The sequence below is a fragment of the Mercurialis annua genome, linkage group LG4 (assembly GCF_937616625.2).
Source record: "Mercurialis annua linkage group LG4, ddMerAnnu1.2, whole genome shotgun sequence".
In the NCBI taxonomy this organism is placed as follows: domain Eukaryota; kingdom Viridiplantae; phylum Streptophyta; class Magnoliopsida; order Malpighiales; family Euphorbiaceae; genus Mercurialis; species Mercurialis annua.
Window position 1 is genome coordinate 29,215,860 of NC_065573.1, and position 125,873 is coordinate 29,341,732.

General features: G+C 31.3%; 20 protein-coding genes and 3 non-coding genes across 27 annotated transcripts; 10 read left to right on the top strand and 13 right to left on the bottom strand.

Annotated features, from left to right (window-relative positions):
* Window positions 1-3,252: 3,252 nt before the first annotated feature.
* LOC126678968 (aspartyl protease family protein 1-like) lies at window positions 3,253-7,090 on the top strand. 2 transcript variants are annotated; one of them, XM_050373897.2, is made up of 10 exons: window positions 3,253-3,729; window positions 4,093-4,234; window positions 4,515-4,750; window positions 5,042-5,266; window positions 5,388-5,505; window positions 5,596-5,669; window positions 5,752-5,851; window positions 5,935-5,995; window positions 6,481-6,552; window positions 6,649-7,090. In XM_050373897.2, exons 1-10 carry the CDS (start codon window positions 3,422-3,424, stop codon window positions 6,870-6,872), a joined length of 1,560 nt encoding a protein of 519 aa, XP_050229854.1. In that variant the 5' UTR covers window positions 3,253-3,421; the 3' UTR covers window positions 6,873-7,090. The 2 variants fall into 2 exon arrangements, with proteins under 2 accessions (XP_050229854.1, XP_050229853.1); XM_050373896.2 differs by having other exon boundaries at window positions 3,255-3,729; window positions 5,370-5,505.
* Window positions 7,091-7,707: 617 nt separating this feature from the next.
* LOC126679645 (U6 spliceosomal RNA) lies at window positions 7,708-7,810 on the bottom strand. The gene has a single exon (XR_007640932.1). It is a non-coding gene; the product is annotated as a U6 spliceosomal RNA (small nuclear RNA).
* A 2,121-nt stretch (window positions 7,811-9,931) lies between these two features.
* On the bottom strand, window positions 9,932-14,397 carry LOC126678923 (pre-rRNA-processing protein ESF1). The gene is made up of 7 exons (XM_050373838.1): window positions 13,729-14,397; window positions 13,559-13,633; window positions 12,886-13,160; window positions 12,236-12,398; window positions 11,953-12,081; window positions 10,686-11,389; window positions 9,932-10,507 (listed from the first exon to the last, which is right to left on the bottom strand). The coding sequence occupies exons 1-7, from the start codon at window positions 14,305-14,307 to the stop codon at window positions 10,147-10,149; spliced, it is 2,286 nt and encodes a 761-aa protein (XP_050229795.1). The 5' UTR covers window positions 14,308-14,397; the 3' UTR covers window positions 9,932-10,146.
* Window positions 14,398-18,329: 3,932 nt separating this feature from the next.
* Window positions 18,330-22,804, bottom strand: LOC126678927 (uncharacterized). Of its 2 annotated transcripts, XM_050373842.2 has the most exons (9): window positions 22,638-22,803; window positions 22,431-22,535; window positions 22,258-22,344; window positions 22,119-22,172; window positions 21,892-21,985; window positions 21,715-21,799; window positions 21,281-21,617; window positions 19,451-19,906; window positions 18,330-18,646 (listed from the first exon to the last, which is right to left on the bottom strand). In XM_050373842.2, exons 1-7 carry the CDS (start codon window positions 22,761-22,763, stop codon window positions 21,470-21,472), a joined length of 699 nt encoding a protein of 232 aa, XP_050229799.1. In that variant the 5' UTR covers window positions 22,764-22,803; the 3' UTR covers window positions 18,330-18,646; window positions 19,451-19,906; window positions 21,281-21,469. The 2 variants fall into 2 exon arrangements, with proteins under 2 accessions (XP_050229799.1, XP_050229800.1); XM_050373843.2 differs by lacking the exon at window positions 22,119-22,172 and having other exon boundaries at window positions 22,638-22,804.
* Window positions 19,457-20,845, top strand: LOC126678924 (peroxidase 64-like). Its single transcript, XM_050373839.1, has 4 exons — window positions 19,457-19,663; window positions 19,741-19,929; window positions 20,018-20,180; window positions 20,286-20,845. The coding sequence occupies exons 1-4, from the start codon at window positions 19,457-19,459 to the stop codon at window positions 20,678-20,680; spliced, it is 954 nt and encodes a 317-aa protein (XP_050229796.1). The 3' UTR covers window positions 20,681-20,845.
* Window positions 22,805-22,882: 78 nt separating the features above from the next.
* LOC126678925 (uncharacterized) lies at window positions 22,883-25,158 on the top strand. The gene is made up of 5 exons (XM_050373840.2): window positions 22,883-23,124; window positions 23,239-23,366; window positions 24,014-24,071; window positions 24,213-24,290; window positions 24,638-25,158. Exons 1-5 carry the CDS (start codon window positions 22,947-22,949, stop codon window positions 24,829-24,831), a joined length of 636 nt encoding a protein of 211 aa, XP_050229797.1. The 5' UTR covers window positions 22,883-22,946; the 3' UTR covers window positions 24,832-25,158.
* A 94-nt stretch (window positions 25,159-25,252) lies between these two features.
* LOC126678926 (probable aquaporin PIP2-8) lies at window positions 25,253-26,715 on the bottom strand. The gene is made up of 4 exons (XM_050373841.2): window positions 26,291-26,715; window positions 25,913-26,208; window positions 25,697-25,837; window positions 25,253-25,603 (listed from the first exon to the last, which is right to left on the bottom strand). Exons 1-4 carry the CDS (start codon window positions 26,556-26,558, stop codon window positions 25,484-25,486), a joined length of 825 nt encoding a protein of 274 aa, XP_050229798.1. The 5' UTR covers window positions 26,559-26,715; the 3' UTR covers window positions 25,253-25,483.
* Window positions 26,716-29,943: 3,228 nt separating this feature from the next.
* Window positions 29,944-36,593, top strand: LOC126677367 (la-related protein 1C-like). The gene is made up of 6 exons (XM_050371938.2): window positions 29,944-30,878; window positions 31,222-31,789; window positions 31,863-32,010; window positions 32,140-32,230; window positions 35,100-35,171; window positions 35,454-36,593. Exons 1-6 carry the CDS (start codon window positions 30,279-30,281, stop codon window positions 35,736-35,738), a joined length of 1,764 nt encoding a protein of 587 aa, XP_050227895.1. The 5' UTR covers window positions 29,944-30,278; the 3' UTR covers window positions 35,739-36,593.
* Window positions 36,594-50,427: 13,834 nt separating this feature from the next.
* On the top strand, window positions 50,428-51,918 carry LOC126679530 (protein FD). The gene is made up of 3 exons (XM_050374579.2): window positions 50,428-51,183; window positions 51,251-51,328; window positions 51,541-51,918. Exons 1-3 carry the CDS (start codon window positions 50,539-50,541, stop codon window positions 51,610-51,612), a joined length of 795 nt encoding a protein of 264 aa, XP_050230536.1. The 5' UTR covers window positions 50,428-50,538; the 3' UTR covers window positions 51,613-51,918.
* A 10,234-nt stretch (window positions 51,919-62,152) lies between these two features.
* LOC126678216 (F-box protein CPR1-like) lies at window positions 62,153-64,105 on the bottom strand. The gene is made up of 3 exons (XM_050373121.1): window positions 62,829-64,105; window positions 62,622-62,682; window positions 62,153-62,371 (listed from the first exon to the last, which is right to left on the bottom strand). The coding sequence occupies exons 1-2, from the start codon at window positions 63,989-63,991 to the stop codon at window positions 62,643-62,645; spliced, it is 1,203 nt and encodes a 400-aa protein (XP_050229078.1). The 5' UTR covers window positions 63,992-64,105; the 3' UTR covers window positions 62,153-62,371; window positions 62,622-62,642.
* Window positions 64,106-65,848: 1,743 nt separating this feature from the next.
* Window positions 65,849-67,916, top strand: LOC126677997 (F-box protein CPR1-like). The gene is made up of 3 exons (XM_050372831.2): window positions 65,849-67,046; window positions 67,208-67,284; window positions 67,702-67,916. The coding sequence occupies exons 1-2, from the start codon at window positions 65,896-65,898 to the stop codon at window positions 67,245-67,247; spliced, it is 1,191 nt and encodes a 396-aa protein (XP_050228788.1). The 5' UTR covers window positions 65,849-65,895; the 3' UTR covers window positions 67,248-67,284; window positions 67,702-67,916.
* Window positions 67,917-73,622: 5,706 nt separating this feature from the next.
* On the bottom strand, window positions 73,623-74,370 carry LOC130015422 (uncharacterized). The gene is made up of 3 exons (XM_056105528.1): window positions 74,066-74,370; window positions 73,866-73,948; window positions 73,623-73,777 (listed from the first exon to the last, which is right to left on the bottom strand). Exons 1-3 carry the CDS (start codon window positions 74,368-74,370, stop codon window positions 73,623-73,625), a joined length of 543 nt encoding a protein of 180 aa, XP_055961503.1.
* A 1,416-nt stretch (window positions 74,371-75,786) lies between these two features.
* LOC130015383 (F-box protein CPR1-like) lies at window positions 75,787-78,144 on the bottom strand. Its single transcript, XM_056105382.1, has 3 exons — window positions 76,810-78,144; window positions 76,603-76,669; window positions 75,787-76,034 (listed from the first exon to the last, which is right to left on the bottom strand). The coding sequence occupies exons 1-2, from the start codon at window positions 77,982-77,984 to the stop codon at window positions 76,630-76,632; spliced, it is 1,215 nt and encodes a 404-aa protein (XP_055961357.1). The 5' UTR covers window positions 77,985-78,144; the 3' UTR covers window positions 75,787-76,034; window positions 76,603-76,629.
* Window positions 78,145-80,908: 2,764 nt separating this feature from the next.
* On the bottom strand, window positions 80,909-83,227 carry LOC126676787 (F-box protein CPR1-like). Its single transcript, XM_050371068.2, has 3 exons — window positions 81,985-83,227; window positions 81,763-81,840; window positions 80,909-81,145 (listed from the first exon to the last, which is right to left on the bottom strand). Exons 1-2 carry the CDS (start codon window positions 83,151-83,153, stop codon window positions 81,801-81,803), a joined length of 1,209 nt encoding a protein of 402 aa, XP_050227025.1. The 5' UTR covers window positions 83,154-83,227; the 3' UTR covers window positions 80,909-81,145; window positions 81,763-81,800.
* A 1,271-nt stretch (window positions 83,228-84,498) lies between these two features.
* Window positions 84,499-84,570, top strand: TRNAE-UUC (transfer RNA glutamic acid (anticodon UUC)). The gene has a single exon. It is a non-coding gene; the product is annotated as a tRNA-Glu (tRNA).
* A 120-nt stretch (window positions 84,571-84,690) lies between these two features.
* Window positions 84,691-85,217, bottom strand: LOC126678910 (E3 ubiquitin-protein ligase RHA2A-like). Its single transcript, XM_050373826.2, has one exon. The coding sequence runs from the start codon at window positions 85,157-85,159 to the stop codon at window positions 84,743-84,745; it is 417 nt and encodes a 138-aa protein (XP_050229783.1). The 5' UTR covers window positions 85,160-85,217; the 3' UTR covers window positions 84,691-84,742.
* A 3,497-nt stretch (window positions 85,218-88,714) lies between these two features.
* On the bottom strand, window positions 88,715-90,151 carry LOC126678101 (E3 ubiquitin-protein ligase RHA2A-like). The gene is made up of 2 exons (XM_050372974.2): window positions 90,060-90,151; window positions 88,715-89,719 (listed from the first exon to the last, which is right to left on the bottom strand). Exon 2 carries the CDS (start codon window positions 89,489-89,491, stop codon window positions 89,081-89,083), a length of 411 nt encoding a protein of 136 aa, XP_050228931.1. The 5' UTR covers window positions 89,492-89,719; window positions 90,060-90,151; the 3' UTR covers window positions 88,715-89,080.
* On the top strand, window positions 88,853-88,924 carry TRNAE-UUC (transfer RNA glutamic acid (anticodon UUC)). The gene has a single exon. It is a non-coding gene; the product is annotated as a tRNA-Glu (tRNA).
* LOC126678102 (uncharacterized) lies at window positions 89,835-91,580 on the bottom strand. 2 transcript variants are annotated; one of them, XM_050372976.2, is made up of 4 exons: window positions 91,411-91,580; window positions 91,279-91,333; window positions 91,074-91,188; window positions 89,835-90,335 (listed from the first exon to the last, which is right to left on the bottom strand). In XM_050372976.2, the coding sequence occupies exons 1-3, from the start codon at window positions 91,509-91,511 to the stop codon at window positions 91,081-91,083; spliced, it is 264 nt and encodes an 87-aa protein (XP_050228933.1). In that variant the 5' UTR covers window positions 91,512-91,580; the 3' UTR covers window positions 89,835-90,335; window positions 91,074-91,080. The 2 variants fall into 2 exon arrangements, with proteins under 2 accessions (XP_050228933.1, XP_050228932.1); XM_050372975.2 differs by lacking the exon at window positions 89,835-90,335 and having other exon boundaries at window positions 90,852-91,188; window positions 91,411-91,579.
* Window positions 91,581-92,042: 462 nt separating this feature from the next.
* Window positions 92,043-94,225, top strand: LOC126678100 (pentatricopeptide repeat-containing protein At3g51320-like). The gene has a single exon (XM_050372973.2). It carries the CDS (start codon window positions 92,221-92,223, stop codon window positions 93,934-93,936), a length of 1,716 nt encoding a protein of 571 aa, XP_050228930.1. The 5' UTR covers window positions 92,043-92,220; the 3' UTR covers window positions 93,937-94,225.
* Window positions 94,226-94,743: 518 nt separating this feature from the next.
* Window positions 94,744-96,767, bottom strand: LOC126678466 (SKP1-like protein 1A). The gene is made up of 2 exons (XM_050373363.2): window positions 96,393-96,767; window positions 94,744-95,102 (listed from the first exon to the last, which is right to left on the bottom strand). The coding sequence occupies exons 1-2, from the start codon at window positions 96,693-96,695 to the stop codon at window positions 94,929-94,931; spliced, it is 477 nt and encodes a 158-aa protein (XP_050229320.1). The 5' UTR covers window positions 96,696-96,767; the 3' UTR covers window positions 94,744-94,928.
* Window positions 96,768-98,760: 1,993 nt separating this feature from the next.
* On the top strand, window positions 98,761-100,274 carry LOC126677791 (senescence-specific cysteine protease SAG39-like). The gene is made up of 2 exons (XM_050372572.1): window positions 98,761-99,415; window positions 99,499-100,274. Exons 1-2 carry the CDS (start codon window positions 98,989-98,991, stop codon window positions 100,086-100,088), a joined length of 1,017 nt encoding a protein of 338 aa, XP_050228529.1. The 5' UTR covers window positions 98,761-98,988; the 3' UTR covers window positions 100,089-100,274.
* A 443-nt stretch (window positions 100,275-100,717) lies between these two features.
* Window positions 100,718-106,491, bottom strand: LOC126677790 (protein MID1-COMPLEMENTING ACTIVITY 1). Of its 2 annotated transcripts, none has more exons than XM_050372571.2 (9): window positions 106,245-106,491; window positions 105,637-105,724; window positions 105,048-105,486; window positions 103,774-104,189; window positions 103,174-103,283; window positions 102,428-102,499; window positions 102,127-102,233; window positions 101,099-101,192; window positions 100,718-100,993 (listed from the first exon to the last, which is right to left on the bottom strand). In XM_050372571.2, the coding sequence occupies exons 3-9, from the start codon at window positions 105,453-105,455 to the stop codon at window positions 100,941-100,943; spliced, it is 1,260 nt and encodes a 419-aa protein (XP_050228528.1). In that variant the 5' UTR covers window positions 105,456-105,486; window positions 105,637-105,724; window positions 106,245-106,491; the 3' UTR covers window positions 100,718-100,940. The 2 variants fall into 2 exon arrangements, with proteins under 2 accessions (XP_050228528.1, XP_050228527.1); XM_050372570.2 differs by having other exon boundaries at window positions 105,571-105,724.
* Between the last annotated feature and the right edge of the window lie 19,382 nt (window positions 106,492-125,873).

A 125,873-nucleotide genomic window follows, 5' to 3' on the forward strand; every position in this document is an offset into this window, starting at 1 on the left:
TACATTAAAACTATAAATTAATTAATATTTATATTGATAAATTTTAAGAGTATTTTCATAATTTTATAAAAAATGTTATTTAATCCATCTAAATTAACTCAATTTATTGTAACACATGACGCACCAATTTTTTATTTACTTAATTCTTTTTCTAGATGTATGTTTTAAAAATTTCCTTTTAAATATATTCATTTGTTTGTTGACACGTCAGGTGGTATAATAATATGACTTAAAATAGGTGGATTAAATGCCAATATTTTAATTTTATATCTAACTAATACCACTTTTTCTGTTTTTATAGAAAAAAGGTCATTTATTTTCCTAAAATTTGACTTCAAGTTCAAGTGAATCATCAACGGCCTTTAAGGCTTAAATATGCTCCTAGCGTCTTAAAAAATGAACAACCAAACCCCCTAATTTTCTTAGTGAGGCCCTAATGTTTCATTTATAAGTCACAACGGGGGTTAGTTATTCATTTTTTAAAACGTTGTGGGCATATTTGAACCTTTCCGAACGTTGAGCGCTTACTTAATTCTAGAGATAAATCTTAAGAGCATAAATGACTTATTTTTCATTTTTATAACAAAAACAGTAGCTATTTTTTCTATCTTTATGAGATGGGGGAACTATTAATTTTTTTTCATTTAAATATAATATTTTTAAAGAATGATCGGACGCTACGAATACGAATTCTTGTTTGGGGATAATATACAGACGGTGCCATATTAATTGCAATATAAATTATTAAATAAGTTAAATAATAATATTTTGAAAAAATTGTAACTGACAAACAAAAAATTAATTAATTATATTTTTAGATTAATTATTCTAATAATTTACATATAATTAAAAAATCAATCATTCGATAAGCTTAAACTACACTATCAGCTATTCAAATTTGAGATCTAAAATGCAATTCGTATAACTCATTATATATGTTGATTAAAAGTCTTATTACTCCTAATATAAATTAATTGTTTCATATTTTTTTTATAAAATATATTAATAAAAAAAGCAATTATTAAAAGAGAAAATTTTACACGGTACACTATTTTATATTTTTTTTTTTCATTTTTCTACTGATATATGTTATATGTTTGTTTTTTATCGTTTTTTTGTTAGTGTATTAATTGTGTTTTTAGTTTAATTATGGTGTTTTATATTAAAAGAAAAAAAAAAGAAAAGGATCTAAATCGTGTATCATTAGTGTATTTTGTATGTTTTTGTAGTGTTTTATAGTGTATATCATAAAAATATTGCATATAGACTAAAAAAATATAGATACATAAGAAAATTATCAAAAAAATATAAATAAACTAAAAAATACCAAAAATACACTATTGATACACCAGAGATACATTATAACATAAATATACCATAAATCATTCTTTATTTATAAAATCTGTAGTATCAATATAACAGAAGAAATATATGAACAAAAACAAGACAAAATATTATATGAATAATAGTAGAATTTTATAAATAAAAAAATAATAGATCTATAATAATTTATTTGTAAAATATTTAAATCATCACAAAAAACCAAAAAAATCTACAAAAACTCTAAAAATGATGTCAAGAAATAAATAACGTGAACGGAAGATACAAACAAAAAAGTGCAGACGGAAGAGGCGAACGAAAAAACAACCGAAAGAGACGAGAAATTCAATGGAAGTAGACGAACGGAAGCGCGAACGGAAGAGACCAACGCAAAGCGATCGTAAGAGACAAACAGAAAAGTAGGAAAAAGAAAAAAAAAGAACAAAGAATTTTGAGAGAAAAAGAAGAAAGAGAGAGCCAAATCCGGTTTTCCTAAAAAAATGGGGCAAAAAAGTGATAGATACTTTTGAAAATAGTGTATTTGAGGAATTTTTTTTATTAACATATTATTTATGATATTTAAAAATATAAAAATAGATAAATATTTAGTTTTAATAAACTAGTAAAGGACATATAGTAGTAGAGAATAATATGCAGAATTCGATAACCATGTTCGTTGACTAATATTTACATATTTTATTAAGTTTTGTTAGTAAAACAAAATACAAAGAATACTTATGAACTGTAACTTAAATGATATAAGCGCTAGATAATAAACTGGTAGGTTGTGATTTTACTTTTTCCCACAAACGCTCCCCCCTTCCAATTATCAGAAAAAAAGAGTACAAAAAATTTTTAAATTGAAATATTTAATTTTAAAAAAAAAATTATACTAAAGATCTAGTAAATTGTAGTAAATTTATTTTGTATCTTTAAATATAAAGTAAAGATATTAACCAAATTATTTTATTAACGTGTCAAACGTAGGTAAGCTACACTTGGTATGTCATCGCTGGGGATCACAAATCTATTTAATTTAAACTCTCTCTCTTTGATGTCAACGGTTTACTACATCCGCCAACAACCACTAATTCTCTCTTTCACTCTCTTTTTATATTTTTGTCCTTCTACTTTTGTTATTTTCACCGGTTAGCCCCTCATTTGTTTATTTTACTACTTTTAAATCGTATCCGCTTTTTTGTTTTCTTAAATGTCCTTTTTTGATGCTTTTAAGGCTTCTTTGATCAAAAAAAGTATAAAATCCATGTCCTCTATCTATCACTTCACTCCACCATTTTCGAGTTTCTTTCAATCTCTTAATTAAATCATACTTTTGGAGATTATAAGTTGATGGACACTATCATTAAAGTACATATAAAAAAATTAAAATAGTGAATTAGTATTTTATTTATTTATTAAAAGAATTAGTAATTTTATTGATAATTCAGAATTAGTAATGTTTACATTATGTTTTCACTGATTAATAAATTTTAAAGACTTATTGAGTTATTTAGATATATTTTTATTCTAAATACAGCAAAGGAAATGTTCAACTAACACCAAAATTATTTTTTCCATAATTTACTTAAAGTATTCAACAGTCATATAATGTATTTTGTATGTAAGAAAATTAAGATTAAAACAAAACAGAGAATAAAATCATCTAAGTTAATTTATAAGTATGTTTTCATCGATAATACTATTAACAAATAATTTCTTTTATTAATTTCAATGTTTTTTATCGGTATTAATTTCAATGTTAAAACTGAATATTTTATTCGGTCATGATTGTTTATATATGTATAAAGTGGGGCAAAAATGAAGAATCTAGGAAGTAAAAGGGGCTCCAACGCAAAATGAAAAAGATAAAAAAAATTTGAAAAATAGAAATAGTAAACGAAGGAAGGACCCACATCTCCGACCTTTGATGGCACCAAACACAAACACCCGCGTTTTGTTCTTCACAGAAGACAAACACGAACACACATCACCCCTCCCATTACCATTTCCCATTTCTTACTTAATCAAACCATACACTTCTTAACTCTTAATTTCCTCAAATATTATTATTACCACAACTCTCTCTCTCTTCTTCTTTCTAATGGCTTCTTGTAATAATTTTAAGTCCTTGTTATTATTACTTCTGTTAACGTTATGCAGCAGTTTGTTTAGCTGCTGTTATGGGTTCGGTACGTTTGGGTACGATATTCATCATCGTTATTCGGATCCAGTTAAGGGGATGTTATCAGTTGATGAGTTGCCGGAAAAAGGTTCTCCTCACTATTATGCAACTATGGCTCATCGTGACAGATTAATCCATGGTCGGAAACTTGCTTCTGATCTTAATTCTACTACTCCACTTACTTTCTTCGACGGCAATCAAACTTTTCGCCTTAGTTCTCTTGGATTGTAAGACTTTCTTCTGATCAGTTCTTTAACGTTGTTTTATTGCTTAATTCTACTTGTTTATGGATTTTGAGTTGGGTATTCGTTTTTTTGCTGGTTTGACTCTGTTTGGTTGCTTAGAAAGTGGAGGAAAATGAAACGAAACTGAGTTATTAGCTTGGGTGTAGAGACAAACATCCTAAAGTCAAACAAGTCTTCGATTGGTTATATATGTATATAGATAATTAATCTGTGACTTTTTTATGAATCGATTGAAAAGTCTTGAGCTTTCTGGGGAGTTAAACATGGGTATAAATAAATCAAAGTAATGTTTTTTTTTTCTTTTTAGTTTCTTTTGGTTGAATGATTGACCTTTTATTTTGGCAGTTTGCATTATGCTAATGTTTCTGTGGGGACACCAAGTTTATCATTTTTGGTGGCATTAGATACGGGCAGTGATCTCTTCTGGTTACCTTGTGATTGTACTAATAATGGTTGTGTTCGTGGCTTAGAATCCTCAAATGGACAGGTAATATCATCTTGTCTAGATTTTATGTCGTCTTCAGTTTGTTCTAGATAAAGTAAAGCAAAAAGGGTCTAATTCGACTAGACTCATGAGTTTGTCTGAGTGACGTATCTTGATGTTCAAACTCTATTTGGCAATTGACCCGAATAGCTCGAACATTAGCTCGACTTGAGATCAAGTCAATATTGATTATTTTTTGAGTCACTCATTGATGTTTAGTTATGGGATATCAACTTATTATGCAATTGCCATCTCATGTTCTTATTTGTTTTGAATGAAACAGGAAATAGATTTTAACATATACAGCCCTAATACATCATCAACTAGCCAAAAGATCTCGTGTGACAATTCATTATGTGCACAGCAAAGTCGGTGCCCGTCTGCTCAAAGCACTTGTCCTTATCAAGTTCAGTATCTTTCGAATGGTACCTCATCAACTGGTGTCTTGATACAGGATGTATTGCACTTAATTACAGATAATCCTCAATCAAAACCTACTGACGCAAAGATTGTTTTCGGGTACGTAATAATGATAGTTCAGTGATTGATTGTATTCCATAAGCTTACTTTTGATTTATGTTTGCTATTTTGTACGAAAACTGAAATACTTAAACAAGAAAAGTTCAATTAGAAAACAATGAAATAACAATTTTTTTTAAAACAATAGTTTATAAGTATAAAGTTTTAAAGTCTTAAAAGCGTTTTTGGAAACAAAAACAAAATGCCTAAAGTTTCACTCAGATAAGTTTCCCTGCAACATAACTATTTACAATTCTAATTTTGCACTTTGTGATTTGATGGTTTATGCAGTTGCGGCAGGGTCCAAACGGGTTCATTTTTGGATGGTGCAGCTATAAATGGTTTATTTGGACTTGGTATGACTAATATATCTGTTCCAAGTACTTTGGCAAGAGATGGGTATACTGCAAATTCATTTTCCATGTGTTTCGGACCCGAGGGTGTTGGGAGAATCAGTTTCGGAGATATAGGAAGTTTGGGTCAAGGAGAGACACCTTTCAACTTGAGGCATACACAGTAAGCACTCACTTCTCAAATCTTCATGTCCATTTCTACTAATTTTCAGTAGAATTTTATGATTGTTGTACTGATTTTTTTCCGTATGGAAACCTATCATTAGTCCAACTTACAACATCAGCGTTACTAAAATAAATGTGGGTGGGAGAGATGCAGATCTCGAGTTCTCTGCAATTTTCGATTCCGGCACCTCATTTACATACCTAAATGATCCAGCCTACACACTAATAACTAGCAGTGTAAGTATCTTCAGAAACTTGGCTTGATAGTAACTAAGTTTAATGCTATATAGTTTTTGCTCTCGACGCTTAATTATGGCGTTTTTGCAGTTCAATACCTTGGCAAAAGAAAAGCGCTACTCATCGGATATTAATCTCCCATTTGAATATTGCTATGAGTTAAGGTCAATATCACATCAAAAACTTCATTTTTTTTGTGTGCATCTTTTGCAACCCTATTCACTCTAGCTTTTACTATCATTGCAGTGCAAATCAAACAAATCTTGAGATTCCAGTAGTGAATTTTGTGATGCAAGGTGGAAGTCGATTTAATGTCACCGACCCAATATTAGTAGTTGGTCTTCCGGTATAGTTTCATCTCCGGTGTTGTGATGTTATATATATCAACCTCATGTATTGACACTAAGCTTTTCTCCTTTCAATATGCAGGGTAATGCGTACATATATTGTCTAGGTATTGTTAAGAGCGGAGATGTGAATATTATCGGACGTAAGTATCTATATTATTCAGACATTTCTTACTTTCTAAGTTTCTTGCTTATATAATTTCATATTATATTCGTATTTTATCCTAGATGACCAATTATTTGCTCCCATGATATATTAAGTAAATGCTTAACTTATTAGCAACTAAAAGCCTCAATTATTGTGAAATGTTCAAAGCAAAGGCTCTACAGGCTGGATTATGGAAAAAGCAAAGTGCATGTATGTGCTGGACATAATTTGCATATGCCATATGCTTCTTTGAAATGTATGGAATATTTAAAATAAGCTAGAAAATAAGCTATCAGTCTCAACCTTAGATACTAGATAAAAATCATGTAGAAAATTCATCAGTTCAGTTAATTTTAATAATGTCAAATCAAACTGAACCAAAATTGTCAGTTCGGTTTGGTTAGTTTTTTCACACGCCTACTTGCATTTGCATGTGTATTGAATTATTCCTCATTTCATCAAATGTTGATCATAATGCAGAAAATTTCATGACTGGTTACCACATAGTTTTTAACCGCGAAAAGAATGTATTGGGATGGAAGGCATCAAACTGTGAGTATACATTTTCTATTTTGGATCATTAGCAAACATAAGCGCTTAATTATATATTCTAAAATACTAATTTGAGTATAATGTCCATCGGCACAGGTAATGATGAGTTGGAGACCAACTCCCTTCCGGTTGAACCAATAAGTCCCGGAGTCCCACCAGCTACTGCAATCAATCCACAAGCCACGGAAGGGAATCAAAACACTACTAAAGTCAATGGCGTGCCGGGGCCTGCCGGGAATAATTCGGCTAAATTGCCCAAGTTAAACTCTTTAACTTTTGCAATTATGATGGTTATTATTCCATTCTTTAACATTATTTGAGTATATTCTTGATCGTTTCGAGCTTTTCGATTCACCGTCTTGTATACACAGAACAGAACAGCCATTTCTTTCGGGTATAGTTTACCACAGGATATGGGAAGCATTATTGGCTTCCTATTTGTTTTTTTGATCTTAGAAACCTGATTTGACTCAGCAGCTGTAAATATATTTGAAGAATGAGGTTATAGAATTGATATAATATTTGTTACATTTTAGTACATTCAGTTGATATTTTTTGTTTATTCTTGCACTCAACTGCAATTTACCTACTAATAAGATACCTCACAAGTCACAACAAACACATTCTGATTAAAAATAGCGAGGTCATATTTTTTACAAGAATATGTTATAAATTATATAGAGTTTTGGAGTTTAATTTTTTTTTTTTTAAAATGAAAATAAAACACTAACATGTAGAACTCGAGAATTTTCATGCGAGAATCCCGGATCAATTAGGATGGGCTATGTCCAAAAAGAATCATCTAATCCGCACTATTGCGCGTTAATTTTTAAAAAATAGGTAAAAATTAAATAATTTTTAATTACTCACTTCGAAGTGAACTTAGAATAACAGATACATTTTGAGATTATAATTGAATAATTAACAGTTGCCTCACTGCAAAAATAATTGCTACTTTTAATGAATGTATTCTCCATTGCATAGTTTTACAATTAATTTGCAATATAAAGTGTAATTAAGTTTAAGTTCATATTTACAGGATTTATTAATTCATTCTAAGGCTCTTTATTTATTGAATGTGCCGAAGGGCGTGAGTATGAATTAGAAGCAAATAAAATTCAATAAATAATTTATAAATTAAAAATCCGAAATAAAAAAAAATTGGACCATTTCTCGATTTATGCGTGTCATCCTTGCGCAGGGGCCATGCTAATCTTCTCTGTATCGTTCCAATTTTATCGGATGTCCCCGAAGGGACAATGTAAAGTGTTTCTCCTTTTAGTTTATAAAGCACAGCATATACGTCTGCTGGGGCGATGTGGGATTGCACTATTTTACTGGAATACAGTCGACCCTCTAATAGTTAATATTCTATAAATTAATAATTCTAATAATTAATAAAAAATTGAGAGAACCAACTTCGTTCCACGTCGGATAATTAATAATTCTATTATTTAATAATTAATAAAATTTAAAATATATTATACATGAATATTAATTATTAGAGAGATTTTTTTAAAGAAATATATAACAATTGATGATTTATTTGAGGCAATACTAACCTTAAATCATAAAGTGGAAGTTAAAATACCATCAAATTATGACTTTCTTATCTTTTTGAGAAATTTTAAAAGAAGTTATTAGATAAACAAATTAAAGTAAATAAAGTATCTCTAATATAAAAAATATTAAAAAAAAATTTATTTTATGAATACGACTTCTTAATAATCATTTTTTGGTTTGGTATCAATTGATATTTTTTAAATTGAATATAAAATTGTTTCTTTTAAATTGAGTGATTGTAAAGTGTATTTAGTTAGTTTTTTTATAATATAATATTAATATTAGGTCTATTAATGTAGATGCTTTAAAATATTTTTTATAATTTTTTTATATAAATTCAATAAATTAATAATTCTAATAATTAATAAATTTTTGATCCACCATGTGTATTAATTATCAGAGGGTCGACTGTATTGGTAATTTGATCAAGTATATCTTAAGTTATAAATAATTCTTAAATCAAACAGAAGTGCTAATGAAGCAAATTATTTCTTTGCAAATCCTCCTGTGTCTTAACTAGGCTGTTTTATTTTGATGCAGTCTTATGTTCAAATTAAAACTACTGAACCAAAACATTATTGAACTTTGTTTAAAGGCATAAGAACTTTTTTAACAGGAAAATAAAATAAATTATACTTTTAAATCGTTGTAAATTTAAATAACAAATTATAAATGTATGAGATAAATAAATATATTTTCTTTTATGGGATCACGTATAAAGTTTTTTTTTCTTCTCAATAAAAATAAAAATTATTCATTTTAATTTTCCAAATCAATCCTCAATTTTAATTGATATCGATAATTTTTTTAAGTTTGAATAAAAATGAGAGCAAATTTATAAAAGAAAGCTATCGCAGATGGTATAGATCATCCTCTTCAATATATTGATAAGAGTAAGACTAAAATTCAATTGTTTCAATACAAAATTTCTTCCCAGTTGGTTTTCAGAAATAATAGAAAGAAAGTGAAGCATTCATCCTCTATTCCAGACTTCTAGTACCTGTTGATCTGATTTAACTACTATACATAAACTTGTCATAAACTTATATACCTGCGCACAAGCACGTAATCGGGTTAAATACTTTGCAAGTTGCCGAACTATCAATTTATTTCAAAAAAATTAACGAATTTTAATTTATTTTAAAAAATTATCGAACTTTCAATTTATTTCAAAAAGGATTTCGAACTTTCAATTTATTTTAAAAAGGATATCGAACTTTAATTTATTTCGAAAAGGTTATCAAACTATCTATTTATTAAAAAAAGAATATCAAACATTTTTTGTTTTGAAAAAACAAAAAGATATTGAATTTTAATTTATTTTAAAAAAAAGTTATCAAACTATCTATTTATTATAAAAATGTTACCAAATATTTTTTTGTTTTTTAAAGTTTATCCCAAGATTTGGTTTGTCCTCTCAACTTGTAAGTAATGGGCAATTAACACATAAATTAATTTTATGGATATATCAGTCATGAACTTGATAAATGGTCAATTAACTCCATTTTGACAAATTAATTTATAAGTTGAAGCGGAAAATTGCCAATTGAGGAGACAATTAGTTTACAAATTGAGGGGATAAATTGCCAAAATGCAATTAATTAACTATAATTACTAAGTTCATGACTGGTTTACCCACAAAATTAATTTATGTGATAATTGTCCATTGCTTCCAAGCTGAGGGGTCAAATTGTTATTTAAGTCATTTTTCAAAGGTACAATTTAGATCTTGCCCCTTAAATAAATAACCAGCTACCTAATCCTACTCTTACCAACACCAGCAAAACCTTATGAAATTATCCGAAATTCAGTATAATTTACTTATAAAATGCACATTTATTATAATCTCAAATTATCAAGTATTGTAGGCGTATTAAACTTCATCAAACAGAGGGGAACAAAATTTATAAGTTAGCAAAAATCAAAATTGTAGATCTAAATAGTGGACCCTTAACTCTTCATTGATGTCTATGCCTCCACTACTTTCTTCCATTGTGTAATAATACTAGGATTTCAGGGAACTTTGCAAATTCACCTTTTCATAGATTTTGCCTTCTTTTTTACCGACTGAACCAAGGTTGAGAGCTCAGGCTTCTCACTTTCTTTTACACCTCTAAACTGCGACTTCTCATTTTTATTAGCCTTACCATTTGAGGGTATCTGAACTTTCTTCGACTTTGACTTAATGGATCTTACTAACGCTGATATTTCGTGCTTCTCCTTCTTCGATGATGCAACAACATCAGAATTTATGTGCTCACTTCTGTTTGCATCCGGCTCGTTAGTGGGCAACTCAGATTTTGTGGGTTGTTTTTTGTGCTCTTCTTCAGCTTCTTCCGGTCTATCACCCTTGTGCTGTCTCTTTGTCGTCTGCCTAGCATACGCAGCACTCCTGCAACATCCAATCTCAACTATTAGTTACACTAACGAGCAGGCTATAGTAAACCAGAATCTTCTGAGTTTAAGAACTTAAATAAGATATTTAATTATTAAATAACTCAATCTTCGTACTCTGATAAGCCATTTTTATGTACTTATATAAAATAAAGGAACAATATATTGGAAAATACCTTTTGAACTGTGGATCTGTAGGATCCAATGCAAAAAGAGGCGAATTGAAGAGAGCTGAAAACCGTGGATCACTATAATCAACGGGCGGTACTTTATTCTCATCTGGAACTTCTTTCCCTCTTTTACCCTTTGCTTTCTTACGTTTCATATTATATCCTTTTACACCATTATCAACTTCATTATCATCAGCAAGCAACAACTCAAGCTCTGCTTGGGTTGCTTCTGCTTCTTTATCTGTATCCTCAACTTGCTTTTCTTCTTTGTCGCTCTTAGCTCGGCCATCCTTCTTTCGCTTCTTCACTGATGGTTCTTCAACAAAGAAGTCATCGTCTTCTTCTTCTTCTGTCATTTTTTCATCAGCATCACTACTCTCGTCCTCTGATGAATGCTTTGATTTCATTTTTCGAGCTTTCTTTTTCTCTTGTTGTTTCCTGAGGTGAGCTTCCCAAACAGTTTCAGATTTCTTATCCCGTTTTTCTAGAATGCGCTTGCTTAGACCCTCTAAACCACTGTGGAAAGTTATCTCCATATCTTGGCCTTCATCCTCATTCTCTCCATCTGAACCATCGCCAGACTGGATTAAAGCACGATACTTATCCCGCTTTTTATCCTTTTTATCTGCTTCTCCCTCAGCACCATCATCATCATCGTCACTTTCACTCTCATCAGAAGCTAAATACTCCTTCAGCTCCATTTCAGCCATCTGAATGGAAGTTATTGTCAATATACAGAAAAAAAGAAATAGAACATTAAAAGGTTTCCAACAAGTGAAGAAGAGAGGTACATTAAAAAGTTTCCAACAAGTTAAGATTCGCATGATTTTTCTTAGCAAAATATGGTAGCTTATGTCATATTTAACTGCCGTTATGCCACCAGTATAGCATCAATTGACATTCCTTATAGAAGAATTTAGATAGTGATCTTATGTCGAGAAAATAATGCTTCTAACCAATATATGAGATCCATAAGTGAAAAAAATGTTCCAAACAGTAAAAACCAATAAAGCAAATGAGTCCCTTCAATATAGTTTAATTAATGTCATAGATACACCTAGTAAGTAGCCCGTCTACCCCATCCCATATTCAGCAAACACATTTGCAACTAATCACCCACAATAATTCAATATATGAAACAGCCTCAATGAAAACTAAGAGAACCACAGCAAAGGTTCCAGATATAACTTGCTTAGATTTCCACCAAAGTGAATCAGAGATGCATATTACATAATGTTTACTAGAAAGCAGAATATTGACAGATTTGACATACCTGATCAGCAGTAAATTTTCGGTTTAATGTCTTTACACGCTGCGGTTCATCTTCATCCCAAGAAATAGGGATGTTACTATGCTGCAGCGCTTTAGTATGGAAATCCAATCCTTCATAATTTGTAGGTGCCTGAGCAGAGGATAAATATTTAGTTATCAATGTTTTCACTATGAACTATTCCGGAAAAGACAATTCCTTTGCTAGAGGTATATGGCAAATGTAAAAGAGCTGTCCAAAAAATGAATATATAAAAAAAACAAAAACTTTGTATGACAACATTTACCTCCTTGGCAACATCACGAGGTGGATGCTTAAATTCCATTGAGTCAGGAATAAATCTAAGGTCAAACACATTGGATGATCTCTCAAACTCAACTCCATCACATGATTTGTACAGATGTTCTGCTGTAGCTAGAGAATCACATTCCACCACAGCATAGTAGTACCTAAAGAGGAAACACTTAAGTTTAAAAGGAAGTTAAAAGAATTGACTGAAAACAAGGACATGACATGATGAGCGATCTGTAAATACAAGCAGACACAATATCCTCATCAAAATTTAAAATGGACAGGGAAAATTAGATCTACTATCTAACTTCCTGCTTGATAGAATATGTGCCAAAGAATCCAACGAACGCGTTTGGCATCCACACTGGGTTTAGCATTGAGGTCATGACAAACAAAAATGCTAAAAGCAGAAAGTAATGAAAAAAAAAAATCTAAACATGTCATAATGTCACAAGAACTTTGCAAAGGATGATTAGGCCCCATGTTATACTACCACGAATCACATTTCCAATATGCATATTAATGGTCTGGCATAAACTTGAAACCATGTAACGGACTGAAGAGGTTATAGTATGTTTAAGAGTAAAAGCAACAACTGAAAACTTGTAACAAGAAGAATATCAGAAATAGCACACAGTCAATCACCTCAGCCTGCATTTCTCGTATTCACGCAGTTTGACTTCGTCAATCTCATCATTATCATCTTCATCTTCGTCGTCGTCGTCGTCATCGTCGTCTTCATTAACATCATCATCATTATCATTCTTCTTCTTTTTATCATCGTCAAATAGGCCAACAGGACCATGAATTTCTTCCTCCTTCATACGTTGAAGACCAAATTCAGATGGATAGACAGCCACGGACACAATGTCTCCATCTTTTGGAAGAAATGAGCGCAATACTACATACAAGTCCACAGCCTACATAATCCCAACAAAATTCAAAATCAAGGATATACTGAGGGAAGGTCGAGAAAAGATAGAAATATTTGAGTAAATAAATAATGGAATTAATGCATAATGCTCAGCTCCTAATGCATTGTCTCAACAATAGGTATCATACATCTATAGAAACAAACGATTAAACTCATGATGCAAGCATGCAACGAGTTTAGGCACCCGATGACTGCCTGGTTATTACTACTATCATGATGCTTCACTAAAACTAAGGATGCAAAAAATATCAGTCAGCATTAATGTTATTCTCCATTTCAGCCAAAATTAACAGCAAACAAAAGTCAAAATCAATAATACAAGCAAGTTTCAGTTCTCGAATACACACACAGCATATAATCCAAAACTTTCCAAATGACACATACCCTAACATGCCTCCAGTCCAAATTAACAACAGCAAGCCTTCGTGTTCCATCTTCAATAGTTGGGATATTCTCCTCCTGAATACCATACAAACATACATTCATCCAATTAATCAAATATAACAAAATAATCAAATCAAATTTCACAACTAAAAACAAAAGGATAATTATACCTCCACGTCAGTTCCATCATCCTCCTCAAAAATCACCTTATCATCATCCTCTTCATCTGTAGTAGATTCTGCCTCGCCATCTTCCTCCGAGTCTGATTCCGAAGCCTCAGATTCGCTACTATTAATCAACCCGCTTTGCACCGCCACGTCGTCAAACTTCTCTAATTCCTCTTCACTTTCGCTTTCTTCGTCTTCTACTTCAGTTGAAACTTTCGTTTCAATTTCCTTTCCTTGTTTTTCTACTTCTTCTTCGACACGGTAGTAATGTCGCAGAAAACTCTCAGGTCTCTGCTTCTTAGCTTTTCCCCGAGGATCCGACGGTGCAGAAGAGCCAGAGAAGCTTTTATCAGTAAACATACGGTTAAACCGAGAGTCAATTTCCACTTTTGATTTATGTCTTGGAACTTTCTGAAACCTAGGGTCTGAGTGTACGGAAGCAAATCTAGGGTCTGAAATGAGCTTCTTCCCTCTTCTGCCGCCACTTCCGCCGTCTTCATTATGATTTTCGGATTCTTTAACTGGTTCATGCTTGTTCTTGCTCTTTCTGTTCATCTTTTTGTCTGAATTTTTTAAACCCATTTGTTCATAAGTTAGAAGTTGTATGTTCTGTATTTAGGGTTTAAGGGATTTAAAATTGAAGACGATGGGTGGTGTTTGGATCCTGATGTGCTTCATACTTATTCCGGTTTTTATAAAACGCTGCGCTTTAAGCTAGCCTACGGTTCGGTTAGGCAAAATTAAAAAAAAAAAGGAAAAGGTTCAATACTGAACCTTATGTATGCTCCGTGTCTCTTATTAACACCTAATATATTCGCGATCTCAAATATGATCCTGACGTCGTTAAAAAATATCAGAAAAGCACACCAATTTCACGATGTTGAATTTGCTGACATGGATTAAAATAGCCATTGTATATCATATATGGCAAATCTCTATTTTCCACGTGTGAAGACAATTCCTCCTCCCCTTGTTTTTGTTTCTCTAATCAATTAACCCAACTACTAAAATCAGAAAAGGTAAAACCCTAAATTAAATCTTTGTGTCGAATCTCATGTTCCCTCTTTTTTCTCTTTAATCTTCAAATCCCTGTCGAATCTTATGTCCGCTCTTTAATTTTAAACCTTAAATCGCTACTTTTGGCTCAGAAGAAAAAGAAGGGCTGTCAATGGTGGAAGAGAAGAAGTGGAAGATGAGAAAGTAAAAAAAGCGTGGACTAACAAGGTACGTAATGTGGTTCTTTTTTTTATTTGTTTATTATTTTATTGAAAACAACGGGATAATGTGGACTACCATTAGTTTTTTGCAATTAAAATACCGATAACAATCATAGGATTTTGCAAAATGATATTTGTATAAAAATTAGACTTAATTTTTTTAATTTCTAGTTGCATAAATTAGTTGCTGGTATTGTAAATTAATTTAATTTTTTTTGTCTATGTTACTTTTTGCACATTTCAGAATGGATGAAGGGGTTGAAATAAATTTTAATTATGGGGGGAAATGGGTTTATAATCCTTACTTGCAATATATGAATGGTGATGTGGATACGGTATATAACTTTAATCCAGACTACATAAAATTGAGTGATTTAAATTGGCGATATGATGAGAAATTAAGGTTTAAAAATGTTGAATACATATTTGTGTTAAAGCCTAGTACAAAGCTAAATGATGGGTTATTTCTAGTGGATAATGATGATGATATCAGAAAAATATTGAACTACATAAGGGAAATAGCTGGTTGAGTGATATATACATATATGCTGATCACAGGATATATGATGACCTAGTGTTTTTATAGATTAATGTTATATCTTGAAGGGCCAACAAATATGACTGAGCCATCAGGGACAGTAAATGAGCTATTAGGGGAACTAAATGAACCAACATGAGAGTTAATGAACCAATAGATATTACATGGTGCAGTTGATGAATTAAAAGCATTAATTGTGAAAGAAAAGGGGCCAACTGTGGAAGAAGAGGGGCAACTAAAGGATGAACATGGGCCAATTGTGGATGAAGAAGTGGCAATAAAGGATGAATAGAGGCCAATTGTGAATGAAGAGATGACAATAAAGGATAAAGAGGGGGCTAGAAGGTGTTGCAGATGGGCCAGAAATAAAGGATAAAATGACAAAGGAAACAAGTGTGAAAATACTAGCTACACTTCTAAGTATGTGCCTATGGTAATGAAGATAAAACTATATAACATGCCAACCATGGGAATTGTTGAGTTTAAGCAAGGAATAGAGGATAATTTAAAGATTAGAGTTTCCGTTTCAAAATGCAAAACGGCAAAAAAACTGGCGATGCTAGAGTTGGATGGGAACTATAAAGCTGAATTTGAGTATTTAGAGGCATATGCAGATGCATTGATCAAAAGCAATCTTAAAAGTACTATTAGTATAGATTTTTGTGGGTCCACTATAAAATTGTAGATTCGCTTAGATATATTTATATTTATGACTCTCTTAATGTTCACCTTTCAGGTAATCAAGTTACGAGGTCGGACTTTCATAATAATTTCGGAAATTAAAGTCAACCATACCTCTAGAACTGTTAGAAATTGGGTACCGGAAAATCTGTCTTTCTATTTACAGCAGTTCGCTGTATTTTGATAAATTATGTTTTGAACGATTGCACAAGATATATGTTTTAAAAGTTGCGTGTTTTCTAAAATGCTTTGACCAGTTGTTTGAGATTTACACATATTTTATGTTTTTAGCATTTTAGGATTGTATTGGAAACAGAGCATGTGCGTCATAAGAGATTGATGTTTGTGCACTGGTTTCTTAAAATGCAATTAGGATTTTAAGAACCCATTTTCAACAATGTGTTTTGTTAAACGAGATGAAGGTTTTAACAGGATTTTTTGAAAACATATCATATGTTATATATGGTCTTCATTTGCGAAAAATTTATAAAAGTTTTTAGATTTACTACGAGTTTTGGAACAACCACTCTTAATCTCTAGCGCCGGTTTCAGATCGAGTTTTGGATGGAAATCGGATCGTGACGGTTTAAAAGTCTTGGTTTGTCTATCGACTATTTGATTGAAGATTCTAGTTTCTTCGCTGCACTTGACACGATGAACTAGGATCGAATCTTACTTTTGATTGCAGAGTCAAATTTATGCTGAACTACTACAACCTTTTTTCTTTCTTTATCAAATCATAGCTCATTTACTAAATAGATTTAATTTTTAATTTACAACATATTTATCTCCTTTGTTGCTAAAAAAATATTCACTATCCATTCATAGAGGTAGGAATACCAAGAAAAAATATCAAATGTGTTGCATAATTGAAGAGTTGTTTACGCATAACAAAAAAATGCTACAAGTAACGGAGTAGATTGACCCTTTTCTGTTTTGTTTTGCATGATTGAGTTAAATTGTGAGCTAACATATTATATTGTCTTGAAACATCGTGAAATAAAGCCGGAAGATGCATAATATCCAAGTAAACACCCCAAATATGTGATGGACACATCTGTTTCTAATTTAAAATTTGAGGTATTTGAACGATATCTCTTTCAAAAATTATATGTTTCTAGCTTTTGGATATCGCCCAAATAATGGCAATTCTTAATGCAGACCATTCCAACAATCCTGGATCCCAAATATGTCGAATAAAAGCTGTTAATCTAGCTAAATAGGTCGACTCAATAATATATCTAATTAAAATATATTTATATATATATCGTATCAGCAAGTCTAGGGATGGACCAAGAAAAAATTATGGTAGGCATTTGTCTATCTTATTATTTTGAATTTTTGAGAAAATATGAATATAAACTATAAAGTTCAATAGTATAGTTTTCCGACTTAAAATTTATAACATTACCTACCTTAAAAGTATAACTTTTTTGTTAATTTTATTCATCTTATATATTTTCAATATAATCTTTGCCCTTATAAAAACTTTCTGGCTTCGCCATCAACTCATATTATAAACGTATCGTTATCAAATTCTTTTCGATTTTTTGTATCTTAAAGTCATCTTCATAGAGATGGCACAAGAACAGTAGCTCTATAAATAGAGTTGAAACAAGAATTAGAGAAAATAATTCATTCGGATAGAGTAAATAAGAGCTAGAAAGTTATTATTCTAGTCTAGAAACTTGAGTTGGAGCGGTATTAACCATGATTGATAACTATTTTGTGGAAAAGGCAAAAAAAAAAATCAAGGCTGTTTGGCAACTAGGAAAATGAAGGAAAGTATAAGAAAATTTGGAGAAGGTCAAAGAACTGGCTGAAAAAATGAACTGAAATCAGAAGAAAACGGCAATTTCTGAATTGCAAAGAAAAGATGAACAAACAAATACGGTTTATGTTGAGAGAGCTTGAATCAGAAGAATATAATTATGAATAGCTAAGAAAAGATACAACTAGAAAATGATTGAAAGTAAAAAAGAAAGCTCTCTCTCTATACCATGATAGGATTATGAATTTGGTAGAAAATTGTTTTCTTATACTAAACCAAATCCAATTGAATCAAATTTTAAAAATATTTTTTTTTCATATGTCACACCGAATCAAACTGAATTTATCGGTTTAATTTAATTATTCCGTTTCATTTGATTTTTACTTACTCCTTCATGTTTATGCAATTGTCCGTTCTTCAATTAGTTGTTGTACATTGTTAATAGTTGACATGGTTGTTGGGTTTTGTTAAAGATTAGTTAAAATGTCTTCTCAAACTGAACAAATCCCAGGTTGAGACAGCATCAACTTTCAACAAAAACTCCACTATTTAATCCAAAATTACAAGCTAAACACACTTCAAATACAAACTACTCTTATAACTACTTTGATTGCTTAGCCTTTACTAATTAATTTACCTCCCGACATTCTTCAATCTGCAACATGACCCCCTTTTTTGCTGAGTGACAAAATTGGTTGATGGGTTATTTCACACCTAATTTAGCATGCACAAATATTTTTAAAATAAGGTTAGGAACATATTTTAATTTCTTGATCCATTGATTATGTTTTATAGATGATGACAAGGATGTAATGATGCTTATAGTGTACTACTCCATTACCTAGATTCCTAATTTCTCTAACTAATTCGTGTTATGGGACCAACACAGTATTTCTCCTTTGACTCTACATATATTTAATAATGACTTAAATAGTAATTTATGCTTTGATTAAATAGTTTAAAAATTAATGTTATTATCAAATTGATTAGAAGTTTACTATCTAATACACGTGGGAGGTTACAGAGAAAAAAATGATAACATTTGAAACATTTCTGACTAATTTAATAATTAGTATTTTAACTTTATGAAATATCAAACAAGTGTTTTTAGCTATTTTACGACCAACAACGTGATAAAAAGGATAAAAATAAACCTCATATTAGTTAAGTGTTGATTTCATATTGGCAAAAAATGATAGTGAATTAAAATTGCGAATCACAACATTTAAAAATTATTGTTGATCTTATTAATTGTCCGGTGATTGGAAAATAGCTACAAGCACTTGTTTGATACACTTTTATTAAGTTTGCTAATTTAAAAGAAATAAAAGTTCATGCACTCAAACAGCATATTCAGAAAAGTTCAAAGACTATTGATATAATTATTTCAATATAATAATAATATTAAATTTTGTGATATTTGATCATACATATTGATATTTAAGTCTATATAAGAGCCCTCATTAGCCTGCTCAATTCAAAATAAAGCTTCAGAACTAACACAAAAAAAACACATACCTAAATATGGCTTCCACTCTTGCATTGCTCTTGTGCTCAATTCTGATGGCTTCAGTACTTCCACTAGGATACACATTGAGCTTGAATTACTATGAAAAAACATGTCCTAACGTGGACACAATTGTTACAAATGCTGTCAAGAATGCAATGATGAGAGACAAAACAGTCCCTGCAGCTCTACTTAGAATGCATTTCCATGATTGTTTCATAAGGGTATGCACTAGGAAATGAAACAACACAATTTTTCATCTATTTATTGCTCTAACTAATTATATTCCTTTTGTTATTAGGGCTGTGATGCTTCAGTGCTGTTAGATTCAAAAGGTAGCAGCAAGGCAGAGAAAGATGGTCCACCTAATGTCTCGTTACACGCCTTTTTTGTCATCGACAATGCGAAGAAAGACGTGGAAGCTTCGTGCCCTGGTGCGGTGTCTTGTGCTGATATTTTGGCTTTGGCTGCAAGAGATGCAGTTGCACTTGTAAGAACATAACAGAATAAGCTAGCTACCTAAATTCTTTCAATGCAGTTTTTTTTTTCTAATAGATAATCTAAATTTCATTCTGTAGTCTGGAGGACCAACATGGGATGTTCCTAAAGGTAGAAAGGACGGGAGGACGTCGCTGGCAAGCGAGACACGACAATTGCCAGCTCCGACTTTTAATATCTCTCAGCTGCAACAAAGCTTTTCACAAAGAGGTCTGTCCATGAGCGATCTAGTGGCTCTGTCAGGTAAACAAAAATTGTATTTAAGACTGCAATCTCGAGTTTGAGCCTAATTCCTACCAAATTTATAGAAAATATGATGATGTTAACCTACAACTATCTATTATGTAGGCGGGCACACTCTAGGTTTTTCGCACTGTTCGTCCTTCCAAAACAGAATCCACAATTTTAACGCAACTCATGACATAGACCCGACAATGCATCCCTCATTTGCTGCAAGCTTAAGGAGTGTTTGCCCAAAACAAAACAAGGCGAAGAATGCCGGTGCCACCATGGATCCTTCCTCAACAACTTTTGATAACACATATTATAAGTTGATCCTACAAGGGAGAAGCCTGTTCTCTTCAGACCAAGCTCTGCTCACAAGTACAGGGACTAAAAATTTAGTTTCCAAGTTTGCTACCTCCAAAGATGATTTCTTAAAAGAATTTGTAAAATCTATGATCAAAATGAGTAGCATAACAGGTGGCCAGGAAATTAGGAAGAACTGCAGGTTGGTGAATTAAGGATCTCTTAGTCAAGTTTTAACTGTGTGAGATGAACAATTGATCAACACAGTTACTTTCATTCGCTTGTTCGATAAGAACATACGAAGTCTATATAAGTGATAGTGATAATGAACAATTATTTGTATGAGATTATTTTTAAAAATGAAGCATAGTATTTCCTTATGGATTAAGAAGCATGGTGTCTACTGATATAAGTAAATTAATCCAACAGGTCTAATTTGTTCTACGCAACAAAGAACAGACATCTTGGTACGTAAGGTTTAAACCTAAACAGTGGACTTCTGTTCTAGCTGTCCAAGTACTATGATTAATCCAAATCTTTTAACAGAATAAACATACCAACAATCCTCTAAATATGTAGATAACTCGTGAACACAAAACAGAATCAAGTTAAAATTCCAGAAAAAGATGCACACAAGTATTCCATTTATAAATTAGCAACCATTCTCCAACGGATAACTGAATTGCCAAACTAAGCAAGTCAATCGCTACAGATTTCTACAAACACAGTGAAACTCTATCATTTGGTAATCAAATCTTTTTTAATGGGCATAAAAATTGATGAAATTAAAACTAAGGTTTAGATACAGAAATTACCCTTGCATGCATCTACTTCAATATCCTGAGACCTGAGTAGTCACCTTTTCAGGGTAATGTTAAAATTTTCCTGAGAGTGAAAAGCAAGAAAGCTATAAGAAAGATTGTTCGACCAGAAACTTCCGAGACGCAAGCCAATAAGATTCACATATGATAATCCCCATTCACTTGGCATGGTTATGTGACACTCTATTCACTTTTTAACATGATCTCTGCCAGTTGAATGTTGCCACTTAACCCAGATGCCTTGTAGGATGGCATGAAAGAAAATCCATCAATAAGCTTCACACATTTTAATCCCCATTTCATCATCAAGAATTCAATCAAATGGTGTCCACTGCACATTAACACAACTAAAGATTACATTCCATTTATAAAAATTAACATGAAATAGAGTAAACTTGCACCAGAGTTCATAACAAATGAACAGGCACCTGCGGTTATGATAAGTTGTTATAAATACAGAGCCCGGAGAATTTTGAAGCAGAAATGTCACAGTAGCAAAGAGGTCATCAAAGGCTTCCATACACAAATGGCAACTATATTTTCAGCTCATGTGAGTTGGATATAATGAGACGGAACTAAGGAACTTTACAGAAAAATAATATTACCACTCGCTTCATATAGTACGTCAGCACCAAGAATAATTTTAGGATTTAAATTGAATATGCATTCATCCCAAAGTCCCCATGTTAGTCCCAGTACCTACATTGTAAGAAATAATCAAAAAGTCTCCTAAAAGTCAAAAAAAATCAAGGTAAATTATAATGTTAAAAAAAATCAAGGTAAATTAAAATCCACATTGTAAGGGAAACAAAAATAAGCATTTTGAGTTTACTTTACACTTATCAAGCTTATTTAGATCACACACTTTCCGAATATTTTCCAGCACCTGTTGTACAAATCATTAGCAATAACTAATAAGAGAACATGTTGTGTAAGATAGCAAAGTTAAACTACATGCCGTTTCTATGTACCTCGACTCGATTGGAGTCATCAGTGAGAGTGACATTAGAGCCTAGCATAGCAGCAGTTAATCCAGGCAATGAAGTTCCAGCTCCAAGCTACAACACAACAGCAAGTAGATAATCATATGCATTCAAATTAATTTTAAAAACTAGGGTTTAGAATTTCAGGAATTCGAATTTACTTCAACTACATCAGCACCAAAAAACCGTTCTCTCTGTTGCCAAATGTATTCTGCGAGAATTACACTGCAAGGCCACACAAACAGTCCGTACTCCTCTTTCATATTCTGTTCATCAACAAAAACGAAAAGTTTTACATTTGCTTTTTACGGAAGTTTAAATTTTCGGTTTCAGAAATGTAATTGTAGAAAAACCGAAGAAGAGAGCACCTCAATTATCGAAATAGAAAACGCTGGCTTTTGAGGCTCGTCGCCAAAAACATGTTGCGACACAGTAACCATGTCTTGGTTCGACGACGGTTCTCCGTCGTCGTCTTCACTATCATTGCGTTTCATTCCCGTTCTGCTGCAGCGTTATGTCGTTTGTCATCTTTGTTAGCTTCTTGGCTTAGTATAAATAATAAAATTAAAATTAACGAAAGTGGCCCCCACCGTAAAGCAAGTTATATACACGTCTGCAGTTTCTGGAAATTACTCTTTGCTAGTCTTCTTCTCTTCTCGTTTAGCTCAAGATTGGATATGGCGTTTGCTAATTACTTACTCGCAGTTACAGTCGACACTTCAATTACTACTAATCCTAATTACTCTAACAAACCCACCTTCTTCCTTAACTCTTCTGCTACTAATCACTCATCCTCTCTATCTTTCTCCTCCAAGCTTAAAAATCGCACTCTATCTCCCTCACTTTCAAGAATCGGTCAGTACTCTTTTTCTTTAATTAATAATGACTTTTTGTTTTTGTTTTTTGATTAAATTCTGTATATGGGTGCTTGTTAAATAAGGTTGAAATTGTTGTTGTTGTTGTAATCAGTAAAGACAAAGGCTCAAGAATCATCAGCAGTGAATGATAATGTAGCAGCCGACGCTTTTACTCACTTCAAGCACTTGCTTCTCCCCATCACTGATCGTAACCCTTTTCTCTCCGAGGGCTCAAGACAGGTAACTTTTTCTGGGTAATTGTTGTATTTGGAAATCTAAAAGTGGAAGTGTTCAATTTGTTTTCTTAGCATGTTGTGTAGATTTGAGTTGAACTGGAGTCAAATGTTTAGCTTGAAAGGGCAATGCTTTTTAGTAGATATGAAATCTTGCGCTGCAATTGACGTAATTCTTGCTAGACTTCATTTGGTTCTTAACTTCTTATGATTTATCTGAGAAAAATGCCTTTTAGCTATTTTAGAATGATCCAACAGGATGACCTTTCAAACTAACAGACTGTCGAAAATCCAGCTTCGAGACTACATTATTATTACTTAATTGATCATCATTTTCAGCAATTACCTATGGAAAGAATTAAAAAAAAAAAAAAAACTTTATGAGTTGAAAATTCTTGATATAGGTGGTAGAAACGATTCTGGTGATGCAGAGAAACAATGTTCCATTTATAACATGCTATTGGTGTCTTTTTGCTTCTCATGATCATCATTTAGTAGATGTAAGATATTAAATTCCCATGCCACTGTAATGACTAAAGAGGGAATGTGGTTAGCTTGCTTTGTAGCCACCATTGATATATAATTATCTTGAGTTAATCTTTTATTTTTATCTGGTTTATGTTATCGTGCTCTTAACTTCTAAGATTCAAACAGGCTGCTGCTACTACTGCTGCATTGGCAAAGAAATATGGAGCTGACATCACTGTTGTGGGTAAGCAAGTTGCTCTATTCTATGCCATCACCGATTTGTTTAATAGAGTGTTGCAATCTAAGTAGCAAAGGTTTTGCTTTGTTTTATGGATAATTTTTAATGCAGTATTTCATGGGATGTAGAACTTTACATTCTTTGCAGTTATTGATGAAAAGCAGAAAGAAACATTACCGGAGCATGAAACCCAAATGTCTAGCATACGATGGCATCTCTCTGAAGGTTTGTACTTTGTATGTACTTTTAGCTAGGTTTTCCACCACTTCTCAGTTGATCAAGGAACCAATATACCATAATTGGCTGCCAATCAGAATATGTGTTTACATAATCACATTCATCATAAGATCTGCATGCATATAGAATTTTTTAAGGTATTATAATAGAAGCTTGGTAGATATTTAAGAAAGAAGATGCAAATCATTGTCATTATATCCTATTTGTTATTTCTTATTGCTTCTCCAATTTGTGACGTGAACGTGTCGTGTTTTTTTTATTGACAATCTGTTTATTTAGAATGCGAATTTTATGACCAAGTTACTGGTAAATGCTTTTACTTTTTCAAATAATAGGGGGATTCCAGGAGTTCAAGATGTTGGAGCGGCTTGGTGAAGGAACTAAGCCCACAGCCATCATTGGTGAGGTTGCTGATGACCTTAACTTAGATTTGGTAGTCATAAGCATGGAAGCAATTCATTCCAAGCATGTGGATGCCAACTTGCTGGCCGAGTTCATTCCCTGCCCCGTCTTACTCTTACCACTATGAATTCCATCCTTAACCGGCAGAGCAACTGTGACCAAGCCATTTTGCAATTGCAAGACCAATTTTCTCCTGGTGGGTATTTTAAGTTTGATCCAACTATTCCGCACTTCATGTGTTGTGCAAGAGTGTTGGTGTGGATAGATTAGCTTAGTAAATCCCGGGAAAGAGGCTAAGCCTGCTGGTGGCGTTTCTTTCATTTCCTTAATATAAGTTTCTTAGATGCAAGCTGAAGTTGGTTTTGTTTTTCATTAGTGCTCTCTGGAATATGTTGTGCATTCAACTTTCTCTTGGATGAGTCTTTTGAGTATGCTTATTGTGTCATATTTTGCATTCCTTGTGGAGGAAACTTTTTTCGGATCAAAGTAGGGGTCAATTGAAGTGGCTAGCCGAAATTAATAACCCTACCATCAAATAATAGTTAAACTTATGAGTCGACTCAGTGTTATTGTCATAGTATTTGACAGGGTAATATTAGAGCCTTAATGGCTCTAATGATGTTTCTCAATTGCCAATTGGCTTTCTACCAAATTATAGAAGCAGAGTTTTGTTTAGTAGCTTGCACCAGTCTAAACAAAAAGCTTTACAACAATACTGTGATTGAAATATGTAAACATCAATTGATTATAACTAGAAACCGTAGAAAATATTGTTCTCTTCACATGAGGTGGGTGTTGCGGAATGATCCCAAAGCTTTAACAGCTGCTCCTTTCAATATGTACTTGTAATATATTGCTGCTAATACTGCTCCAGTAAGCGGTCCAACCCAGAAAATCCACTGTTTCATAAATGGTATTAGTAAAATATATTCAGGGAAATAATATATGCGTTGTTTTCAATACATTGTGCAAGTGAAAGGCTTTGGGCATACATGCTCGTTCCAGATCTTTCGATTGTTGTAGATGACTGCAGCACCTAAGCTCCTAGCAGGGTTGATTCCGGTACCTGTAATAGGTATTGTAGCCAAATGCACCGCAAACACAGCAAATCCGATAGGCAAAGGAGCTAAAACCTGAAACCATTCGTGATGTTGGTTCAGTATATATAGGATTTTACTTTCAGAACCTAGCTAGACCGATAAACTTACAGGAACATGGGAGTCGCGGGCTTTTCGCTTGGGATCGGTGGCAGTGAAGACAGTGTAGACAAGGGCGAAAGTACCGACAATCTCAGCACCTAAAGCCGCACCTTTAGAGTAACCAGCAGCAACAGAATTTGCACCACCACCAAAAGTAAGGTAATCACGCTCCATGAACGCCCTCACTAACCCTACGCCGCAGATAGCTCCAAGGCATTGGGACATAATGTATAAAATTGCTCGATCCAACGAAACCTTTCTCGCCACGAACAGCCCGAATGTGACCGCTGGGTTGATGTGCCCTCCTGCAATGATTTCCTGGGTTCACCCTCGACAACCGATACATATTTACGAGAAATTTAAATAATAATAATAATAAATGAGTACCCGAAATGCCAGCAGTGCAGTAGACAAGAATGAAAATCATGATACCGAATGACCAAGCAATACCAAGATAACCAACACCGTTGCATGGAGAAAGCTGAGCTTTGTGGCCTATAACAGTAGCTATTGAAATATAAAGAAACAGAAGAGTTGCTATAAATTCTGCAATTAAAGCTCTGTAAAATGACCATTTCTTAAAGTCTGCCAAGTCCAACAATGGCGCCGGCGGTGGCTCTACATAGTCCTCTTCTTCCATATATGTTGTAGCCATTGGAAAAAAATTATAAGCTTATCGGAATTTTTTTATTTATATACGTAAGAATTTTACAAGAGTATTTAGAAAATTGTGGATATTTTATGCAAAGAACATTTACGAATTTGGCTGCTAGTCCATGAGGTGGTTTTGTTTTTTACAACTTTCTTTTTTGATTATATGTTTCTTTTGAAAGTGGAAGAATTTTCTAAGTTTAACTTCTTACACTGTAAAAAAGGCATAACCATCGGTTTACTAGTCCATTGACCATGAATTTTTTTAAAATATTTAATGAAAGTCCCAATTTTATAGAGTTTACTAGGTAAGCATTTTCCAGATATGAATGCAGAATAACAATTTTAACTTAAAGATTTAGTACACGAGGTTATTGGTGAAATCATTTACTCTTTACATCCCTTTGGGCATATTTTATTTTTAGTTCTTCTATTTAAAAATTTATTTCAAGATTTTAATTCTAATGTTACATGAATTTTTTTATTTTATCCATTTTTTTCTAGAGTTATTGTCTAGAACATGTAATATACCAGACCACTATTAATAAGATAAAATGGAGTTAATTAATATAAAATTATAATCTTTGTATTTAGTTTTAAACTTAAAAATAATATTTTTCGGTGAAATTTTGCTGATTTGAACACCAGATCATGAGTCTGCCATGTGTCATGTCATGTCAGCAAAATTGTCATTAAAAATCGTCAATGTTATTTTTGAAAAAAAAAAGGTGATATTTGTAATTAATACGTTTTAAAAGTAATGTTATTTTTAAAACTAGAAGGCTCTGAATTGACTCCCGATGATTTCTATGAGTTCCTATATAATAAATAAAATTAGAACACTCATAATTGATTATCAAAGTAAAAACAAAGGAGTATAAAAGGACAAAGGTCCAACAAACACGAATTTTAAAACTTAGAAATTACCACACAAATTTTCATTTTTTTTAAATTGATACACCGAACTCGAAAAATATACAGTCACGTGTTGTTGCATGATTGGTCAGTGTACCAAGTTGCCAAAAAATGAAAGTTGACGAAGTAATTGTCAAGTTTCAAATTTCGCTACAAATTAGGATAAAGTTCATGTATTAATTTACAATTAACCTTTTTTTATTAATAATGTTACTTTTGATAAAAAAAATTATGACATGGATTTAGTTGTCGTTATTAAAAGAACTTTTAAATTTTAATTTAATAATAAAATATTAATAATTATTCATTTTTTATATTTATATCATTTATTAATATTATTAACTGTTTTAGTTCTATATATATAAATATTATTATAATCCTTAGTTAATAATTTTAATATATATATTTTACTGATTAAATTTAAAATTTTATTATTGAAACATGCTTGATGAAAACATCAATGTCTTTCAGTTACCGAATATTAAATTCATCATTTAAAATTTTAATGATTATTAAGTTCAACATTTAAAATTCATTATTTAATTTTTAGGACTTAATTTTCAACTCTACAGACACTACTTTAACTAAATAAATTAGGTTGAAGTTAATATGTGTTATCAAACACAATTTAATGAAACAAATGCTGAAAGTTTTGATATAAATAATAATCTAAATCATCAAATAATATATAAATCTCAAATTTGTTTAAATTTTACTATCATATCCATAACAAAATTAATATAATATCTCCAAATGATATACTTATGTATATGAAGAAATTTTGACCTAGTTTCGGTTTATAAATTTTCCATGCACCTAGCCAATGAGGTGTTAGAAAATCTAACACAATTTTCTCTTTCTTCTCATTTCTTTATCATCTCATTTGGATAGGTTCATGAATATTTCATGGACCGGATCTAGGTAAAAATTTCCATGTATTTAAATATAATTAAATTCATTTTATCTCTCGAACTTGACATAAAAAAGTCAAATATGATCAATTTCGTTGCTTTGAACTATACGTTATTAAAATTACATGTTTGCTCGTTTTATTTTTTCATTTAAACTGACAACAAAGATTTGAAGTATTATATATAATTAATATTGAAGCGTCAAATATTTGTCTCTCTATCTCTAGTAAAGTACATCTCTCTCTCTTCTCTCTATAAACCACACTAAATTTTTTGGGTTGAGGTGGTTTTCCGGTATCTTTTGACCGGAAAACCACCTCCTTTAATCATTTTTTTTTCTATTTCTCTGTTTTATAAAGTTTATCTAAGTTATCTTTTTAATTAACTATATTTTTGAATCTCTCCTACTTAAAGGTCGAAGAAACATATCTTTTAGAGGAGATATTTTTTTAAAAGGACAGAATCATATTTTAGTTCTATCTTGTAGATTTCTTCTAAAATCTAGAGTTTTTTTTGGATTTTGAAGAAATTTAATTTATTTTAAAAAGGTGTTTCTTTTGGAGTCGAAAATCACCTTCTAATTTTAATTTGTAGTTTTTTCAATTTTTTAAATTGGACATTTAAGAAATGTTGTAGTTTATTTTTCTTTAAAAGTTTATGTTGATACTTAATAAGAATATTTTTTAGATATAACTTTTTGAATTCACTTTGAAGTAGCGGATATAAATTAAGGTGCAAGCGGTTTCATCGCATAATCGAACATATTTTTTGAATTAAAACGCCCCCTCTTTTGAAAAAGAACATCGCGTTGGCAAATTTGGCGGGATCCCGGCTTAATCACTCTTTCGATTAATTTTTACTCGTACTCTATAGTTCTATATATTTTTTCTGATATTGTCTTGTTTGGTTTGTATTCGGATAAACTGTATGTACAAATAATAGCTGAAGAGTAATATGAGTTTTTATTTTTAAAGACAATGAGTAATATGAGTTAAAACACTCGATTTGAGAGTATGTTGTTTAAAGTAATAAATTTAGTTTTATTTGATTTTTCATGACAAATTAAAAAAAATGAAATTTTATTAAAAATAAAAATGATAAACTGCATCAATAAACATGTTTTATTAATAGTTTAGTGATTGAAATATAATTAAAAATGTTTATTTAAAAGTAAAAATAAAAATATTATTTTCAAAAAATATATTCAAATACTAAAATGACATATTTATAAGGGTTAATAATATAAAAATTCACCAATTTTATATATATTTTTAATTTAATTACGTTTTTTAAAAGTGTTATAAAGATACACAATTTTTTTTTTCAAATCCATACACGTTGTTGACGTTACATTCATATTCATTCATTGGTTAAAATTGACCTCCACCTCAGTATTGTGTATGGATTTGAAAAAAAACTGAAATTAATATATTTTTATAACAAATTTTAAAAGTCGTGTTTAAACTGAAAAAAAAAACGTATAAAGTTGGTGAATTTTATAACATTGTTCCTATTTATAAAGTTTAAGAAAAAAATGCATACTTTAACAAAATTCTCAACATGAGCATCCTCAGAATGCTCAAGAGCTAAGCAACCAAAAAAAAGCCCAACAAACACAAAATTGATACTGCTATTATTATAAACTTTTATTAAGAGAAAGAGAACAAAAAGAAATAGGAGAGAGAGGAGACGACGGCGAAGAGGAGGAGATAAGCGGCGGAGCCACCCCAATCACCATTATTCTTTTCTCTTTAACGGCGATCGAGTCATAACTCTGGTTTTTTGAATTTTTGGAAATTTTTTATTATTCACATTACTGAAACTAAAAACCCTTTTTTTCATCATTTACATTCCCATTTTACCCCTTTGGCTTGTTTTTGATCATCATCTGAAGCCCTATGGCTAGTAGCACTGTTAACACTAACGTCGTCAATAACTCCTCGATAACATCAACAACCGCCGCGCCTGTTACCGCCGGCGAAATGATCAATAGTACTAGTAACAATATTAACAATAATACGCGCCACCGCGTCGGAGCTACCGGTGGTTCAAGAGCACCGTCTTCATCTCCGTGGACACAAATTGTGCGCGGCGATTCTTCAGATGTGATCGCAACTGCAGCAGTTGTACCAGCCGCGGTGACTCCTCCTTTGCCGTTGTCATCTTCGGCGGAGAGAGATGAGGGTGAGGAATCGGCGGCGGCGGGGGTGGGGGAAGAGGAGGGAAGTGAACATGCAGGGAATGCAGGTAAGAGGCAGGCGTGGAATAAGCAGGTGGCGGCAACGACTTCGAGTGGGATTAATGGGGGATTGGAGGTAGGGATTGGGACTGTGATGGGAGCTGTTTCATGGCCCGCGTTATCTGAGTCTGCAGCGGCTAGGGTTTCAGGCAAACAAGATTTGATATCATCATCGTCACCATCATTTTTGTCTACGAAAGGAATTCTATCTGATGGATCATCTTCATCATTATTGTCATCTGTTGCTTCACTTTCGCAGGTTTTGTTAGTGACCACTCTATCTAATCTTTAGTTTTTATTAATTAATTCACTTATTTAGTTTGTTATAAATATTTTTAGTTTAGGGATATTTAGAAACAAAATTGACATATCCTATAATTGTAGGCTAGACTCCACACTATTAGATGCCTTTTGCCTTTGGAAAGAAATAAATTGATCATGTAATTCTTTTGCATTTAGTTTAATTGATTTTTTTTTAATTACCCTATATTTTGTGAAACTTGAATCTTAAAATACATAAGGAAAACTGTGGACTATATTATTTGATTGCTTCTGGTGTTTTTTGTGTTCTTTTTTAATGTCTTGATATTGATTCTCTATAGGGAAGTGGAACTTCTAGTTTATCTCCACAGAAGCATGGTAGTCACAATTCAAACCTTAATTCAACTCCAGTTCATACAGTGCCAACACGTCAAAGATCAATGAAGCGCAATGGTGTTGGTAATGCTTCTTCTTCTTCCTTTTCTTCTTCTTCTTCTAATGGCAGCGCTTCTCAGCCACCAGGAACTCAACAGACCCAGATAGGGGAAGCCCATTTAAATAGCCCTTCTCATAGGGACCACACTGGACAAAGGAATTCACAATCCCGTAATGCTAACATTAACAATGATCACCCCCAGCAGCAGCAGCGCAATTCTTTTAGGCGCAATGGTGGTGGCCCACATATGCGTGATGGTTCTCACCATCATAGCTATGGAGGCAGGCGTGATCAAGATCGTACAAATCAAGACTGGAACAATCACCGAAATTTCAGTGGTAGAGATGGACATATGCAGCCACCAAGAGTTGTCCCTAGGGTTATGAGGCATCCAACACCGCCAGCAACTACTAGCGCCCCATTTGTTCCACCCCCATCAATGCGGTCTTTTAGTGGCCCCTTAGGGTTCTCTGGTGAGCATAGCTGTTTTGAATTCTCTTGTTGCTAATTTGGACTGTGCTCTAATGTATTCATATGTTTTCATAGAAGTAGCAACTCCTATGTATTATCTTGCTGGTCCACATCCAGACGCTTTGAGAGGTGTGCCTTTTTTTACGGTACCACCTATGTATTTTCATGCTCCAGATCTTCAGTTGCATGCAAAGTTAATGGCTCAGATAGAGTACTACTTCAGGTATTCTTTTCAACCTTTTGTTTTAGTCAGCAGGTTCTCAACTTCTATACCTATTAGCTATGCTCACATTATATCATTTCAAGTTTATTGGGAGGTTAACAGAAGTACCATATTTATTCATTATTGCAGTAATGAAAATTTAATTAAAGATACATTCTTGCGGCAGAAAATGGATGACCAGGGCTGGGTGCCTATTAAATTAATAGCAAGCTTCAAAAAAGTGAGTTTTTTTTTGTGTGCATAATAGTTTTTTTTAAAGCTCATCTAGTTTTCTCTGTTGATTGCTTATTGTTTTTCAGAAAAATATTTTAAACAAAACTCATAACTGTTCTCAGCGGATTATGTTTAGAAAACGTGATCTTTGTTTTTCTGATCATGGCCTCATTTCTTGTTTAGCACTTTCTTTTTCGAATATTTAATGAGGTAGCCATATACGCACAAGGGTTTTCCAATTAGAAAACATTCTTAAATGCTTACTTATATCATACTTGTCACTTTCATAATTCAGTCGTCAATAGTATTGAGTTTATTTATTTTTCTTGTTTGTTCTTTGTCTCTTTTTAAGGTACACCTGTAGTTGCTTTCTAATATTCCCAGATAACTTGTTCTCTGGTAAATCCAGATGAACACTTGGAGTATCTTTTTTTATATAACTTGTGCTTTGTAGTTTTTTTTTTTTTTTTTTGGTGTTAGTGTGGTTTAGGAGGTTTATGATCTGCTTCTTAAATCTTATTTCCTTGCTACATCTACTAATTGAGGAAAAATAATAGATTATGAACCCTTTTTCTCATTAGTGTTATTCATTATATTCATAATTTCATATTCAATTTCTTACCCAGAACTGATACTACTGATGATGATGAGTAATTTTTCATCTGTGATTAGGTGACTTGACTTTTTTAATTGTGTAATTTAACATGTGTTGCTTAAAATATATCCTTGAGCTGTGTTTTTTTTTATTTTGTAATTTGAATGTCTGCATGCATATAATAATTAATCAGTTGAGTCATCTCACATTCCCAACATACCAAATGCAACCTGAGTGAAAGCATGCCATTGTGATTCATGAGTTAAAAATTTCCTTTTTCCATTTACTGGTTGTTTGGTTTTGATCCTGTTGATTTAATATGTGCTTATATGTGGTGCTGCAGAGGAGCTATTTATTTGCAAATTGTAGGGATTGTTGTGTGCATTCACAGTGTGTTAGCAAATATTATGTACAACAGTACAAGTATGATGTATACTATCATTGTGACTAGTCTTTTGGACATTGTCCATGGAATCCCCCCTCTTCCTGTGTTTTCTTCTAATATTAGATCTCTCCTGCATGCACAAATGTGGGAGATAACTGCTAGATTATTTTGCCATGGCTTGCTCTTCTCAGTTACATTTTTGTAGAATGAATATATTTTTTGGTTTAATAAATTGAGTAGATCTGCGAGCAGTAATATCAGTAGTGCATGAAATAGCTCCACTATGATATTGAGAACTCCTTTTTCTGTCTCATTTTTCGAGCCAGGGAGAACTTTGTGCAATGGTTGAGAGTAATCACATATTGCTTGGGTTTCTGTGTGGAATTTGCGTCATGTTCAGTCATTGTACATCTGCATTTGCACTAAAGAATTCTGGTTAGATTAACTTCTGATGTATTAATTATATGATGCTTTAGGATTCTGTGCATTTTGGTCTTGACATTCACTGTTACTTTAGTATAGGATGACACTCAAGTACTATGATTCTGCAGAAATAGTTTTATTTGGTTTGGTTTATCATCTCTTATATGCACACATCCTCTATATATCTGTAGAGGATACAAAAGAAAAATGCATATCATTGCTGATATTAGAACTTGTCATGATGGGTTAGAAAAAAATTAATAAAGTCTAATATAAGTAATTGGTATTTTTTACACTCACGTTGCGTTGTTAGAGAAACCTTTAATAACAGTGTCTGAAAAGTTTTACCTGAGATTTTATGATAGTTTTAAGATAGTTGATCCTTGAAAAAGATGGTAAATGGAAATAATTTGTATTTTGTTGAAACTAATTTAGAAAAATAACGTAAAACACCTTCCCTGAACCAAAATGCATGTTATGTTCTCTCACATCATTAAAAAAACGAATGCTTTGGTAATATTGAGCTTTCATGAAGAAATGGGAAGATCAGTTACTGATCATATCAATATTAATTGTTTCTCTATGTTTATAACATTTCTCACCCATCTGTCAACTGAAATTATGTATTACATTGCATGTGATGACCAACCAATGATGTATATCATTTCCATTATTTGAAAAATGCTGAGAACAATGGTGTAACGGGATCAAACTCTGATGACTGAGTTACACCATTTCATTCTTTAATATGTTTGGGTGGTGATCTCTGATTCTCTATGAAGAAGATCTATATGAACATCAGTTTTCTTTTATGTAAATTTACATTTTGCATGTTGATTGTTGAAGGCCTCTTTGGAAGAGGATACCATGACATTATGGCTTGGTTCTCTCACGTAATTTGTATTGTTTTAACAATGATTTTATATAGATATAAACTTCTCATTTTCTTGTTTTCTTTTCTGAATTTTGTTTGCTATGTATCTAGTGTTTTATTTTTGTCTCTCTTTCAAGTTTTATGTTTATTACATGAAGAGTTCACCTAAGCTTCAGAGCATGTGGATGGAAATTTTGTTGAGAAATGACAACTTTCTTAATATTTTAGCTTCTGTCTGATATTGGAATGTTCAGAAATGAACTGACATTTATGTTCTAAGTTGTGCATTTTGTTTGTCATTCTACTTTCCCCATTATTTGCTGTGCATGTTGGAAATCTGGAATGTTTTTTATAGGCATCCCTGCCAGGTTATTTTCCTTGAAACAGTTCCTTTATTGAGTTTTGAAGATGCTTAATGTATAATTCTTTCACAAATTTGCAATACTCAATGTCATTCTTTGGGGTTTCCACCAATTCATTCCACCAAATTCAAGTTGGCTAAGAGAGTCTTGTTTTATTTCTGCTAAAGCTTCTTATATTAATTTTTGTTCTAAGCAATTAAATTATAAAAGAACACCTTTCCATGGAATAATTTTCAGGTTTCAAATCTGTCCGACAATATGCAGCTTATTTTGGATTCTGTAAGAAGCTCACATGTTGTGGAAGTACAGGTATCATCTTACGTAATTGCATGCTGTCGTTGTTGTTCATAATTTGAATTGTTTGTTTTCCATCCTAGAGAATGAAAAAGGAGGGTTTGATCAGGTTTAAAGTAACTTGGGATTGAGGCTTACTTGAGCTGTTGACTGTGTGTAGTGTAGAAATCATTTCCAAAGTGTCATTCGTGCCTTTTGGATGACACTTTGTGATCTACAAAGCATGCTCTGTATCATTTCTCTGTTAAGATGGCCAGTATTTTCTTTACTCTGAACTCCGTTTTAACTGCATGTTAGGGTGACAAAGTGAGGAGGCGAAATGATTGGATGAGATGGGTGATGCCAACTTCTGCTCAGTTCCCAAGTGTTTCAGGTCCTTCAATGCTGGCTGTCCATTTCCAGGGTGTTTCATTGGAGGAGAATACCACTACCCAAAATAGTGGATGGAATCAAATGAATTTTCAAAGTGAGTTGTTTCTTGGTAACAGTCAGTCACAGTTACCCAGCTCTGGAGGAACTGGCCAAATTACTATCCAAGGTACATCAGATTCATCTACTTCAGTGAGTAGTCTGAGTACATAAATTGTTCCCTTTATCTTCTAAAACTTTCAGAGGAAAGTGGGGAGAGGGCTTTGGTCGCAGGTGGATATCTCTTGTTTTCTTGATGATAGTAGTCTTTGCCTTGGCATGATGAAACATAGTTTCTCGTGGGGCAATTAGAAAGAAACAAAAGAAAACAACTTTCTATATACTCAAGAAACTCTGCGAGGGAAAAAATCAAAAAATCTAAAATGAAAAAAAAAAAACCAAAAAATGAAAAAAAGAAAAAAAAAACTTTTATGACTAGAGGTAGTAGCATGAGTTCATTGGGATGCATGTGCGATTTTTTGTGGTAGGTATTGCATTTTCATCCCATAATTATGTGGTGACCTGTTTGGTGTTATTAATGGGGAACTTTTTGTTTTTTGGTGGTTTTACGTCCGTGTACTGCTCCACAACTGGTTTTTAAAATTGTCTGGGGTCAGATACCCTTGATTCTGGGAGAGAAACATATGATTTCTGATTTCTGAGAGATGGAACAAAGGAAACGCACGGCTTTGGTCTTTTGGCTGCATACGAGGAAAATGTTGAAATCGCTGTTACGGGAAATGGAGCTCATGCTACATCTCCGGTTGCTCTAATTTTTGGTCACATAATCTGATGGTTTAGGTTTATCTTTATTTATCACACAATATGTTTAGAACTGCATTTATATGTATACCTTCTTCAAACCTTTTGAAGTCACTTCATAAGATGGTCGTTTTGAAACCATTATATCATCCAGTCTAGAACTGGATGTGATCGGCATAATATGTTAATTTAAAGGATATGGAGATTGTTGATTTTGACCCCTTCCCTTAATTATTCAATTTTATTGTTTGTTGCTTTGCTGACTAATCAGTGAAATGTCTGGACCCTAATTGGGATCTAGATAATATGTTTATGTGATGCTAGTTACCTAAGGTTAATTGCCTATCCTGAAATTTATAATCTAGTGATATGCGTTCGATCCGGAACCTATGTTTTTTGGTAGCAGTTGAGGCCAACTTAGTTCGGCTTCAATATACAGTTGAAGCTGTGTAGAAGGCCTTTGTGGCTTAGCAATCTTAACTTGTATTGCTAAAAGTCCCAGTGGCAATATGCATATACCATGCTTTGAAGGAGTACTGAATTGAGTGATGATCTATTTAAGTATGGCCAAGACCAAGAGTGAAGAAATTAAACATGTTACATCTCCATCTTTCCATTTTCTGAACATGCCTGTTTGTGTCATTTCATATCTTATGGTTCTAAAATTGTATAATTTTGGATTCGTTTCAAGTTTTCAGCTCAAGTTTGATAAGTTGATTTTGTTTGGTTAAGCCTGTGGTAAATTGACATGACAAAAGGAAATAGTCTACATATTTTTCTGTTATTTTTTGCCTTTCGTGTTTAGAGCTGTTATTCGGTTATGCCATGTGTTATAGTTGGGTACGGACCATACGGTGTATGTTTAGTAAAAGGTACATTATAATAAATTATCGTAAATCAATGGATTTAAAAAAATTAAATTAAACCAAACATGTTTAAATAAAAATAAACAAAATAAAAATCTATATTTTCAATTAATTAAAAAATATATAAATCCTAAAATTAGATTCTGAGCTATCATAAAATTATTGTATAATATATTAAAACCAAATCACGTGACCGTTTTTTTTTTATTTGAGTTAAACTTGCTATTAAAGAGTCAGGTTCAGTTGGATTCAGTACAAACACTGTCCAAGTGTGATCTATGATTAGGTATTGTCATTTCCTAAATTAAGATCGGCACAGGCTTGTTTTTCTCATATCATTAACTTTAAATTTTTAATACAAAAACCTTTCGCACATTTGCCTATTCAATAATTCTTTTTATATTAAATTCAAATTTAGAATTATTTTACAGAATAATAATGAAAAATGGCATTTTCTTAAAACTTTTGCCAATTGTCTTTAAGTGACCTATCAACTGCAAGCAAAATCATTGATTGTGGTACTTCTTGAACTCTGAGTCGCACTACTGTTATCCACTGCCTATTACATTGTCATTTCCTTGAATGAGAAAATTGGCAAGTTTAGTTGTTTTTTCATTCCAAAAAAAACCAAAATTTTTTAGTGTGTATATTTGGTTGATGTTTGAAGATGTAAAATGAGACCAAATGGGCAAAAATTGTTGACTCAAAGGACTGCCTATTTAGCTGAGTATTACTATTAAGTGTGTTATGTTTTTGGTTGAGGTTGAAGGGTAGGGTCTGTGATGGGTCATTTACAAAGGGGTTAGGTGTCAGGACAGGGTTGCCTGTGAGATACATAAATGACAAATCAAGGAAGAAGATAGAAATGGTGGGGGCCTATTTTCTGTGCAATACAGAGCTGACACCTGTCTATTTCAATTGGATTCATGTTTTGATCCAATGGATGTTTCTATGAACCAACTGCTGATTTGAAGTTTTATTTTCCTTATTTTCACCTTCTTCATCATTCTCTTTTCCACTTCACAAACTCTGCATCACACTTTTCAACTCCAATTATTTACCATCAACTTCATTTTATTTGACTTATTAAGTGAGATTTAATTAGACATTTCATCTCCCTTAATCTAATTTAGAAAAAAATAATTACATGTTTTTTATAAATCCTAAAGCCCAAAAAAGTTACATATAAATTAGACTAGATTATTTTCAACATAAGCAGCAATTCTTATTTAGATTATTTCTAACAAATCACATCTTTAATTTTGTAACGATTAAACATGTATTTTAAAATGTCGCATAAAGAGATCAACCCTTTTGTTCTTTTAGTAGTATTTTTGATCCAAAAGTTTTATCTTGACTGTTTCATATATTAAAAACTGTAACAAACAATATTATTAAGTGGAGAAAAGCTATATTAGCCTATACATAATCAAACTTCACGAGCATATGATGTAAAGTCCCATATTTTAAATATTATGTCTAAATCGTTACAAACTTTTAAAATAATAAAATTAAATGCAAATACCTCTTAAAAGAAAGTTGTTTCTCGCGTCAAAATGACTTTAAACGATGTTATAATCAAATATAAAGCGAATATTTGTTATGGTATTAAAAATAGTATTATGTGTTAATGTAAATTTGTTTTGGTATCAATATTTACAACACAAATTCAACCTTAGATTTCTAATTTTCTTGTATTGTTTTATTTCAATCCAAAATTTCACTCTCCACAAATGACTTTGATTATAGCACACTTCAATTACCATCACTACTAAATAAGTACAATGTAATAAAAATACCTCAAATATATTTGAGTAGATCTCTTGAAAAGCTTGTTCATCATGTGGAACTCATGGATGAGTTGCAAAATTATTATGGGAAAAAAACAAAAGAAGAAAATGAAAGTATGTTGGTGGAGAGGATAGAGTGAGCACCACCTAGCGCCCACTTACTATGGTCTGCAGTCAATATGTATTCTGGATGGGACTGCACATCTTCTGCTTTCACCGAAATTTAAAATGACAAAAAAAAACGAAACAGCAGTTCTCATTGGCAGCTCTCTAGCTTAGGTAAACATACATATTCTCCAAGTCAAAACTTTCTAGGCGTATTATTAAAAAATAAATACTTTCTAGGCGATAACGTAGCACAGTAGCATCAACTGCGAAATATAAAAAATGCTCAGTAAATATGTCCAATTCAAGCAAAGCCCGCAAGGGGCCGAGATATGCAATGATCGAACACCTACACGACTCGTAAAAGGTCGAGATACACAATAATCGAGCATCCACACGACGGTGGAGATACACTATGACGATCAAAACTATTCGACATAAACATTTAACTCGATAAGAAGGAGTTATAAAAATCTGCTAACACATCATGACACTAGAAAACGTTTAGCACCCACACCTCATGGCATTGACACATCCTTTCAAAAAGGAATAACAGAAAACGTTTAGCTCCCCACGCCGCCCCCGCCCCCTCCCAACACAAATGGCGGCGCTACTGATTTGTAGTGTAGTGTAGGTAGCGTCGTTTTTGTATACAGTTTTCATGTATCGTATAGTATTATTGTTTGTAAATTCTAAACAGGTTAACGAAGTATTATATATATATATATATATATATATATATATATATATATATATTCAGTTGTTTCATATAATTTGTGTATCGTTTAGTTTGAATGTTATAATTGCATTTTATTTATATTTAACAGGTTTTAAAATAAAATAAAATGCCAAAAAATCAATTTTCCGACGGAGTTATGGGTTTAGCGATGGATTTTATCCGTCATTGGGCCCATCCAGCATTATTAGAAGACTGATTTGGCAGCGGAACAATCTGTCGCCAATTAGCGACGGACTTGTTCCATCGCCAACTTCAGTCGCTAATTGGCGATGGAAGTTGGCGACAAATTTCGTCGCCAATTCTGTCATTGGCCGTCACCGACGTGTCTAGCAACAAATTATTCGAGCGCGTCGATATTTCTTTTAGAGACGCCTTTTTTACTGACGGACTTCTGTCGAGAATCGATTTCCCGACGTATTTCAGCCTGTTAGCGAGCGAAAAATTTCGTCGCTAAAATGCTGTTTTTTTTAGTAGTGTGGAGGTTATCGTCATAAAATAAAATCATTAAATTTATCACAAATTATAAAAAGAGTATTACTTGTATCTTTTGTTATAAAAATAGTATTGAGTTATATCTCTCACTGTAATATCAGCAAGCCATGTAACCAAAAATATTGCCGTTTTTGCATTTTTCGACGACACTGATCTCTGTTGTAATAAAACAATAACTCAATAATCTTTTTCTAAAAGTTTGAAATATAATATTTTTTTGTATAATTTGGAGATAACTAATTAGTAAGATGAGAAGTTTAATAAAGTAGGACATTATATTGGTGAAAGAAGGTGATCTAATGTTTTGTCCTAGAAAAGGAAGGATAATGCTTCTACAAAAATAGCCTTTGAGCAAAACATATTATCCCACGAATAATAACATGTGTTCATTGGAATCTGTCATCAGATTTACAAAATCTGTCTCACTCACTATTTTCATCTCTCTTTTCTTTTTCGTTTTGCTTTTTTCTTTCTGTTTGTGTTATTGGCGGCATTGCATGCCTTTCTCTTCCATCTTTACTTATATTCTTTATCATTATTTTAAGTTTCACTATTCAGTCAAATCAATAGCATACTAAATAGCATACTAATTACTATAGTCTACTAAACTTACCTCTCTATTTTCAGGAAAAAATATACAATATTGTGCGACATATCATTCGCGTAACAAACAATAGAGCGTGAAAAACTATACGGCACAACCGTTGCCTCATTTCATTTGATATAGTGCTCATTCGCTTATTATAAAAATAACATAGCGCAACAGTTGTATGAGATAAACACTCATAATACGTTAACCATGTGAAATATCGAATGATAAAAAATAATAATTTAAAGACTTTTCATCATAAATGCTCATTAGTTTACAACGATTGTATGGGATAAACACTCAAATTTTTAGAGGGGCATAAAAACTAATCCCTTCGTCCAAATAGAACTGTCCATTTTGAAAAAATTCTTTGTCACAAAACTCTTGTCCACTTTCAAAAAGTAACAATTTTCACACTCAATTTTCTGATATTACCTCTATTTAAAATTCACTAATGAATAAATTGAAAGTAAATTGCAAGTGGACCCTATATTGAATAAGGGTATGATAAAAAAAATAAGAAAAAATTTATAAAATCCATAAAGAATGATTGTTTTTCTTAAACTGTTTGATAAAAGCAAAGTATACAATTCTATTGGGAGGGAGGGAGTTTCATTTATATTACCATTGCTCATAACTTGAGGTATTTTTAAGAGAAAATGAATTGTTAGGAAAAAAGATTAAGAAAATAAATATAAAATAATCTCCGTCTTTAAATTTATGGACTAATTTATCAACAAAAGTTTTTATTGTTCCACTAACTGGATACAAAAAAGTCAAAAAAATTTAAATTTGTAATTTTCAAATAAAATTTGCCAATTTTAAACCAGTTACATCCTCATCTGATGTCGCTTTTAGAGCATCTTCTACCAGCTATACAATTGAATATAATTTCACCGTATAAATTAAATCAACTTCAATTCAACTTTATAATTCTACTCTAATTTAGGCCATTTACTCTGCTTGCAGAGTTTCACTATTCATTTCTTCCTAAAGACTACTTAATATTTTGTTGACTTTATAAATTACTAGTTTAAATAATTAATATTAATTTATATAATTATAAGTTATAATATATTTGAATGTTATAATTCTATGATTTCCTATTTTTATTACAATATTATATTTCCTTATATACGATTTATAATAAAATTAAATAATTGATAAAATAATAAACCAATATATATAACGTCAAGGTGAAATTAAAAGAAGTTAAAAGGTCGAGATTTTTTTTGCGACATTAGGCCTAATAATAATAATAATAGAAACATCAATTGCTTAATTACTTTATATTGTTATATAATAAAGTATATTTTTGAGTTTTATTATTAATAAAAAATAGTTGTTGTGTACAAAAAAATATTAACTTTGATTAAGTTTTTAAAATAAAAAAAGTAATATAATATTAATAATAGTAATATAAAAAATAATATGGTGAGAATATTTTAAAGTTAAAGATAGAGTTTGTGATCAGAAAAAAATATCCTACGTCAACTAGTGTTATTTTAAGGCTTAATTACTTAAAAACCACCCACCTTGTAATTTTTTTTCATTTATACCATGACCTAGGAAAATTTTCAATTGTACCCTATTTTTAATTTTTATGTTTCATCTCTACTCTAATGAGTTGAATTGACCTATTTTCTTTTGAAAAAAAGTTTAAATTAGTCCTTCATTTTTAACCTATATTCTAATAAAACGTTAATGTTAATCATTTATGTATCTTATTTTTAATATTTTTATCTTTAAATTAATTAAATTATCAAAAAAATTACTCTTGGGGTACAAACGAAACATAAAAATCGAAAATAGGGTACAAATGAAAATTTTCCTAAATTGTGGTATAAATGAAAAAAAGTTATAAGGTGAGTGGTTTTTAAGTAATTAGGTCTTATTTTAAAGTAGAGAAGGTTGGACGTAGCCTAAATGGTAATATGTGTAAAATTATAAAAATTGACAAATTGTTAGTGCCAAATTTTCGGTCTTTAAACTTATAAACTGGTATCATTAATTAAAATTTATTGCACTTCTCCAACATGTTATAATTCTAATGTCAGTCTCCATGCTCAAACATTGAGATAACATTAGGGAGGGAATTTTCTATTTTTTATGGGAATTTCTCAAGTCTCATGAAAAATTATTATTATTAGGATGAAAAAAAATTCTATTAATTATCTCTTATAGATACGGGGATGGAAGAAGTTCATTTCCCGTCCACGGAAATGAAAAGAGGACTGTTAGTGTAACTCTCCATTCAATGGAAATTTTTTTATCTCCGTCTCAGTGGGACCCAGTTAGTATACATATATTATTATTAATTTTTCAAATATAATTTATATTTATGTTTAATTGAATTTTTATTAGTATAAATTTAATAATAAAAATATAATATTTTTTATATTTATATAATGACCAAAATATTAAAAAAAATATAAATATGCATGTTAGTTTAGTTGTAATTTTTTAAAATTAAATTTTTTTAATAATATTCTCACGTTTTAAATAAAAAGAAACATTATTTTTTATATGAATGAGTATTTTATTAATGACATTGAATATTATTCAGACATAAACATTTCAATTCTTTAACCGAAAAAAAAAACCCATCATTTTTAAAAATTAAACAGGGATAAATAAATTGTGGATGTTTTTGTCTAAAACCAAAAACTTAGACTATTTTAATTTTTTAATCTAAGTTGAAGGAGGAGATTAGCCTTTATTATTGTCAATTTATATAAGTTAAACTTGATCTATTTTGACAATTTAGTACTCCATATAACTTTTGAAATAAATACAATGTATTTCAATACATTTGTGTTTCATACATATTGTCACAGCTGCTTTTTATAGCTCATTGTTTTTTGAAAGTTTAAAAGTTTTATGACATGTGATGTGAGTAGAGTATGCCTAGGAATTACTTACAGTTATACTATATTACTGTCCGAGGCTGACGCATGAGTGATTCTTTTCCTTAAGAAATACCCCCGAAGTTTAACGTAATACAGAAGGATCTTTACATCATCAAAAAGCTCGTGTAAGGTTTGGGTTTGCTGGTTGTTAGAGTAATTCATTGTTGTTACAGAGAGGGATAATTATTAATTGGATGTTTAAACTTATCTGAAAATGATAAATTACTGCTTGAAATTTGACATTTTTTTAAGTTACTTTTAAAAAGATGACTAAGTTTGATATTTTTTTAAGTTAGAGGTGTGGTCGGTTCGGCAACGAACCAAAACCGGAATAATCAAAATCAAAATACTACAATTTTCCATAACTGGCCCGAAATACCAAATTATATTGAAACCAAATGGAAACCAAGTTAAAATTATATCGTGGTTCGCTTAGTTATCTTCGTTAACCGAATAGCCGAATTTCATCATAATTAATTATTAAAAAATAAATGTAAAATAAGAAATTAATTTTAGTATTAGATTGTAATTAATAATAAATTTCAGGGGCATTAGTATCTAGATCCTATTTTTTTAGAAAAATACCTTATTTTTTAAAAAATTACAAAAATTATGCATATATATAATTCGGTTATTTCGGCCGGTTTGGTTAATTTGGAAATTTCATACCAAAATCCCAACTGAACAAAATTAACTGAACTTTTCAAAAATACACACTGAAACGAATTAAATTAACCAAAAACCAAACTAAATTAAATTTTTGGTTTAATCTGGTCGGCCAATTCGGTTACACCTGAATAGTGCACTACCCTAGCGGTACTAGCAACGATTTGGATAAAATTAAAAAATTTCACTTGAACTACCAACTTGCCTCCTTTTCCATTAATTTTATTATTTTCAATTTATGACATGAAAAATTATGATTTGAAATTATAACATTTTTCTTGTTGATACAATTATAAAAGCAGAGATTCAAGGACATACAAATGAGCAGGCCAGTCGTCCTTTTAGTACTAAGGTTAAAACTTAAAATATATATATATGAACCTGAAAATTCAATGATGTGCCATCCAATTATTGTATTTAACTTTTGTGGCATGCATATTATCGCTATTGAGTCCCTTAACCATGAAAGGTTACCAAAATGTTCAATTTTATGTTTGGTAGCAGTTGGAAAGTGATTTTCGAATGCAATAGACCAATAACGGAAGTGGACTTTTTAGAATATTTCAAAAAGATATTTAATTTCGGCTTTCTTTTTAATATTTTTTCTTCGTCAAGTTATTAGTTTAATTTATTATTCAGAAAAAGTCATTTGTTCTATTGAAGAACACTATCACTACTAGGTTCTAATTATGAAACAAATTTCCTTCAAAAACAATTATGAAACCAATTGAATGATGATATCATTTAAATATTCTTTTATTCTATTCTATTTGATAAAAAAACTTTCTTTTTAGATAATTTTTAGATTAATAATGTTCATAGATTGACTTTTTTTTATCCTCTTTAATCACTATTTTTTGAAATAATTTATGAAATAATTTTTTAGTAAATTATTTCAAATAAAAAGTTACATATTTTTTTTAGAATTATTTTAAGTAATATATAGAATTTATTTTATAAGATAAATGGAGATAAAATAGGCCATGACATGTTAACCTGATTTGCCAAACACATAACTATGCAAATTCATATAAAGCCTTAGTGTATTCATGAGAGGTGGATTAGTTTAAATCAAAAAAATATTTTAATTTTTCCAAGAAGAAGTTATTCAAGTTGATGGTTTGGTTTATTCTATTATTTATAAAGTGGTCATATTTTACTCTTTTTCATATCCTCATTTTCCTTATTCCAAAAATGACGTGTTTTGTTGTTTAGATTGCTTTACTTAATCGAATTAATGTAATTTTATTTTGAATTAGTTTGTCTCCCGCATTTTACGGTAGTGCTTTATATACCAATCATTTATCTAAAAAAATTAATATAAAACTATTAATATTTTTAAAATATAATTAACTAAAAAAGTATCATTTATTTAAATTATTTAGAAAAATAACCTTTTTAGTAAACGAAAAATTGGACTATCAACTTTTCAAAAAATAGCATATATAAAATTATCCATACATTTCATATTAATGTACTTGCTAGGTATTATTTTTTTTAGAAAAAAATCTTCATTCAATTGTTATTTTATTAAATATTGTCTAAAATTTCTTCAATAACTGTGGTATTTATTTCATAAATTAACTCATTTTATTTAAAAATTATAAATTTTTATTGTCAAAATTGTCCATTTACATGGGGCAAAAATAAATAAATACCCTCAACTAGATGAGGCTCAATGTTAAACTTCTAGCAAATAAAGATTGAATTCTATTCAAAAGAATTAAAATATTTTTTTGATTTAAATAAATTGATTTTATAATATAATTAAGTATTTAAAACTGGGTTTAATAAATGGGCTCAATTTGATATTTTCAGCTCAAATTATATCAAAATAATATAAAATTTTATTATTTTTAATGTTAGATATATATCAATCTGAATCGATTTAGATAGATTTAAATATTTAGTTTAACTGCCAATGTGAACCTAATTTGAATGGCTAAAACATTTTTTAAGTGCTTTTATAACTAATAATTAATAATTAAAACTCGAAAAAATCTTTATTTTTCTATGAAAAAAATTAGTTTAACTCGATACCCTTAACCATAATTATTTTAGGTTGGTGGGTTAGTCAAAGTGGTGAGTGATTTCAAGTTCCAAAATTGACCAAATTAAGCAAAGATTAGGACATGAAAACACCTCTCTAAACCCTGTCTCCTCGTCTTCAACATATTTCTTGTCATCTACCCTTTCCAATTGGTTCGATTCTTGGCTTTTATGGCTAAGAAACAAACTCAGATATTCTAATAGGGTTGATATTAAAAATCGCTTTTCTTAAAGCTGAACACATGCCCAACTTACGCATATACATAATGGAGATAGAATAACATAATGCACTATCTATGCTTTTTGTTGATATTGCGAGTCCTATGACTAGAGATGTGCACCCAACCTATCGAATATATTGAATCCAACTAGATTAAAACACTACCAGGAAACAGTTATTTAGCGACGGAACTTTCCGTTTTTAAGTGATGCCAATCCGTCGTTTAAGCTTTTATTGAATACTACCAACAGAATTTATCCTAACTATATGCCTTGATGCAGAATATTTAGTGGCGGGATTATGTGCCGTTGCTAAATTTATGTCGGTCGATAAATTACCAATTATTTTGAACATTTTCCGGATGTAATTATGACATAAAATTATTACTTTGCACGGATAAATCGATAGCAATTAGTACATATAGAATGTTTGTTGACAATTAATTTGGTCCGCAATTACCTACAAAATATAATACTCAATGAATAGTTCTTTGAACTATTTAAGAATAAATATGACTAGAGATGTGTATTGGTCGGTCACTGAACTGAATTAATCGTAACCGACTTTGCTCAATCACAGTTGTAACCGTAACTAAATTACATATAATGGAACCATAACCAAACCGAAAGTCCGGTAGGTTATTTTGGTTAGCCGCCGAATTTATCAATATTATTAATTATTAAAAAGTAAATTAAAATTAATTACTGTTTGTATTAATTTTTAATTACATATACATTTAGAAGATTTGAATCGATATCTAAGTCTTATAACAATCATAAAAGTACCTTAAAAGCTTTCAAAAATTACCAAACTAACAACATATATATATATGTAATTCAGTTGTTCGGTTATTCAAAAATTTCTCACCAAAAATAGAGTGGAATCAAACTAACCAATTTTTTTAAAATTATTAACCATAGTCGAACTAAATTAATTAAGAAATGAAGCAAATTAAAATTTTAGTTTAATTCGATCAGTTAATTCAATTATAATAGATTAGTGCAAATCCTTAATAGAGGTGAGGACGTTTAAGGATCGACAACCTTGTCACTCCAAGATTTATGGGTCAAAAAAGTTATAAGGAGACCCTTAAGTGTTGGAGTGATAAAGGTTAAGAATCATTATAAAATATGTTATCCATTTGCACATTTTTGCTAATAAAGATGAAATTTGTATGTGTAAGAAGGAAAGAGCCTTGGCAAAAAGAGTGTGATGTAACATACTAACAAACAACCAATTTCAAAATTCTTACGCAAATTACTGATTTAAAAGACACCATTTGTGCCATTTAGGTAATAAAAGCGAGCTGATGTTTATAGATTTATTGGGAAAATTGGCTGTGTATTCAAACACTGTTTTCAGCTACAATACTATCATAAAATAGCGTAAAAAATACTAGTATTAGTTAAACATAAAATTATCAAAATATTTAATGTGTATTCGAATTTGTAATCATTTAGCTGAATTATAGTTTTAATATACATATGATTTTCTTTTTGATGAATTAATATATTATGTATATAAAATTCTTTTGGGTTATATAGTGGCTTTGATTTTTTAAATTATTATTATAGTATTTCAATTTTTATAAATCGGTAATTTGTAATAATTTATTTTTAAAAAATTGAAAATAAAATAAAATATTATCATAAATTAATTTCTTTTTTCATTTTTTACGGAAGGAAAAGATAGCATTTTAGCGTTATGAGTTAGGAAAAAGTCTTCGGATAAATAGGATAAGCTTTTATTCTTAAAAAAGCAAAAAAATTGGCCCCATGAAGGGTTATAAATAATGATGGTTGTGTGTTATGAACTATGGGATATCTATTCTTTTTAGTTTATTTTATGGGAGATATATTAGTGGTTAGTTTGCTAGTAGTAGTCAGAGAATAGAGGAATTTTAAATCGCTCCACTAGGTAAGGTTATAAAAAATAATAAAATTAGCTTCAATCAAATCAACCATAAATTGATTTACAAAAAAAAAAAAGACAAACATAAATCGATTTTAAAAAAAAGAATAATAATTAAACAAAAGATCAATACGGTCCTTAAGCTAGTATCTCGGAATTAAATAAGTCTATTTTAATTTTTTGAATCAATTAGACTAAAAATTTGTGTTTTCAAAAATAAGTAAGCCCATTTAATTTTTTGGATCAATTGAATTCAAAATTCTTTTAATTTAAGTCAAATAACCCCAAAATTGTACATCTCAAATGTGAATTTATTTGACCATAAAATACAAATTTAAGAGTCTAGTTGACTCAAATGACTTATTTGACACTGAAAATATAAATTGTGGATCTAATTGACCCAAAAAAATTAAAAAGGACTTATTTGATGCAAAGACATAAGTTTGAAGGCCGCGTTCACTCTTTGTTTAAATATAATTTGTATTTTAAATAATTATAATTTAATTTTAACTTGAAAGCAATAGTAATTAATTGAATTAAATCAAATTAGTTATATATGAAAATAAATTAACATTTTGAAAAGTCTTAGAATCGAATTGAGGTACCAAATCGTTTATATAACTGAAATTGAGTTACCAAATCGTTTGAACGTAAATTTCAAATTATTAACGGAATTAACAGAAGAATCTTATAGTTTATAAAATAAAAGTTGAAGTAATAAATTGTTTGATTTTTTAATAAGGGATATCAAACTGTAGATTATGATAAATGTGAGCCGTCTTAAAATAATTTGTTCTAAATATAATGATATAAGACTCATCTACATCCATAAGTCAACATAAAATCCACTAATTTTTGTGAATTGAATATGATATCAATACAATAATATAAAGTTCGTCTATATTCAGCTAAAACTTACGTTATATTTGTTTAAATTTAATTAATTTTAATTTGAGATGAATACAATAATATAAGATCTATCTAGGTTCACCTAAAATCCACTTAAAATTTTGATTTGTTAATCTTACATAAACACAAGAAGATAATTTCTACTTAAATTTAGTTAAAGCAGAAATGCAATCAAATTAAATTAGAACGATGCTGGGAGGTGGCGGCTATGAAAACAGTTGAATGTAAGAGAAAAATTAAAAAAAATGTTAAAATTTGAATTTTTTTAGTATAATGTGGCGGGATAATGTGACACTATAACAGAGGATGTGGCGCTGATGAGTGAGGGCAAAAATATTTGATAGACAATGTTTGTCAAATTTAGTATTCATTTTAAGGTTAATGTTAAAAAAAATCACAAACTTTACACGTTTTCTCATTTTAATCATGAAGTTTAATTTTTCTCATTTTCATACACGAACTACATCTTTTTCTCAAATTCATCCACGGTGCTGAAGTGACACTCAATAATTGGTGTAAAATAACATCCACCTCAACGAATTGCACCAATAGAGCCGTGACACACTCAGCACCGTGCATGGATTTGAGAAAAAATGATAGTTCGTGCATGAAAATGAGAAAATTTATACTGCGTGATTAAAATGAGAAAACATGTAAAGTTGGTAAATTGTAATGGCATTAATCCTTTATTTTATAGCAAAATAAAAATAAAAATTTAGTGCTTATTTTAAAACATTCAAATATTTTCTTACCCTCCAAAATTTAGTCCCCGTTTCTTTTTACCATAGTTTATTTGTATCTTATTTATCTTCCTATTTTCCATCTCTACATTAAAAAGTATGCAAGTGGAAAGCCAATTAGCCCCAAACAACGAAAAGGAGGTAGTATAATAAAGCTTAAAAAACTTAAGAAAGAAACCCTTAAATATCCTCTCTCATTATTTCATTTCATTTGTTTTGTCTTCCAAATGTTGTCTCCCTCAGCTGGTGAAGACACCGGCGGCTACGGCAACACCAAAATCAAAACCAAAAAAGCTTCTTCATCTTCTTCTTCATCTTCCACTTCTTCATCTTCTCCTGCTCCATTTTCACCTTCAGATTCAAATCTCCATTACCAAACCAGTAACAATAACACCCAACAAAAATCTAAAACTATGGAAGAAGTTTGGAAAGACATTGCCTCTTCTACCGATCATCACCAAGACCTCTCGAGACTCCACAACCCTCCATCTAATTTCATTCTTCAAGATTTCTTTTCTAGACCTTCAAGAATAGTCTCCGCCGCCACCACTCATGGTACAGACACTATCATCACTGCTCCGCCACCTCCGGCGACGGTTCTCAGCTTGAACCCTTCAGCTCCTTCTTTTGACTTTCTTGACAACTCCGATCCTCTAATCATACGGCCCACTTCTCATTTTCATGTCTCGAATGCGGCCAACCCTTTTGAAAATTTAGATACATCCACTGGTTTGCCTTCTTTTGTAAAGAAAAGGGTTCAAGAATCTGACGGTAGCTCGTGTGATCGCCGCCATAAGAGAATGATCAAGAACAGAGAGTCAGCTGCCCGATCGAGAGCAAGAAAACAGGAACTAAACTGTCTCTCTTTTTATGTATAACTATTTTTTGACTTTATTTTTTTACCATTTTTGAAGTTATTTTGAATTTCCTTTCTTGCAGGCTTACACTAATGAGTTAGAGCTAGAAGTAGCTCATCTTCTTGAAGAAAATGCAAGACTCAAGAGACAACAAGAAGAGGTAAATACAAATTCATAAATGCAAACAGATAAAGTTGGTAATAGTTAAAAACAAAATTTAAAAGGACCCACTTTAAATTTTTTAATTTTCCCGTTTTGTTTCTACTTGTGCAAGTGTTAGTTCTAGTTTTGGAAAATTATTTTACTATCTCATCTACTACACCTGCTTGATAATTGGTCATATTTATGGAAATTTAACATGTTTTTGCGCAGTTATACTTGGCTGCAGCTGCTCAACTACCTAAAAAGCACACTCTTCATCGAACGTCAACGGCTCCATTTTGAGTAGTGTAATATAATGACTGACTGCTTTCAATTTTTAGGTAATCTAAGTGAGTCTTCTTTAACATTAGCATAGTTCCTTTTGGGGTGAAATGAGAAAGAATAGGGGAAGAAAGGGAAATAATGAGCTTTTGTGGGGTTGTTTTGGGTTATTATTCTCTTTGGTTTATGTTCAAAGTGTATTTTTTTTGGCATGATCCAAATTAGGCATAGGCTGCAACATTTTTCTTTGGTGGGTCTTGGCAAATTTGTATATTGTTGTCACTTTGCTCCCTTTAAATTAATATCTTTATTAATTAGTCATTTCAACATGCAGTTGTTTTCAAAATCAGCCTATTTGATGAAAATTGACAATTTTTAGAATCATAATTGACAAAAACAATTTAATTAAGCTTAATTTAAGCTTGGTGTTAATTGTCATCGCATGCAAGTTAAAAGACAAACTAGTACCTATATTTTGTTTGTTTTGCCAATAGGAAGAAGAGTGAGATTATGTTTTATTTTGGTACATGACAAAAGTGGATGAACAATTCCAACAGGGTGAAAAAGGATAGAAAAAAAAGATGTGACATTATGTTCTTGATGATATTTAAAATCCCTCATATGTCACTTTCAAAAACAAATCAGAGTACTAGTCTCCTTATCTCTTTATCTTTTTGTCACCAAAGGTCTCTATTACTCATAATTGCTCTTAATATGTTTGATAATACAGAGATGCCCTCCTTCATGTGATCACTTTTTTGAATATTTTTTGGCAAAATATATATTTGAATTCCTATACCATTGCTCTTTTTTGAATTGGTTTTTTCACTGTAATTTATACATATCGAGTTCTTACACTTTTAATATCGTAGACATGGTCCAATTATAAAAAGTGTAACAACGCAAGTCAGCAAAAAGAAAATTAATTAAAAAACTTGCTTTTAATAAAAATGCAAATGCATGGGCCGAATTTAAAAAATATTAATATAAAAAACAAATAAAAAATTATTCCAGTCACTAACGACGCTTGAAATATAACATGATTTTATTTTTGTGAAGAAAGGATCTATGTTTATAAAATTTTAAGTAAATGTTATAAGCGTTAGACAAAATTTTTAATAAGTTGTGGATTTTTTTTTCCACAAAAGCGCTACTTCTCTAATTATAAAATAAAATAAAATTACAAAGCCTTTGATTGAACACAGGCCTATAGATATTATGCTTACTTCTTAGAGGTTCTTTTGTGGTATTCAAGGCTACTTCAAACTAATTGTATTTATCTGATTTTATCTAATTTATATGTATGTTTTAACTCTGAATTTTTAGATACGCTTCCTATTTTATGCTTATTTTTATTCATGTTTATTGTCTATTTGATCTTTCCTCATTGCTTGACTAATTGACCTTAGTTTTACTAAATATTTAATTTAATCAAATTGATAAAACGAAAAAAGAAGTGTTAGTTATAGAGCATAATAATAAGGGATGAATGTTTCATGAAATAATTTATAAACAGAATGAGTAATATATAAGTGAATGGACTCATTAATCCAAAATTTTATAATTTTTGGATTGAACGTCAAACTCCAATAGTAATTTATATTAGAGTCTTGTTTGGTTGGACAGAAATAGTTTGATTCGAATGAAAGCCCAAGGAGTGATAAACGAAGTGACTTATTGAATATTCACATGTTAAAATTAAGAAAAACATATTGTTCTACATTGGAAAGTTGCTTGGAGATTTTGGTGCTCTATCCTTCATCGCTTGAAGATATCCCGTTGGTCTTTTCTTTTTGATTTAGAGAATTTTTATTATCAATGGATGAATTTGGAAAAGCGGAAATTTAAAGATTTATAAGAAACGATTTGTTTTTTTTAGTGTTTGGAATATTGGAATGTTCGAAATAAATTGATATTTAACGATGAAGCAACAATACACCGATTTGATTTTCCTTTGTATTTCTAAGAGTGTGTTGCATTGTAAATATCACAATTTTTTATTGGATTATGATGTTAATGATGTTCTTAGAAATATAAATTTTTTCTTAGAGATTGACTTTTCTTTACCGGTGAGCCGGTTTATAGTTCTTCTTTTTTGCCTTCCACACCTTATGGATGTGCTAATTTATTTATCATTTATCAAAAAAAAATTAAGGAACAAAGGATCAATTCACTTCCCCAACTTGGTACAAAAGATCAAAATGGCTAAACTCATAAAATAGGGTAAAAAGAAAACCACAACTTGAAAAATTGAGCAAAAACATCGGAAGAGAGTAGATCTCACCCCCTCTACTATGCAAAACCGGATCAATTCACCCCTCCATTCCAACTAATGTCTCCATTCCATACTGACTTCTCGACCGTCGCACATAGGAAACCACCGTTGTTGGTCATTTATTACAAGTGACGGTATCGCAACTTGTAATATTCGTAAGTATGGAGTCGAACCCATAAGGATGAGAGATTTGATGAGAATGAAAACCGAGTTTAAATTTCAATTCATTTAGCAAACGAGCATTTGTTTTTGGTTAAACAACTAACGGATCAAAGACTAATTAAACGAGTAATTAAACTACTAAGAAAACAATTATCAAACTAAACAATCAACTATAAAATGGGTTTAAACAAATATGTAAAGAAGTTTAAAGATTGCTAAATCATGCTACTAACGAATCCTAGGTAATTGGGTCAAAATGTGATATTGGTTTGGGTCAAGCTATCCAAGGGTGTCATTCCGCTTTCTTGAGCCTAAAATTGAAAGAACCTTAACTTGATTAATACACCGAAATCTAAATCGCTCTGATGCAATTAGATTTTGATAAAACTAATCAAGCTGATTAATCCGCAAACTTAACAACCACCTAAGCCCTAATCCGCTCTTGCGCGATTAAGCTCTAAACTTGTGATTAACTAGGTCCGTTTAATTAAATAACTCCCATTCAATTAATTAAACACAAAACATAGATTAAGAGATCAGTTTAATCGATGCATTAAGTCCAATAAACACAACAAACTCTAATCACTTATTAACCCTAATTACTTAATCAACTAAATATGACAATCATCAACAACCCCTAAACAAGGGTTAGCTACACATCATCAATATCACATAACTAATTGAATAAATGCAAAGAGTAAATATTAAGTGAAGATTTAATACCTTGGAGTAATAAGTGAGAACTAAAAGCATTCACAATATAATGAAGAGAAGAACTAAAGACCTAGTAAATATTTGATTCTTACAATAATAATTGATACCCTAAAAATGAGATAAAATTGTTTATATAGTACTAAGTAAAAAAGAAATTAAAAGACAACTATTAAAAGAGTGTTTGGCCAAAAATAGAAATGGGCATCAAGGCTTTGATGTTTAAAATGAAGCATAAATTCCTCTCAGCAGTGTATCTCAATCCAAGACACCAACTTAAACTGGGTGTCTCGTATTGAGACTCTATTTTAGCCCCAACTATTCGCTTTTCCGTTTTTCGGCTTTCCTTCTCTATCGCTTTCATTGATTTTTCTTTTTTTATGTCAAATCCGATCCAAAACGCCCCAAATCCTGAAAAGATTAAGTATACAAATAAGACATATAAACACCTCAAAATGCACGATAAATTACATTAAAGCGTAGTAAAAAGACTCGAATAAATAAAAATATATTTTTTAGCAACGTTTAACCTGCTAGCAATTTAAAAAGCTTATTGAAGAGTGTTTTCTTATACATTAACATGCTAACAACCTAACAATTATGTAAGGTTTTCTTGCAGATTTCATTCAGCAGTAGCCAATGTATGTGGCCAATCATAGCATAATAGTAACAAATAAAGGGTTAATCCGGTTTTTAAATTTATTTCTTGAAATTAAATAATTAAGTTATTTATAAATATTTTTTAGTCAATTTGATTTTATGTTTCGGAATCGCATAAGTCATTTTAATCTTTTTAGTCAATTATATCCAAATTCTTTATTTAGATCAAATAACTTCTAATCTATATATCTTTAACGTGGACTTATTTGATCTGTACTTAATTGACCGGAAATATAAATTTAAATATCTAATTGACTAAAAAAAATAAAATGGATTATTGAATTTCAAGACAAAAGTTTAAAAAGTAGGCTTAACCCTTTATTCTAAGAAATTCATACAAAATCAAAATGTTTCATGTCATTTCCATATAAATTATATTTAAAAGAAATCTATCGAGCTTTTATTTTTCGTATGGAGGAAGATTGGAGAATATCAATGAAGCAATGTTCTTAATTTCTATAAATTCTCTTTGGGAAACTGACAGACTGCCACTAAGATATTTTAGATTTTTCAACATTATTGATTTAGTATTTTGAAAATACTAAAGTCTTTTTACCTTTATATTCAACATTTTAGTTTGGATTGCGAAAAGCAACAATCGCTTCTTGGTTTTGAAAATAAATTTTGAAAAATTCTGAGATTGACTTAACTTTTTTATTGAATAAAGTGATTATTAATGGTGATTAACAAACAATTAATAAAATTTAGGGTTAATTCCTAAAAAAAATCACGAACTTTACACGGAGTTTCGTTTTAATCATAACATTTAAAAGTTGCCATTTAAAGGCACGCACTTTCATATTGTTTCAAATTCATTATTTTAATGTATTTTTATTGATTAAATTCTTCAGTAAACCATTAATGAAAGACTCAAATTATTAACCATTAATGAAAGACTCAAATTTTAAATGGGACATCCCAAAATAGAATATGAGACTTCTTAAACGGGACGGAGGGAGTATTTACTATTTATTATTTTATTATTTGGTAAAAGTACAATTCAATACTTTTAATTTGTTTTTTTATTTAATCCAACACATTTATAATTAAAGACTTAAATATATATGAATATGTATAAATATTATTTATTTATAATATTATAAAATAATTTTACATATAAAAAATATTTAAATATTATAATTATTTACTTTTCATAAATTATAATTAACATAAAATTATTATATAGAATAATTTTACGGGACAATAATTTAAAAATATTATTACATTAATAATTTAACGGGACAATAATTTAAAAATATTATTACATCAATAATTTAACGAGACGAAACACAACAACAACATTACATAAGTTTGTGGGTGTTATTGATAAAAGTGTATAAATGTTAAAATAAAAAAATGAATAAAATATTAAAAATGAAAAGGAATATTCTTTTTAGTGTAGAAAAAAGTGATTGTGGTTGGAGTAGATTTGGTGATAAATCACCTAATTAATATTAGGTGATGCCTTAGGATTGGATTATCTTACAAAAATGTCAGATTATTTTCCTGCAGAAGTTATCGTCGAAATCCTAATTCGAAGTCAAGTATCCACCATTCTTCGTTGCAGGTGTGTTTCCAAGCAATGGAAGGCCATGATTGATGACTCAGATTTCGTCAAATATGACACAGATTACTCTATTAGCGCCATCAATTACTCTTTGATCTTTAGAGATTATGAGCTCTACGAATCAGTCTTCGATAGTTCCCAACCTTACGGCAAGTCCCTCAAATTCTTCAATGATTTACCTTGTTTTGGTTCTGGGATCTTAGTTGGTTCTTGCAATGGGTTGCTTTGCATACTAGATAGATTTAGGGACATCAACAATGCATTCTTGCATGGAGAATTGCATGAGGAAGTCTACATGGAAATTCCATCAGGTTTGTCTGTTACAAAATCAAATCAAGTTTGTAAATTAACAAAATCTCTTTATGGATTGAAACAGGCAAGTAGACAATGGAATTTGAAGTTAACAGAAGCTTTACTCTCTCAAGGCTATGTTCAAGCAACTTCAGACTCCTCTTTATTCTTAAAGAAAAACAATCAATCATTTACAGCATTGCTAGTTTATGTTGATGATGTCATCTTGGCTGGAAATGATCAAGGACAGATTGACAGCATCAAAAGTTACTTGGATGACACTTTTAAGATCAAAGACTTAGGATCATTGAAGTTTTTCTTGGGTCTTGAAGTAGCAAGGTCAAAGTCTGGTATAAATTTGTGTCAAAGGAAATACACAATGGACTTACTCAATGAAACTGGATTCATAGGTTCAAAACCAACCTCAACACCTATGACTGCTCAAACCAGATTAATCAAAGAAGATGGTTCTCCACCATACAAAGATGTTACAGCTTACAGAAGGCTGGTTGGGAAGTTGATATATCTTTGCAGCACAAGACCAGATATATGTTTTCCTGTTCAGCATTTATCTCAGTATTTAGACTGTCTAACTGAGACTCACTTTGCAGCAATTTCCAGAATATTGAGATATCTTAAGAAGTCACCAGGTCAAGGCATTTTTTTTCCATCTCAGAATGATATATCCTTAAGGGCTTTTTCAGACTCAGATTGGGCAACTTGTGCTGATACAAGAAAGTCTATAACTGGATTCTGTGTTTTCCTTGGAGAGGCATTAGTATCCTGGAAAACAAAAAAGCAAGTTACAGTATCAAAATCAAGTTCAGAAGCAGAGTATAGGGCTTTAGCTAATACAACCTGTGAGCTTCAATGGATAACTTTTCTGTTAAAAGAACTTCAAGAAGAACAGATATCTCCAGCAAAGTTATATTGTGACAATCAATCTGCTTGTTATATAGCTCACAATCCTGTTTTTCATGAGCGAACCAAGCACATAGAGATTGATTGTCATATAGTGAGACAGAAGATACAATCAGGATTGCTTCATCTATTTCCAGTTTCTGGAGATCAACAACTGGCAGATTTCTTTACAAAGCCATTGCCTACATCTTCTTTTCAAAGTTTACTCATCAAACTGGGTATACATGATATATATACTCCAGCTTGTGGGGGGGGGGGTAATAGAGTATCAAAATCAAGAATAGAAGAAGCAGATTCAAGATTGAAGAAGTCCAGCTCATTAGTTAGTTAAATTCTGTTAGCAGTCAATTAGCAGTTAGTTAGTGCATGTACAGTCAGCATTTCTGTTAACTTCAGTTAACAGAAATAGCCGTTGCATCTTTATTTTCTAAACAAGTAGAATATTGACAAGTGTCAATATAGCAGTTGTATATAATTAGAAAGCTGAACTCAGCTTTAATCTAATGAATTAATTTCATCTTCTTCAAATCTTTATTCTCTGTATTCTCTCAATTCTTATATATTAGGAAAATGGATATCCCTTTGTACTAGGTATGGAGAGAGTATGGATGTGAGTATCTGGGCTATGAAAGAATATGGGGTTGAGGAATCTTGGACTAAGCTCTTTTCAATTTGCCTTGCTAACTTGACCTGTGATCTTGTGAAGCCTCTTGGTTTAATGGAAAATGGCAATTTGGTTTTGCTTGAAGTGGATAATGCTCCACTTGTTTGGTATGACAGAAAAGAGAAAAGTGTTAGAACTCTTATGCAGAAGAAAAATGGAGAAGCTATGATTTGTTTGAGAACCATTGCCCCTGTTCCATCTAGTAAGAATGGGAAAAAAGGAGATAAGAACTCATCTTCTGGTAAACCAAAGAAAACAGCAAGGAAGAAGAGCAGGTAAGCATTCATTTTATTTTAATACATTCTTTATTTGATTGATTAATTTAGAGTAGTTAGAAATATGGTATGTGGTGATAGCGAGCCTTATAGTTCTAGTCTAATACTTTTGATGTTATTATCTTGACTTTCAGTTTACCTCGCGAGCAGTCCCTTCGTCATCTTTTTCAAACCTTTGTTCTGTTTTTTGTTTTAGTTTATTGAAATACTATCTTTGCCCATTAGCTAATTGTTGGTAGAATTGGGTAGTTTTCATGATAGAATGCATGTTTGTGTATTCTAATGCATTTGAGGTAATTCGTTTTTTAACACTGAATTAATTCAGGTTATGTAATTTTGATGCATTTGTTTTTCTCAGGTTTTGGGAGTGGTGACATGACCCTTTTTGATGGTGCAACAGAAGAAACCAAGCCAGCTTTATATTTTGTAATGGGCAAAGTAAATTAAGTAAATATTTTAAGACATGTCAGGATAGTGATGCTCATTGAAGGTTGTCTGATATGGTACTTTTAGGTTATTTACTAACCAAGTATGATATTATTAGTATTATTAGTGACGTTATGTGTTTATCTTCAATCTCCACTAACTTTGGCTCTCTTCTTTTGATTAAAATATGAGACATCAAGGTAAGTGTTGGATCTGATCAGGAATTCTTCAGAAGTTTGCCGGAAAACGCCTTCTGTTGCTTGGCACTTGCCGTCTACTATTACTTGAAATAATTATTTTGGATTGGTACGGTGAAAGAGGGTGGTTATATATGCGTTGATGTAGACTTCAAGTTTAAGCAACATATTCTTGTGGAGATTTCTCAAGTGGCTATTGCTGCTTGTTTTTTCTTGGCTTATAATTATTGTTAGAAACCAAATCTGCATAAGTCACTAAAATAAACTTTTTTGCGACAGAAATCAAAAGTCACAAGGGAGAATAACCCTATTTGTGGGACTTTTGAGCAAATTCAATGGTCTTTGAGTTTATGCTATTTGTTGCATTTTTCTAGATTGGCATGGTAATTTTCTGGAACTCTCTAAATAAGCACACAATTTTTGTAACTTAATTTTGTTTGATAAGCATGTTTTGTAGCCTTGTTTGTTCTTCATTTTGGTTGATCCAGAATCACATTAACCAAGTTTCATGGCAGCTCAATTGGCCGGATGACTAGCTGGGCATATAACTTATGCATAAGAAGTTGCCAATTGCGAATCAAGAACGAAACACTAATCAATATTGGAAAATGACACTATTATGTATTTTACATAATCTCTGTTTCAGGCCTTTGCTAACTAATACTTTTTCAAATCTTTAACATGACATTGAGTTATGAGTCCCATTCTTAGTGTTTGTTTCTTCTAAACATACTGTATATCATTAAGTTCTTGATAGCCTGAGTTTTTTGTATTCAGAAATTTATATTTACTCTTGACTCCCCGTTCTCCCGCCCATCGTAAGTCCTTGAAAGCACTGTTAGTGTTTGGATTTTAAAAATAAAACTGAAAATTTTAGTTATAATTACAAAAAAAAAAATCAAAAAATTAAAAGTTTCGGTCATAATTTATTAAAAGTATAAAGATTTGAATTTAAAAAATAATTAAGCCTAAATTAAAATAATACTAAAATTTATTATTCATTAAACTTTTTATTGTAAATTAATTTTAAATCATTACTAATAATTGTTCCATCTAGTAAAAATATTAATAATAGACATAATTTTAATGATTTTAAATTAAAAATTTGAGTTTTTATGTATAAAATGAACAAAATTGAACCGAACTAAAATTTTACTTCATCAAACCGAAATAACCGTAAACCGAAATAACTATAAACCGTATTAGTGAAGTTAGATTTTGAATTTTATAAAGATGATTTGGTTGGGTTCTGGAAATTTGCACTCCAAATCAAACCAAACTCGTCCCTAATAGTGACCCATATGCACATCCACGTCATTATCTATTAATTACAAAAGTATAAAAGGGCAGAAAATACAATTTGAAAAGTCAGGAATTTTTAATGAAGTATAAGAAGTTTGATGTGAAAATTGAAGAACTGTTAGGTGCAAATAATGGTATCTCAAAGAAACAAGAAATTTATTACATTCTGGATTATAGCTGTTGTGCTAGGAATCTATCTATTGCATTTAGGTTTCATCAAGTGTTATTATACAGCGCTCATCAGAGATTGATTTGATGCACCAAAGCTTCAACATCATTATTTTATTGTTTGGTTATCATGTAATGTAATTTTAATGTAGTAGTCACTTATATTATTAGGTAAAACATTAATTGTGCAATATAAAAAGATCATTTCATGAAAAGTTGATTTGAGATTATGTTAAAATATACTAATAAAATTTGCCGATCATGTGTAATTCTTAATGCGCATTGTCTACTCTCACATCACATGAGCTGCAAATTTTGATCGACGTATTTTGATTTGATGCTACATATACTAGGGCTCTTAAGTTCTCTGAGATTCAACCTGGAAGCTGCTAAGAAAGCTTTGAAGATGGGATAGAATTCTAATATACTGTTCTAACACCTTTGGTATGTGCATTTTGAATGTTTATTTTAAGACCAATTGCTATTTAGACTTGAACAGTGTTATCGTATGAATTCTAAGGATATTAGTTGGTGTAAATGTAATAATGTAGAGATCTGTATTTTGTCAAATAATTAAATCAAAGGGGGACCAAAATAGAGTAACCTTGTACGCTGTAGAGTTGGTGAAAGACAGAAAAGGTAGACTAAATCACAACTAAGAAAACAACTAAACAAAAATGCAGTCTCATTATTTTCCTTGTTCCCCAAGTAATAAGGAAATGTTAAATTGGTAGAAGAACTCCTTTGGTCAAGCATATTAAATCATTGATTCCCACAACAATTATGAGAACCAAGGTTTAAAATATTTTCTGTGCAGCTTGGTTTACTGACTTCTGTTAGTTAAAAAATAGTTTTGGCAATTTCAATTTTGATGCGACAAAAACCATTACAGAACAGAAAACAGCAAAGGAACAATTAAAACTAACACATATTAATCTTGATTGCGGGGTGAAACCATATCTGGACCCAAGGAAAGCATCAGATCCACAATATTTCATAATTACAGCCTTCTAACAATATTGATAGAATAGATAATTAGATATTTCAACCTACTAATGTATAGTGATATTCTACTCTAAGATGGAAGTTACTACATAAAAAGCTGCCCTAATCTCTTTCATGTACCTTCAAAGCAGTTTCTAGCATTCCCCAATCCGAACCCTGAGAAAAACAAAGACATCCATAATCAACGAGAGATTGTTGCGGTTCTAGAACTACCAAACAGAAGTGAGTTTTGATTGCACATAAATACAATGAGTAGCAAATGGTGGTACTTATGCATATAATTGCTACATGTCTTCAAAGTCCAAGGCAATTAGGAACTCGCACTGTGAATGAAATGAGTTAAGCATACAACATACTTAGAGCAACAGATTGTAATAAGAATGGTATAACATAAGATTGTAATTACCTGGATTTTGCTTCCTTTCACCTACAGTTTTAGCTTGAAACCTTTTGACAGCAAAAACCCCCTGCACAGAACAATCATCAAATCCATACTAATACAAAGCCTCACATAATAAATTGCTAACAAAATCAACATAGCTACACATCCTGATATATGCATAATTTAACAGTAACAATATAAAAACATAATTCAGAAAATGTTAATGCTTACTTCTTATCCTTCTTTTTCCTACTTGGCTTCTTCTGATCATCAGAAGACTGATTCTTTTCATCCGAGAGTAAAAGTTGAATAATAATACTTGTTCCATTTTCATCAATTGGCAGGGGAGCCATGGTTCTCAAACAAACCATGCATTCATCTTTTGTCTTCCAACCAAATCTTCTAAAACTTTTCCTCTCTCTGTCATAGCAAACAAGTCTATTCCTATCCAGTTCCATTGTAACTAAATTACCGCTCTCTGATAATCCCAAAAGTCTATAGTAACTAACATTCGGAACATCAAGCCGAAAAGAGAAGAGCTTAGTCCATGATTCCTTAACCCCATATTCTTTCATTGCCCAAAAACCAACATCCTTATCATCTTCATACATTTTAAATGAAACGCATAGCCATTCCCCAATTAAACCAATACAGAACGTACATGTAGCTTGACCCTCAAACTCAGGCAGCGGCAACTCACGAAATTCATCGATTCCAAGATCATACCCTACAAGCAACTTCGTCTTATACATATTGCATGAATATTCACACATTATCCAATGCAAAGTTCCAGCAGCAAGCACACCCATCAGATTATCAGTAATAAAGTAAGGCATTTTCACAACTTTTAAAGCTTTTGATCTCACACAACCAACCACCATCTCAGTTTCTAAAAATCCAATATTATTATTGTCCATAGCATTGACATCAAATTTCTGAGCAATCCTAACAATTTTATAGTCATCAGAAAGAGAATCATACCCAAAGCCATAAGCCAGAATATTGGTGTCAAAAGGAGGCAAGAAACCCGGAAGACATAAATATTTCATAGTAGTTGGATTAAAGATGCAAAAAGCTTCAGTCTTTAAATTGTATACGCAAAGCAAACCGTTGCAAGAACCAATGGATGCAAATGGGTAAACCTGAGAAATAAGAGGCATGTGACGGTGGCAAAAAGAATCCAGGGGTCCATAGTAAAGACTGCGGTTTAGTTTGTGCTCGAATAAGTTGGAGGAATGGGTCTCCATGGCGCGGTGTATGTGCAGTTTGGTGAAATGGGGACTGTCTATAATAGCAAGCCATTGTTTGGAGACGCACCTGCAGCTGGCTAGAGTTTCAACTTCGCATCTGCTGAGGATTTTGGCGAGAATGTCTGGTAGAACTTGGTCGGACATTGTTAGTGGTACCTGTATTTGACTGCGCTACTAACTAAAGAAATAGTGTAGAGAGTAAATGCAGTAGACAAGTAGTGGAAAATGAAGAAAGAAATCGTGCCAAAGTTTGCAACCCTAAAATTCTGGATGCTTACTTAACTAAAAATAACCGGTTGCTTTTTATATTACAGATTTTTTTTTCCGGTTTGGTTTTTAATTTAAAAAACCCAAAGTATGGAGTATAAATTAGTTTTTAAAATATTATACTTCCTCCTGTTGATAATATTTGTCGATTTGAACTATTTCATATAAATGAAATAAATAATATTTTTTTCCTAGTTTATCAATGATCATAAATTAGTTTTTAAAATATTATACTTCCTCTCGTTAATTTTTTTACTACTTTCATTTAAATTGCAAAACATTGTTCCAAGTATAATTGTAAAACTATAAAAAAATTACATTTTCATAACTATTATGTATTAATAAAAAATTATATAAATAAATAATAACTTATACATATACAGATATACATATATTTGTAAAAAAACTTATTTTTAAACAAAAGTATAAAAATAACAATACTAAAATTAACTTTTTCAATTTTCAAAAAATATTTTTTTAAAGTGACTACTAAATGAGTGATATTTGTGTTTATTTTAATAAAACAATTATATAAATGATATTATAAATTTATAAATCTATTTGATGAATTTAATTTTAATAAAATAAAAATATAGACTTAATTTTGATAAAATAGAAGTACAAACACTCACTTTACATTATAAGAGTATTAAGAATATAAAAAATAAAGTCCATTCGCGTTAAAATTGTGTGCAGTAGATACATTATTTTTCTACTATAAAAGCACTCATTTTTATTAAAATAAAAATGCATGTTGTATTTAAAAACAAACTTACATGGTTTAAAATTAAGATTGGCAATAGTATATGGGCCAAATATATATTTGACCAAATATTTCCTTTCCTAACAAAAACTTACTAGATGTCTATGTTGATAGGATACAATAAAAATAGAGAGAAGAGAAAAAGGAAATAGTATTTAGGGATATTACAGTCTATGTACAAAATTTTGGAGTGCAAATATTGATTAGTGGAGTGCAAAAATCGCCACCCAATATAATACTAGTACTATGTGTTTAATTAGATATTATTGTAGGCTTTAAGTTAGGATTAATATGTTAATTTAGTACTAGTTTGATATCTTCAAGTTTGAACACTCCCATAAAATAACTAAGAAGTGATAAATAGTTTATTAATATCCAAATATATTGATCAATAGTAGTACTTCTTTGGGAAATAAATGGATTATTGAAAGTCTAATGGATTGTATGAGCTACATAATAAGGAAAAATATATTTACTTAGTTAGATTAATCATAAAAATGATAAACTCGTGAAGACTTGAATTTATAGACTATGGATGGAGATTTAAATTTAAAATCTCTACAATTTTCATAAATAAAAATAAAAATAATATTTTCATAAACATATAACTTAGAGTACACACCATTGTTAAAAAGAAGAATAATTTGTATGTTGAAATTGATAAAAGAAGTTAAATGTATTGATATGGCATGTGAATATTAATTTTAAAAGCATTGACCATATTTGACATCTGTAGTTTATTAACCCCACTCTAATTAATTCTTTTACCATTTTTAACAAGTTAAACTATAGACTATAAATATATATTTTGAACACCATTATACATGTACTACTAGTTTATCCAAAAATACTGCAAGAAACAGAGGTTTTTTTCAGAAAAAATTAAAAAAATCACTGCTCTAGAGAGTAAATAAAAAATTACTGGATTTTAGGGTTTACCACTGGGTATAAATAATGCTGTGAAGGGTTTTAGAAATGTTACATTAAAATTTTTAGACATTGCCACCAACCACTAACAATGTCCGACCAAATACCTCTCGAAATTGTCTCCAAAATTATCAGCCGATGTGAAGCAGCTGCTCTTGGTCGTTGCCGGTGCGTCTCCAAGCAATGGCGAGCCCTAATCGGCAGTCCCCATTTCATCAAACAACACTTGGAATATGCCACCAGAGCCAACTTCAGTAGCGTGTTCTTCAAGCAGCAGTCATCTCTCGTTCAAGCTTCCATGGACAGTACGGCTACGTTTTCTGTTCCCATTACTGATGAGGTTAAGCCATTTTTCATAGTAGGAACTTGTAGTGGTCTGCTTTTGCTACGTAAGAATCAAACTCATGATTTTTGCATTTTAAACCCTACCACTAACCAACATGTTTACCTTAAGAAACTATTGCCTAGTGATTTTCTTTCCCAAGCTACTGCTGTCTTTTTAGGTTTTGGGTTTGGGTATGATAGTGGTAAGGATGATTACAAGGTTATTAGGATTGCCCAGGAGTTTAATCCTGCTACAATGGGTTACTTAAGAACTGAGATGGTTATCTCTAGTGTCAAAAAGAAAGCCTTGAAATTTGTCAAAATGCCTTACTTTATACAGACCACATTGGGTTTTTTCTCTGATGGAGCTTTACATTGGCTGATGGGGAAGTATAATCATGAGAATTTGAGGTTGATTGTGGGTTATGATCTCGCAACGGGTGAGTTTCGCGAGTTGCCTCTGCCCGATTTTAGGAAAGATGCTGAGGATTTTAAATGTAAAGGCAATGTTACTGTCGATTGTAGTATGGGTGTTGGCCAATTAGGAAAATGGATATCCCTTTGTGCTAACTATGGAGAGAGTATGGGTGTGAGTATTTGGGCTATGAAAGAATACGGGGTTAAGGAATCTTGGACTAAGCTTTTTTCAATTTCCCTTGCTAAATTGCCCTCTGCTATCATTAAGCCTCTTGGTTTAATGGAAAATGGCAACTTGGTTTTACTGGAACTGAATAATGCACCACTTGTTTGGTATGACAGAAAAGAGAAAAAAGTTAGAACTCTTATGCAGAACAAAAGTGGAGAAGCTATGATCTGTTTGACAACCATTGCCCCTGTTCCATCTACTAAGAATGGGAAAAAGGGAGACAAGAACTCATCTTCTGGTAATCCAAAGAAAACAGCAAGGAAGAAGAACAGGTAAACATTAATTTTATTGAAGTTATTCAAATTTTGTTTTGAAATTTCTGCGTTTATTGTGGCATATAAACTAAGACTATGTCCCCTTTAAATTTTGGCTCTTGCATATGGAATTTAAATATCTAAACTAAGACTATGTTCTTATTCAATTTTTTGTTTAGGGATGACTTTCTATCAAAAGGTTTCAAGATTAAACTATAGTGCAAGAAAGCTATATTATGGTCATGGACGTAAACAGGTAACGGGAATCTTATAATTAACCATTCTAATTGCAGTACATGTCATTCACACCTATTGCTGTTAAATTCTTGATTTCCATTGACTACATTCTTTATTTGATTGATTAACTTAGAGTAGTTAGAAATATGGTAATAGTTGTGATAGAGAGCCTTATACATCTAGTCTAATACTTTTGAGGTGTTTATCTTGACTTTCAGTTTACCTCGCGAGCATTCACTATCTTTTTCAAACCATAGTTGTTCTGTTTTGTTGTTTATTTTCAAAAGCTATCTTTGCACATTAGCTAATTGTTGGTATAATTGGGTAGTTTTCTTGATAGAATGCATGTTTGTGCATTCTAATGCATTTGAGGTAATTCTTTTTTAACACTGAATTAATTCAGGTTATGAAATTTTGATGCATTTGTTTTTCTCAGGTTTTGGAAGTGATGAGATGACTCTTTTTGGTGGTGCAAGCTACTTTTATATTTTGTAGAGGGCAAAGTATATAAATATTTTAGAGACATGTCAGGATAGTTTGATGCTCTTTTAAGGTTGTCTGATATGCTACTTTTAGGTTAATTACTGACCAATTAAGATATTATCAGTATTATTAATGATATTACGTGTTTATCTTAGATCTCCATTAATTTTGGCTCTGTTCTTTTGATAAGAAAAATGAGAGATCAAGGTAAGTGTTGATCTGATCAGGAATTCTTCAGGAGTTTGCCGGAAAAAAACTTCTGTTTTTTTGGCACTTGCCATATCCTGTTTCACTACAATTACTTGAAATAATTGTTTTGGATTTGTATGGTGAAAACAGGGTAGTCACATTATTCATGTGGAAATTGCTAAAGTTACATATGCACAAAAGAAGTGGTTGTCGCTGCTTGTTTTTTCTTCACTGATAGTTACTATTAGGGACGAAATCTGTATAATGTCACTAAAATAAACTCTTTTGCGACAAAAATAAAATGTCACAAGGGGGAGAAACCCTAGATGCTTTGTGGACCTATTGAGTTACTTCAATGGTCCTGTAGTAGTAACAACACTTCATTATGAACCATATGCAGATTTTACTACAGATTGTACAAATGAAAAATGTTCAACTAAAACAAATTTAGCAACTTACCTTGTCAACTTTAATACCTGAAAGGCTGAAACTAGGGATGTGTATCATTGATTTTAGTCGCCAAACCGAAATAATTGAGACTGACTTATTCTAATTTCATTTAACCAGACCGTAACTGAAACTATGTATCATAACTGAATTGTAGCCAAATTGAAACCATATGTGTAGTTTGATAGATATTTGGTTAACCAACAAAAATCAAATTTTATTAACATTAATTATTAAAAAAATAAAAATAAAAATAAAATAATTATGTTTCAAATCTTTCCGGAATTAAAGACAAACTATGAATCTAAATTAAAGTTCAAAAATACTGCCTCATTAGTCTGATCACTGATGGTTGTCCTAATAGAAAGACTAACAAACCAACATTATGCAAGACCCTGTAATAGTATGGAATAACCTATTATAGGTAAAGCAATGAAAACATTAACAATAGCCAATCCTTACAATTTAAATTTAATCTGTGTACTACTCTGATTTATACTACCGATCTTATTCATGTACGTTTCCTCAGTTACTACAAATTATTGTTGTTATTAGTATCATTTAATACAAACATTTATTACCTATAAAACATTTTGAGAGTAAATATTTTTAAATTAAATTGTTTAATTTGTTACCCTATTTAAAACTTCCCTGAATTCTCCACTTCACAAGCATCACAACTTTTGATGATTATCTAAAAATTGGCAGCGCATTTTGCAAACCATCGTTAAATCCAGTTTTCACGGAACTTACGCAATGCTGGCGACTTTTATTTTGGTGGGTAAAGCATCATTATATGGAGATATCTAGCGTCGCTCAATTTTTTTTGTAATATCTTTTGAATCGTATCCACAGTCTCAAATGGATACGAGACATACCACCTAATCATTAAGGTACCTATATCACAATTCACATGGTATAGGCTTGGATTCATGAGGAAAATAATATTTCTCATATTGCCAATTATAAAATTCATTAATGCAGAAGTTTGACAAGATCCACAATTCTACGCTCAAAAAACCTGAACAAACATATGTACGACAGAGATAATCCTCAAAACACAAATTCATGCCAAGACATGTAATGCTCTATGGACATTCTCCACTTTAGATAGCACAGTTAGACAAACTTGTCATTCAAGTAACACAATTTCCAGCTACACATCAAATGCATTTTCTAGTTTTTAGAAGGATGAATAGCTTTCAGATCTTAACATGATATGTGAATTCAAAACGGAAAAAACCGACATCTCATCATGCCATAACATGTCCACCTTCCTAGAACTTCACGGTTATTAGACACAACATATCGATCTTGCTCGAGTCTCACCGATAATTAGGCACAACATATCCACCTTGCTAGAATCTCACCGATAATTAGACACAATATACCTTGCTAGAACCTCACAGAAAATAAATGAATCAGGTCAAGGACACAAAAACCACATCAACACCGCTAATAATCACCATTACTAGAAGTTAACTGAACCAAAATTGTAAGGAGTAATCATATTTCAAAATAAACTGAAACTCTTTATTCCAAAACTGAATCCAACCAAAAAACTGAAACCTTTTATAATGCCAAACCAAGGCAAACTGAACTTGTCGGTATGATTTGATCTTTTTATTAGATTTAGTTTCTGCAACACCCCTATAAACAACTAAACAATCAATAACCTTGCATTCACAATCACAGCAGTATTATAACAGCTACAAGTTAGCAATCAAAAACATATAAAATGACGGGCTACACATGCGAGAATGAGGACTAATGATTAACATACTAATAAGTAAGTTGGTTAGTAAATAGCCTAAAAGTTCAGATCGCTAAATCTTACCATATCTTACAGGCTTAAGAAGGCATCACTATCTGAAATCTCACGTCAGTCTCTTACCTTTTTTTTAAATAAAATTGTAGTCAAGAAATCAGGAAACGCACCCGAGCATCTCAACTAGGTTGACACCCTCTTAGCGTATACATCATTTTTCTCGCTACCTATCATAAATAAAATTAAAATAGAGATAATGTTCAATACAAAGTTGAAGAGGCCAAATTAAACCTCAACCAAAAAAATGAAACCAATTAAAAGGCCTATGCCAATTACAGCTGCTAATGGACCTACTGAGATAAAACAAAATGACAAACTCTTCTGAGCATGAGCCGCATTGAATAATCCATGTGAATTGAAAACAAAACAAACGAGACGATGACAACTTGTCCACCTATTCCCTTGCTCCATATGGAAATACTTCAGCAATGGCAGGTTGAACATCACATTCAAATGAGCTAATCAGCTGTAACTGAAGTATTATCTGCAAGCAAAAACATCTAGCAAAATCTATAGTATGGCTGACTACTATAATCTTGATAAACAGCTGAATTACAAAAAGACGGAGTAGTAGACCACCAGATTGTTGATGAAACTGATGCTCCATGCTTTGCAAGTAAATCTGCAGCTCCATTCCCTTCTCTGTAAATATGAGACACTTGAAAATTCATTTGGGAAACTTGATGAAGACAATTTAGCCATCTGTGTAAATAAGCCCATGGAACATTGTTTGACTTTGAAGTAAAAAGTTGAACCACATAAGAAGAGTCACTCTCAAGCCATAAAGAATGCCATCCTCTCTTCCAAGCAACATCGACCGCCATAATAGCTGCAACCAGCTCTGCCACAAAAGCAAATTCATTGCCTAACGGAAAAGCAAATGCCCCTTTAGTGAAACCTGTTGTATTTCGAAAAATTCCTCCACCACCCGCCACTCCTGGAGAACCCAGCGATGAGCCGTCCGTGTTTACTTTGGTCCAGCCGCTAAGAGGCGGATGCCAAAGGACAGGAATGATATGAGGAGCAGGAGCTGGTTTACCATTAATATTGAGCAACTTTAAGATTTGCAAATCTGTCAAAGAATTATGCATACAACCAACTCTGAAGAAATCTGATTCTTTGATACCAGTCCAAATTGTTCTTAGAGCACAATGAATATTAGGAATGGAGTCTTCAAAAATTGCAGCGTTCCTTGTTTTCCAGATTACGCAGACAGCCTGCACAATAGCCGAGCACCATAAGACTGCCACTTGTGAGCTGAAAGAAGTTCGAGTAGCAAGCTGAATCAGACTAAGAAGCGAATCTGTTTCATCAATCCTTTTGCCAAAAAGACTAGAAATAGATTTCCAAATTACCTTAGCAAACTTGCAATGAATAAATAAATGAGCATGATTCTCATTGTGAACAAAGCAAAGAGAACAACGAGAAGCAAATTGCAAACCTCTTTGTTTAAGTTTATCCTCAGTGGGTAGGTAATTCAAGATAGCTCTCCAACAAACAAAAGATCTTGAAGGTGGCAAATAATCTTTCCAAATAAACTTAGCCCAAGGAAGTAAAGGATTGGAAGTACGTAAGTAATTATACATGTTCTTGACGGAATGTTTCCCATCCTTTAAAGCTGTCCAGATGCAAATATCCTCATCAGTCATTGAGGAAGAAACAGCCATAATATTAGAACTAACTTCATTATTACCAATATGAGAAATATTCCACTGATTGTTGCTGATGAATAAGGAAACAGGAGCAGAAAGAGTTTGTTGCTCTTTAACTGGAATTAAAAGTTGATTGGCAATTGATGGAATAATCCATTCATCAGTCCAAAATTTTAGCTTGCTATTTTGACCAATGAACCAAATAATTTTCGATCTAAGCAACGAATAAACCGACTTAATTGAAGCCCAAACTGAAGACTGAAAGTAAGTTTGATGGGGGATGCCTGAACTATACAGGAAGCGATTACGAAGAACCAACAAAGGAAAATCTAAAGAAGAACTGATAAGCTTCCAAGCAAGTGTACTGAGCATACTGGAGTTCATCAAATGCAAATTTTTAATACCAATACCTCCTTCCTTGTAAGGCTGACAACACATCTTCCATGGAACCGTGATAAGTTTTTTCTCATGAACTGAACCTGTCCATAAAAAATTTCGCATGCTACGCTCAAGGGTCGCTAAAAGAGAGGATGGCCATTTGTAAACAGCAAAAGAATGCATTAAGGAGCTAGTAATAACCGAATGAATTAGAGTTAATCGACCCGCAAATGACAAAAAGTTGTCCTAGTTTCTTCTGTTCCACCATCAAAAAGCCTCATATCCCACAAGTGGAAACCCTGAGACAAACAAATGTTCCAAATTAAAGAAAGATCATAATGGTGTCGAGAATCATATAAAGAATTACTACTGCATTGTGGATTGGAAGTTGTACATCAACAAAAAACAGAACAACTAAGATCAGTGGAGGGACTGCTATCAAGGTAAACTGAAAATCAAGAGAATTACCTCAAGCGCATTAGACTAGATGTACAAGGCTCTCTATCACTACAATTACCACATTTCTACCAACTATACGTTAAACAAATGAAAAATGAAATAAAAGGAAATCAAGAATTAACAACAACAAATATAAATCACAATGTGTGAGCACAGCTTACAAACAAGTACAGCAATCAGAATGGTACAGAATAAGATTCCCATTACCTGTTTACCATCCATGACCATGTTATAGCTTTCTTGACAGAAAATCATGTTATAACTTTCTTGAAGCCTTTTGACAGAAAATCATCCCTAAACAAAAAATGGATCAAAGACATAGTTCAGCCATTAAAGTTCCATCGTCCAGATGCAATCAAGGCTCCGAGTCAGCACAAATATTAACTCAAAGCCTTCCATTTTTAAGTTAAACATGCTACTATTCTCTAATGCCTTTAGGCTCAAATGCTTTATTTCCACACATGACATATCACATTACATGCAGTGAACAGAAATTAAGAATAAAAGCTGAATATTTGCAATTATAATGTATTTTTACCTCTTCTTCCTTGTTGACCTTTCGTGATCTTGAGAAAATTGATTTGTTTCATCCGTTTGTCCATTTTCAGCAGATGGAAGGGGAGCGATGGTTCTAAAACAAACCATAGCTTCTGCTAGTGTCCACTAGATTTTTAACATCTTTTGCCTTTCTGTCGTACCAGATAAGTCGTGCCATATCCAATTCAAGTAAAACTAGGTTGTCATTTTCCGATAAACCCAAGGGCCTAACCCATTCACATGACATGTGAGCAAGGGAAAATGAAAAGAGCTTAGTCCAGGACTCCTGAATGCCATAATCTTTCATAGCCCAAAAACCAACAGCCATACCACTTCCATAGTTAGTAGATATGGATAACCATGTCCCTAATAGACCCAAACCAACTACTTAAATTCCTTAAGTTCATCCTTCAAATCAGGTAGTGGCAACTCTCTGATTTCATCTGTCCCAACATCATAACCCAAAATTAACAACATTTTGCCATGATTATATTTAGCCATTAGCCAATGCAGAACTCCACCAACGAACAAACCATTAGCTGATATTTCCATAAAGTAAGGCAGTTTATCATATATGATTGCTCCCTTTTTAACACAACCGATGGTAATCTCAGTGCTTAAAAAAACCCGTTCGACCAGGAACACACTTGTGTGCAATCCTAACAACCTTATAGTCATCATTAAGGCTGTCGTACCCCAAACCATATATCCTAAGACAGCAACATCAGACCAGCCAAAAGGATAAGGAAATAAATTTGGAAGGTAAGCATGTCTGTTAGTAATAGGGTTCAGAATGCAAAAGTCTTTGGTTTTGATTCTTATTTAACAAAAGCAAACCATTGCAAGACCCAATTAAGGAAAATGGCCTAACCTGAGAAATAGTTGGCACAGAGCGCATATCCAGATTGGACATGGGTGTTTGAAAGAGGGTTTCGTCGAACAGCTCCTTGAAGAAGAACACGGCCGCAGCAGAGTTGGTGTTGGTGGCGTAGTCTAACTGTAGTTTCATGAAATGGGTACTCTCGATTATGCCACGCCATTGCTTGGAGATGCATTTGCAGCGACCAATTGTTGCTACGTCGCATCGGCTTAAAATGTTGGATACAATTTCAGGCAAAATTTGGTCGGACATTCTTACTGTATGTCTTGAGGTGAAACCCAGAACTGATTATATAAAGTAGCAGTAGCGATCCGGTTTATTTTAGCACTCCACTATTTAGTAAGTTGACTAAATTGTCTTTATTCTTTCTCCTTATCATAACCTACTATCACCACCCTTATTTCCACTAATTTTATTTTTTTAATCGATCAAATTTCATTAAAATGAATAAACAAGTATATTTTATAAAAAATATGGAAAAAATTGAAAAACAAATTTGATGACCTCATATAGAACAAATAATATGATATTTAATTTGTAAATTTACTTACATTAATAAAAAAATAAGTTATCTAACTGCCTCGCCAATAAAGTCTAGTCGTCAATCAAACGTTTTATCATCCGCAAACTAAATTTTGAAATTAAAAACTACAATCATGATATTAGATACATTCACAACTTAAAAAAAATCTTTTATAGAAAAGACTAACAACTCGTCCACACAAAAAAGACAATAAATCTTTTATTTTTTTGATATTGCTGTCCATCCGTAAAGAGTAGGGTCCTCTTTAGGAGAATGTAAAAATAAAACTTTCAAAGTTTAACAACCCCGGTTAGATAATGGGAAGTGTATGTATTTATTTAAAAAATAAAAATATTTGTATTTTTTTAACTCAACACGGAAAAATTACAGAAAATACCTCACGTTTTTTCCAGATTTATATTTTTACCCTTGGTATTTAAAAAATTATGATCTTACTCTGTTATTAGGCATCTTCACATTATCATATTAATATCATAATATTTATGGTTGTGGTTTGACTCATTTAAGGCGAAAGCCGAATGATATCAATATTCGAGTCCACTAGACTTGACTCGCCAGCCGCCATGATTGAAGACTGAAAAGAGATTCGCCTGAATACCCAGCAAGACCAACTCTAAAAGGATTCAGTTAATATACACAATTTCGGTACGAGATATACACCCTAGTCACTGGGGCGCCTATATCAAATGGTATAGACTTGGATTCAAGAGGGAAACATCATTTCTCATAATGCCAATTTGGAAATTCATTGTTGCAAAAGTTCGACAGGACCACCAACCATCCAAGCACTTCTATGCTCAAAAAACCCGAACTAATATGTACATCTTAGATAATCATCAAAACACAAATGCATAGCTAGACATGTAGTAAACTCTCAATCCTCGAACTATCATTTACTTTCGATAGCATTGTTAGACAAACTTGCCATACGTACAAGCAACATAATTTGCCAAACCGGATCAAACTGAATCCAACCGCAAAAAATGATTTCTTTTTATGATGTCAAACCGAGCCAAACTGAATTTGTCTATTTGATTCGATTACTCAGTTTGGTTTAGTTTTTGCACCCCCTAAAGAAACTAAACAATCAATAACCTCGCACACGATATCATAACAAAAGCAGGTCACCAATCAAAAACATATAAATTGACGGGTAGAAGAGAATAATGTCTAATAATTAACATATAATAATAAGTAAGTTGGTTAGTAAATAGCCTAAAAGTTCAGATTGCTAAATCTTACCATGTCTAACAGTCTTAAATAAGGATCACTATTCCGAAATCTCATGCCACTTTCTTAGCCCTCACAAAACAAAAGTTGTCCTAATTTCTTCTGTTCCAGCATCAATAGTCTCATCTCACAAGTGGAAACCCTGAGACAAACAAATGTCCAAAATTAAAGAAAGGTCATAATGGTGTCAAGCAAGCTACATCAATATAAGAGCTCATCTTAATCATAACCTGTCCAATGCAAGGAGTTTTCTAGAGAGCTAGGAAAGGAAATGAAAACCAGTATATCTTGAAGGAAAAAAAACACCAAGGAATTTAAAAACTAGTGAGAATGATGCATAGAAACTAGTAATAGCTTATGCTAATAATACAAATTTACTTCTGCCTTCAAGTCCATGCGTCATCCTCACCACGCCTGGCATTATGTGAAACAAAAACAGAACAGCTAAGGTTTAAAACCAGAGCGAGGTGGAAAAAGATAATGCTCGCGAGGTAAACTGAAAATCAAGAGAATTACCTCAAAAGCATTACACTAGATGTATAAGGCTCTCTATCACTACAATTACCATATTTCTACCTACTATAAGTTAATCAAATGAAGAATGTAGTCAAAGAAAATCAAAAATTAACAACAATAAAATTGAAAGAGCGTGAGCACAGCTTACGGACAACATACTGCAATCAGAATGGTTAAGGATAAGATCCCCTTACCTGTTTACCATCCATGACCTTAATACACTATAGTTTAAGCTTGAAACCTTTTGACAAGAACTCATCCCTAAACAAAAAAAGGAACAAGGATATAGTTCAGCCATTTATGTTCCATCTTCGGATGCTTTATTTCTACATATCACATCGCATGCAGTAAACACAATTTAAGAATAAAAGCTGAATTCTACAATCATAATATATTATTACCTCTTCTTCTTCCTTGTTGGCCTGTTCTGATCTTGAGAAAATTGATTTTTTTCGTCCGTTGGTCCATTTTCAGCAGATGGAAGGGGAGCGATAGTTCTGAAACAAACCATAGCTCCTCCTAGAGCCTTGTGCACTAGATTTGTAACATCTTTTGCCTTTCGGTCGTACCAGACAAGTCGTTTCCAATCCAATTCAAGTAAAACTATGTTGTCATTTTCTGATAAACCCAAAGGCCTAACCAATCCACATGACATGCGAGCAAGGGAAAACGAAAATAGCTTCGTCCAGGACTCCTCAACACCATATTCTTTCATAGCCCATAAACCAACAGTCATACCGTTTCCATAGTTAGTAGATATGGATAACCATGTTCGTAATAGACCCAAACCAACTCTACAGCCAATTGTGGTACTACCCTCAAACTTAAGATCCTTACGTTCACCCTTTAAATCGGGCAGTGGCAGCTCTCGGATTTTATTTGTGGCAAGATCATAACCCACAATTAGATGCACATTGTCATGATTATATTTAGCCATTAGCCAATGCAGAGTACCACCAGCAAAAAAACCATTAGCCGATGGGTTCATAAAGTAAGGTATTTGATCAAGTATGGTTGCTCTTTTCTTAACACAAGTGACAGTCATCTCAGTTCTTAAGAAACCCGTTTTAGCATGATCAAGCTCTTGCACAAACCTAACAACCTTATAGTCATCATTAACACAGTCATACCCAAAACCATATCCTAAGGCATTACCACAGGCATCATTATTACGACCAGTCCCCAGAAAAGAAGAAGGAAGTAAATATGGAAGGTAGACATGTTTCTTAGTAAGAGGGTTCATAATGCAAAAATCTTGGGTTTGATTCTTATGTAACAAAAGCAAACCATTGCAAGACCCAACCAAGGAAAATGGCTTAACCTGAGAAATAGTTTGCACAGAGCGCATATCCAGATTGCGCATGGGTGCTTGAAACAGGGTTTCGTCGAACAGGTCCTTGAAGAACACGGCAGCAGAGTTGATGTTGGAGGCGTAGTCTAACTGTAGTTTCATAAAATGGGTACTATCGATTATGCCACGCCATTGCTTGGAAATGCATTTGCAGCGACCAATTGTTGCGACGTCGCATCGGCTTAAAATGTTGGATACAATTTCAGGCAAAATTTGGTCGGACATTGTTACTGTAGGTTTCGTTGGTAAAACTCAGAAGTGAGTATATATAGTAAGAGTCTATTGAGCGCTAAACCCTAACCTGTACGGTCAAATCATATATGTTTTGCTTTCCATTTTGTAAAATATGAAAGGCCATTACTTCTTTCTAATGGGAAATGGCAAACTAAAATACTAATAAATGTATTATCCTGATGGAAAATTCTTACCTAAACCCAATTCATGAATTTTTCATGTATCTATCCAATGACATGTTAGAAAATCAAATACAATTTTCTCTCGTCTCATTATTTTCTTGTCTTTTTCCATTTTTTAATACCTCAGATGAATTCATGAATTTTTTATACCGGGTTTAGGTAAGAACTTTCTCTGATCTGATATCGTAGTTATTGATTTGATTCCTTCGCTCTTAAAAAATTTATTTGGTTCATAAAATTATATTTTTATAAAAAGAAAATTGAAAATTCGTATAAATGAATTTATATAATTTATTTATCATAATTTGATGAACAATAAAATATTTATATAATTATTTTAGAATATATTTAATAAAAATTTAGAATTAAATTCATTTAAAAAAAATGAATTAGAATAATGTGTTTTCTTTCTATTCTATTTATAAATTCTATAATGTACAATTTAATTTTTTTATATGATTTGATTTTGAATCATACAAACTTTATTCTATAGACTAAATAAAATATACTCCCTCCGTCTCGTAAAGATAGAAAAAGTAGTTCTTTCACAAGAATTAATAAAGTAGTTAATTATAGGTAATTTGTGATAATTTTTCTAAATTGTCCGTTTAATTTCTTGAAGTAAATCATAATAAATTAGTGATTCACACAACCCAAAGCCACTATATAAATATTAGCCAATAAAATTTTAGATGCATAAAAAGCATACATTGAAACTTTAAATCAATTAATGTTGATAAAAGGGTATTTTAATAATTTTATAGCTAACTAACACTACTTTTTCTATCTTTGTGGGACAAAAAAAGTAGCTACTTTTTCTATCTTTACGGGACGGAGGGAGTATTAAATTCTAAATTCTTTAATGAATTTAATATATTTTACTTTATTAATATTTTTAAATTTATTTTGATTAAAAAATTATCTTTAATCTTATTTTAACAAATTAAAATCTTTATAACAATGAGCTATGATTCAAATGGTATAAACGCTGAGTAGCAAACTGTTAGGTCGTGAGTTCGCTTTCTCCCACAAGCACTCCCCCCTCCCCAAATTAAAAAAAATAGTAATTTGAAATTATTTTAAAAAATAATTTGAATTTTTTGATAATTTTATGAACTTTTTTGAAAGAAAAATAAATCTAACAACTAACATAAGAGGTAGTAGTTAATTCAATAAAAATTATGAAATAAACAATTGACTTTTTTAAAATTATAGGGGAACTAGTAATTATATGACCTAATATATATTTGGGGAGAATTAATGATTATTTCTAAATGTATCCTACCGTTTTTAAACAAAAAGGATAGAAAAACAATTCAATTACATTGATTGAACATAATACGTTTTAGAAATGGTTTATATTTAAAGAGTTTAAATTATATTTAATTAATCTATACATTTATTTTATAATAAAGAGTGAGAATATTGAATGTTCAATTAACTTGAAAAGATTTTAATCTAAAACAATAATCAACAAGGGTCAAAATTAATAAACATAAAGTTAAATTTGAGTTCAAGCTCGAAAGAAATCCAAACTATCTAATTAGACTCAAATAAATTAGAATTCAATACAGTAAAGAATAATTATTATAAAAAATTATTGTGTCTAATATATTTAACATTTTTAATATATGGAATTCCACAAATTAGAATAAGCATATATCTAAATTAAAAAATATTGAATAAAAATAAATTACCACACATAAAAAAACTCGTTTAAACTTATTTAAATATTTTTGAATTATTTCTAAATAATTTACGAATAGTCCATATTCACGTATAGTACTCCGATATATAACTGAACTCACTAATAAATTCTTAATTAAAAGGAATATATTTATATAAAAAAGAATTATTACTTTTTACTCCATATGTAAAATTAACATATTAACTTTATTTTGTTAAAAAATCTATTTTTACAATATGAACCAGATAAACATATGTACTAGTAATATATTGTCCCGGAACCTACAAAATGTTTAACCTTTATCATTTACAAATTTTGGAGCATGTAATCACGCTCCTGAAGGACATCGAACGAGAGACTTAAAATAACATTTTTCCTTAATTGAAGGATCCAAAGGAGCAAAAATGAAATTTTATGGACCAGTTAATCAAAACGCACATAGTTAAGGAACCTAATTATGGATTTAGCCTTAGATAATTCACTGTGACAAAACTTGCCATACAAGCAACACAATTTCCAACTACACATCAAATAAATTGTCTAGTTTTTTAAAAGGATTAATAGCTTTCAGATCTTAACACAAAAAACATACTATAATGCCAATTTTTTACCAATTAAAATGAATCAATCAGGTCAAGGACACAAAAACCACACCGGCATTACCAATAATCAGCATTACTAGAACCAAACTGGACTAAAATTTTGAATTTTTCAAAATCAAACCAAACCAAAAGTACAAGGACTTGACATTTTTCAAACTGTGTTAGTTGTGTCGATTTGATTTCTTTTGTCAGCTGTGCTAAAACGAATCTGAAACTCTTTATTTCAAAACTGAACCCAACCACAGATTGAAATTTGTTCATAATGTCAAATTGAACCAAACTGAATTTATCTATTTGATTCGGTTATTTGGTTTGGTTTATTTTAGATTTTGCACACCCTAAAAACAACTAAACAGTCAATAACCTCACATTCACAGTCGCAACGATACTATAACAGCTACAAATCACCAATCAAAAACATATAAAATGACAGGCTATGTGGGATGATAAGAGAATGAGGACTAGAGATTAACATATGCTAATAAGTAAGTTGGTACGTAAAAAACTTATAAGTTCAGATTGCTCAATCTTACCATATCCTACAGCATCACTATTCTGAAATCTCATTAAAGCCTTTTAGCAATATAACATATAGTAGTATATATGTGTCCTGCACAAAACAAAAAGTTGTCCTAATTTCTTTAGTTCCACCATAGAATCCTCATCACACAAGTGGAAATCCTGAGACAAACAAATGAGCCAAAATTAAAGAAAGATCATAACAGTGTCAAGAATCACACAAAGAATTATGACTGCATTATGGATTGGAACTTGTACATAGCTACATGCCTACATCAATATAAGAGCTCATCTACAAAACCAGTCAGTCATAACCTGTCCAATGGAAGGAGTTATCTAGAGAACAAGCTAGGAAAGGAAACGAAAACCAGTATATCTTGAAAACAAAAAAATAAACCACTAACTAAAAAAACTAGTAAGAATGGTGCATAGAGAATAGTAAATAGCTTATGCTAATAGCACTTTTGCCTTCAAGTTCATACATCATCCTCACCACGCATGACATTATGTAAAACTAAAACAAAATACAGAGCAGCTAAGGTTTTTAAACCTATGAGGTAAACTGAAAGTCGAGAGAGTTACCACAAAAGAAATAGGCTAGAAGTATAAGAATCTCTATCACAAACCATATTTCTACCTACTATAAATTAATCAAATAAAGAATGTAGTCAAAGGAAATCAAGAATTAACAACAATAAATATGAATCGCGGTGTCTGAACATAGCTTACGAAAAATATACTGCAATCAGAAGAATGGTTAAGGAAAAGATTCCCATTACCTCTTTACCATCCATGACCCTGATATAGCTTTCTTGCACTATAGTTTAAGCTTGAAACCTTTTGACAGGAAATTATCCCTAAACAAAAAATCGAACAACAACATAATTCAGCCATTAAAGTTCCATCTCCCAAATACTTTATTTCTACATATCACGTTACATGCAGCAAACAGATATTAAGAGTAACAGCTGAATATCTGCAATCATTATAAATTTTTTTACCTCTTCTTCCTCTTTGACTTCTGATCTTGAGAAGATTGATGTTTTTCATCCGTTTGTCCATTTTTAGCAGATGGAAGGGGAGCAATGCTTCTGAAACAAACCATGGCTTCTCCTTGAGCTTTGTGCATTAAACTTGTGACATCTTTTGCCTTTCTGTCATACAAGATAAGTCGTTTCCTATCCAACTCAAGAAAAACTAGGTTGTCATTTTCCGATAAACCCAAAGGCCTAACCAAATCACATGACATGTGAGCAAGGGAGAATGAAAATAGCTTAGTCCAAGATTCCTTAATGCCATATTCTTTCATAGCCCAAAAACCAACAGACATACCATTTCCATAGTTAGTAGATATGGATAACCATGTTCTTAATAGACCCAAACCAACTCTACAGCCAATTGTGGTACTACCCTCAAACTTAAGATCCTTACGTTCACCCTTTAAATCAGGCAGTGGCAGCTCTCGGATTTCATTTGTGGCAAGATCATAACCCACAATTAAATGCATTTTCTCATGATTATATTTACCCATTAGCCAATGCAGAACCCCAGCAACAAACAAACCATTAGCCAATGGCTCCATAAAGTAAGGCATTTCATGAAGTTTGATTACTCTGTTTTTAACACTAGTGACAGTCATCTCAGTTCTTAAGAAACCCGTTTTAGCAGGATCAAGCTCTTGCACAATCCTAACAACCTTATAGTCATCATTAACACTGTCATAACCAAAACCATATCCTAAGGCATTAACACAAGCATCATTATTACGATCAGTCCCGACAAGAGAAGAAGGAAGTAAATGTGGAAGGTAGACATGTTTCTTAGTAAGAGAGTTCAGAATGCAAAAGTCTGGGGTTTGATTCTTATGTAACAAAAGCAAACCATTGCAAGACCCAACTAAGGAAAATGGCTTAACCTGAGAAATAATTGGCACAGAGCGCATATCCAGATTGCGCATGGGTGCTTGAAAGAGGGTTTCGTCGAACAGGTCCTTGAAGAACACGGCAGCAGATATGGTGTTGGTGGCGTAGTCTACCTGTAGTTTCATGAAATGGGTACTCTCGATTACGGCATACCATTGTTTGGAAATGCATCTGCAGCGACCAATTGTTGCTACGTCGCACCGGCTTAAAATGTTGGACACAATTTCAGGTAAAATTTGATCGGACATTGTTACTGTAGGTTTCGTTGGAAAACCCCGGAACCGAGTATTTATATACAGTAAGAGTACATTGAGCGCTAAACCCTAACCTGTACGGTCAAATAAAATTTGTCTTTTGTTGCTTTCTTAGTATTTTATAAAAGTCTTAATCACCAAAAAAACCCTTACCTTTTAGCCCTTTTTCAGCTACACTCTGATGTTGCAATTTTATCAGCTGCATCCTAATTCGCACCTTTAGATTTCAATTCCACCCTCAAAATCAAATTGGACTCTTTTTCACTCGAAACAAATTCATAAAAACCCTTATAAAGTACTCGTTTGAACTCTTTCCACACAAAAAATTAAAAATGAATGACTTATTTTAATTTTTTCAAATGGAAAAGAGATCAATTTAATACTTGAGGGTGAAATTGAAAACCAAAGATGCGAATTAGGGTGCAACGGACAAAATTGCAATATCAGGGTGCATTTGAAAAGGGGCTAAAAGGTGGGGTTTTTTTTGTGATTAAGCTTTTATAAAAAAAAAATAAAGGCTATGACTTTTTCTTTTTTATAAGAAATGGCAAAGTAGTATATTATCCTGGACTTAACTAGCAATTTTTCCCCTCAACTTATAAGCAAAGGGCGATTAATATATAAATTAACTTTGTGAGCAAATTAATCAGAATTTCCATATTATGAGCAATTAGCTCTATTTTGACAATTTCCCCCTAAACTTATAAATTATTTGTCCCTAAACTGACAATTTACCCCATAAAAGTTTAAGCTAATTTTTTTAAATGGGGTTAATTGCTCATAATATGCAAATTTATAATTAATTTGTCCACAAAATTAATTTATGTATAAATTGTCCATTGTTTATAAGTTGAGGGGGCAAATTGCTACTTAAGTCTATTACCCTAAAGTTACTTCTAATTATTAATGAAAAAAGGGTCAATTCGCCCTTCCACTTAGTACAAAATATCAAATTAGTCAATCTCACCATTTTTGGTACAAACTAATCCATAACTTGCCTTTTCGCATAAAAAACCCTGAAATTTGCAAATTCGTATTAAAAAGATCCCAGAGAGTGTGATTTACTAATTATAATTATTAAATTTAATTAATCCTAATTTTAATACTAATTAAGCCCTATTCAACACTAATTAAATTTAATTAAAACTAAATAAATTTAATTTTGTGCCAAGTTGAGGGGTCGATTTGATCCTTTGCTCAATTATTGATTACTTCTTTGCTCATGCCTTTTTAAAAGTTAATTTGGCCATACAAATAAAAAATAAAGTTAATTTGGCCACGAATCTATGGTTCTCATATTGTGAATTACCTATTTTATATTCAAACTTTAAAACACAATTCCGATGTCGTCCAGCGGTTAGGATATCTGGCTTTCACCCAGGAGACCCGGGTTCGATTCCCGGCATCGGAACTTTTTAATTTTTGTACTAGAACATTATCTTTATTTTATTTTCTTTTCAACAAAACAATTTCATTTGGTTTGTGTTTCGTTTAAGAATGCAAATTTATGCTTTTACACTTCTGCTTCTACTTGTCATGTAAAGTTTCTTATTATTTCACCCAAAATTTTATCAACATTCCTATTAGAATCCAGCTACATGAAAAGAAGAAAACCATATCACCATCTCTTCCGTAAGCTGCTCTTCTCTCTTGTACGATCCTTCATCCTCCCCCGTTGCGAACCGGCATATCGGACAAGTTTTCCGACACACTTTAAACCAACTATCAATGCAGACTTTATGAAACTTGTGCTCGCAAAAGAGAACACGCACCTTCTCACCTCCCTTCAATCTTGACAAGCAAACGCAACAAAATTCGCTTTCAACCTCAAGAGCCCCACCGGAGCTTGATCCTCCCGGAGATGTAAACCCGCCATCTTTTGCAATCTCCGAAACATCTAACACATTTGCTTGATAAGATGTCACGTTTTTAATCATTATTAGCTGTCTCGTCGGAGCGATGAGGTTGTAAATGATGGAGGCTAATTTGTTCAAAACCATTTGGTTTAGTGACGGATTAGCATTCTAATTACGTCCTTAATAAGAGAGGGTTCAGTAATTTGGAATAGTTGATAGATATAGAGAAACAGATTTGTGTTTCCAACCAAAAAACGGTTGTACCTAAACAAGAGAGTTACTCATGACCTTTTTTTAATGGTATTAATTATTAGTAAAATACTAACTAAATTCAACTTAATTAGTAGCTCAACTCCAGCTTCTATCTTCAATCAGCAGTTTGTCTGCAAGTCGTAGTCTGCGATCAATTACTTATAAAGCTATCTTTTCTATGTTTGACTAATAGATTTTGTTATAGTAATAATAATCTTACGAGAGAATCGACATACATAGAATCTAACGGAACTAAATAATTACCGATATTTGTCTACTTGCATGTCTAGTGTTCATAAACTTAAGAGATAATTACCATCACCCTAAGGTTAGATCAAAATCCCTATCTAAAAAAGGAAATTATTTTCTCCTAATATTTTAATTTCATTTCCCCTTGGCAGTCTCCAAAACATGGTAATTTACTAACCAAGCTGCTCATGTAAGTTTGTAAGTTATAGTCACCTTTGAATCTGCTTGCTTTATCCTAGATGATCATTTTATGATCTAATTCTGAATAAATAAGGACTGAAATGGCGATCAACGCCTGTTTAGATACAGGATGCACATGCAAGCACCAGTGTCTATATCAAAATGAAAAGCAGAAAATCTCCGCCTGATCAAAACGAAATTGATGGACTGTAATTGTATAATCTTTAATCGCTCTGCTATTTTTTAAGTTGTACTGTGAGATATCTCAAGTGTACATTAAATTCTTTTTCTCTTCACTTCACTTGATATGATATGATGTGATAGTGATATGCTTTGTTTGTTACATAGGTATATATAATAGTCTTTAATATGAACGTACATGAGTTTATCAACTTCCACCTTAAGAACTTAAATTTAGTAACTTTCATTTGTTGCGAGTGACAATTGAAACGCATAGATTTTAAGGATGTCGTTTCGCCTGCAGGAAATTGAGCAAGAAAACGGTTGAACAATTGTTTCTAGTACAGAAATTTCTACTGAAATGAGAAATGCTCCTAATATTAATATTTTGAAATGTATGTCTAATAGACTTAATATTATTTGAATGAGTACCTTACATTACATACTAATTTGAAGGCTTGTTGTCCAAGAAAAACCTCGACCTTTTAGTCACTTTTTAATTTTATCCCAATGTTGTAAAATCGACAATTGTATCAAAATCACATTTTTAATTTCAAATGCACCTTTAAGCATCAAATTGACATTTTTTTTATTCAAAAAATTCAAATAAATACTTCATACTTTGAGATATATTCTAAATGGCTCATGATGTTATAATTAAAACAAAAAACTCTTATTTCCCAAAATTTAAAAAATTAACAATAATTTTTTATTTATACAAATAAACCAAGTTCGTTTTTCTCCATGAAATATTGAGTTCGTCTTCATGGAGAAAGGCGAGAAATAGATCTGTTTCGGCTTTCGGCTGGAGAGACGATGGTTTGTTTAATAAAATTTAAGTTATTAATGATATATTTAAAAAAATTATTTAAATTAAATTAAATTAATTAAGATTCTAAATTAATTAAAAAATTAAATTATATTTTAAGATGAAGGACCTATTTGAATTTTTTCAAGCAGAAAAAGTATAATTCTACCTTGAGATTTAGTGTTTTTAGATGATTTCATCCCAGAATTAACTAAAAAATCGTCTCAAATTGACAATTGAGGGTGCAATTGAAATTTAAAGGTGTGGATTTGGATATACTTGGTGATTTTACAACGCATGAATGAAATTGAAAAGGGGTAAAAGATGAGATTTTTTAGGACATTAGTCCTAATTTAAAAGATAAATAAGAGTAATATCCAAAATATGATTTTAAAAATATTTGTGTTACTAGAAATGAGTAAAAAAAATTAGAACAACAAAAAAAAGTGGGCAATTCTATTGAGTTTGAGGGAGTAATTAATAAAATCATCTTAAATCAACTATGCTAAAACAATCGAGTTTTTATCCTATATATAAAATTCAATAAGACGATTTTTGTTAATAAAAAAAGGAGTATGTCTTCCTAATAAGTTTAAGCTGCAAAACAGCGGTTAGAACGATGATAAGACGTTTTGTCCAATAAGCACCTCCATAGTAAAGTCAGTTTAGATTTTACAAATAGTTTAAGAGCTTGTAAAGTAATTATAAAATAGTTGTAAGTTAGTTATGTGTTTAGGCATACTTCAAATATATTATATAATAGTATTGATGAAGAAAAATTCTTAGGTATACCGAGTTTACCACGTTATCCGTAGAAAGTCACTCATAATACAACACCTTATTAAAATGATGGTAATATCGTAATAATTGCACACTAAATGTATTCAAATATTAATGGTGATATTATAATATTACTATCATTTTAATGAGGTGTTATATTATAAGTGGCTAATCTACGGATAACGTGGTATACTCGGTTTATCTAAAAAAAATTTAGTGAGGAAATACCTTATAGAGTCCAAATAGAAGAAAAAAATTTCTACTTAGCATACGAATTCAAGTAGAAAGAAAAATTCTTATTTGCCATATAAGTCTATTTAGAAATGAGTTTTCTAAATAGGGTTGTACTTCTTCATTAGGATCAATATGATCTTGGATAGGAATATATTTTTCCTTTTTGTTAAAGGTTGGTGTCTTATAAAATCTCCTTTATTATTTATTATTGTAGTTTGATTCAGATTTTATCATTGAACATTAATGTTTGGATGGGATTCTGCCTTTTGCTTTTTTGGACGAATCCTCATGGATTTTTTTTAAGTGGATTAATTTTACTCGTTTTTTCTTAACTTAAACATAGTTTTTCGACTTATTATTTTTCAGTGAGTCACGAGGTCCTTTTTGGTTGGCGAATCCCACATGACTCGATTCATAATATTTATGTATATTTGGATTTACAGTAGTAAGAAATAATTGGTTTGAACTCATATAAAATATATCAGACCAAGATTTTTTAATTTGTATTTCTTTTAGATACATGGTTCATAAAATTTTATGAACCAATCTCATAATTCCCAATCGATTAGTGTACGTCCCTTGCGGAACGCAGACTCTACATGTATGAGTACGATTCAAACCTGCGACATCACTTAAGTCAGAAAAACGTCTTACCAACTCACCTGTGTCTTAAAATTTAATCAATCAACATTCTTCATTACAAAGTAAGTAACTCCCGTTAAAAAAAGTTAAAATATATTAAATTAATTTACACCATTAATTTTATAGCGAAAAGTGTGGATTGATTTAATAAAATAGGTCATATTCAATCAATTTGAAAGAATTTTAATGCGAATACGCGTCTTTTTTTCAAGTTTGAAAGATTAACTCTAATTGATTTTATTATTTTTTAAATCCTGTTACACTTAATTAAAATTTTAAAATATAAATATTCTTTGAGTTAAACTTTTTTATATTTATAATCATTTTAAAAATATTATGTATGTTAAATTTTTTATATCAATGAATTAAATCAGTTTGCAAATTAATATAAATAATATTTAATTCAATCTAACAAAAATACAGTTTGAAAAAGAAATACGAAACAAATAGATGGCTTTCAAATTCTGAACAGGCTAGGTGAGATGAATGGTATTCACATGTTCATGCATAATTCCGATGTCGTCCAGCGGTTAGGATATCTGGCTTTCACCCAGGAGACCCGGGTTCGATTCCCGGCATCGGAACTTTTTGTTTCTGTATTGCTCAACAAATCAATTCATTCATTTTTGTTTGTGCTTCTTCTAAGAGTGCAAATTATGTTTTTATAATTCACCTTGTCTGCTTCTACTTTTCATGTAAAGTTTCTTATTATTTCACCCAAAATTTTATCAACATTCCTATTAGAATCCAGCTACATGAAAAGAAGAAAACCATATCACCATCTCTTCCGTAAGCTGCTCTTCTCTCTTGTACGATCCTTCCTCCTCCCCTATTGTGAACCGGCATATCGGACAAGTTTTCCGACACGCTTTAAACCATCTATCGATGCAGACTTTATGAAATTTGTGCTTGCAAAAGAGAACACGCACGTTCTCACCTCCCTTCAATCTTGACAAGCAAACACAACAAAATTCGCTTTCAACCTCAAGAGCCTCAATGGAGCTTGATTCTCCCGGAGATGTAAGCTCGCCATCTTTTGCATTCTCCGAAATATCTAATGCATTTGCTTGATAAGATGTCACATCTTTAACTCTTAGCTGCCTTGTTGGAGCGATGAAGTTAAAAATGGAGGCTAACTTGTTTAAGACCATATGGTTTAATGACGGATTAGCATCCGAATTACATCCTTAATAAGAGAGGAAGAAGTTTGGAAGAGTTGATAGATATATAGAAACAGATATGAGTTTCCAACCAAAAAACGGTTGTACCTAAACAAGAGAGTTACTCATGACCTTTTTTTAATGGTATTATTTGTAAAATACTTACTAAACTCAACTTAGTAGCTCATCTCCAGCTTCTATCTTCAATCAGCAAGTTGTCTGCAAGTCGTAGTCTGCAATCAATAACTTATAAAGCTATCTTTTCTATGTTTGACTCATAGATGATTTGTTGTAGTAATGATAGTCTTACGAGAGAACCTACATTCATAGAATCTAACAAAACTAAAGAAATATCGATTTTTTTTCGACAATAGAGGCTTTCACCATTAGAAGGTTATGCTTTTTACTTGCATATCTAGTGTTCATAAACTTAAGAAATAAGTACTATCACCCCTAAGGTTAGATCAAAATCCCGATATTTAAAAAAAGAAATTATACTCTCCTAATATTTTGATTTCATGTCCCCTTGGCAATTTCCACAGCATGACAATTTACTTACCAAGCTGCATATGTAAGTTCGCAAGTTATAGCCACCTTTGAGTCTGCTTGCTTCCGATTCCTAGAGAAGCATTTTATGATCCAATTCTGAATTAATAAGGACTGGAATGGCGATCAACGCCTGTTAAGATACAGGCTTTGATCTAATAAGCACCAGTGCTTATATCAAAATGAAAAGCAGAAACTCTGCTTGGAAAAGGGATTGATAGGCTGTATTAATCTTTTCTCTTTGCCATTCTCTGAAGAAGCTTGAAATACAAATCTCCTAAAGCATAATCTAATGGAGACATAAATTAACAGTTATAAGTTCCTTGAGACATCAATAGATGAATAAACTCTAAACATGATAACATTTTGTTGGGTGTAGGCCCCAAAATAATATACTCACACAAAAAAGAAAGAAAAAGAAGCTCAAGGGTACATTAATAAACTTAAACTTAGTAACTTTCATTTAACATAACTTTACAATTAACTCATGCTTACTTAAACTTAAGTTTTAATTAATTTTGTTTCTTAATTTAATTTAATTTAATTCAAGTTTAACTACTAAAATATTTATAGTGAGTACGTTTACTAATTCAGCAGATTTAGTTTTCAATGCAGAGTATGTAGAAAAACCTAGCTTCTAAAGTAATGTCAAGTTAACCTCAACAACTAAACATACAGATCTAAGCAACAGGCCCCCATAACCAATCATCGCCAATAACCAACCACCCCGAACCAAACACAATTACATTAAAAATGATATCATCAAGTTGATCTACTTTAATACAATTAATACTTCTAAATTAAATGAAGTAACAAATATAAATTTCATATAATGCATGCAGAAGCACCTTACTGCATTCGGAAGCATCAAAATTAGAACATTTCAACTAATTTGTCCAAAACATTAAGGTAGACAATGACTCTAAACTCGCTATTGTCGGACTGCTGATACCTTACAATTTTAGCATTACAGTAAACCAAATAAAAGAATTTCAGTGTCACAAAACATTTCAATAAATTGAACTACCTCATAGTTAATCCTTGTTTTTCACAGATGAATCAGCAGCAGCAGTAACAGAATCTTGTTCAGTTTCAAGAATCTTGCCATCCATTGGGACCAAACAAGGGATCCCATTCTTTATCTACAATTAAAGAAACTCCATGAAACACATTTGAAACCCAATTCTATAGTTGTTATGAAAAATGTCAGCAGAAATTCTGTTACTACTTACAGGATAAGAGACACCGAGAGAATCGCTGATAAGAGAATTTGTTTCTTGACAATGTCTGTATCCAATAAAATTTTACAATTCTAAGCAAAATTGACAATAAAATTAAAGGATTGAGACCCGATAACGAATTACCTCAAGGGTTGCTTGGAAAGTGGGCAGACGAGAAATTCAGAGAGAATAGTGTTCATTCTATTCCCTGCTTCTTGCAATAGTGTTCTGCTCAATCTCACCATTTTTGTTTCTCTGATTTGGACTTCTGCAAATTTTTCGTTTTCCTACCTTTTTGCTACGAGTGACAATTGAAAACGCGCAGTTTTTAAGGATGTCGTTTCGCTCGCAGGAAATTGACAGTAAAAACAGCTGAGGTTTATGCATTATGCTTTTTGGGTCCCTACTAATTTAAAATGAATTATTTAGTCCATGTACTATTTGAACAAAAAATTAATTTTTGAAGGAGAACAAACATTTTGTATATTGTAAAAAGGAAAAGGTTCATTTATGCTTTTAAGGTTTAGTTCCGGGATCAAATTAGCTTTTAACGTTCAAAAAAGTTCAAATATGCCTTCAAAGTCTTAAAAAATAAACAATAAAACCTCCTGATTTTGACAATTAGACCCTTAATTAGAACCTGGTTGCCAATTTGTAAACTAATTCTAAATAATACAAGTGCACAAACGAATATTAAATTAAATGTTAAAATTGCTAAATTCAAAACAGTAGGAACTCAAGTGAATAAATAGAAATGTGTAGGAGCCATTTTATAATTAACCTTCCTTCTTCTAAACCTTCATCGTCTCCTAGGAGAAGGCAGATAATTTTCAATTTCTCTTTAATTCCTGCCATCCTCAATTTGAAATCAAAATAACCCAAATACAACACAGACATCAAATAGTATGTTTTAATGGCGCAACCCACTTTAGATCAAATCAAACTCCCAAATGAATGGCAAGAATTTCAATGCTTATTCGAATCAGGTTAATCAACACCATTTTCACTACAAATCACCACTGCCCTTCATTTTCAATCACCTCCAATCCAACAAAAAACCAACAATTTTTCTCATCATCCTCATCTTCTTCTAGACCTTCCATTGTTGAAAAATTGAAACCCATTTTTATTTACCACCCAAGCATTGAGTTTCTCAAATCATGTCGGAACTTAAACCATCTGTTTCAAATTCAATCGAAGTTGATCACTTCTGGACTTTTTCCTTTCTGGGCTGCCAGGCTCTTGAAATTTTATTCAGAACTTGGTTATATGAATTACACTTTTTTGATCTTTAATCATATTGATTCTCCTGATACTTTTTGTGTCAATTACGTCCTTAAAGCTTGTTCACTCAGCTCAAAACCTTATCAAGCTGTGGATTTTTATTTTGAGATGCTTAAAAATGGGTTGCTTCCTAATAGTTATTCTTTTGTTTCACTCTTTGCTGCTTGTGCTAAAATGACGAGTGTTCGATCCGGGAAGAAGTGCCACGGACAAGCTTTGAAGAATGGGGTTGAGTGTATTTTGCCAGTGCAGAACTCGTTGATTCATTTCTATGGCTGTTGTGGGGATGTTGAGTTTGCTAGGAAGGTGTTCGATGAAATGTCGCAGAGGGATTCAGTGTCTTGGAATTCGATTGTTAATGCGTATGCTCAACTCGGTGAAGTGGGTATTGCTCACGATATTTTTAGAATGATGCTTGAGAAAACTGTTGTCTCTTGGAATATTTTGATTTCTGGGTACTTGAAGGTTAATAATCCTGGGTGTTCATTGATGTTGTTTAGGGAAATGGTGAATTGTGGTTTGCGAGGGAATGATGCGACTATGGTAAGTGTGCTTACTGCTTGCTGCAAGTCGGCTAGGTTAAAAGAAGGGCGTTCTGTTCATGGGTTTATTATCAGGATGGCCATGAATTTGAATATAAAGCTTTTAACATCTTTGATAAATATGTATAATAGATGTCAGAAAGTGGAAGTCGCGCGGATAATTTTCGATAGGACAACTTATAGGAATTTGATTTGTTGGAATGCAATGATTTTGGGTCATTGCATTCATGGAAATCCAGAAGACGGACTTAATTTATTTAAGGATATGGTAGAATCATCTGGAAAGGGAGAAACTATCGTTCCAGATGATGTAACATACATAGGCGTTTTATGCGCTTGTGCTAGAGCAGGATTGTTGACAGAGGGTATGAAATTTTTCAGCGAAATGAAGGATACGTATAGTCTAAAGCCGAATTTTGCACATCATTGGTGCATGGCTAATCTTTATGCAGGTGTTGGGCATATTCAAGAGGCAGAGAACATAGTAAGAAACATGCCAAAGAATGATGAGAACACTTCATCAGAATCCTTGGCCTGGGCTCATTTGCTGAGCTTATGTCGTTTCCAGGCGGATACTACTTTAGGGGAAAGAATTGCAAAGTCGCTCATTGATGCAGATCCTCAGAATTTTGCACACTACCAGTTGTTGGTGAATATCTATGCTGTGGCAGGTAAATGGAATGATGTTACCAAGGTAAGGGGGTTGGTGAAAGAAAAAAAGCTCGGAAAAACACCGAGTTGTAATCTCATGGACCTGAAGGAAATTGTTCACGATTACAGAGTGGGACATCTTTGGCAAGAAGGGATAAATGATATCAACATGATGATAGGTGAAAGTTGCTGAAAGTGGAAGTATGTAATTTGCTCGTCTAGAACCTATTGCAGGGGAAGAATGAAGAAGATGATGATAATCGCGAGGGCTTTCCCTAATAAGCAGCTGCCCAATTTGGTAATGGGGAATGATCTAAATTGAAATTTTGTAGTTTATTTATATGGATAGTGATAGGCTGGTTATTTTAGAAGTTCATAGAAATGCTTGTGAAGCAAGAAGAATTTTGTAGGAAGATTTTTAACCAAGTGTAGTTCAACCACTATCTCAATTGGTGAAATACAATAAGGATTAAATTATCAAAGACTGGATCATGTTAACAAATTCATTTATGAGTCATGCAAGTTCAGTGAGTAAACTATGTTTCCTGCATCAAGTGGTTTTACCATCACCGCTGAGCTCTTAAATGACAAAATTATGATATTTTAACAGAGCTCTATTTATCATTTACACTTGAGTTCATATAACTGCAGCCTCGTAAATCATGGTCGGAAAACCAATATTTTTTAACATGTAAGGGAAACATATCATTAACCCGTAATTTTAAGGTTATCTATAATACATAATTATCAAGGGAAAATAAAAATATACACTAGTAATTTTAACAGTTCTCTAATGTATCTGTCAAATAAATTTAAAAATTTAAAATATAAGGAAAAAAATAGCAATCCTGATACCAAGTGATTAGTTATTTGTAAAACTTTTCAGGCCTTTATTTTTATATGTACCAATGCCATTATACTCAATCGTGAGCACAATCATTGTCAGCAGCGAGACATTATCTAAAAGAATTATCTGTAGATTTCAGTAAACCCTAGAATATGATGCAAATGACATAAATTAAGATAAAACGATTAACCACAAAACCAAGGTATTATTTACATCATAAGCGCAAAATAAGTCAGAAATAAGTAATAATTAAAACCGAGGCTCAAGTCTAATGTTGCATCTACATTAACCAAAAGAAAGATTCACTAATCAGCCCCATCACTCCATCTTCAAGTAGTTCATTCAAATGCCCACTGGTTCTCACGACGAACCTCTTCCTCCTCCTCAGGGGTGAAGTCATTCTTGATGTTGAATGTTTTCCGGATCTCCTCAGGAGTCTTTCCTTTGATCATGTCTGCTACAGTCTGGCATGTCAAGTCCAGTAGTCCCTTTATGTTCAGATAGTTCGCAGCCTGCAATAACAAACCCCGGTCATTTACTTGTACAAAGAAATAGTTCAAATTGAAAACTTTAGTTCACTTCAGATTACAATCATTAAACCAAAGTAAATCAATGAAAATTGAACAGTAAATTTTAGTTCATTTCATTTGCTTATCCCACTATCTTAGAAATCCGTATCTAGCCATTGTGTGCCTAAATGAATACAAAAGAAATGCCTTACCTCTACTTTGTTTTACCATCTAAATGAATAAGACTGCCAACAAAAAAGCTAAAAAGTAATAAAAAAGTTGACCCTCGATAACTAATTTGGAAACAAGACATCCTTAAGCTTTTACAGTAATAATTAGTTTAGGTTTCTGAAGTTGTTTTTGTGAGAGTAACAATCTTGACGTTATACTTACTCGATAACAACTCACAAAAAGATTCATCCAAGAATCTTAAACTTTATCATAACTTCCATGAATGTTTGACTTAGTGTAAAAAGTTTAATTGTAGCAAGTTCCATCATCTTATGATGGACCAATTCTAGAAACCTAAGCCATTTTAAAGACCCTTGATCTAAATACTGGGCAAACAATACCCACAACACAACAACCGACTCACACACTCCAAAATTTACCCTAATATGCAATTTCAAAAGACAATTACAGGCCACTCTGCATAAGGTTAAGAAATAATCACAGTACATTAAAAGCACAACTGACTATAGAAGAAAAAACACAACATTATCCAAAACCACATTATGCTTAAATCATGGAAAAACAAAACTCAAGTCCAATAATGAACTTAAGAAACATGTAAATTCACACACTGGATACGAAACTAAACTCTAGACTAATTAATGAGTAATGTCATATAAATAACTACTAGTCCATGAAAAGTTTACCTAACAGAAAAGCTTGATATCCATAATCAAACACAATAATAATGCAATGTTAATACACCTCTCATTCTTCTAACTGCAAGAACTCAATTCACAACAAGCAAATTCATAAACTCCTAAAGCAAAAAAACAATAAAAGATAATTCTATTTATTCAAGTGCAAAACCTAAATCCCCAATCTCAGCAAACAGGGCGCTACATCAATCAACACAATAGTTACATACCAGACCTGTCATTCTCATAATCCAAACCGCATCAAGTTACAGCACATGCATGAAAACCAAAACCCTAAAACAAACCCTAATTTTTCAAAAACCAAATTAAAAACCAATCACATAAAAATCTCTAACCCTAACCCTAACATACAAAAAAACGAAAAACAAACGTTATAAGAGAAAGAAAAAAGAAAAAAATATACCAGAATAAGATCAAAGAGAGTAGCCTGATCAACTTTGACAAAATCAGCATCCCAAGCCTTGACATCATCATCAGCACTAGTATTATTACTACCCTCAGATTTAGGGGTTTCAACGTGCTTCTTGCAGTACTCGATCACCTTCGCCAAGATCTTGCTGTTGACGTTAGGTAACGGAATACCAGAGCCGGCGCAGTCGTCTTCAATCATATGCTTAATCGTTTGCGACTCCAACGCCACCACTTCATCCACCTCAAACGGCTCTCCGTCGCTGCTCTTCAGAGTTATCTTCTTCCCAGACGACATCGTTTCGGCTTTTCTTTTCTCTCGATTAAAAAACAGGAATTCTTTTATGGCGAAAAGGTGAGAGGCGAGTCGGCAGTATTTATAATGGGAAATCAGGGGTTAATTTATAGGGAATATGTGGGGTGGAGTAGGGTTTATTGTAGGATGGGTTTGATTGATACGTGTTGTATTTGGATTGGGTTTTGTTTTGTGGTTTGACTAATGGGATTTCGACAGGTTTGAGGCAATTATGTTATGTTATGGAAAATTGAGTCAGAATCCTACTCGTATCAGGAACGAATAAATACGTCCGCGTGACTAAACAGTGCTTATATTAATTTTTTATTTTTGGTACAGCTGTTTTTCGAAAGGCCTAATTACTTAAAAAATTCCTTACCTTAAAACAATTTTTCGTTTATATCTTGACTTAAGAAAAAGTTCATTTGTACCCTTTTTTGATTTTTCATTTTCAATTGTACCCTAGAATTTTATTTTTGTACAATTTAATTAATTATAGGATGAAAATATTAAAAATAATTAAATAGAATGGTTATATCATCTTTTTTCTATTTGAAAAAATACAAATAAGTTAAAAAATGAAGGATTATTTTAAGTTTTTTCTTGATAAAAAAAGTTTAATTTAGTGCTTTAGGGTAGAGTTGAAAACAAAAAATCAAAAAAAAGATACAAATGAACTTTTTCCTAGGTCATGGTATAAACGAAAAAATATTACAAGATGGAGGTTTTTTAAATAATTAAGTCTTTTCAAAATAAATTCTTCATTTAAATATTTTAAATATAGCTTCATAATAAATTAACAGTAATAATCTTGAATTTTATTAAAAAGGAAGCTTTCTTTTCTGCTTAATTATCAATTAGTAAGATTTTAATTTAGTGATTCGATAAAGGAAACTTTCTTTTCTGCTTAATTAGTACTCCTACTAATAGTACTCTAACACTACTACTACTTCATTATTAGTAATAATTAATATTTTAGTTGAACACCTGGCCATATACATCAACAGCTTTGGTTTGTCCAGTAATAATAGTCAAAATATTAAAGAATTTTAGTCATAATTAACAAATTAAAAAAATTAGTATAATGAATGGCATTAAATTAATTATTTCAAATTTTATTATTGATAATTTATTTAATTTATTTATGCATGACAAAGTCAATAAATTGATTCAGATAATTTAATCAATATTACGTACTTAAATTTTAGTATTAATTTCATGTTTGATATAATGATAAATTTAAATTAAAAAAGTCACTAAATTATACTACTACTTTATTTAAAATTAGATAATGAATTACAAATTGGAAATTGATGTGTAGAAAGATTTTGAGCCATGCGTGTTGATATTCCTCCAGCAATTCAACTTCAAATTTGTTCAACTTGTCTCAAATATATAGCATTTGCAACTTTATATTTTTTAATTTCAACATGTTTTGTTCAAATATACTTCAACCAACCCGACAGAATCTTGATTCTTCAAGAATCGGCCACATAGTAGTAGTAACTTCCGGTTATTGAAAAAGTAAAAATTGTGTTATCAAACGGTAGAAAATGGAAGTAATAATAATCGAAGTGTAAAAAAAAACTTATAGTTGAGTAATTATAAAATATACAATCCTTGCTGTGTTGTTCCAAGTCGAATTCGCATGGACTCGTGATCAGATTAATATCGATTAAATCTTGATACGGTATAGTTAGAGAAATGCCTGTACCGCAATTTTGTGGGACTATATATAACCAGCAAATGATCAATCTGGATGGCACCATCATTTTGGTGTAAACGGTATGGCAATAGAATTTTGTGGCTTACCCTCTAATTCATTTATAGTTAATGATTACTATAGTATGATAATTAATTTATATTTCTGATATGGTATGGTATTAGAAACATTTTAGTTTCACATCTAGATGTCAAGTCCCAGCAGCCGGCAGTCGGGTGTTGCCACTCTTAACCCATTCATTACATTCATAATCAATAATTCTAATATCTGATTGAAAAAAAATTAAACTCAATTGGATGCAGAAGAAGAAAAGACAAAGTCAGCCTGTGGGGTTGGAAAGTTAAACCGGATTTTTAGTAGACTAAGAAACTGTTTTAGAACGTTTTACACTATCAACTGAAATATTGGTCCATCAATGAATTTGTTTAAATCAGAATGTCTTTCCAGGCACGTAGAATTAATGTCTCAATCCTATTTTAAAAATGATTAATTTGCTGCAGAAAAATCTATATAAATTACGGAGGTAATTAGTTGTATCAGCTCATCAGTTCCAGCAGCTAAAAAAAACTTGTCATGGCATTCACAACACAGCACAAATGCATCTGCTTCATATTTGTTTTCGGAGCTTTGGCTTCCGCAGCCATAGCTCGTAATCTCCAAGATGCATCAATGCATGAGAGGCATGAACAATGGATGACTCGTTTTGGCCGTGTTTACCCAGATCCTAACGAGAAGGAAATTCGTTATGAGATTTTCAAGGAAAATGTACAGCTCATTGAATCCTTCAACAAAGATGCAAGCAAACCATACAAGCTGGGGATAAATAAATTTGCAGATCTTACTAATGAAGAATTTAAAACCTCAAGAAACAGATTTAAAGGTCATATGTGTTCTTCACAAGCTGGTCCTTTCAAATACGAAAATGTCACTGCAATTCCAACTACCATGGACTGGAGAAAGAAAGGAGCCGTTACACCCATCAAGGATCAAGGCCAGTGCGGTAAGTGGCCACAATAATTAAGATATACAGTTCATTAGCAATCAATTTTTTGACTTATTGGCTGATTATTTGTATGTTTACAGGATCTTGCTGGGCATTTTCGGCAGTGCAAGCAGTAGAAGGAATTACTCAGCTATCAACTGGTAAATTGATCTCTCTTTCCGAGCAAGAGCTTGTGGATTGCGATGTTAAGGGAGTGGATCAAGGTTGCGAAGGGGGTTTAATGGATGATGCCTTTAAATTCATTTTACAAAATAAAGGCTTAACCACCGAAGCTAACTATCCCTACGACGGATCTGACGGAACATGCAGTACCAAAAAGGAATCCAACCCTGCAGCTACTATAACTGGTTTTGAAGATGTGCCAGCCAATAATGAGGCAGCACTGATGAAGGCCGTTGCACTGCAACCAGTTTCCGTTGCCATCGATGCTAGTGGTTCCGATTTTCAGTTTTACTCAAGTGGAATCTTTACAGGGGAATGTGGAACTGAACTAGACCATGGTGTTGGTGCTGTTGGGTATGGAGAAAGTAACGGAATGAAGTATTGGCTAGTGAAGAACTCTTGGGGGACAGAATGGGGCGAAGAAGGGTACATAAGGATGCAGAAAGATATTGATGCAGAGGAAGGACTCTGCGGGATAGCGATGCAGGCATCTTATCCCACTGCGTGAAGCTCGCGATGAGAATCACAGAACAAGAAATCTAATAGTACATGTAAAAAAATGTGTGTATCTCCTTGGTTTAGTATTTACGATTCAGTGTGAATTATCTCTGCTATAAGGTGTACAGTCCTTGTATCTGGTACGAGTTTGTATATCTGCAACTATCATGTAAATTATACATATGTTGATATCTCATGTCGCTTTTATCTCTAATATGGATAGTATAAACCTAGTTTCTAAAAGAGTGGACTATAGAAATAAACTAACCTGATAGGATGGATGATGGGCCCTTTTGTAACAAATGAATTGCTCAAATTTTTGTACAATTCATTTGCAACTGCAAAATATTGTGTTTGGAATGAATGAATGGATCAATACCATTCTGGAAACTGAAATCATAGAATTGAGTCTAGTTGTATTTGAAGAATTTTAAATCCTATCAAAACAGGTGGAATTTGCAAATAAATTTCAAATGACATGAAAAAAATTAACTGTAACTGATACAGCTGTAATTTTAAAGGCTGTAATTTTTTAAAAAAAGATTGTAAACAAAACGACATGAAAAATTGGAAAAGAAAATAGCCGAATGATATCCTATATAAAAAATTCTAGCTCCGCCATTCCGTAAGACCATGTACTTTAACTCAAACAACACTATATTAATGAAATTTTAGTTTATAATACATCATGAGCTGCATATGGAAGTGATGTAAATTCTACTTTACAGATGGTTAACATTTAAGAAAAAACAGTAACATTAACTGTAATTAAACATGGTAATAAGCCATTACCTCTGTATTTTGCCTTTTGAACAAATATAGATGTCCAGCCAACAACTTAATAATGCATGAACCCCGTCACTTAGGATTCCATGAACTGTGAGGTTGGTGGGCTTGTTTTTGTCTTCTCAGGACCTGCAAAAGTTGTCTTTAATGTTAAAAATCAGGCAAACAACTTGGCGAATATTGAGTTATGTTTAAGAAAATTAAGCGAAAATGGAAAAATGGTAAGAGGCGAACCATAAACCCCGCGAATCTCAACTTCTCGCAATTCTTGGACAAGGGCACAGCAACAGCACATCAAATGAGAGAGAAAGTCATCAACAAAGCCTCCCTGAAAAGAGCAATTTAATTAAGAGGCGTAATAGTTTGATGATCCAATGTTGATACTCGAAGCAGTGTGTTTAAATGATGGTAGAACCTGAATCCAAGGATACGATGTGTAGGCATCAAATATGAGAATTGGGGGTGTGCAAAAACCGAACCAAATCAAATGACAAATTTGGTTTGGTTTGAAATAATAAAGAAAAGTCAAGTTGTTTCGGCTTGATTCAGTCATGGAAGTAAAAAAGATTTAATCCACTTCAGGTACAAACATAACAGAAAAAACCAAATCAAATAAGAAATTCAACCGAACCAACACTTTGGTTTGAAATATTTAAATCCTTGTGAATTTGGTTCTGTATAGATTTGAAAAATTGTAAAATTTTGATTTTATTTGGTTTGAACCAATTGCGCAGCCCTAATGAGAATGCAAGTTTAAGATGTGAAGGCCTTAATACGTTTGGTAAAAATCGCTAGGAACTGCCAAATTATGTTTTTAGCTATTCAGATCTCTCAGCCTTATTGTGCATTTCATTCAGTCTAAAAATGAATATGATGGTCTCTCAAAAAAATGATGGATGTCATGATTCTTTTTCTAAATAAAACTTTATTATCTATTTCCCAATGGACATGGACTAGTGTGAGGTTTATCCAATTATACATCATGGAGTTAACTAAATACTTAAGTGAGACCAAATCAAGACATTAAGACCTTGATAGAACGTAACTTTAGTTAAAAGGTTAATTACAGATATAAAGTTCTCCATCTTTAGTAAATGGACATTAGGTGTATGCAATAAAATAATTAAAATTTAGAAACAAAGGATATGGGCATTAATGCGTTGTGTGCATAATTCAGCTTTAGCGTCCATATAAAGGCACATCAGTTCCTTTATCTACGGATCATCTGCAAATTATCATACTCAAATAATAAGAGGAAGTACCGTGATGTTCAATGTTTTGCGAAGCTTCCTTCTGATGCAGCAAGTATAGCAACAACATGACAGTATCAACGAGTACGCCATCAATTCATTACAAGCTTCTGCTGAAGCTGAGAATCATAAAATCAAAATTTTAATATAATGTTAAAAGTGCACAAAGATCATGCATAATAACTGCGAAATATAGAATATTAGTCATGTGAATTAAACAAGAAAATTGCATCTAAATCCCCGAAGTTTGCCTGCAATTCTTAGTTACATTCTCCTAACAATAAAAAAATTACCACAAGTTAGAGTCACTTACACATGTGCCTATTGGTTGCCACTGTAGCAATCTTCGCGAACGTGCCACAAGGATAGAAAAATGTCTTCATGCCTACAGTTTGAGAAGGATGTTTATGAAGAAACATTTTGCAAAAGTAGTAAGGTTTCACAGCCCTTAGGGCTTAGTCATTCTATTTTCATTTCTCCCATGTCAATATCACAAAGTCGTTTGAGCACAGAAACACATGATTAGGACAAGATTAAAAAGAAAGAAGCACAGAAAAAACTGCGTGGTTTTGCAATTAGATAAATTCACCAAAATTAAGGTCCAACATAAAACTCTTAAAATATAAAACAAAAATGTCTAGATGAGAATGCACGTACAACTTAACGCAAATTATGAGTTGTGCCAAATTTAAAATTTATCACATTGAAGTACTGGGAACAATCCACTAGAATTTAAAGACACTAAGACAAATAAATTTCACGAGTACTAAAAATTGAGATGTTGCGGTGATAGTTGTAATCAGGCAGAAACATGATATGCTATTACCCACTAGCAAATACAATTTTCTAATATGCATCTATGATCAGATTAATTTCATGTGTATGCATGGAATGCATATAAACATGAAACTACAGTAAGCAATGTCAACATAGAATAACAGGATAACATGTTATTCTTGATATTGCTAGCTCTGAATCAGCACACTACAGCAACGAAGACATGCAACTGCTAAGACACAAGGCAGATAGTAAAAGCTGATAAAATCTGACAGAACATACATAATGAAGGTTCAGAGCAACAGCCAAGCAGATCAGTATGCCATTCTTCATGCCGATATGAACCTCTTCGTGAGAGCAAATCATCTCCTGATGAAACTGAGGATGTCTTTCTGCAAGAAAAAAGTAAATAATCAGACTTGTTGAGTTGCAATTGCTTTACAAGATTTGAAGGTCGTAAAACTGAATACAAAATGCAAATGATCATCTTGAAAATCCTGTTGGCAGCTTGAAAAATGATTAAAAAAAAAATCAACCACTTTCATGTCTGAAGAACCATAACAAGGGTTTCAGAGCATTCAAATGATTTTTATCATAGCTACTATCTGTTTGACTTTTGCTATGTAGCTTAACATATTTGCAATAACACTTTTATGATTACTAACTAACAATCTTGAAACCAAACCGAACACTTTCTATACAAATCCGTAGTTTAAAATATAACACTTCTAAGCCAGTTGGCTGTTAAAATAGGATTGTATCAGTTTGATAAATTTATGTAGAAGTCTGTACCACGCTGACACGCTCAAAAGGATGTACAATTTAGTATTTACATAAAACAACTGCCACTCACACATAGTTCACATGATTAAGACACTTAACCTTGAAGTTGTGCGAGAATCACTTTTCTTAGGATAGCTGTCATCAAATGAGTTACTTTTCTCACTAACATCTGAATAATTGGACTCCAGTTTTTTGGAAGCTTTGACCGGTGAACTCTTTTGAGGAAGAGAATTTGCAACAACAGCTTCTGTGACTTCAATCAAGTGTTGAATAACTCCGCATTGGTTCACATCCAGATTAGCCTGTGACCTTTGCAGTTCAAGTTGAAGCTTCTCATTTTCCTTTTTAAGGGCCTCATTAAAAGCCAGGTTTGGGTAGGAACAGGAGAGAGTTTTTTTCAGCACCATGGTCTGATCATTCAAGGGTTCAGGCTTCATGATCACATCTTGCACCTTTCTATCCTCTTCATCCAATGTGTACTCATGTTGATCCATCTCAATAACTTCCAATCTCTCCTGCAGATAATGAAAAAAAAAAAGTTTAAACGATCTAGGTTGTGTTGTACGTCGATAAGGCCGAATCCAAAAAAGAACAATGACAGTACTAAGCCCGGAACAGAATATTAAGGTTGCGCTAGATATGAGACGGGCGGAAGATCATCATCAATTTAAAGAAAATGCAAGAGAAGAGTAAAATAGGAGTGTTATGCGCAGAGGGGGAGTATTTATCAATTGTTCGAATTGGTATAAACGTCCTTCTTTAGAAAGTAATAACAACATTCTTGTTAGAATCATTATTAAAGGAATTGATCCACAACCAAAGTTTACACACATCCGCAATGACATCAGCCAAAGTTTTAATCATTTGCTTGGTTTGATAAAACCTATCCCTTGAAATAATTAAAAACATTAGAGGAAATTTATCTGGTCGTAACATGTATCAGAAACTGTACTAAAATATCTTTGCAGAAGAACTGATAGCAACCGGCCAGAGATTCTGCTCTCTACACTTAATTCACAAGTTACATCATAAGACTAAAAATCAAATAATATCATCCATTTCCAATATAATTTACAGATAATTTTGGGAGTTTATTAATCCTCTGATTCGATATTCTAATTTGTTACTCCTTGTGACAGTTCAAAGGCATTCAAGTCAGTTGTTTAACATGTTCAGAAACACAGAATGTAGCTATGCAAAGGAAGATTGAAGAGATCAATCTAGTGGGTATGCAAAAAGTAGCAAAGGACATACAACTATTTAATATATTCATTAAATAGTCTAATGAAACAATTCCTTGATTAAACAAAACAAAAGGAATAATCACCAGAGAATCAAATTAAAGATAAACAAACAAGAGGAAATAGTTATACCCTGACACGAGCATTGTCCACAAGAGTAATGAGAGGAACTAGCCGCAAATACCGGTCGATCTCATTCTGCGCTTTTCGAAACTGATAAACAATATTCCAACCCATTGCAAGCAAATAGAGGTAACTCCTATCCTGACAACTATTAACCAAAATGTAAGATCTTCTCAAAGCCTCCTCAAGCTGTTCTAGAGGCTCTCTAGTTTCGGAGTACTTCTTAAGCTCAGAGATTTTAAGTTGCTCTAACAAGTTTCCAATCAATTTCAAATGCTGAGCAAATTGCCTGCAGTTTTTCTTGTGCATTCTTGCTGTGCTTGCAGCTTTTACAATCATTCCTATTAGTTTGACTGCATCAAGGCCTGTGAGCTGGGCCACATTTGCAATCTCACCAAAATGATCCCAAGACGACATCTTTATCACTTAACTAAGATCACCCAGAATCCTGTTTTCACACATAAATCACTCAAAAGTCAAAAACTAAAGATCAGAATCAGAGACTTTTAAACTCATTAGTACATATGTATACCTGTGTTTCAAGCCAATTCACTTAGCATTTACAAGACATTGAATCAGCAATAAAAAGTAACTAAACTGGATCTATATAATTTGTAACAGCATGGGCCAATGAAGAAGTGTTGCTTCTGGAGATCTTCAATGCCAGAAGCAGATGAACTGAGTAACTGAAAGGAAAAAGAAAAAGAAAAAGGAAGTTAGTTTCAGCTTTCAACTGCCATAAAATTAAGGAAAAACAAAAACCAAACTATAAAAAAAGACACCCAAATAAAGAAGTAAATGATGATTATTCATTACGTTTCTTGACTCACTTTTCATGAAAAATGATTAAATTAAGGGAAAAACAAAGAGAAAAAAAAAAGCTAAAGAAACAGTAGTTGATGTATAGTGCATGATGAAAACTGAAACGACAGCCATTGATTCACTTTTTCACCTAACAAAAAAGGTCGGTAGATTATTCAAGAAAATAAACAAAGACTAAACTTAAATTACATTCTCAGTTAAGTAATAAAAAACACACTAACCATTCACTAACAATAAGCACAAGAAAAAAGAAGTATTAATTCCACTTTTAAAAAACTGGTAGTATATTTAAAAAAGATAAAAAGAAAAGAGAAGAAAATGTGAAAATCCGTGAGTATGAGAAGAAGAGCAATATTGAATTCTGGAAATGGCAGATGGCATTACATTGCTTTTAACAAAACTCAAAACTCGAGCATTTTTCTTCTTCTTCTTCTTCAGCTAGTAAATAAATAGTGTTGTTATGTGAATACAATTTGGAGTTTTTTGTGTATAGTTTTCTTGGTTTGTCTGAGATGTGGGTGGGGAGAATGTTTATTGCTCACAGTTTCGGTGGTGTTTGTTTGTCCTGTGAGTTAGAGAGAGAGAGAGTCCCGTGCACAGCTATTTGGACTTAAGTGCCATACACATATACAAACTTTGTGCCACACTATTAGCTGCTCTTACATTTAGTGGATATCTTTCTTCAATTTACTCAACTACCCTTATTCGAGCATTCTAATTACTTCCTCCGTCCCGTTTTAAAAGAGGGATATTTCATTTTCATGTCTCATTTAAAAAGGTTATATTTTTTTGGGCTAAAAAAAAAATTAAAAAGGTCATATTGTATTTTTTTTGTTAATTTATATTATTATTTTTTTCTCTTTCTATAATTAATGACTATTAGTATATATACAAATTATAAAACAGCTATTAACATGAGTAAAATAAAAAAATTATTATAATTAATGCTTTTTTAATCTATTAAAAATTATTTGCCCTTTCTTAATGGACGGAGGGAGTACAGCATTATTCCAATGTCACATTATGAATAGACAAAAGAAAGGTTAATTATATACTCCCTCCGTCCCAAATTGATAGGCACTATTTGCATTTTTTTAAATTATAGGCAGTAATTTATTGCTTGAATGTTTAATTGTCATATATACCCTCATTAATTATAGTTGAATGCATTGAAAATAACACAAAAGATGCTAAAAGACAAAATTACTACTATAATAAATGATGGTAAGTGTGGTATTTGTTTATAAATTTACTCATTTTATCTTGATAAGTACTACAATTTATTAAGATTTGTGTTTGTCCTAAACTGCCTATCAATTTGGGACGGAGGGAGTTTAAAATTACAATCTTTACATTGAGTTTAAAAAAATAACTTCTGAAAAATGTCAATCGCAGGCATAATCTTTCGTTGTTTTTTTCAAATTCATCATTGGCATATTTTTCGATGTTTGTTAATTTGGACACCCGATGGTTCTACCACGTCAGTAAAACCGCCCCTAAAATGTGTGGATGATGAATTTTTAAAAAAAAAAACAAAAAATTGTGCCTATAATTGACACATTTTAAAAGTTATATTTTAAAAAAAAATCATGTAATGATTTTTTTATGATTAATTTTTTTGTTTTGCCCTATATTTTGAGTAGTAGTGCAATATTGCTAAAAAGGATATTTTTTTCGTCCCGTTTAAAAAGGGGAAAATGACTGTTATACTTATATTAAGAAAAATTATATAAATTGACACATAAAATATTATATAACCATTTAAGTGATATAAATAAAAATAGAATATGTCCTTTATTAAACAAGACGTAGAGAATATTAATTCTTTTGCAGTGCCAAATCTTTGAAATCCTTTTGTTTTGTGTTATCTATGTGTATTTCTTAAAATATGTAGAGAGTGTATTTTTTTTTTTGCAGAGCCAAATCTTTGAAATCCTTTTGTTTTGTGTTTTCTATGTGTAATGTACTAGAGAGTGATGTTTTGCAAAATGCTCCATCGGTTTATTTAATTAATTTTTTTTAAAATAAAAATAGATTTATAATTTGAAATACTTAATATAAAGTCAATATATAAACTTAATTAATACTACAGATTAATATCATATTCTCTCTCAACATGTTTTTAGATTTTACCGTCCACCATCCATCTAAACAATTTCAACCAAAGATGGAATGGGTAAATGAGAAGAGAGTTGACTGTCAATATGTTGAGTTAATTAAAGAGCCACAGCTGGCAATGCTGGGTTGTATTTATAGAGACTATAGAGTAGAGTGGGGGAGGAAGGTTTATAAAAATTTAGAAAAATTATTGCACATAACTGTTGCGTCATGTCATTCGTGCAGCAAACCAATTGTGCGTTAGCAATGTGGAAAATTGAATGATAAAAAAAATAAGTAATAATTAAAAGATTCCCTATCGCAAATGCTCATTGGCTTGATGTAAAAATGACGTGGCGCAACGGTTGCATGGGATAAACACTCAAAAATTTATTAGGCGAAAATCGAAATATAAAATTATCGATTATACCCTTAAACTTTACAGTTTCGATCACTTATACCCTTTTAACTCTTATTGCAACACAATTTTTTTTGACAATTTCATTCTTTGGAAAAGAAGGCTAAATAAATTTCATATCTAAAATTAACCTTTTTATTAGTATCTAAACACAGATATAGAATACATTTGATAGTTCAATTTGATTTAACAAAAACTATCAAAATAATTTATTTTGAAAGAAATAGAAATATAATTAAATTAAAAGTGCTTCTTCAATGCATTGATTGTGTCATATCATATTTACAATAAGTCAGTGAAGATTTGCGATAGAAATTTTTTTAATTATTATTTATTTTTTTCATTATTATCAAAAATTTTATATAGCTAACGCATCATTAATTTGTTGCACGAATGACATAACGCAATGGTTGCGTGCAGTACTGTTTTTTTTTTAGTTGCAAAGGTAAAATTTAGTTTGACAAATTGTATATTTTGAGAGCACATCGGTTGGACCTAAAAAACAGGCTTTCCAATGTCGGATCTCCAAAAGGGATAAATGAGGGTAGTCTGGTCAATTCGAAAGCAACTAACAGAAACAAAAGCCCCAACTGAAATTCTAATATCCATTTTAGCAACTGCCATGTGGTCTGATTAGGGCTTAAGACAAAGACAAATCTGCGCATGCCAACCTATCACACGGGTCCACCATGTTTTTGCATTTACTTCTAAAAAAGATTAAGCGACGAGACACTAAATTTTAAATTAAATTTGACAAAATATATATTTAAATTTTATATAACCCACTCATAGAGCTGTAAATAAACCGATCTGCTCGCGAGCAACTCAGCCTTCGGTTCGATAAAAGCTCGTTCGTGTTCCTTCGCATTATAAGTGAACCAAACTTGAACTTGATTTTATGTTCATTTATTTAAACTAGCTGATCATGAATATAATAGTGTTCGGTTCATTTATGTTCACGAACAATTCGTTTAATTGTTCGTGAACGAACTCGATTAAGAGTTACGAACTACTTCGTATATGATCTCGACAAAAAATTTACAAATTAGCTAGTTAATTTAAATAAAACATATTTATTCGTTTAAGATATTAAAACTATATTTTTTTAAAATAAAATTATGCTTTGATTAAAAAAACAAAAATTACACGGTTTCGGTTTGTGTTTGTATTCGTTTGTTTAACTTTAAAACTAACAAGCTCCTTAACAAGTTCGTTTAATACCTTCACGAGTTCATTCGTAAATTTGTTCATTTAACAGTTAAACAAACGAATACGAGTTGAACATGTCACAGCTACTGCAAGATTATTCAAGTTGCTTCTTCTACTTGCTTTTTTCAACATCAAGCAACAACAAACACAACTCTTCTCTTTTGTGTTTCTTCTCATCAACTGCAGCGGCAACATGAGGATCATATGCACAGCTTGGAATGAGCTATCATTGTCAGACTCACACTGATTGTTGAGTTGTCATTCAGTAATAGAACATGTGCGAAATAGATTAGTCATGAGCTAAGTGTGAGTTTTAGAGTTAGTTAGAGAGCACTTGTTAATTTGCGTCCTCTCCTTGAATCTATAAAAGAAAGATTGTATTGCCATTAGTTTGTAATCTTCATATTCTTAAAATCAATAAAAAAATTCTTTTCTCTTATGGTATCAGAGCTAGAAAAAGCTCTCTGAGTTTCTAATTTTCTCAACAAACAAGCAGGTACTTCTCTATTTTTAATATTTATTTTTTCATATGTTAATCTCAATGGCAAATCATAAACCGGAGGAAACTCTTTCAAGTCCTTTCTTTTTGCATTCTAACAAAAATTCTTCATTGATTCTGCAATTACCATGTGTCACGACCCAAATTATTGAGCCGCGACCGGCGCTAGGGAATGGGAGTGGTAGCTCCAAAACCCGTAGCAAGCCTGAAAATACATACTAATTTTTCGCAATTTAAATCATATTTTATATATGACAATAATATCAAAATACGCACGACCCCTGTTTGAAATATACATCAGAGTTGAAGCGTTTTACAAAATAGAGTCTGTCTATTCTAAACTACTGCGGACTTGCTAGAATGAGAACTTAGTCTCATGACTCGTACTACTTCCGAGAATTAAAACTTCGGAAGCTTCAATCTCCATGTCGTACCTAACTTAACCTGTAAAAATTGGAGTGACAACGGGGTCAGTATAAAACTGAGTGAATACATTTAATTACAAGCAATATTACATAAAGAGTGAAAACGTTTGAAAACCTCTTTATATAGAAAGTATTCTTTTTGGATCATAATTCATACGATCCTACTTCGTATATTCACTCATACCTTTATAGGTCAGGTACGTGTCATAAACTAAGCGGTTATGTTATAGACGTACTTGATATACTTGCTTCATTCTTATGTCTTATGTACGTTTATACTACGTACATACTTGACATGTTTTCTTTACTGTTATAGTTTTGATTATCTTTATTCTTCTCATAAAGTTTCTCTGATTTTATCTTTCTGACATCGATAGCAAAGCCAACCGATGTAATCACTTCTCTGACATCGATAGCAAAGCCAACCGATGTGTTTTCCACATCTGACATCGATAGCAAAGCCAACCGATGTGTTTCACATATCTGACATCGATAGCAAAGCCAACCGATGTGTTTTTAATCATCTGACATCGATAGCAAAGCCAACCGATGTATCTGATATCATATCTCAATTATTGCTCTTATCTCATATTGATTCTCGATATATTACGCTTGATTTCATCTTCATATGAGTCCCAAGGACTATTATCGAGAATGGATAAGATACAGGTCTCGGGATTCCTCTACCGAGATCAACATTGTATCTTAGTTCTTATATTTGGTTGTACCATCGTACAAATTCTTGTTTTACGCTTATTATTTAATTCTATTTTCCGTTCTATTGTATTGATCCTTTATGGACCATGACATGCACATTCCAATCTACAATCATACATCTATAACACACGCACGTATGGTTATTCGTTATAATTAAAAGTACGTATGGGGACGTACTATGTTTCTTTATAACATATGAATAATAGTACATATAGGAATGTACTATACTTTTCTCGTACATATTTGGTTCGATACTTGTATATTGCTTAACCCCTTTCCCAGTATTTTAAACATATATGTTCTTTTCATCTATTTATGTTATTCTTAAAATAACGCAGTACGGAAAGTAATCATTTTCAAAACATACATACATGTACTTTTTCAAACATATATTAAACATATAAGTATTCATATAGTCGTCCGTATATGAAAATACGCGACTTTATGAATATTAACGAGTAATTAAAATGTACTCACTGTGACTGCTATCCAATACCGCAATGCTACCAATCTATCACGCAGGTTCTATGTATTGTCCGATCTTGTAGCTATTCCAGCTCGTCGGCCTGGTAGCTCGTTGGTACCTCCATTACTTATCCAAATTACCTGTACGTTTAATTCATAAACGTAAACTTAGTACCGAAATCCTAAGTTGTAAACTTAGGTTATCACGATCTTATTCTAAATACGTCTTTTAACTTTGATCGTGTTCTAATACTTAGTCGAGATACTTATTATATCTCTTAATCGTAGTCATATACGTATGATACTTCCAAACTTTAGGGTTTAGTTTCATTCCGATGAAGTTTCCAGTAGTTTTCAGGACAATGCGCAGGTGCTGCCTGCACACTGACACTGCTTAGTAAAACGACGATCTCTCCCAATTGAACCGTTGGATCGAGATGAAATTTGACAGAGGCGTTCCTAAGAGGCAAATCTATAAACTGACCGTTGGGATTTTGAATCTGGCAAGTTTTGAATAGTGTGCGAACGCACACAGTAGGTGTGCGAACGCACACCCTAATTTTTAAGGAGTGTGCGAACGCACACTCAATGTGTGCGAACGCACACCCTTAACAGCCCCCGGAAAGTCGTTTTCCGGGGCTTTTCAGCCATCCCGACGTGCTATACATTCAACTATACAAAACCCGCATCTCGGTTTTCATTAAAACGCTATAATAACTTCAAAAACGCCGAATTCAATCCTAAAATTCAATCTCACTAAAACAGCAATATATATTCGATTTTTAACCAAGTTTCTTGAAGATTTACCTTGAAACAAAGCTTAGGATCGATAGAGGATTCGATTCTGAAGAAATCGCCGCGAAAATCACTTGATTCGGACGTCGAACGGCGAAACGGCGGCGAAGCGATCGTAATCGGCGTTTGAAGCTTCTGGAGATCACCCTTCTGATTCTCCTTTCTTCATATTTCAATCCTTATATATTAAGGTTAAATGCTCACTTTGGTCCTCGCTCTTTTTGTTTATTATCCTTTATCCTTTAAACTTTTCTTTTATACGATTTAGTCCATAACCAAATCGATAAATTCTTTTATTACAACTGTTACGTATTATTTATATCTGATAAATAATACGAAGCTCGATATTAACACTTTCCCGTCAAAATCCAATATTTCCATTTCTGACACAAAGTGGCTAAATTACCACTTTGGTCTCTGTACTCTATTATGGGCTTTACTTGACATTTTTCCTTTTAATTCCAATTCTAAATTTAGAATTGAAATATAACCGTAATTTCCTCATAATTAATTTCCTGAAACCGACCTACTAAAATTTATTTATCTAAATTTTATCGGAAATCTTTCTGATTTTGCCATTCTGGCGAATCCAGACTGGACACATGGTCCAATTAGCTAATTAAATATTTTGGGGTATTACACCATGCTTGATTTAGATTTATTCAAATGGCTTTAATTTGCTTGATGGATAATGTGATATGATTGTTATTTTCACATTGTGGATTTTCAATGTAACTACCAACGAGTTGTAGCTCAAATGATATAAGCGCTGGACAGCAAACTGTCAAGGTCGTGGATTCAATTTCCCTCACAAGAGAAAATTTCCTACAATATAATATTTTCTATTTTATTTATAACTTTATGTTGTTGTTTTTTACTTTACCTTTTTAACTTTTTTTTACGAAAATTTTAATTTCACAAATACCTTTTTTTACTTTTTAATGATTTATTTTTTTTATAGATTTTTTCTGGTGTTTTTTTATTTTATTTTTATCGTGTTTATTAATGTAATTATGGTGTATTATAATGCATGTACTGTGTTTTTTTTAATAAAACTATGGTAATTTTATAACGTAACAATAGTGTATTTATGGTGTTTTTGTAGTATTTTTATAGCGTATACCATAAAAACACTGTAAATACACCATAAACACTATACACCATAAATATTGCAAATGCACCATAAATATACTAGAAAAACGGCAGAAATATACCGAAAATATAGATACACCGAAAAACACCAAAAATACATTATAATGTAAATACATTATAAAAACACTGAAAATACACCATAAATCAATTTTTTATTCACAAAATCAGTAGCATTAAAATAATTAATCAAATCTATTAATAAGAGAAAGACAAAATAATTATATAAATAATAAAATAATTTTATAAATAAAAATAAATCATATATCTATAATAATTTATTTATAAAATGTTTAAATCATCACAAAAAATCTAGAAAATTACAAAAATCTAAAAATGATGTCGAAAAATTCATAGCGCGAACGGAAAAACACGAACAAAAGAGACGAACGAAAAAGCGACAAAAAGCGACGAGAAATTCATCAGAAGGAGATGAACGAAAGTGCGAGCGGGAGAGACGAACGGAAAAGCAGCCGTAAGAGACAAACGAAAAAGAAGAAAAAAAAAGAGAAAATTTTGAGAGAGAAGAGAGTGCGACTATGTAAAATTCTAACCTAAAATACTATAAAGTTTCTATATGTAGTAGGTATTTTTATAAATATATTTATTATTTGTGTAAGTGGAAAATTGTAAAAAGATTGACAAATTTATTGTAAATATATTTTAGAATGAAGTATTTTAAAAATAATTTCTAAATATAATTGATGAATCACCAAACAGAATCTGAGCTTTAACGACCTGCACACCACAAGCAAACAGAGGTCAGAAGGAAGTCCGGTGGGGGTCACCGGACGTTCACTCCGACGCTCAAGTAAGGTTTTTAGGTAGAGAAAGAAGAAGAAGAGAAAGAGAGTGTTCTTAGAGTAGAAAAGAGAAATTACCTAGGGTTTGTCCTTAAACCCTCTATTTATAGTTAGGGTTTAAGGACAAACCTGCCTTGCTGGCAGGCTGTGAGCCCAGTGGTCCTAGAAATCAGTTATGCTGACGTGGCAGAATATCCCTGCGGGTGGCACGGGTTGTTAGGTGTGTCAGAGGGAACATTCTTCACGTACCTGTCAGAAGATCTCCTGTGGTCCCAGGATCTGGTACACGAGCGTGTGTTTCTGGACAAGACCCCGTAGCCCGGTTAGACCTTGAAGCCCGGATAACTTGGGGACCAAGTTATCATGGTTCTGGTTCCTGAGGGTACCTCGAAGCCCGGGTCATAGGATCCGGTCTTTCGGGTTTATGAACTCGGAGCTCGGTCTAGGTCTGAGTTGAATATGACTCGGAGCCCGGATAGAATCTTTGGTCCGACCTTATCATATATGAATGTCTCTGATGATGTTTGAATGCCCATCGATCCGGTGACCCCCCAAGTCATGTCATCTACGATTTCGAGAAGGTCGGACATTGTTACCAGGTCGGTGAAATGCTTGACTTAGTGATGTTCGTTCCTGGCGAGGTTGCTTCGCCCCTACTAGATGTGCTACGTTATCAATAATCATCGTTCTTTAATTATAAAAGATCATTATTTTAAAAAAAATTATAAGAATTCTATAAAATCACACTTTATTTACCTAAATCTGAATCAATTAAGAGTAATTATTTTATTTTATTATTATAAATCAAATATAGTTTTAAAATCTCTTATTTTTATGATGTATGAAAAGGAATGAGCTATTTTGTTTCTATTAATGCAGATTAATTTAGATTTGTTAAAACTACCTAATTAGCGACAAGATTTTGTTGGTTTCTTATATGTCATCATATAATAGTAAAGTCATTATCAAAAATTTGCTTCCTAAACAAACATTCTTTACATTATTACATATGTCTTATTACATGTTCACCTGTCCATCAAGGCTAGCTGCGGTGACATTTTCATTAATTGAAAGCCATATTCCTTTGATTTAGATTATAATGTCATACTTAGTTATTGATTTTTTTATATGTAATTGAAGTGGAAAGTGTTTGTAAAAGAAAACGAATCCAGTAGAATATTGTCCATCGTTTATATCATTTAAGTTATATCTCATTAGTTCATTTGTCATACTTAATTATTATTGGATATAAAATCCGTTAAATTAATTTGTTTAGCCGATAATTTTTTAAATTGCACTGTTATACGATACTACAGAGGGAAAATTACAAGCACCCTTGATATTATGTTAATAAATATTTTATTAAAATTTTAGAATTAATATATTGATTTTATTTAACCAAATTTATAGTTCAACAAATTTTATCTATCCAATATCTATAATTTACAAAATATTTAATTTTTAAATTTTGGAGAAAATAATGGTGTTGCTACCATCCATTATAATATTGAGTGTAAATATATATTTTATTTAAAATTAGGTTGTTTCGGGTGTAAAGCTCACTTCAAAGATTTCATAAAATTTAGGTCTAATGTTTTAAAAACACCCGATTTTTTCACCCATTTTCAGTCATACCCTAACATTGAAAACTGGCCAATTTTATCTTATTTCGTATTTTCTCGTTTTAATCGTACCCTTAAACATTAAATTGATATTTTTATTTGGAAAAGTTCAAAAAAATTCTTCAAATAAAAGTCAATTTAATATAAAAAGATCAATTTGGAAGAAAAAAAAAATTACACTTTTTTCAAATGAAAAAAATAATTAATTTAATGTTAAGGATACAACAGAAACAAAAAAATATAAAATAGAATAAAATTGATCAGTTTTCAACGTATGATAAATTAAAAAGAGGTTAAAGATCGGGTGTTTTTAAAACATTAGTAGAACTTTGTTATCAAGCCTTTAATTTATTGAAAGATATACAATTTTGTGTAAATGTATAAATTTAATTATGTGCACTTTTTAAATTAACACTTTACAATTGTCCGTAAGATAAAAATATTAATAGTACAGTCAGTCCAAGATGGGTTTTATAATAAGATTTTGGTAATGGAGAATCATTAAATTCAATTAATACTGCGATTTAGGAACACTATCCTAAAACAATACATATTCTATAGTGAAGTTGACATTAAATATTAGGCTAATGCAGATCAATTAAAAAACAGAGGTAGTGGGATCCTTATGCATCCACAGCGTGCGTTTCATTATATTTTTAGATGAAGTGCATAAAAGTTGTGTAGTGTATATGCAAAGTAGGTACTTAGAATCCATTAATTTTAGTGATTCAATATATTATTGGGAATAAGATCTCACTGCTCTTAAACAAATACTAGATAAAAGCTATCCATGTATAATATTTTTTAAAGATAACAAGATAAATTATCTACAAATCGCAATATTATTATCGTTACAGATTCGTTAATACAACGTTACGGATATATTTACAAATAATATTACAGTAATATTACAAAAGCCTTAATTCTTCATATATATTCTTTATTTTTTAAATAAAATCTGGAGATGAATCAAAATTATGTTTAAAAGAATAAAACAAAAGTAGATGACTGTCACTTACTAATGTGTTGTGGTGAATGGGTCGAAACGGCTGGAATATTTTTAAAGTGTTTGAATAAAAAAAATGAATTAAGTAAGAAACATTAGATGGTTGATTGAAGCATCTTACTCACTTACAAACCCTGGCCATCTACCTCCCCAGTCCCCACTAAGCATAAATTGTACTCCAAATTTGGTGTCTAAAGTTGTAAATTTGTAAATTTGGAGTATGATTAATTATAAATGTAGGGTCTAAATTTGTTCGAAAATGGCAATCTAGCATTTGAATTAATTTGGTGTTTGAACCGATTAATAAAGACAAACAAATATTTTATCAGGTTTCTTTTAGATTATTGGTTATAAAATTGATGAACTCAGTATAAAGGTTCATTTTATCCCTTTAATTTTATATAAAAAAATAAAAAATACGAACTTACATTAATTTAACAATAAAAACCGATTCTTTATACGTTTGATTTACTAATCTTATATTCTATCAAAAATGAGAATGTGAAGACTATTCTTTCAAAAAAATAACTAAAAATCGATATCTTTTTTAGGGGTTATTATATATAAAAAGCTACCTTTATATAAAGTTTCAATTTTATCATGATTTTTAATTGCTGTCAATTTTATTCACCATATTTTTTTTTGCAAGTATATTAGCGTTTGAAAATACAGTGACTCTGACTTGGAATGGCTACCGGAAAGACGACATATCAGCCACATATGAAACGTATTGTTATTAAAAAGAGAGTATTAGCGAAATAAATCACAACATTTGCCTTGAATTTCAATTCTATCACCAACGATTTATTTTCAATTCCGTTAAATATATATAAAAAATTAAATCAAAGAGGTTCTTCTAAACTAAATCGTTAAATAAGGTTTTATTTTTTTTAACATTTGTCAAATCAAAATATAATAACCTTAAGAAAACTTATATTTTTCAAGTTGTTTCTTTTAATGATTAGTAACCATTTTTAAGTTTGTAGTAAAAAGTATAGGTTGGAAAAACAAATTCTAACATTTCAACTTTATAACTATTTATCTTATTGTTCAAAACGTTATAAAACAAATCCTAACATTTTCCGATTTTGCATTTTGTAGTGCAAATTCGTTTTCCGGCAATTTTGTCTTCTTTTTTAAGCTACATAGTGTAAAAATATATAGATTAGGATTTTATTTGTAACATTTTAAGACGTTGAAATTTAAATATGCTAATACATGTATCTAATGTGGCTGTCATATATGCATACAATGTCGGAAACAATTTGGACTACAAAATTAAAAGTTTAGACTTTTGACATCATTTGACCTAATGATCATAGTTGGTGATATAATTACAATTCAAAATAAAAGTTGCGGTTTTTTCTTCAAATTCTCCTTTTTAAATAAAACGATGTGTTTCATATGTAGTTGTTATAGATTATTTTTGGTAAATCTGTTCATGGGCATGGATTGCCGTCCAGCCCTCCCAAGCCCGTATGCTTAGGGCTGGGCTTGGACATTGACTTTTGATTTTAAACCCGGTTCAAATTCGAACTTGGAAAAACCCAGCTATTTTATAGGCGGGATTTAGCTTCGTTTTTGTTAATTTTACATGTAATCCCATAAAAATCCGGCTCAAACCTGCAAAAATAAAGTGTAAGGGTCGGGTTTGAATAATAAAAATTAAGTCTAGTCCGGGTTCGAAACAAGTTTGGACTTTTAAATTTTTAAAAATACTCAGTAGGCTCAATCTGAACCCGATCCATTACCATGTTTATTTTTCGATAGCCACATTAGCTTAAAGTTAGATTTTCAAATGATGATATAATTGCTCAAATGAAAGCCAAATGTTGGAAAATGAAATTGACACATTATAAAAAAACTGTTGTAAAATTTGTGATTTTATATGTAATATTTATTTTAAAGACTCTAGAATAATCATATTTAATCTTTACCATGAATTTAATATTACTTACTTCCAATATAATTATAATTTAATTATTAACAATATTTTAATTTGATGGTAATTAATGATAATATCTTTATAGATATATTATTCTATTTGTATTCTAATAGAGTTGTCCAATTTTCAATTGTCAAACGGTACGAAAAAATATGAAATAATGTTAAAAATTTATATAATTTTTTTCTATTTTTTCTGCTATGTCCGTGTTTTGATATAGCCATTTGTTCTCATTTTTTTATATATATTTTAATAAATATTTACTTATTAGTAGATTTCAATAAAGACAATGCGGAAAAATCAATTTTAACAAAAAAAAAGTGGAAAAGACATATAAAAATTACAGTTTAATAGGACGAAAAGAATATTACTTTTGCCAAATCAATCAGACTGAAATTCACATTTAAAGTAGTTTCATCATCACACATCCTTTAATCAAAAATTAAATTGTAAAATATGATAAATATGTCACTTTTTCCGCAATCCAAAAATAAAAAGAAATAAAGTTAAAAATATATTCATAAAAGAAAAGTTGTTAAAATATCTTTATATATATATATTTATATAATTAGGATGACAAAAAATGCATTTTTATAAATTCTCAATTTTAATAAAATACTTATTTAATTTTTTAAAGGCTATTATTAGTAAAAAAAATCTCATTAGTTCTCGATTAGTTCTTAGTTTAAATAAAAAAATAATTTAAGTTTTAAAAGATATTATTATAGTTTTCAATTAGTTTCTAATTCGAATAAAATATGTATTTAATTTTTTAAAATATATTATTATTAATAATTCTTACTAGTTTTCAATTTACATAATTAATTTACTTGATTTTTTTTATTATAAAATTATTATTGACGGGTTATGTTTCATTATAAATTTATCATTGTAAAAATATCAGTCTCATGAGTTTTAAAATAAAAAAATACTAGTTAAATTTTGATTTCTTCGTTTTTCTATGATTTTAATAGGTATTTTAGATTATTAAATTATTATTAGAATTTTATATAGAATTGAATAGTCTTAATATCTATGAGAAAAATATTATAACACTCATAACACTATTTTAATTTACATTTACATCCATCTTATTTCAGGATCAAATGATTTGATCTTTTGTTTAATATTGTAAGCATTTTTGATCAATTTTCCTAAATTCAGAATAGGGAAATTAAACCAACATTTTGTGATGAGGCCACAATGTACATAGGGCGTGAACTAAAGAGTAGAAAGATAAGCATGTGTGGCGTTTAGTTTGATAGCTGGTGTGGTCCTCAACGCCAATCCATTACCAGTATTTGTCTTCAATGCCAATCCCTGCTAATCCATACAATTAATTTATGGCTTAGCTCATTGCCAATAAATAAATTTAAAAGGTGTAATTTTTTTTCAAAAATAAATTAGTAGTATTTTATTTTATATATTTTTTTTTGAAAAATAAAGAGCTCATTTTCTATAGAAAATGTGTAAGTATTGTCGAGAGTATTTTTTTAGTATGATCATAAAATGTCTTAAATGAATTGTAAATATGAAACGCCATTTTAATCCCAAGGCGTAGATGAGTTGGTAAGGCGCTCTTCTAACTCAAGTGAGGTCGCGGGTTCGAACCGTACTCATGTATGCAGCCGTTTAAAACTTGGGGTTAGAGTTTGCCTCTCGTAAGGGACCTACACGGCTCGACTGAGAATTAGTCTGAATGTGGAAGGTTTAAAGATGCCGTCTCATAGTTGAAACCCGTTCAGAAAATCTCATAAATCCTGTAAAACAAAATATATAAAACGTCATTTTTAACTCTTCCACATTTACACTAACTAAATGTGTAAGCATTATCTTTATGTTAGAAGCGCACATGCAAAATTAATGACCAAATCTAATTTTAGTTGGAAAAACTTGCATGTCATCATTATTTCTCAACATCATTATGGGACATCAAAGCCGAAAACAAATCAATCAATTATTCTTCACCATCAAACTACTACTTGTAGTCTTTCCTTAAATAAAATTGGTAGTGATAAAATTTATAAAATTCTAATTTAGCCTTGAAATGTTTAACATTAGAGCATCCTATTGCTAAAATGTGATGTTAATACTGTAATTTAATATTTATTTATTTTTGTTTTAAATTTAATATAATATTATGATTAGTGTTAAATTTTACATATATACATCTCGTGTCAAATTGAACACTAGCTATGATATATGTCAAACTGTAACGATTAATAACTATTGATAATTTTAATTTGATGTTATCATTATTAATTTTAGGGTTAATGTCACCATATGATATAATCTTTAGCGTTTTTTTATTTAAACACAAATTATAAAACGTCACAACTAATATCACAACCTTTCATTATGTAGACATATATAGCATAAATGTCTAAAATAACGTCGTTTTGGTCAAAAACAACGTCATTTTAACAAAATAAATTATAAGATGTATACTGGAGTATAGAATGAAAGGCTTGGAAAGATTGTGTTAATGAACGAGATACTTTTTAGTTTGTGCTTAAATCAAAAAAAATACGAAAGATTATGCTATATGGTGAAATTAACCTTAACCTTAATTTTTCAATAGAATAACAAATATAAATAAAATAAAAAATTATAATTTTTAATCTTTTTATTAAAATAGTGAAAATCCATCTCTTCACTTTATAATTTATTTAATAGAGTGTTTAAACTAATATTTAAAGTGAAAAATGTCATTGAAAAATCTCAAAATATATGAGTGAAAAAAGATTGTTATATAATAGCAATATTAATAATTAAATATCATGATAATTAATTGTATAATATTTTGTTAGTTTTTTATGTTAAATTTAGCATAAACATCATATTCGGCTGGAACTTTTAGAGCATCCATAATACAGTTCTAAATTGTCATGCTAATGATATGTATTGAGCATTAAAACCAGTCTCCAATGCGATGATATACTTAGTGCTAAATTTAGCATATGATATATAATGTGTTAAATTTAGCATCCACTATAGCATATGTTAAATTTCAACAATCAATCAAAATTCATTATTAATTGTAATTTTTCACTTTACTTCTTTTTGAATTATTTATTTTAAATTTTATACCTTTTTTTATTTTTACAATTTTGATTAATTAAAAAATATTTAATAATAGACCACACGCCAACATATTGAATGATTTATAAAATAATTATTTTTATATAATCCATCGATTCTCTTAATAATTATTTCAAAAATATCTCATTATAATATCAATTGAAAAATAAAATTTAAGTTAAAATAATTTATAAAACATATAATTGAATTGCTTTTAAAAAATAATAAAAAAATTGATATATATATGTACATATATTTACTATAGGAAATAATTACAACACTTTTTTTAGCATTTTACATTGGATATAAAATTAAAATTTTATGTTAAATATAACATTTTAATATTTTTTTCATGTTAAATTTAGCTTAAAAAATGGCATTACATTGTGGATCTCTTAGCATAACAAAATTTCTTGAGAAAATTACGTGGAATCCCTCAAAATCCCAATTGTTTATGTTAGTGACCCAAGTTTTTATTTTTTGCAGAAATCTCTCAATTTTTAAAAAAGCTTTTCATGCCTACCTTTTTATATTTATCATTCCTATTTTATCCCTATGGTATATTTTTCTATTGTGTTTTAATTACACACAATAATTTGCCCCCGCTTTACTTTTCTTCTTCTTCATAACTGTACTTTACATTATTTCCATTATTCTTTGACCTGTTGCATCTTCAAAGCTTTTAGTCAAATGTTACAAACATCAAACCATGATTTTGGAATTATTAGATTAACGGAAAATAATTATTGTTGAAGACGGAAAATAAAAGAAGTAAAAAGATAAAGAAAAATGAAGAAATTGGATTATGTGTTTGGTTGTTACAGTTACAGAAAAGAAAAATGGAAAGTTGGTTTGCTTTATGGAGAGTTGGGTTATTGATTTTCATAGAAGTGAAGGAGTGGTTGGGTAATGGGTGGAGTTCTGGATCTAACATTGATGATGATTATGGTTACATTTCTTGATTGGCTGAACCAACCATGGTCGCCTGTTAATCAACGACTAACTAGAAAATTTGGATCTCTTTATAATTTTTAAAAATTGTGTAGATGACCAGAGATTAGAGCAGCTATTTTTAGGTGAATTCTTTTTGAGAGGAAAACTACTAATAATCAACAAATTGTAGGATTAAATGTGCTATGGGGTACGATTTATGGAGAAGAAGATAGAAATGAAGACAGTTGAGAGTTGTTTGGCTATTGTTTTCTTCTTTTGTCTTTCCATGATGTAATTAATTAAGGACAACAATCTATCAAATTGTAACAAATTGTAGGGTCTAATATATAAAGAATTTTTTTATTTTAATTTGAATAATTAAATTAAAATATTATTTTAGATTAGTTTTTTAAAATTTTACGTTAAATTCACACCGATTATCGTAGAAAAATTTAAAAAAATTCCCTTTAATTTACAATTAGTCTATTTGTCACTTTATAAAATTATATTATTTATTGTGTCAGTCTTTAATGAATTAATTTGATTAGAGTAAATTAATTTTAAATATATAGTTAATTCATAATTAATTTAATTTAGATAATTTACAATGAGTTGATATTATTCTATAAAATTACAAATCAACCTAATGTGAACCTGATATGAACCTATATCAACTGAACTATTTTATTCATTATTTTATAAAATTTGTCTTACTACTTTTTACAATCTTAAATAATTTAAATTAATTTGCTTATTAAACTGATTTAAAATTTAAATTTGACTTAGTTTAATTAAAATTAGTTTATTCTAATTAAATTAATTTATTAATAATTTACATATCAGAAATAATTCACAAAGTGACAAATGAACTAATTGTAAACTGAATGGAAATTAGCTAAATTTTTACTGAAGTGAAATATAATTTAAATTTAAAATAAACTTAAAATAAACCGTGTAAATTTAATGTGAAGTTAATGTAGACTATATGTGATCTGAATGTAAACTCAATATGAACTTAATATGAACTTAATATAAACACAACGTAAACTCAATGTCAACTTAATATATATTTTGGATAAATTATTATAAATTTAAAATTAATTTAGTCTAATCAAATTAATTTATTTGTAGTTTAAAAATAAATTTTCAAAGAGATAACTAAACAAATAGTAAATTAAAAATAAACTATCTAAGTTTATTACAGTGGTCGGTATGAACTCAATGTAAATTCAATGTAGACTCAATGTGACCTTAATGCAAACTCAATATGAATTTAATATAAACTCAACATAAATTCAATGTTAACTTAATATAAATTTAAAATTAATTTAGTCTAATCAATTTAATTTATTTGTAGTTAAAAAATAAATTTCCAAAGAGACAACTAAACTAATTGTAAATTGAAAATAAACTATCTAAGTTTAGTACGGTGATTGGTATGAACTCAATATGCACTCAATGTGAGCTCAATATGAACTCAATGTGAACTCAATATGAATTTAATGTGAACTTAATGTAAACTCAGTGTGAATTTAAAATAAACTAATTTAAATTAAATTATTAGTAAACTGATTAAAAATTAAAAATTAACTAGTTAATTAAATTTTGAGATTTAGTGTAATATACAAATTGAATATCTCTTTGAAGTGAAATGTATTTGACAGCCTATAAAACCAAAAATCAACATGATGTGAACCTGATATGAACTTATATCAATTGAACTTCCTTAATTCAATTTTTTACTATATTTGTCTTACTGCTATTTACAATCTTATCTGATATTTTCTATAGAAAGAATTTTGAGATATAGTTTATTATAAAAATTGAATAATTGTTTCTAAATAAAATGTAATTCACAGTTTATAAAACTGAAAAGAAACCTGATGTGAACCATATGCGAACCTGAAATAATACCGCATACTGAATTTTCGAGTGATTTTTGGAGCTATTAATAAAAATAATAAACAGAAGAAAAATAGAATTGTTAAGCGTGTATGACGCAAATGCAACATAAGATAAAGTCTACCATTCATTCCAAATTTCAGCTTCCACAATTGATTGATTAAGCTTTTGCGGTGGTTGGTGGTCAAACTTTTGGTGATCGGTATAAAATTAATATAAATTCAATATGAATCCCATATAAATTTAATATATACAATATCAGCGTAAAATCTCAATGTAAAGTCTAAGATGCATGAAATAGTAGGCCATAATGAACACAATATGACAATTAAGACTCATTAAGGTGCATATGCATTTCGGTGCAAATCTTTATTGGCATGCAACCACTTAAGATTTCTTGGAATTCAATATTGTGTACCCTGCCAAAGGAAGTTTGCCCAACAATATATCCGCACTTAAGTCTCTTCTTTTGAAGGTATTATTTATTAATTAATTCTTTTATTATTTCTTTCTTATAAAATAGTATCTTTCTCAAATTTACTACCGCATTTGATATTTTATGGGTTACAGCAAACGATCCAGAAATGTGCAAAAACAATCCCAAACTGGACAACAGAGTAGTTGACCGGAGATCGATTGTGAGTCCTCAACAAGAAAAGCCTTAAAGCCAATGTATAGTACATATTTATGACCTAAGCAAGGAATTTATACATAAGAATCATGTTTACACAAATACTACCATTGTAATTATCAAATCATGAAAATCGAGAACCAAAGACCATAAACAAGACAAGACAAGAGATAATCACTTAGAATTAAAGTTCCTTAGCTTGCTTGACTTTAAAAAAATATCAAGGTGGATGCTTATATGATTAATTAGCCTTCGCCCATAAAAGATGATTTAGAAATGAAATTAAACAAAGTGAAAGAAATGCAGAATCAAGGGT

Bases quoted from the DNA above. Each gene is read 5' to 3' on its own strand.
- LOC126678968 (XM_050373896.2), top strand. From the start codon at position 3,422: ATGGCTTCTTGTAATAATTTTAAGTCCTTGTTATTATTACTTCTGTTA. The intron at 5,852-5,934 runs GTATAGTTTCAT...TTCAATATGCAG, and splicing joins TATTAGTAGTTGGTCTTCCG to GGTAATGCGTACATATATTG. The intron at 5,996-6,480 runs GTAAGTATCTAT...ATCATAATGCAG, and splicing joins AGATGTGAATATTATCGGAC to AAAATTTCATGACTGGTTAC.
- LOC126678923 (XM_050373838.1), bottom strand. From the start codon at position 14,307: ATGGGTTTAAAAAATTCAGACAAAAAGATGAACAGAAAGAGCAAGAAC. The intron at 13,634-13,728 runs GTATAATTATCC...TATGGTATTCAG, and splicing joins ATGATGGAACTGACGTGGAG to GAGGAGAATATCCCAACTAT. The intron at 13,161-13,558 runs GTATGTGTCATT...GGGATTATGTAG, and splicing joins TGGACTGGAGGCATGTTAGG to GCTGTGGACTTGTATGTAGT.
- LOC126678924 (XM_050373839.1), top strand. From the start codon at position 19,457: ATGGCTTCCACTCTTGCATTGCTCTTGTGCTCAATTCTGATGGCTTCA. The intron at 19,664-19,740 runs GTATGCACTAGG...TTTTGTTATTAG, and splicing joins TCCATGATTGTTTCATAAGG to GGCTGTGATGCTTCAGTGCT. The intron at 19,930-20,017 runs GTAAGAACATAA...TTCATTCTGTAG, and splicing joins CAAGAGATGCAGTTGCACTT to TCTGGAGGACCAACATGGGA.
- LOC126678927 (XM_050373842.2), bottom strand. From the start codon at position 22,763: ATGAAACGCAATGATAGTGAAGACGACGACGGAGAACCGTCGTCGAAC. The intron at 22,345-22,430 runs GTAAATTCGAAT...GTTGTGTTGTAG, and splicing joins TTGGTGCTGATGTAGTTGAA to CTTGGAGCTGGAACTTCATT. The intron at 21,800-21,891 runs GTAATATTATTT...TGTGTATGGAAG, and splicing joins CGTACTATATGAAGCGAGTG to CCTTTGATGACCTCTTTGCT.
- LOC126678925 (XM_050373840.2), top strand. From the start codon at position 22,947: ATGGCGTTTGCTAATTACTTACTCGCAGTTACAGTCGACACTTCAATT. The intron at 23,125-23,238 runs GTCAGTACTCTT...TGTTGTAATCAG, and splicing joins TCCCTCACTTTCAAGAATCG to TAAAGACAAAGGCTCAAGAA. The intron at 23,367-24,013 runs GTAACTTTTTCT...AGATTCAAACAG, and splicing joins TCTCCGAGGGCTCAAGACAG to GCTGCTGCTACTACTGCTGC.
- LOC126678926 (XM_050373841.2), bottom strand. From the start codon at position 26,558: ATGGCTACAACATATATGGAAGAAGAGGACTATGTAGAGCCACCGCCG. The intron at 26,209-26,290 runs GTACTCATTTAT...AAATCATTGCAG, and splicing joins CTGCACTGCTGGCATTTCGG to GAGGGCACATCAACCCAGCG. The intron at 25,838-25,912 runs GTAAGTTTATCG...GAATGGTTTCAG, and splicing joins CCCGCGACTCCCATGTTCCT to GTTTTAGCTCCTTTGCCTAT.
- LOC126677367 (XM_050371938.2), top strand. From the start codon at position 30,279: ATGGCTAGTAGCACTGTTAACACTAACGTCGTCAATAACTCCTCGATA. The intron at 31,790-31,862 runs GTGAGCATAGCT...ATGTTTTCATAG, and splicing joins TGGCCCCTTAGGGTTCTCTG to AAGTAGCAACTCCTATGTAT. The intron at 35,172-35,453 runs GTATCATCTTAC...ACTGCATGTTAG, and splicing joins CACATGTTGTGGAAGTACAG to GGTGACAAAGTGAGGAGGCG.
- LOC126679530 (XM_050374579.2), top strand. From the start codon at position 50,539: ATGTTGTCTCCCTCAGCTGGTGAAGACACCGGCGGCTACGGCAACACC. The intron at 51,184-51,250 runs GTATAACTATTT...CCTTTCTTGCAG, and splicing joins TAAACTGTCTCTCTTTTTAT to GCTTACACTAATGAGTTAGA. The intron at 51,329-51,540 runs GTAAATACAAAT...GTTTTTGCGCAG, and splicing joins TCAAGAGACAACAAGAAGAG to TTATACTTGGCTGCAGCTGC.
- LOC126678216 (XM_050373121.1), bottom strand. From the start codon at position 63,991: ATGTCCGACCAAGTTCTACCAGACATTCTCGCCAAAATCCTCAGCAGA. The intron at 62,683-62,828 runs GTAAGCATTAAC...TGTTCTGTGCAG, and splicing joins AGGAAAAAGAAGGATAAGAA to GGGGTTTTTGCTGTCAAAAG.
- LOC126677997 (XM_050372831.2), top strand. From the start codon at position 65,896: ATGTCCGACCAAATACCTCTCGAAATTGTCTCCAAAATTATCAGCCGA. The intron at 67,047-67,207 runs GTAAACATTAAT...TTTTTTGTTTAG, and splicing joins ACAGCAAGGAAGAAGAACAG to GGATGACTTTCTATCAAAAG.
- LOC130015422 (XM_056105528.1), bottom strand. From the start codon at position 74,370: ATGTCCGACCAAATTTTGCCTGAAATTGTATCCAACATTTTAAGCCGA. The intron at 73,949-74,065 runs GTTAAATAAGAA...TTGCTGTCTTAG, and splicing joins TCTTGCAATGGTTTGCTTTT to GATATATGGTTTGGGGTACG. The intron at 73,778-73,865 runs GTTTTTTTAAGC...TGGAAATATCAG, and splicing joins GTGTGTTCCTGGTCGAACGG to CTAATGGTTTGTTCGTTGGT.
- LOC130015383 (XM_056105382.1), bottom strand. From the start codon at position 77,984: ATGTCCGACCAAATTTTGCCTGAAATTGTATCCAACATTTTAAGCCGA. The intron at 76,670-76,809 runs GTAATAATATAT...TTTTTTGTTTAG, and splicing joins CCAACAAGGAAGAAGAAGAG to GGATGAGTTCTTGTCAAAAG.
- LOC126676787 (XM_050371068.2), bottom strand. From the start codon at position 83,153: ATGTCCGATCAAATTTTACCTGAAATTGTGTCCAACATTTTAAGCCGG. The intron at 81,841-81,984 runs GTAAAAAAATTT...TTTTTTGTTTAG, and splicing joins AAGTCAAAGAGGAAGAAGAG to GGATAATTTCCTGTCAAAAG.
- LOC126678910 (XM_050373826.2), bottom strand. From the start codon at position 85,159: ATGGTTTTGAACAAATTAGCCTCCATCATTTACAACCTCATCGCTCCG.
- LOC126678101 (XM_050372974.2), bottom strand. From the start codon at position 89,491: ATGGTCTTAAACAAGTTAGCCTCCATTTTTAACTTCATCGCTCCAACA.
- LOC126678102 (XM_050372976.2), bottom strand. From the start codon at position 91,511: ATGGTGAGATTGAGCAGAACACTATTGCAAGAAGCAGGGAATAGAATG. The intron at 91,334-91,410 runs GTAATTCGTTAT...TATTGGATACAG, and splicing joins CTTTCCAAGCAACCCTTGAG to ACATTGTCAAGAAACAAATT. The intron at 91,189-91,278 runs GTAAGTAGTAAC...CTTTAATTGTAG, and splicing joins CTCTCGGTGTCTCTTATCCT to ATAAAGAATGGGATCCCTTG.
- LOC126678100 (XM_050372973.2), top strand. From the start codon at position 92,221: ATGGCAAGAATTTCAATGCTTATTCGAATCAGGTTAATCAACACCATT.
- LOC126678466 (XM_050373363.2), bottom strand. From the start codon at position 96,695: ATGTCGTCTGGGAAGAAGATAACTCTGAAGAGCAGCGACGGAGAGCCG. The intron at 95,103-96,392 runs GTATATTTTTTT...TTGTTATTGCAG, and splicing joins CTCTCTTTGATCTTATTCTG to GCTGCGAACTATCTGAACAT.
- LOC126677791 (XM_050372572.1), top strand. From the start codon at position 98,989: ATGGCATTCACAACACAGCACAAATGCATCTGCTTCATATTTGTTTTC. The intron at 99,416-99,498 runs GTAAGTGGCCAC...GTATGTTTACAG, and splicing joins CAAGGATCAAGGCCAGTGCG to GATCTTGCTGGGCATTTTCG.
- LOC126677790 (XM_050372571.2), bottom strand. From the start codon at position 105,455: ATGTCGTCTTGGGATCATTTTGGTGAGATTGCAAATGTGGCCCAGCTC. The intron at 102,234-102,427 runs GTAAGTGACTCT...TATGATTCTCAG, and splicing joins GGCAACCAATAGGCACATGT to CTTCAGCAGAAGCTTGTAAT. The intron at 100,994-101,098 runs GTTCGCCTCTTA...CAACTTTTGCAG, and splicing joins TGAGATTCGCGGGGTTTATG to GTCCTGAGAAGACAAAAACA.